General features: G+C 34.2%; 1 long non-coding RNA gene and 1 other non-coding gene across 3 annotated transcripts; one reads left to right on the top strand and one right to left on the bottom strand.

The window, feature by feature from the left end:
- The first annotated feature begins 48,923 nt into the window (after nt 1-48,923).
- On the top strand, nt 48,924-143,405 carry LOC118189331 (uncharacterized). Of its 2 annotated transcripts, none has more exons than XR_004758249.2 (3): nt 48,924-49,027; nt 135,938-136,095; nt 143,114-143,405. It is a non-coding gene; the product is annotated as an uncharacterized LOC118189331 (long non-coding RNA). The 2 variants fall into 2 exon arrangements; XR_004758248.2 differs by having other exon boundaries at nt 135,938-136,099.
- Nucleotides 52,336-52,407, bottom strand: TRNAQ-UUG (transfer RNA glutamine (anticodon UUG)). The gene has a single exon. It is a non-coding gene; the product is annotated as a tRNA-Gln (tRNA).
- Nucleotides 143,406-144,179: the final 774 nt, after the last annotated feature.

Below are 144,179 nucleotides of genomic sequence, written 5' to 3'. Positions count from 1 at the left end.
TGAAATAGACAATAAAACAAATTTGAAATTCAAAATTTGGGCTTCCAGGTTCCCATATTCCGGTGGAGGACCATGTTATTCAAAATTTGATGACTTTAGGTACCGTTGCTTTTTTACAATGCAAGAAACATACATACATTCATGCAGATATTTCATTATTTAGTTTCTTTAACTATAATACTGGGTGATATATTTGGTGGCAATAAATTGTAAAATGATTCATCGCATTTAAGTGATTGAAAGCAAAATGCCGTTTCGCGCCTAATAGACCTTCTGGGCTAACGTCCCTTTGGGCTAATAATTGTGTGTCTTTTCTATATTTAAAATTTTTTTAAATGTTTTAGTTTAAAAAAATGGTAAACTCTTCTTTGATGTGCTAGACTGCAAAGTAAAGTGCTTAGATAAAAGCTCCTTTTTTATATTCCTTAAAGTTTTTGTCGCAGTTTATTGATTTAAAATTAAACTTTTCGCATGACATCCCTAAGCATATGTTTTCGGACAATTTGTTTACAGAGCTTTTTTAACGGTGACTAAATAACAAAGTATTTTGTTTTGTCTCCAACGCTTTGTTTTTGTCGTAATTCATTTTACGATAACTTATCACTTTTTTCTTAAAAGCTTGTAAAAATGAAGACTGTGTACTTTGGACGGTACGCCGCAAGAGATTCCAAAGTAGCCAAAATAAAAATGTTTGGCGCATTTTTTTTCCTTTCCCGCCAAAATCTGCCGCGCGTGTTACTAAGAGGAAGTTCTCGATCAGAACACTTCTTGCAGCCGTCGTGTATGAGCAACTCCGAGATAAAGCGATCGTTTGGCCGTGAGAGAAGTCGTTTGACTATTTCACCACGCGCGGCGAGAGAACTTAAAAAAAAAAAAAAAGAAAAGAAAAATTTGCGCTTGTTTGCTTTGCACGCTTCCTTTGAAGGTCAAGCGTTTGTTAAATAAAAATACCCGCACCGATAAAAGCTTTCTTTTTTCTTACTTACTGTTTTTCTAAATATTTTTTTAACATATATCTTGAATTACTTAGAAATGTGTATTGCGCAGATGTGTTGCGAGAACACAAAAATATAGCATTTTTAACAAGCTTAAGAAGCGACAAACGTGACAAAGATAACGTTTTAGGTTAAATGCATTGTAAAGAAAGCTATGTATACTCAAGATAACTAATACGGAACCTAGGAAGGAAAATGTCAAATAACAATAACAATCAGTCTTCAAGGCTGTGTATAGTCTGTCTCAGGCATATTATGTACATACAAATAAATATGTCTACATTTTGTATTTCTTCGTTATACAGGGCTTCCGAATATTGAGAATGCGCTCATCTTGTTTTTGATTTGCTAAATGTAATCTCAAAGCATATACAAAGGCTGTTCGCATATGGTTTAGACGATTTTCATTGTAATTGAAAGTTTTGAGTCTTAAATGGTCTATTTCATAACCCTTACTTTTCACTACCTTTCTACACCGAAATTTCCAAGACATTCAGCCCGTACACGCGAAAACATCGTTCAAATGGATTCGAGTTATGCCAAAATGGATATTTTCGTTGAAATATGGTACCCTAAATTTTTCGCGATTACGATACTTCCTTTACTTCGGACAAGGAAGCAAAATGATAATGCAATGAGGTACATTTTTACTTCCTTGTCCGAAGTAAAAAGCTACTAAATGCAATTCAACGATGTTTTGGCGGGACATCTGTACGTAAGGACGAAATAAAGGACTCTTTTTTCCTCAAAAATTATAAAACTGATTTAAAATGGATTCTAAAGAGATTTTCTCGTGGCATCTGTACGTAGGTACGTATGTATGTATGCATATATCTCGCATAACTCAAAAACGAGTAGCCTCAGAACGTTGAAATTTTGTATATGGGACTGCTATAACATGTACATGTGCACCTCCCATTTTGGTTGCACCAAAAGTATATAAATATACGTATATATAAATGCACTCTGTTACTCGGCTCAGTGAGCTCAGTTTCTTTTTTCTTATATGCTTGTAAATTGTGTATTTTTTGCTTTAAGAAGGATTGAATTATGTTGTTCTTATATTCCAATTAAGGGTTTTATGCCTTTAGTTAACCTGCGTGTTATAGTTGCAGAATTATCAACAATTTAAAAGTTGCAGTTTAAATGATAATGCAATGAGGTACATTTTTACTTCCTTGTCCGAAGTAAAAAGCTACTAAATGCAATTCAACGATGTTTTGGCGGGACATCTGTACGTAAGGACGAAATAAAGGACTCTTTTTTCCTCAAAAATTATAAAACTGATTTAAAATGGATTCTAAAGAGATTTTCTCGTGGCGTCTGTACGTAGGTACGTATGTATGTATGCATATATCTCGCATAACTCAAAAACGAGTAGCCTTAGAACGTTGAAATTTTGTAGGTATAACGCTGATTTTTGTTGTTTGACTTCTGAATTAGTATTTATTCAGCGTGTTATTGTGTCTTAATTAATTTAAAAGTTGTTTAAGTGCGGCTAAGCCTAATTTTTGTTTACCATAGCAGGGATATTTGTTAACATTTGAAACTTAGCAGAATAGGGAATTAAGTCACTTTCTGCACCTTCGTTTTTTCCCGAGTGGGACCAAAAGTAAACTTTCAGTTTTGTGCATCGAAAAATCTGCCTTGTCTCCTGCTGGCCGAATTGCTTGTTTTTGCTTGGAAACTCTAATTTTAATTGTAAAAATTGTTTTCTTAATTGTTTTAACCGTATTTGGTGTTTTGCTTTATATTTTGAAATTTTTAATGATGATATTTTGTGGTTTAATGCACTTTTGCTTTACCGCGAAGTGAGAACTGATTTAATTGAATGAGATCTCTAATGAAATTCGAGGAAGTAAATTTAAATTAAATTCAGCAAGATATGCGTATAATTTAATTTCCGTACAAGGAAATCATGTAGTGTTCTCATCAGAGATCTTTTTTATCAGTCATTTGATGTAGGCGAATAAAAATTCTTTTTTATCTAATTTTGTAGAACAATATTTTGCAGTTTGTTAACGGAAATCAAAATTCTTTATTTTTAACTATCTAATCTTGTTGAATTAAAATAAAACGAATACAGAATCGTCCCAGCTGCATCACAATAAATTTGGATATGACTTCAGAAAATTTCTACAAACATTTTTCTATTAATTTTTGTAGAAAATATTTTGCATTTTGTTAACGGAAATTAAAAAAGAAATAAGTTTATAGAAACTTGGGCCATGATTCTAAAATAATCTGCTGTATCTAATTACGCACATGCAAATTTTACAAATTTTACGTCATTATAAGTGTATACTTTCTACATTTGTAATTGTAAATAATTTTAGGAAAGCATAATCTACCAACTGTTAACATGCAAAGTCTAAAAACTGTAAAGAGAAATAATATAAAACTACAGTTATTATGTAGAACTGGAATACTGTCACAATAATGAGTTGTGTGCAGGGTGCTAATATTCCCATAATAGTATATTATTGAGATTAGTAATTAAATTTCTTCTTCCATATTTAATACCTGAACAGTTTTCAATGTACATATTATCATTGTAAGACACTGTTAATTGCATATCATTGTTAAGATACTGTTAATTGCATACTGCGTTCCTATGTTCGTGTATCAGTGTCAGTAGCAATTGAATGTTCGTCAGTGTGTATTCTATTACTGTAAAACAGGTTTTTCTGCATAACATATTTCAGCGTTCATAATACAAAGACTGTTTGCACATATTTTAGACGAAAATCCTTGTATGCTATTAAAAAAAACATCGCTTGCTCGGAAATTTGTTTTTAAGTGCAGTTATGTTTTTGACAATATAAATTATCTGACAATTTTTATTTCATTCAAAATGGCGTGTAAGCAATGGACGGAAGGCTATGTTTCTGCTCTTTCTGAAGAAAATTATTTGCATTTAGTTATTAAAAAATGCTATAAACCCATGATCTTTCGGTATCTAAAGCAACAATAGAGAGTATTATCAATAAGAAAGTCAAAAAACGTCAAAGTTTGGCTTCAAGGAGAAAAATTGTTGAAAATAAATATCCAGGGAAAACGGAATGTTTCGCGTGTTGTAAAGAACTTTAATATAAAAGAAAATCTACGATGTCAAAGGACAATTGCATAATGATTAAAATGCTCAGTGTCAACTATAAACACAAAGTGATTAATTCTGTTTTATATCTTAAAAAGACAAAAATCGCAATGTGCATTGTCTTTCTCTTCAACATAGTATCGCCAAAAGCAAAATGCACTGTAGAATTCTCGAGAAACAATTATTCGGACAAAAATGGAAAACTATTTTTGCAATAGATGAATCTTGGTTATATTTAAATGACCGCAATAAAGAGATCCATTTATTTTCGTCAAAGAGAATAAAAAATCTTAGAACATGGTTGAAAAAATCTAAAGAAAGTTTTTCAAAGGGGTTTATGATTGTTGTTGGTTTTTGATATAACGAGAAATAAAAATCAAAGAAAGTGCAAAAAACTGTTAAGGTTGTAGAGACATAAGGTATTTGTTGGAAGCAGAAGAAGTGGAAAATGAGCAACACATTCGCCGGGAATCGAACCACGGACCTCTGGAATACGCGTCCAGCGGGCAGACCACTACACCACGAAGGCACGCTAAGAAGGCGGGGGAAATAGCTTATAAGGTGAACTCCACATATTATCAGGAACTTATTTCATACCCTGTTTTTAAATATGAAATACCACCTCTTTACCCACAATACCATCAATCAGCAGAATTGCATCAAGACAAGACAAGCAGTTGCAGATCAAACTCCGCTGTTAATTTCCTGGAAAAAAACGGAACACGAAACGGGAATCAAGGCCATACCCTTCACTCATATCCCTACTAAATCTCTTGATGTATAAACCCTGCATGTTAGCGCTTTTGGACTTTTAAAAAGCGAATTGTCCAAACGTCAACCTACAACCCTTCTTGGACTTTGGAAAGCTGTTCGTGAGGAATGGATAAAATACCTCTTTCGATACTAAAAAAGGTTTTATTATCTTTGAAATTACAGTGTAGAAAGATAGTGAAGAATAAGGGTTATCAAAGGGAACATTTAAAACACAAAGTGTGGGTAAAATATTTCTGTAAATACAATGAAAATTGTCTAAAAATGTACGTATAGGCTCTATACGATGTTTACGTTTGAGTAGTAACAGAATGGCATCTCTATAATTTAGAACATGAGTGTTTGTCAGTGCGCGTACTGTAAATATTGTAAAAATCGTATTGTTTTTATGTATCGACATGCATTTGTACAAAATTCAAGGCACACAAGTTACAGGCTGTTAAATATGCATTTATCCGTCGATAGCGAGTTAATAAGCTGACGAGCTTTCTATTCTTGTGTGAAAATATTCGCTGTATAAATTTCATTTTAATGTTTATTTATGTTGTAAAGAACATTTTCACCTTCAGAGATGGTCGATATGAAAAGTTTCACAATATTCTATTCGCTCCAATCTGAATCATCAGAAATATTTTGTTTTACCAAAGTTGTTTTGTTTTGGAAGTTGCAATTGCACATATTCTTAAGGTTGTCCTTTAGATTTACCTGCACCACCGAAATTACATTTCACAATAGTTTAATTCAGTTGACTTTATCATTTTAAAATATTACCCCCCCCCTAAACAAATTAACCGCACACGAGGACAATTTTCTGTTTTATCATTTTAATTATTTGTAGCTGGAAAAACTCTGAATCACGTCAGCTTATCTTTCCTTCTTACACCATATTTAATTAAAAATGTTCATAAACGGAAAGAAAACATTAGCGGAAAATAATTGCCCTTTCTTTATTTGTCTGGCATTATACTGTGTAGGATTCAAAAGCAAGAAAACGTATTCAAATTTGAATAACATTTAATCATTTTAATATTTAGATCTTATCGGCTTTACGCCATTACACTTCTCTTCACAAAAGAACTTCCCAAAATAGAACCAATGGGAAAAAAAAAATATTTTGCATTTCCGCTTTTTACTAAATTATTCCATTTAAACAACAAAAGGCAACACAACAATGCGCATACTGTATTCTCTGGAGACCACTTAACCTTCTCCTTCACTAGCCTCATAAAACCCTGAATAACCCAACTTGCTTTTCAGGAAACAAAGAATATCTTGATTTTTTAAGAATATTTTTTTTATTTTCATAATTTGTGCTTCAGCGCTCGAAATAAAAGTCCATTTTTATCGTCTGCTTTCAAGGAAATGTCCGTTCAGACGCCATCCGTTTTTGACAGCAGCTTTTTCATAGGAGGAAACTTGCGGTTGCCAATCCGGGAGAGTCAAATACATATTTATTTGATTTTACTTGAAGCTACAATAAAAACCTCTTTGTCAACGACTCACAAGGTCGTTTTTATATCATGCGGGTTCAAATGATGCATTTTGAGTGTTCCAAGGACTTAATAAATCAGTTTTTATCACGCTCGATGACTTTGATTTCGCTGATTGAGAAACATTTAAAAACCAACTGCGTGCATGATTATTGGAATAACAGTTTACAACCTTTAAAATAGAAGCACACTTTTCTTTCTTGAATTAATGAATGTTTTTGCGCGTTATTTGGCTAATTTTTAGTGATGAAAGACAAAGAGGAACCAAGGATACGGCGAATGCTTAGTGTAAAGATTGAAAGAGGCACTAAATTAAAATATAATAAATTGAATTTTAATGTGAAAGTGATAAAAATGTTTCTTATGTGAAATTTTTCACATTAGATGCTAAATTCCATCGGCAAGGATTTGCTATGAGAAAGTATTAACTAAAGTGGATGGAATTTTAAAATATAACGGAGGAAAAACTGAGTTTTGTTTTGAGATTGCCTTGTGAGATTCTCAAAATTTGAGAAATAATTATAAAGTATACAAAATTAAAGATGAATATTGAAGAACTCAATTCAAAAACTTTAAAAAAAAGCTCATAAAATAATTTAAATAGTACAGAAATGCAAATGTTAAAAAGCAAGATAATGCTTATTTATGAATGTAATAATCATGCTACACTCAGTGCATATGATTGCCAGATATGCACTGATAATTATATGCTACGAATGCATTAATAATATGGGAATTTTCGCCTTTCTCAATGCGTGTTCTCTTGGTGTAATTGGTAGCATAGTTAGCTAGCACTCAAAAGATCGGGAGACCCTGCAGAGGCATTCCTGACTTGCTCCTGTTTTCCTGCTCCAAATAAACACCTAGTAGCTTTACATTCGGGCGCCAGTGTTATTAGATTTAGAATTATTTTTTAAACCAGAAACGTAAAAAATTAGCTATGCCCTCGCCGGGATTCGAATTCTGAATCTTCAGTGTTGCCAGTTGTATTACGAGAGCACGCAGCTGGGAAGGCGAAAATAAACTCCTTATACAGTAAACCTTCGTTAACATGAATCTCAAGGAGCCGAAAAATCAAGAGTTCGTGTTAAAAAATTCATATTAAATGGAGGGTCAAATTTTATTCTTGGAATAGTTTTCTATATATTAACCATTCACAGTCTATATGTTCCGCACAGGCAGTTACAGTGGTTAGGAGAGTCTACAGAGGTACCAAAGCGACCGAATGGATGACAACGACAATAACAACAGTATACAGATATATACGTACCTGCAGTATATTATGTAAGTCGGCATAGAAAACACTACTACATTAATTACTGTACTGTAATTTGAAAAATTGTACTCAGGGCATTTTATGGTGAAAACTTCCTGTATAGTGCTCTGTCGCAGATGAGATCGAAAATGGCTGGGAATTTAAAGGCCAACTGTACCTATGGCTTCCGTCAAACTAGCTGTCAATTCGGATTTCGCTGCAAAACGTTCTAAAGAGTCCAATGTGTGTAATACTTCCTAGTTAGTGGCAAAATGATATTGTCCTCCTCACTTTCTTCTGATCGTATTTCTTGTACTTCAGACACAACTGCTTGTGCACCAGATTCCATTGGAGAACACATGGCAACATCGTTTCTGCGCTACCAAAATCCTCAAAATTAAAACCAGCGTCCGTGGCGTCTTATGGAATATTCCATTCGTCAGATGAAGTGGTATCATTGTCACTATCTAACTCGTCAACAGGATTAGCGTCCCAGCTCTACTAAGACAATTCTGTAGTGTTTCGATGACACGAAGTTTTAGGATGCGGCAATAGAATTTATTGCATTAAGCACACTCCAAGTTAGCATTTACGTCTTCCTTTTAGTAGTGTACACTGCAACTCTCAGACCTCTTCATAAGAGCAATAATGCCTTGCTCCAAAGGCTGAAGGCGATTTGTAGCATTTGGGGGAAGATTGAAACTTTACACTGGTTAAGTTCAGATCATAACCTGTTCAGTGTCATAAGAATGCACTAATTTTACTATTATAACGAAGAAGTTTCTTACAAATGATGAACTATGAATACAACATTTCTTAAGGTAAATTATTGTTTATATTCTTTAAAGCAATGAGATTTGTCGGACTTACCGGACACCTAATGACGATGCTTATCACTGGCATCCACATTACATGCCAGAACAACAGTTAAACGTTATATGTTGCATGCTCTATTATGGCACTTGTCACCTTTTATGAGCTGAGAAAAAGTTACAAAGTCGAGTTTGTCCAGATTGTACATTTCACGCCACGCATACATTTCCCTTACTTAGTCAAATTCATGCTAACTGCTACTTGCCTTTTCTTCATCAACTTAATTTGCTTCACCACGAATCGATGAAAATGAGTGTATGTTTCGGAGCCAGTACAGCCAATCAGAGGAACAACTAAAATTTTAAATGTCTTAAATGTTCTCTCGTTTGCTTTTAACTGAGTTGTAGGTCTTTCTTTTAGAGGTAAATTGGAAGCGCACATATGATTGAACAATTCTAGAGCAAAGTTTAGTAAAATAATATCGAAGCTTTACTTTCTAAAATATCTTATTTAGCACTGCAAAGTCGCTTAGATTTGTTCCCGAAACCCGATGAATTAAGAACTTTTTTTCACGATCTTTAAGCACTCTGGATAAGGTAGATTTGGCAATTTCATACTTTTCGGCAATTTTCGGCTTGAAATAATGATTTATTGTTTTTCGTAATAAGCATCACACACGTCGACCATACTTTTAACTGGTTCATTCTGCTGCAATGTATGACGTAAATGTCTTATAATATTTTCGTTCCCCTAACGAATACGAAATTCGAAATGAAATGAAATTCATAAAATCCAAAGGAAGTATATTTTCCCCGAGTATGTAATTAATTCCATGTCAACGAACAGAGGGTGACTTTCAGAAAACAAAATCTTCGGAATGTATAATTAAAACGACGACACGTCGTCAGTGTGTCTTTCCAACCGGAAACACGGTCTTAAACTAGCAATTACAGAGAATTTGTTAAGGATTTCAAAAACGTTTGGCACCCGTAAGCTAATTAAACGATGAAGGAAAATGTACGCCTTTCGGCTTTGTGCTTGGTTGAATGAAATTCTAAAATTTCATATTTTTATGAAAACAGATAAATAGAAGTTCCAAATTTTGAGGATTTAAAGCATTCAGTTAAATGCAACTTGCAGACTTTTCTTAACTTAAAAAATGCAGTTGGTGAATTGAATTTGTTTTCGTAGTTAAACGTGAAAAATATTTAGAATCCGTCATTTTAATCATTTTAATGAATGATTAAGAGTGGGCATATTTATTTATCGCGATTATTTCGATACGTGAAAATGTGGAGAAGCACCTGACATGGACAGAACTTTCGTAATAAAAATACTTATTATTTTTAGAATCATAGTGTTTGACTTGCTTTGAAAGTATCAAGCCTTAACAGACTTGGAAGGAATTATCATTTGGTCTGAAGAAACAATAGTCTTGAAAAGCTTTAAAACAACCTTCTTATTAAACACGAGATGCATTAAATATAATGCACATGTCGTGCTTGACAAGATTAGCCACCACTTGTGGCGATGTAACTAAACGTGACAGTCAAGTGTAACATTCCAAATTTGCACTCCAATAATTGTTAATTTATTAGGAAACTTTATAAAAGTTGGAGATTCTTCTGTGTAACGTCAGTAGAAGAAAAACCTTTCAGTACAATTACTTTCCTCATCCTGCTTCTTTTTTATTCTTACATTCATAACAGAGACACATTGTAGAATCCACACTACGTGCTTCAACATAAAATAGAATTGGCCACCAGAATAGAAACTACACCGAAATATGATCGGTTCGTATTTCGTGTCATCGAAACACTACAGAATTGTCTTAGTAGAGCTGGGACGATAATCCTGTTGACGAGTTAGATAGTGACAATGATACCACTTCACCTGACGAATGGAATATTCCATAAGACGCTACCGAAATATTATTCCACCGAAAATTGGCCCAGGTATACGATTCACACAATGAAAAATTCTTTTTGGTAATAATGAGAAAATGAATAAATGTACGTTCGTCATCTGCGTCATCATAGGAATATGATCAGCATTAGATAAAAGCGTTATCGACGTACCATCGAAATGTCCTAAGATTGAAAGTAGTAAGTAGACCACATTGGCATAACAAAGCTAAATTGGCAACTGCGCATGGCCAAATTATTATTTCAGGGTATTTGCGTAAGACGGACCCCGGCATAGAATTGACTTCGACATGGACAGAAATTGGTTTTTGAGCTTCTGTATTGCTCTTGTACCGACAGAGAGGCTGTCAATCTTATGCAATCTCTATCCTAAGAAGCATTTTCTTCCTATGCCATGCACAAAGAATCTTCGATCTGACGTGGCATGGCTGTAACATTTAACCTCCTTTTGAGGAAACTTGAATTTTCGGGCTAAGTTGATGATCAGATTTATAATATTTAAGCTGTCAAACTCATTGAAAAGCTGGACATTCAAGAAGATAACTTCTTAAAGAGTCTTCGGCGGTGTTCCGTTAAGTTTTGATAATCGCCATATTTTCAACATCTAACAGATTTATTAGTGAATATGGGAGGTAGATATATTTTATTTCGGAAGGGAAAAGAGATTCTTTAATTTCTTGCTTCAGATGTTGCATATTTCATTTTTTCTTAGTGCACCCTTATAAAAACATTCGTACCCATTTACCTCAACTTGACATGTTTTTCCACTTTCTTCAACATGCCCTAATGCATGTTGAAGATAATTCCTCGAAGTTTCCGAGACATGCCGCCCAGCCAGTATAGTAGCTAGTGACACTGCCTGCTGTAATGATGGGCCTGGGTGTGAATCCCGGAGAAGGCATGGTTGTAACTGTCCGTCCCCATTCATAGAAGGCAATGGTGGCCGCCTATAAAGTGCTTCTATAATAAAATTGCTACCACTTCCGGATCTTGTAGTGTCCAAGGCTAATGAATATTAAATAAAGCACCCAGCCATTAAAAAAATTACAAAGCTATGTCATTAAGATCGAAAAGTCGACAACATTGGAAGGGCCAAAGAGAATTTGTGTGTTTTCTTCGTGATTATAAATACTTTATCTTATAACTTAGATACAAGGTTTTAAGTTTTAGCAAAAACCTGTACCATTACTAAAAGTGTGTTTTATAAATAAATAGTATTTAACATAACAACAACAACAACGAAGAATTCTAAAGCATATGGTGCCAGCAAATGCCCAACAGAACTGAACGTCAATAATTTGAATTGCAAATACTAATCATCGGATATCTTTGCTTTATTTATACGTCTTCTAATCGATAATCAATATCGATAGCGTGGAAACAATTCTTGCATCTAAAACATGTCAAGACAGCGAATGTATATCTTTGAGACTACAACAGAACGCGGGTATAATTTAATGGTTATGAATTTCTGTCTTCTGGAGAAAAACAAAACGTTTTCGTCAAATTATTTGGCGAAATACTAATATGTTTAATATAACAGCCCTATTTTTATAAATATTTGAATGTGCTTTTCTTTGGTGTCGTAATTGCTAAGAAACGGAACACATTTTGTGCTCAAGTGCTCAATGCAATGATGAAAAATGTGCTTTATGAATTCGTTCAGCGTTTTTCAGAGTTAAACGCAGAAAACTGTCGAAATCCGAAATCTTTTTCTACTTCAATAAACAAGCTGTTTTCTAAAAACACAGATGGTTAAAAATCCACTGATAAATTATTGAACGGTAATCCTACTTTAGAAAGCAGGCGGCAACAACAGATATGTACGAAGATGCTTCTTCCATCCCACATATTTTTAGCATCTGAAAAGAAAGGGGAAGGGGTGAATAAATATAGTTTTTTCTAATAGCCTTTTGCTGCTTTATATATACCTATAAACACACAAACACATGTATATAGATGGGCAGGGGGAGAGGAGAGATAGAGAGTGAAAAGGATAGAAAGAAAGAGAAAGAGGAAGCAGGCATTAAGTACGCTTTTTGGAAAGTATATTAACTCTTTTTATTTTCATCCTGAAATAGCGTATTTTATCTTTCCCTTCAACTTAGCTTGCGATATGAAGATAGAATGTATTCTTCTAAAAGCAAGACAGAAGAACTAAGGTGGGGAACAATGCAAAAAACATCAAAGACAGGAAATCAAAGACAATGCAAAGATAGGAAATCTCCGCTTTACGCTATTTAACATTTACGAACGATATAAATTAATAATTTTCAGTTTCCAAAAGGGATCTTAGTTTTTTTATTAAAGAAAAAGAGTTCAAAGCTAAAATATTATTCAACTCCCGTCCATTTCAAAACACGTCCATTTCACGCAACGCGTTGTTCTGTGGGAACTTTGCAAGATATAAATTAGGCAAAAACGCATCTTTGGTTTGGCTTAGATTTTGAATAAAATCTATCGATGGCGAGTACGATCGGAGCAAATTTTTCTTTTTTTTTTTTGCTTCTGAAGAAGGGCAACCTGCGTCTTAAATCAAATCCTCATCAGTCCATCTGACGCTCACACACTACAGTGTATTGCCGTATATAAAATCATCATCAATTCCTAATCTTGAGGAAGAAAAACAGTCTTTGCTCCTGAAGAAGAGGGACCTGCATCTGAATGTCCTCACAATCAGTAGAATGTTATTCAAAATTTCAACCAAACTACGGTTACGGTTATGTAATACTGATGCGTTTTGAATGTTACAGGATATTTTGAATATCGTCAAAAAATTGCATGGTAGAATAATTCGCCAGCTTTTGTCAAATATGTTGTTGTGTTTTAAGTTTTCACAACCTCTACAAACGTATTTTGGCAATTGACATTGGCAGCCAGATGTAAGACGCCAGTCGTAGTTCTAATTGACAGAAACGAGGAATTAAGATATTAACAGATAATCTTCGTCTTTTTCTTATGCATCCTAGTCGCCAGAATATCCTACTAACAAATTCCTGACGAGGTAACTTAACGCACCGTCGTCAATGCTAATACCTAATACATCAGTGAGCTCACTGTTTTTCCAATTTTTGAAGCTTAAAGTGTGCTTGTGCGTATGTTATTTCTGTTACATGACAATATATTTATCCCATCATTCCTGATATTGGTGCTGTTTGGTATGATTATAGAGATTTACTGAATAAGGTCTGAAATTGCTCTTAATATTTTCCCGCATATGTTGATGAGAGCTGTTAAAGTCCATTCTAATTTCGTAAAACGAAGTAGAAATATTATGCACGGACATCTCGCTTAACGTGAATTCAGTAAGTGTGACACTTGGTTAACGCGACACAGCGAAATGATATGATTTTTCGCTTTGCGCTATTTTTTATGTTATACGAAATTATTGGCTCTTTTAGGCTGCGAGAAATTTTTATTTCAAATCCAATTGTATTGCCAGAATAGGTATAAAAATATAGCGATTTCACTGATAAAATATTTTGAAAGCGTCAACCATTGTTATATATAACAGGAATTTTTCGATAAAATGAAAACACTGCTCATTTTGGATTTTCTTCTTTCTTCTTATTTTTCAGTTTTTAAGAAAACCAAGAATCAAGGCTTTTAAGGCATCAGATCGGAACTGTTCACTTACTGAAGTGAATCAGTTCTTTTTAACGAGTCACCGCTCACTAACAATGACTTTGATGAATGCTTTCAGTTATAGATCAAGAGCGGTAATGGATCAACTGTGATGAATGCGTTCGGTAATGGATCAAGAGCGGTAATGGATCAACCTTGATGAATGCGTTCGGTAATGGATCAAGAGCGGTAATGGATCAAGAGCGGTGTGCAAAGATGGGAGAAAAGCAGAAAGAATTGAGCAAGGAGCGGGATCGTTGGAATCACTTCAACCAAACCACTCACTCACTGGACTGATTTCTTGCAACTATACTTTCGAGATTCCCTAAAAAACCCTTTCTACATAGAACAACAATAACATTCTGGATAAAAAAAATGTGCTAAAAGTTGAAAAAATAATGAAAACATAATTCACTTTTGTTAAAGATAACATTATTTTATTACTATTATTGATATTTTGTTGCAACTACAAAGTGTAGAAATATATTTTTAAATTGGGGCAGATACCAAAAGACCAGGAAATTGTTTACTGACAATACCGACATTTTTCTTTTCTTTTTTTAAAAATATAATTTGACAAAATAATACTAAATATCGCTCGAGATTCTTCTATTCGGTAGAATCCCCATTTTGCTCTTCAACCTTGAAAAAATACATTAAATGGAAAAATTTATGTTTATAAATAGATACTGCTTCTAAAGAAGATTAAAGAGAAATTCGCAGCGCTTCATTACTAGACATTAGTAAAATAAGTAAATCAATAAAAATATAATTTATTATTTTATATAAATATTACAGTAATATTATATAAAAAGGTAATACATAATATACATTGCTATACTACGACACAATACTCAAAGAATCGAAATGAAACTCAAAGGAACAGCTCCGAGGAAGCGAAAAGGTAAAATAATCAGGACTCCACAGGAGCTAGAATTCGAATAATGAAGACTCCGTCGTAATCAGATCGGCGGGTAGAGCAGGAGCGTGCCAATAATCACGACTCCGAAGGATCTGCGACTAGTGTCGGAGCGCCAGAACGCTGATAGTTGGGAATCCGAAGAACTGGTTCTTATAATCTACGTATTTTAAACAGATCCTCGCACTGCCAGGTGGGAATAAACGCCATACATATGCAAACAGGAGTCATCAGTCTCACTAAGATGCTTCGGTTTTTTTCTATGTTTTGTTTTTTAAATATTGGATGGAACACAAGCAAGACAAAAGCACACATATATACATACATAACACACGTAAAAAGTAAGTCAGAGACGTTTCCGTTAAAATAACAAAGGAAATATTGCTAATGTTTACATTAAGAGGACTGAAATTTTCGGCACGCTTCCCAAGAACAACTCTTGGTGTACTAAAACTGCCGTTCCGTTTTCTTCAGAGCCCTGATCATTAGTTCAATAAAGTGAATCGGACCTCTGAATCGCTTCCGGAGAGGATCGTTCATCTCTAATTAATAGGGACTGCATAAAAAATCCAACATAGAAAAACTCAAAAACTCACGCTGTAACTTGAAATTGGTTTCCCAGTTAAAGCAAAAATTAATTTACACACAGGAGCACTTTAAAATAATTTATTTGCTTATATATTAAATATTTCATATACTGAAATTCCGAAATGTACATTTAAAGATTATTCTTCGTAGTTGAGAACGCGGATTTTCTTGTGGAGAACTAATTTAAAATCACTTTCGTCACTTGAAGATGCTATCTCGTACTCGCTCAGAGTTGACGTTTTGGTGATACAATGTCGTTGGCAATCAGTTTTTGCGATGATGGTTATCTAGTTAGTTCGCTTGTATGCATAAGTGGCTTTAACTAGACATGCAAATTCGAAAATCTTCATGAAATGTTAAAGTTCTTTGAAGAATGGTATCGACTGCAAGATAATGGCTTTCCGACTTGCTCCAAAGTTGAACTCCTGCGTAAATGTTATTTTCAATCATAGAATCGGTACATTTTTGCCTTTTAGAGCACGCTGGTGTAAAGTTCGTATCGAAAAGACATGGCAACCCAATAATGAAATTCATGATGCAATATGAAATGAAAATAATTCCCCGACGCGCATTTCATTAATTTAATTTTTTTTCTTTAAGTACTGAAGTAAGAACACTGAGACGTAGGAACGTAGCGGTGGTGTTTAACGTAGAAAGTAGATTCATACTGAAGAGAAATACCGAGATAAATTAAATCTTGATTTTATACCAATAAACACATTGTGGCCACAACGAAATTGACACATTAATTTTTATACGGTTGCGATAAAAGGCAGAGTGAAATTGCGTCCAAGAAGCATATAGAGAGAAGCTAAAGTACGCATTTATCTAATAAGGAAGCTCACGAAGAGGAAGGTTTTGGTTTAGGTTAGAAAAGTTTCAGTTCTCGAAATTTTGAGTTCAGGTTCCCACTTAGCTACGACATCAGCATTACGTGAAGGCATGCAGCGTAGATTTATCCTGAAATGACGCATTCAGAAATGTTATTATTTTTTTAAAAATAAAAAGAAAATAACCAAATTTAAAAAATTGAATTAAGAGACTAATACTAAATTAAATTATAAAGCTGATTTACATATTTTTTATCTTACATATTCCCATTTTTAGAATAGAGAGACTGAATTAAGAAGTTACAGCTAGTTTAACTTAATTTTGATTTTTGATTTACATATTTTTTATCTTGCATATATATATTGCGGTTAAAAATAAAATCTTACATTTGATTCACTGTTCCTGCTTATTTTCTTTAGAATTCTTACTTTTGAATTTTTGTAAAAGTGTCGTCGAACTTTTTTCTGTTTAACAAACCGAGAAAGGGAATTTATAGAGTACACATAAACGACAAGGAAATGGGTTCAGTGCTTTCATTTTGTTGGTATGGCAGATGGTTAATGTTCATAATAAACGGTAAATACACTAAATTTGGGGTAATTGCATACGTGTGCTTCTATCATTGGACATGAAAAGAAATCCTATCAAATATAATGGACTCTACAAGAGGAAATGATGAATGAAACTCGATGCCAAGATAAAGTAATTGCCGTGATGAAAACGGATAGAAAATGAGAACAAACTAAATCATAAAGATTTATTTGGTAGTATACGGTAATCTTTTCATGTAGAACTAATACGAATACCTTATATTAAGGGTCTTTAAATAAAATTATACCCTTAGAGATAGGCTTCATTAGGGGCTGTGTTTTGAAAAAAACCAACTACAGTTTTTGAAGTATCTATGGAAACTTCTAATGTTTTATAGAGGTGCAACAGCAATATAAATGAGATATGGGTTCGAAAGTAAATGTATAGATTTTGAAAACAAAAACTGGGTTTAAATTTTTAATATGTGGCTTACAAGGTAGAAAGAACCTGGATAAGCGTATAAAGTGAGGCTGTACCATCATGTACAATAATAAACTCACAAAATTGTATTGGAAATTAAGAAATTAGTTTTAAGATTTTGATAAGTTAGGAATGTATTTAAGATGGCGACTTAGCTTAGTTACTGTTTTAAAAATGTTTATTTCCTTTTTTAAGATCAACATTTTTATTTCCTTGTATGAAGTAAATTAAGTATTGTAATGGCGAAAAATTTCGAGTATCATATTCCAACGAAAATATCCATTTTGAACCCTCTCGAATCCATTTGAACGATGTGTTTGCTTGACATCTGTATGTATGGACAGAATAAAGGACTCTTGTACTCTTTTTTCCAAAACAGATTGTAAAATGGATTCTAAAGCGATTTCTTCGTGACATCTGTACGTACGTATGTATCTGGCATAACTCAAAAAAGGGTATATGCACCCGCTCTGTAACCCGACCGGTGAGCTCAGTTTTTTTTTGTTCTTATATATTGGCAAATTATATATTTTTTGCCCTATAAGTGACTGTATTATGTTGTTCTTATGTTCTGGTTAAGGTTTTTAGTTAATTTGCATGTAGAGTTATAGAATTAGGAACAGTTTAAAACTTTAATTAACACTAAGCCTAATGAAGCCTCCATTCATTTATATCTGAAACGCTTAGTAGAATACTGAATTAAGTCAGTTAATGCCCCAACTTCAGTGTATTTTTGCACAGTGGGACCAAAAGTTAAATTTCAAGTTTGTGCTCCGAAAATTTTGTCTTTCTACCCGTTGCGCAAATTTCATGTTTTCCAGTAGATATTTTTTTTTGTCGAATAGTTTAATTGCAAAAGAATATCCCTTAGAATAGTTTAATTGCAAATATTTTTTAAACTGAACTTGATATTTTAGGTTTTTCTGTATTTGACAATTTTTAATGAAGATATTTTGAGTTTTCAGGTATTTTTATCTTGCACCGAAGTGAGAACTGAATTAATTAAATGTGAAAATATCTCTAATGGAATTCGAGGAAATAATTTTAATGGAAATGCAGCTAAAAAGTGTATAATTTAATAGTCCGTACAAGGAAGTCATGTGGTGTCCACATCAGACATTTTTGTTTCTTTGAGGCTTTTAAAAATTCTTCTTTTGCATTTTACGAATTCTGTATTTTATAAATTGCATTTAGAAGCTATTATCTGATTCATTTTTATAAAAAAATAATAAATTGAAGTAAGTTCAAATTAAAAAGAAAATAATAAACAATTTTCATAATGAACTCGTATTTAAATCTTATACAAAATTAGTACTATGAAACGCAAATTATTATTAATAATAATAAAACAGAAAAATGGAGTTCAATTAAACACTACTTTATAATTTTAAGACGGAGAATCACAAGCGGTTTTCTGTTTAATGCATACCGAAGAAATAAACAGGAAATACATGAGAAAATATATATGAAATTTCAGAATTTAGCAGACGTGATTCGGTGACGAAGAACAAATGCTTGAAGTTCCTGGAAGAATGAAAGAATAAAAGGAAAGGGTCCATTCATTTGGCTAATTTCTATGATCTTCCATCACGCCTGATCATATGAAAAAAAAGTCGAATTGTTCTTAACAGGGCATAGAATTGATCTGGGGTAAGATGCTGATTTCACAGAATCTATCTCATAAAATGGCACATCATTCTAAATATGTTTCTCAAAGAATTGTTCTAAAGAGAAGGTAATAAACCGCAGTTGGCTTATTTAAATAACTCTGTTATCATTCTGGAAATGTTTTACAAAGTAAAAGCTTGGATGATGACTTTCTTCAATCGAAATGTTTTGATAATAAAAGCTTGATTGATGAATTTCTTCACGAAAAATGTTTCGAAAAATAAAAGCCTGATTGATGATTTTTTTCATTAGAAATATTTTGAAAAATAGAAATCTGACTGATTTTCTTCGAAGATAATATTTAGAAAAATATAAGCGATGGTTTTCTTCAATAGATATGTTTTGAAAAATAAAGATCTGATTGATGATTTTCTTAATTAGAAATATTTTGAAAAATAAAAGTTTGACAGATAGTTTTGTTTTGAAAAATAAAAACTTGATTGTTGATTTTCTTCACTAGAAATGTTTGAAAAATACAAGCCTGACTGATGATTTTTCTCAATTAAACTATTTAGAAAAATAGAAGCCTGATTGATGGTTTTTTACAATAGAAGAGTTTTGAAAAATAAAAGCTTGACTGATGATTTTCTTCACTAGCAACGTTTAGAAAAATAAAATGTTGAATTATAATTTTGTTTTGAAAATAAAAGCCTGATTGATGATTTTTCGTTAGAAATGTTTTGAAAATATAAAAGTTTGATCGATGATTTTCTTCTCTAGAAATGTTTAGAAAAATAAAAACCTAATTGATGATTTTCTTCAATGGAAGTACTTAAAAAAATTAAAACCCTGATTCGTGGTTTTCTTCAATAGAAATATATTGAAAAATAAAAACCTGTTTTGAAAACTGAAGCATGTTTGATGATTTTTGTTACGGAAACGGATTTATTACAGGAAATCTTCACTCAAGGTAGTTTCGATTAATACGTTTCCAAATTTGTATAGTTTATTAATTTCACTTAACACAGACTATATTTTTAGAAATTGTGCAATTAAGGTTGAGAAGATACATTTTTTGATTTGAATACTTGTAGTGTTCCTCCCTTTTATTCTACTAAACTAAGTGCTGAGAAACCTAGTGCACAGTTAAGCGAATAAGTGCAAGAACAGAAACGTAAACTCAAGAAGGGTTAATTACCCTTTATTGAGATATATCTTTAGTACTAACTAAAGAGGTTTAGCCGAAGTTAACAAAAATTCTAACCTAGTTGGCCCGTAATATTAAACTAGCCAGCGAAGCTATCAAAAGGCACATAATATGGCCGAGCGTGGTAATAGTTAGACAGACGTAGCCAAAAGACAAACGCGAGCTATTCATGAATCGTAACTCTCTCGCTCGAAGTCAGTGAAACGTTGGCTAAAATACTTTCTACTTCTCATTTGCATTTAACGCGATTCTAAAAACTCATTCTGTTAAGAAATTGTAAGCTGAAGCTAGAAGAAATAGGAGAGGTTCATAAACTTAAAATAACTGTTATAAAGTTAGGATATACATTACGTGCTTGTAAGTATCTGATTTGAATGCATGTATGTAAAGGTCCCCAAGTAGCACATGACGTAGCAAAGACGTTACCACGACCACTTTGCAACCTCATGAACCAGTTTGCAATATCTTTGCTACGTCATGTGCTACTTGGGTCTACTAGCACGTTTTTTCAAATAAATAACAAATAGCAAAGGAAAGATTTACTGATACAAATTACCAAATAGTATTTCCATGAAATTAATCCAGGATATTAGGATCTAGCACATGGAATTAAAGGCTATGTTTACATTATTTTAAATAATGTTTTATAAAACAAGTTTGTAATAAAACAATAAAAACAGTATAATTATTTTTTGCATTCTGCATAAATAGAAATATAAAAGGAAATAGTCAGAAATATGTGAATGAATTAGATATTTTATACGTATCTGTATTCTCGGTTAACATGGATTCATTTAACGCCGCATTTTAGAAGGATTAATTAACTGCGTCAAGCAGCGAATTCTGTGTATTGAAAATTTAATCAACAAAACTTTCTTCGACAAGACTACTAATTAAGCCTCTGTAAATTATCTTGATAATTCCCACTACGAATGTTTTAGAAAAGGCCATAACTGGCCAATCGCAAAAGAATCGTGTTCCACTACGACAATGCGAACGTTACACATCTTTAGCAACATGTACATTACTGGAGCTTGGTTAGGAAGTGTTGCCGCATCCTCTACATAGCCCAAACCTTGCACTATCGGATTATTCTTTATTTTGAAGTTTACAAAACTTCTTAAATGGTCAAAATTTCAATAATAGCGATGACTTCAAATCGCACGTAGTTGAGTATTTTGATGATAAAGACCAGAAGTTCTAAGAGCGCGAGATTATGAAGTTACCAGAAAGATGGCAAAAGATCGTAGAACAAAATGGAAGATATTGGACTGATTAAAATACGTTTATTGAAGAGAAAAAACTGAGTTTTATTTAACACCAAAAACCGAAATTACTTTCTTGCCAAACCGATATTTGTGAGATTAATTCGTGTTACGTTACTATTTAAATATTGTCAGGTAAGATCAGCAAGAGATATTGTGCTCTGTCACATTCCCTTTTAATTCTGTAAAAACAAAGCCTGAAAAAGGGATTGATTTCACTACTTGGATATATTTATCTGCCCTTCTTAGTAAAAGTTAGAGGGGGTTAGAATTTAAATATTTGAAAACTGGTTATACCAACTGGTTTTATATATTAAATGGATTTCTATGAGAAAAGTTCAGATTTTCCTTTAAAAATTAGATTTTCATGACATTATACGTTACTATATATATTATACGTATAATCAAACTTGGCTTTCCGTCACAATAAACCAAAAAAAAAAAAAAAAAAAAAAAAAAAAAAAAAAAAAAAAAACATTTTCGTCACAGTCTCTGGGCTTTTTCAACTGTATTTAGATTAAATTAAATAATAATAATAATAATAAAATTTTAAAATAATCTGAAAGATTTCAGGTTTAACGGTCGTCAGAAGAGTTTGTTCAGGTTTTTTAAGCTCTCGTTGACCTCGTTGTCTACAAGTCTGCTATTATATTCTCTCCTACTAACCCATTCTTATTTGCTTATTTGTATTTTAGCTTTATTACTAAGCATAAGTTTTTTTCACCCTTACACCGTATGCAAAGTGTTGGTACATATTTTTTGGTTTTTTCCCTTCAGTCTTTTCTCGGTTCATAATATCGATATTGAGTTTTCTAGACTATGATGGCTTTACAAAACGTCTTTTTGTCTTTTTAGGATTAACATTTTGTGTGTTTACTTTATTTATTAAAGATCACGTTCTTGGAGCTTAAGCCACTTAAAATTCTGTTTAAGAGCAAAAATATTTAACAAAATATTTAAAAGCAGCAGATTTTTTTCTTGTAAACAGTCTAGCGCGCTGGGATAAAAATATTTTATTTCATACTGTGTTACCAGTGCTCGCTTTGAAATCGTTGAGTTTTTTAATAATCTTTAGCATTTTAATAATCAAAAATTCTTTAAAGATTTACAAAATATGAAATAGATAATACAAAAAATTCGAAATCTAAAATTCGGTCTTCCACGTGCTCATGTTCGGGTTCAAGACTACGTTATTCAAAATACGATGGCTCTAGGTACCGTTGATTTTTCACAATATGAGAAACAGGCATACATTCCATCAGATTCTTTAATATTTAATTACTTTAAATATAATACAGCGCGATAATAATTGGTGGCAACAATTTGAAAAGTGATGCACCGTTTGCATATTTCACAAATGCACGTCATCGTGGCCACTGAGGGAGGAGTTTCGAAAGTGGACCAATGAGCTACTATTGCTCTTGTGACGCTAAATCTTCGTGCATGTGAGCGTATGTTGTTTACGTTTCACTTTGCATTTGTTGTTTACGTTCAATTTGCATTTGTTTCGCATGTGAGCGTATGTTGTTTACGTTTCAATTTGCATTTGTTTCGCCGTTATAAATGTGTGACGCAATAGTAGAAAATCTCGTAGTGCTTTCATTTTGTGAGTTTAATTAATCGCTGACATTTATTTCACTTAAGCGATTTTTATCACGCAATAATATTTGGATTGATGTTCACGGCATATTATCGCTCTTTACATCGAGAAAATGACTCAAGCAACAATTAGTCTCGAAAATTATGCATTTACTAACTAACACCTGTGGATTAAAAGAATTCAAGTGTATAGTTTTCTTTTAATCGAGCTGAGAAGGACTGTGAAGGTGTTACAAAGACTCTAGTGTTTTCTTATTTCAGAGCTTGGATTCTTTTGATTTTTAAAGCGTAAGATTCAGAACACATATTGTGTATGATCTGATTATATCCATTGTTAAAAGTTATATGTGAATAAATTGAATATATTCGTTGTGAATAAGGTAAATTCATTCTGTTTGACTAGTATTTCTTGTGTAGACAGCACATTTAACAGTGAGCAGTTATTAAATGTGAAATTTAACACACGAAATGTATACGAATGCAAATTAGTAAAATTCACTTTGAATAAAATTCTGCATTGGCTATTGTTATAGAACATCTTTTTCATGTAGACTACAATAAAAAGTGCTAACCTTCTAATAACATATTTAATTGACATAAATATTTTTCTCATATGCATAGTTTTATGTAAAGATAGCATTTGAGCTCAGATGTTTATCACATATTTATGTCTTCATCTTATTTACCACTTATTAAGTAATATTTCATAGGTATATTTTTGCAGAGTATCCAAAATATGTTTGTATTTATTTCAAATTTTTTCAACTAGGTAGTAAACTCTTCACAATTGCTCATATTTTATCTAACTTTGCAATGAAAATTTTCAGAAGAAATGAACGGTGCTTTAATTATTTTTTTTACAGAAAATTGCGTGGTAGAATAGAATATTTTCAACCATCTTGCTTAAATCTTAAGGCACGCGAAAGGTCATGTGACATGACAGATATTGGATGCATATTGGTCCATCATAGAAGCCACTCCCTCGGTGGCTATGCAGATGTGCACTTGTGAAATATGCGCGCCGTTTATAGTGATTCATCGCAAAATGTCGTTTCGAGACTAATATCCTTTTCGGGACTGATGTTTCTTTCAGGCTAAAAATATGCTCTGAAACTGTTTTAGAATTTTTTTCGGAGAATGAGGTTCATGAACGAGCAAATGACAATTGCACGCACAGCAAGGTAGGTAATAAATAATTTACAAATATCAAAGATACAGATCGGAGTATTCTGAATATTATATTGATTTGTTGTCGGATGGTTGCGAAGGCGTTGCGTGCGTTGAAAGAGTATTTTCTGAAGAATGAATATGTATGATATATTTTCAACAGATGTAAACGAAAAGCAGGGAATCCAATAATTCGTAGTGCAAAGCGGTGTCGGATCAGTAAAACTCATGACTGAAATATTCATTATGATATCTTTCTTGCTGTTAAAAAAAGAATCCCTTTAGCATTCGATCCGAAATGGGAAGTCAGACTTTCATATTTGCGCTTAAAATCAATGGAGACTTTCTTCCTTTCTTTTTTAATTTGCCATTTCTTAAAGGTTTAAAAGTACTTACAAGAGAAAGTATCCTACTGCTAATTTTATGCAAGGCTCCTTGTTTAGTCTTTACGCATCCATTTAATTTTATGAATGACGTTTTACACACGCTTGGACCTCCTCTAACAGCAAATATAACGAGTTAAAATTTCAGTCCCTGAAAGACCAAGATATGAGGAAATTTCCATTTCAATGGTTTTGTAAGACTTCCTGTTTAATATACCTGTTAAGGCATTCCGTTTTCACATAATATGTGCTTAGTGATGCACACTTGCCGAAAAACAAACCAAAAAAAAGGGAGGACAGTTCGATATCTCCCGCTCAACTGAGCCATGCGTTTTTCATGTCTTGAAATCGCGACATAGGATAAGTCCGATTTTGTATCAAAATACCTATATTACATCAATGCTATGTATAAATCTAATACATATCCTAAGTCGAGGTTTTGAGACATAAAAAACGCAGGTTGAGTTTCTTCAATCGGTCTGGTAGAACGGAACATATAGAACTGTCCCCCTATTTTTTTCGCAGTGTACATATTATGAGAAATAAAAGAGATATAATAATCACATTAATGTCTGGTTTAATATTGAAGTATTCGAAGGCAACTGCAAAGAAAGAAACTCCCGAAAGAGTAGTAATTCGTTTAGCAAGCTAATGGTAATTTATTTAATAATTTTGAGCTTATAGTGTAATAAAAGCTGTATAAAAATTACAAAAGTCGTAAATTATTTCATTGATAAAACACTTTGAAAGAAATAAGAAAGCTCCTTCAATCATTCCAACAGTAAGAGTAATGCAAGAATTTTCTATCGACAATGTGCAGTAATTTTTTCTGATAATACTGTTACGAAATGCACAGGCGCGGTGGGATGGCTTCCCCGTAAAGCAGTTTTAGGGTTGCCATAAAATGGCAAGGGAAGGCAAGGTTGCCACATTTGGCGAGAAATCCCCCATTTGGCGACAAAATTGGCGATATCCCATGGACGGATAGAGAACCTTCTGGAACGTATTCTTACCGGTTTAGCCCAGAATGTTCTCGAACACAAACCGAAAGCTATATAAACACTGCTGATCCGCAGTCAGTTAGTGTGTCTCTCATCGAGAGTGAGTGTGTCTCGTCTAGCGAGTCAATCCTTGCGGAAGCGATCGAGTTGACTGCCGGGCAGCGAGTGCCGAGTGGGTCGTCGAGTGCACCGAAGGAGTCTCTTAGTGTATCGCGGCTAGTGCATCGTCGAGAGAGTGGGTTGAGCTCCGGGAACGACTGAACCGAAGAGTCGGGAGCTGTACTCGTGTGTCGTCCAGTGCATCGCGAGTTGTAGCGTGAAGAGTCTCGAGAGTACGTGGAGTTCCGAGAACGACCAAGCAGAGTCGGGAGCTGTATTCGGGAAAGCAGAGTCGGATGCTTTGCAGGAAGCTTGTCTCCACTGTTATTGCCTGACAGTGTCGCTGATCGTTCCAGCGTGTTTATAGTCGACGACTGTAAAACGTGTTTTGGAGCTGTCCTGATAATACTGACAAATAAAGTGTGTTTCGATACTTCATCAAGTGTCGTCGTTATTAACTCCAAATCTATGAACCCCGTACGAACGTGAAGGAAGAAAATAATGTAACAACTGGTGTCAGAAGAAAAGAGAAAAACGCAACAATACACTTTTGATTTCTACAGGTGACAGGGAAGAGCAGGTCCGGACACCCGGGCGGCTTGCATAAGCTAATTGGCTATTGTCCGAATCCGGCAACTATCTAAAGCTACACTTCGAAATCAAAACATTACATAGCCATAACCAGGGGCAAAGTATCCGATTATTGTGTATACGCTTCATAAAGTAGAATGTACAAAATACAGGTAACAGCTCTGTGAGACACAATACATTCCATGCTACTTTTGATGGAATAACATTATTTTAAAAGCTCATTGATGCGGCAATTTTGATGTACTCTGAAAACATTTCAAAAATAACCTTGCAATTAATCATTCTTCTGGTTACGTCGCATATTAACACACCGCTACACATACTCCTTACACTATACATTTTATAACATGCATCGCATTGATCATTGCACTGTACTTTAAGGCACATTTACAAAAGTCACTGATACATTTAATACACTACATATTACTCTGAACGTATTCCACGCTACATATTACTTTGAACATTACTCTTAACAATTCAACGAGTATTCTGAATAATGTAATTGATTATCTAAGACATAATTTGATTGTATAGTACATAAATTGGTTATATAAGACATAGGTTTTGATACATCAGGCTTAAATAAAGGGCAAAATTACACATTACAAACATTACAAAGTGCAGAAGTACACGTTGGTAACTTTATGCTGTACTTTTAATATACAAAATTTTCAAAAAACAGTATATCCCATACTATTTTGTTTATTTAACATTATGTTAAAAACTCACTGTTGCATTAATTTTGCTATATCAGAAAACATTCCAAAATTCTCCTGGTTACATTGCTATACATAAAACGTTCAATACACTGTAATTTTTATAATACATATTACACTGAACATACAAAACTAATTTCTACGCTTAATACACTGTGAATATTAGCCACATATTGCACTGAACATTACTGTTGATTATACAGACACAGACACTTGGTAATAATAACTCTTGATTATGTACAACATAATGCTTTGTTTATATCGCATTACTACATTTCAGCTACACGTTTTAAGGATAAAGAAAGGTTTAAGAAGGAATACTTTATATTAATGTTAGAAATTCCTTAGTGTAGTCTTTCCAAAAAAATTTAACATAAGATATTTTGTTATTCTTCCATTTAACAATTTAGCAATCTTGCTTTTAAGCAAGAAGAAAGGAAATGAGGATTTTGGCGATTTGGATATAACCAATTGTAAAAGTGTTGCCATTCAGTACTACACAAAACATGCAGTTTATCCTTTAGTCATTGCGTAATTTCTCAACAAAATGAGCGATTTAAAAATATTTAATGCATTTCTTAATAAATAAAATTAATAGTTCATTTCTAAAATAAAATATTTAATTGGTACAACTTAAAATGCGTTTAATTCATAATATATCCAGCTGGTAATTTTTATGACATTCAAATCCTCATTGTTATTAACAGAACGCATTTCTAACACCACCTGCTATATGCCTGCCTAGATTTTTTTTCTGCTAAAAAGATGGATTACTTTTTTTTTTTTTTTGTGGTTAAAAGCAAGATAGTTTCCTGTAAAGAGCTTGGTTCAATTTAATGTTACTCTCTTGCAAAAATTGATAAATTGGCTAATATTCATGAAAAGTGAATAGTTGATAGTGAAACCGTTCCATCACTTTTGGCAGGAAGAAAAAACAAAACATTCTGTGCAAAATTTGCAGGAAGTGAAAAGTACTATAGTACTTTTTGTTTCTTTTCCTAGTTTGTGCCTGAAATGTTGCGATCATTTTCTGCAGGTCTTTTTAGTTGGAGAAAAGGGAAACAGAAAAACATATCATGAAAATTCAAGATCGTTTGAAGAAAAGATAGTAATGTATACAGAATGCAAATCATTAAAGAAAAGGAAAGCTTTTTAATGCATGTGAAAAACTTCAAGGAAATCGATTTTTTTACTTTCTTACTTCTCATTATGTTTAATTCATTTAGCACTCTCACTGAAAAATAACTGACTAAATCATTTAAATGCGATTAAATTATCACAAAATTTAAATAAAATTTTAGTATGATTTAATCGAATTTTGACTTGAAGTTTTACAAATATAACAGTATAGTTAATGATTATATAAAGAATATTTCTGAAAGCAACATTTAAATACCGGATATCAGTCCTTTTATCTGAGTATTATTTCCCTCACCGTCAAGAATTTTCTGTTTTACGCCACCTTGAACTTTACATTCACCTCAATTTGTCCTTCAAAAGCTCTGCCCATATTTCTTCCCATTTTAAAGAATTCAAGAAATTTCCGATATCTGCTAAGACCTTTCATTTCGAGATCTGAATGACTTACAGGAAGATTTTGCTAAAGTTTCGAATTTTATCTATGAGTTTTAAGAATTAAGCATTACTTGAAATGAAGATTAGATATTTATGCATCCATAAATTTATGTAATTCGTAGTCATTAATTTATGTTTTCGTAGTCATTGCAAAAAATATTTAAAATGACGAAAATATTCATGTTTTGACAATTTCAAATTAAAAAAAATAATAATAATTTTCGTCAAATAACGAAATCTAACTTTTAATGCGATGTCCCGGTTTCTATACTTATATTTGGAACAGTTTTATACTTGCTATGAAAAAATAAAATTGTAAGAAATTTGACTCCGGTCGACAAAAATTGACCGGGATATTTAATTTGAAAATGTGCAGTTTTTGATGTCATTTTCAACTTGCCACAATCGGTTAATTAAGTTGAAATAATTCGAGGAAATAAATTTAAATGAAGTGTAACAAAAATGTGTATAATTTAACACACCGTACTAGGAAATCATGTAGTGTCCACATCAAATTTTTTAAATAATAGGCAGTTGTTAATTAACCTTAATTGATACTTACTTAAAAGAAATCACAATAGACTTAATCATCAAATCAAAAGCGAAAAGCAAATGTAACAATGATAACTGATCATTTATTTTAATCATATTTTTTCCAGTCAGATGAAATATTTATGAATAATACACTCACAAAATAGATTTTCTTTCGCTTAAAAATATTAACTGAAGCGGACTTTATAAAGCAGATCTCTAATAAGAAAGTCTGTAGGAGGGAGGGACAAGTAAATATAGTGGTAATGATTACAAAACTACTTAGGGATAACTAAACTAAATTAGAAGTGAGAACAGATGATTCTGAAGAATTTCGTTTATTACACTTTCTCTCATTTCCAGACTTTTCCCGGAACCTTCGAGGCTATCTCTAGAATCAGATTTGAACTAGACTGCGATATCGATCGTTAGGATAATCGAAATTCAACTGAATATTAAAGTGATAATAAATTCCCCATTAGAAGAGATAGCTTCTCACTTTAATTTATTGTTGCCACTGAAGTTTTTTAATTCTTTACATTCCACAAAAAATCTTTTTTTTAAGTCTTGAAGTTTATCTTTGTCAGCTATTGATAGCTGCTTCTTAGTTCTTATACCACTTCAAATTATGACAGGTATCATGGGAATATTTTTTTTATGTTTTTTTTGTCAATCATGTGAACCAGGTATGAAAACCTTAAATTAGCAATAACATATTCTCGATCAAAGAAATGTCTAATAAATTTTTGAAGCAGGAACTGCTTTATATTTGAAAAGAATCATCTGCATGTCGGGAAGAAACTGCAGTCATTATCTCTTCTGAGAGGGTAAATAGCTTTATTGGTAAGTCATCACATTCATCAGACAGGTGTTTTAGGAGAGATATTTTCAGAATAAAACTATATTTCTCAAAATGTATAATTACAGAGCGATTTTTATTTCCTTATACGAAGTAAAGGAAGTATTGTATTCTCGAAAAATTTCCGTTATCATATATTAGAAAGGAAATATCTATTTTGACCGCTCTCGAATCCTTCTGAACGATTTTTTGTTTGTAGTCTGTATGTACGGACAGAACAAACGACTTTTTTTACAAAACGTATTGTAAAATGGATATAAAATGGATTCAAAAGGGATTTTTTTAGACGTCTGTATGTACGTACGTACCTACATATGTATCTCGCATAACTCAAAACTGATTAGCCGTAGAACGTGGAAAATTTGTAAATGGGACTGCTATAACATCTAGCTTAGCACCTCCGTTTTTCGTTTCAGTCGGCCTCACCTAACGTCACCGAGCCGGGTAACCGTCCTGTTACATAATCATAAACTTCTCTGTTTCTTATTTACAGCTTGACACTTGATACCATTTCGACTCTAATAAAGTTTGTAACCTTCGAGGGAAATTACGAGAAATTATCTTCGTCTCGGTTTGTAAATGCTCGACGGACAATCGGGCTCTTTTATCATAAATTTTCGACTGTGAAAAAAAAATATATATCACATATAAAAGTATTCCCAAAAGCGATTATTCTTAGTGGAAAAGTTTATAACTGAGCTTGTAGAGACGTTAGGTATTTCTGGAAGCAGGTAAGATGAAACTTGAGCAACGTCCTCGCCGGGAATCGAACCACGGATCGCTGGAATACGTGCCCGGCGTGCAGACCACCACACCACGAAGGCACGCCAAGAAGGAGGATACCTTATAAGCTTATTTACGTTTTTGATACCTACATATAAAAGTTAATGGAATCTGTATCTTATGATCTTTGAATAAGATTTACATTTTATAGTAAATAAATTAGTTTAATTTATACATTTGTTGGCGCGTTATTCATGTTTGTTTTTAAACCGTTGACTGCCGTGGCCGGCACTCGATTTGGCTACAGCGCCGTGGGGGGTCACCGGTAACTGGCGACTCGACCAATTATAAAAATACATAATTACAGTAAATATCTATACTGATAAATTTTTAAGTAATACTGTTGTTACTATAATGGTTTGAAGAATAATAAACCGCAAAAAAGTTAAATTATGTTTTGCAAACATGATCTACAGCTCTTCGAATATCACCGGTGACCTCCACCACGAAAAATGCATTAAGACGATTATATAACTCACCTCATCTTCTGTACATAATATTTCAATATAATATACATCGCATAATAAAAAATTCATGTTGGCGGCCATAGGCAAAATATGTAAAATGCGCCCGGCAGTCAACCTGTTAATGGAAATGAAAATAATTTCAACTCGGACTTATCAAAACAAAAATCTTGAAATATTTGCAACTACGTTTATCAGGACGGTGCAACATGCACATCTCGCTTGAAACCAAAACCGAAACAGAGTATTTTGCATAGTGTAATGTTTTCGTTTTGAAGTGTTGAGTCATTTATTTTACAATAGATGCCTTTGATTATTTATTTAAAACAATAACAAACAGGATTCAAGCAAATATTAAATATCTTACGCGGCACAGTGCCGGTCAATCTATACATCCCTTCATATCATTGTACCGTTCTGTTACAATTATTAACGCCCCCTCGTCGCGGGAAAAGTCAATAACATTTTATCCCTTTTAGGTACTTTAAGTTGGAACCCTTAATGGCCGTTCAGACTGGGGTTTATCTGAGTTAACTCAATCGGTTTATCTGAGTCGGTCGATCTCAGTCGGTTTAACCGAGTCAATTTATCTGAGTTAACTGAGTCGGTTCATCTGAGTTTATTGGTTTATCTGAGTCGATTCCGTGTGCGGACTAGCTCCGCTATGCGTGCAGTTCAGATTTTTTAACTCTCTGCGATATGAGGAAAAACTGGTTTTGGAGATGGGTCCGTCGGCTATGTCAGTTGTCTCCATTAGCTCAGATAAACCCCAGTCTGAACGCCCCCTTTAGAGAGAGAACATATGACCAATGAAGATGTTCTCTCCTACTTGAAGCCGACTTTTATATGCAGGTGCTTTTAAAAGAAAAGCGTTTCCCAACAAGCTTCGCATTATACTGGAACAGGAACATTTGATACGAAGTTGTTGCTTTCAAAGAAATCGTCTTATAAGAACTCTTGAAGTACGCAAGCGTCTTATTCAATTTAACTTGGTCATGGACATTTATTAGAATTGAAAATGGTCATGGACATTTATAGAACTTTCGGTAATATGAGCATGTTTATCGCGAACCAAGCTTTACTATATTCACATAAGCTGTATTATATTCATCATGTAAACTTTAAATAAAGTGCATGGCTTTTGACAGATAAGCTAATTTCCCATGTTTGTAGTGAAATAATTATCCTTTATTAAGCTACATAATCGAGCATACATTTGCCTCATCTAAGCTTATTTATTACGGCATAATTTTCAACTACAGTTGTAAGAAATAAAAGCCCATTGTACCTGAGAGCAAAGAATGAAAGTGTAAAATTGATAGGAAGGCTTTAAGAAAATATAGATTTCCTGCAGAGATCTTCGTGAGCCCAAACGAAAAAAGTAACTGAACCTTAGTATGTATGTAAAAGAATTTTAACAGTTCTCCGACTTCCAGAAGATAAACAAAATATTATTTCTTGCAATTTAAAATATACTAAGACAAGAATGATGAAAGCACGTTTTTAATATTTTAATGTTTTCCGGTTTGTTTCATTTTATGTTGAAAAATGAAATGCAGAAACAAAGACTCGAGTTTTTGAAATCGGTATTCCTTTTGAGTTGAGTTTCAGTTTCATTTAACACAAAAGGTTTCATTTTATCGCTTGGCAGCAGATGGCATTACGTGAAGCAGAAGATATTTAATCATCTTATATTTTCTTATTCCAACGTTCCAATTTCTTTTGATGCAATTGCTTAATTATAAATGTCTTCAAAATTCATTTAATCAGAATCCTCCTCCATTAAAAACCCAGACACTAATATAATATCTTTGGCGTGTTTGTACAAATTTTTATACTTTAATAAACTTCAAGTTTGATATGAATTGAATTTTTAAATGTTAATTTTCATTTCAAAATGTTTCGAAATATAATGAATTATTTAGTGTGAAACTGTAATGAAATATTCGAAGTGATAATTTTTCAATATATAGCGATAAAAATATTAGAATGATAAAGCTTTAGTCTTTTCCTACTTCACCTGAAGTGGCTCAAAATTTATACAGCGACACATAAGATTGTAATCTAAATTTTAAAAACTTTTTATTCCTCTTTATTTGCTTTATAATAATATTTCGTTGCTTCAGTGCTATGTAATTTTCCCTCATCGTCAAAATATCAGCTAATATGATTGCTCATGCAAATTTTTAATTGTAACTTGTAATATATGCTTTTGAATTTGATCTTTAATATGCCTTCTATGCAAAAAATACTTTGATAAATAAATATTAAAAAAAAAAAAAAGGAAAGGTTTTAGATTTTAACAATGGCCCAAAAGGGTTTGTTAAGGATTTTTACGCTCTCTCTCAACTCGCAGTCTACCACTCTGCTGTTACACTGACTTTTGACTCTTGATAAGCCATTTCTTTTCTTTTTTCCTGTTTAGCTTTAAATTATTAAGCATCGTTTTCTTCGCCATATGCAATTCAACAGCAAAAATCCTAAAAATTTTAAAAGCAGCATAGCAGCATATGTTTAGAATTCCCGATACAGTGTTAAGTGCATTTTTTTCTATTTTTTTCAGTCTTTTCTCAGTTTATTAAATCAATGTTCAGTTTTCTTAGTAAGATGGTTTGCAAAACTCTTTTTTCCTTCTTTTTATCATTACCGCTTTGTGCTTTATTTATTAAATATTAACTTTATTTATTAAATATCAAGTTCTTGGCGCTTAAGCCACACAAATTCGATAATTCGATTCATTCGCTTTTCAACAGCAAAACCATAAAATATTTAAAAACAGCATACCTTTAGAATTTCCGATAAACAGTGTTGCGCGCTGGAGATAAAAATGTTTTATTTCGTGCAGCGTTGCCGCTGCTCGCTTTCTAGTCGTTGAATTTGTTAGTAAAAAATTCTTTAAAGTTTTACAAAGTATGAAATAGATAATAAAACAAATCTGAAATTTAAATTTCAGGCTCACAGGTGCCCATGTTCGAGTGGAAGGCTACGTTATTCAAAATTTGATGGATTTTGGTACTTCTTTGTTCAGAATGCAAGAGCCATGTTGTTCTTTCAGAATGCAAGAGCTATGTTGTTCTTTCAGAATGCAAGAACCATGTATACATTCATGCAGATTCTCTATTACTTAATTTCTGTAAATGTAATACTGGTCGATAATATTTTGTGGCAACAATTTGTAAAATGATCAATTTGAAAAGTGAAAGTGTTCAAAGTAGCTTTCAAAGCACTGTGGGGCGGAAATGCTTGAATAATGGCAATACAGAATTTTTACAATCATAAAGTACCAATGCCCATAAAGTCATTTAATATAAATAACATACATATATAAAGATATATAAGCAATAAAATAAATATCGTTGAAAAAATATGATTCCTTAATAAAGTTTTCTTTTGCTAGAAAAATTACATCGGGGATACATCAGTACTAATCAATTGCACTTTACTAAAATATTGCTCCACCATGGAAGTCACCTGCCATGGAAATTCAACGTAGCAAATATTTCCTTTGTAAACAGCGCTGAACTTGAATTTCGATACTGACTTATGTGATGCCGTTTCCGCGAAGTTTCCTTTCCGTGCGAGTGGGAAATGACGTACTACCGCGCGGGAAGTGACGGGTAACATATCAGAGAATTAAAAAAAAAAAAAAAAAAAAAAAAAAAAAAAAAATGGTTGCGTGTCTGCGTAAGGTCATTGTCATGAATAGTGCAGGTCAAAAGTCGGTGATTACCGCGAGATGGAGCAGGTCAGCGTCCTGGGCGTCTTCCTCGTTTCCCTCGTGCTGGAGACGGTGATAAATATACATAAAAATAGTTTAAAAAATATGCCTCTCCCACACACAAGCTCTTGATAACAATATTCTTCCCCTCTGTCAACCTACGCTACGCTTATGATGCGGCTCACGCGAAATAGCTGGGTTGTTCTTTTCCTCATCTGCGTCGAGGGAGTATTGCCATTCGCAGAGGTGAATTATGCAGAATTCCAGCTATATTTTCATTGTGTGCTTCGTATCGAAGGCGTTCTGACTCGGATATTTCTTTTACCGTTTCTTCCTACTTTGCGTTACCTTTCTCAGAAAATTAAAAGTAACCACTTTTATGATATTGTCGGTCACAGTTACGTTTTCATGCAGGTAGCAAAAGGTTCTTTCACCTTCATTGCTAAACTGCCTGCGAAATAAATATGCCATTTTGCAGATGTACTTTTTGTCAGATTTGAAAATGAACGTAAATTACGAAATGGTCATATTTTGCTGTTGAAATTCTGCATTCAAAGCTATTATTTACGCATAAAGTATCACAATTATATGCACATTTTTGAGATATAAACTTCAATCAAAATTTTCGTAACTTTGTTATTAACTTCATTTCAGCAGCTCTGGTTTTATAAAAAATTTCACATTTCGGAATTATTTTAAACCATACATCAAATATATGTCTCTTAAATAAATAAAATAAAATAAATAAATAATAATAATAAAATTCTGAAAGCTTTCTGATTTTATGGGCCTTTTTTAACATTAAGTGTGTTATCTTTATTTATTAAATATCATGTTCTTAGCATGTAAACCATAACATTGAATTCAACAGCAATATCACAAACTAAATTAAAAAGAGCATATCCTTAGAATTTACAATACACAGTCTCCCGCGCTGGAGAAAATTTTTTTTTCCCTTACAGTATTGCCATTGCTTGCGTTGAAATCGTTGAGTTTGTTAATCAGAAATTCGTTAACGTTCTATAAACTATGAAACATATAATAAAACAAATTCCAGATTTGGGCTTCCAGATGCCCATATTCGAGTGGAGGACTACGTTACTCAAAACTTTAATATCTCTAGGTACCGTTGTCTTTTCAAAGTGCGAGAAACATACATACATTCATGAGATTTTTCATTATTAAATTTCTTTAAATATAATGTAGGTCTAATATTTGGTGACAACAGTTTGAAAAGTGAAACTCCGTTTATAGTGAACCTATAAGGTATTTCTTCCACTTTCCTAGCGTGCCTTCGGGGTGTAGTGGTTCTGCACGCTGCGCCCGTATTCTAGAGGTTCGTGGTTCGATTACCGGCAAAGGCGATTGCTAATTTTTCATCTTGCTTGCTTCCAAAGATACCTAATGTCTCTACAGTGGCGCCCGAACTAAAATGGTGTTGCATATATTCTTCACACCCAGGATTTGGCGATTGGGTCCCCTGAAAACCCCAGTCGCTCTTTAAAAAGGGGAGTATATAAGGTATTTCTCCCACTTTCTTAGCGTGTCTTCGTGGTGTAGTGGTTCTGCACGCTGGGCTGGTATTCCAGAGGTCCGTGGTTCGATTCCCGGTGAAGGTGATTGCTAATTTTTCGTCTTCATTGCTTCCAAAGATATCTAATGTCTCTACAAACCGAAGCAAAATGCCAAAATGAAATTAATAGCCCTTCTGGGAAAGTTGCCTTTTTTGCTAATAAACAGTTTTTTATTTATGATCTTCTGTTTTGTTTCTATTTTATTAAACAGATGGTACCAAAACTACTGCTATCTTGTTAATTATTTACCTGCTTGAAATGTATTTTTGACAAATGGTGCAAAGAGCTTTTTTCCTTAAAAACAAGAAATATGCGTCAGTTTGCCTCGAAATTTTCTATAAATTCTATGTCAGCCTTAAGCTTTAGTCTAAATTTGAACGAAAAGAATAGTGAATAATTAACCTTTGCTTTCCATTCGTTTATGCAACTTTGATTTCCTCAATGGAATAGTTTACGTTTTTGAAATGCAAAAGAGAAATGCTATCACACGATTATTGGCTCTGATTCCAAATTAATCTTTACAATTAGAGCTCCGTTTCTTCAATTAACGTTAATTCACATTTTAAATCAAAAGTAATCTTTATCATCGTTGTTTAGCAAATTTAAACAATTCTCAGCACAACAACATCAGTAATCATTCGTTGCCATTCCAAGAACAACAAAAATTGAATAATCTTTTTGTTGCCATTCTCAAAAAAAAAAAAAAAAAAAAAAAAATATTAATCAGTATTTAAAGTTTCTGTATAAGTTCAAGCCACAACATGATTCTTAAAACGCCATTTTCTGGCCATTATATGATCTGTCACAACTGACCTGACTTCCGAACTACAAAATGATATTGAATATGTTTTCCAAGTCAGTAGCTAACTTCAGAGAATGGAATTTCAGAGTAAAATTCTTTAGAAGGGAACGTAGCAATTTAAACCATTTAGACAGTTCGTATCAAAGTCAAACTGCTCATATTTCTAGAAACGTATTCTTTGGGCCACTTAGAAGCGTTGTTTTATAACAGTGCTTTTACCCATTCCGTGTCTTCTTATTTTTAATTCACGACATTGCCGTTCTTAAGAAAAACAAACTTGACTGAGTTAAAGAGTAGTGTATATCATCTTCTTGGAATAACATGCCGCGGTTTTAGAAGAGAAAGAGAAATATGTGTTATTTTGCCGGCAGAGGCAAACTGATTATGTTTTCTCAAGAAAACTAAACGTATATTTTACCAAGAGTGTTTTGTTTGTTTACAACAGCACTTCTCCTGAACTGAAATAACACTTCTAAAAGACAACTGAGTAATACAATCCGCAGAAAAATCCTGTTTCAATCAGAGTAATGCAACTGGGCACAAAAATAGGTTTTATTTTATTTGCAAGAGTTTGGTTTTTAGTCAGTGAGACGAAACGTTTTTACTTATTATGGCTTGAAATATATGACCTTGCAGTGTTTTGCTCATAGATTCAAACGGTAACGTTAACTAACGCATATTGATAATTCTTTAATAAATATAAAGAGATTGATTGTTATATTTGTACCCAAAAAGAAACGTTTTTTATTTTTTCAGTTAGCGGATTTGGTGTTTTAGTCAAATAAAACTACTGCCGCTTGGGCGATTAGTTATCTTAAGGTCTCGTGCTCAAGCTATTATATGAAATAAATGCGCAGCTGCGTCTTGAATAATTAAGCCTTTATTAAATAACTGCACAAGGCCCTCCATGGCGTTAATTTACGAAGGAATTACATCCTAGCAAATTTTCCTTTTTTACCGTCTGGCTTTATTATTTTGAATAGTTTATTTTAAATATACGAATTTATATTCCATATCTTCCATTTTGGGGGGATTAATTCTTTTCATTAGTTTAAGACTTCTGCAGGTGTCAAACGGAAATCTTCAAACCAAGATCAGATTGAAATACTTTTCTAAACTTTAAAATTTTTTTATTAGTCCAAAGGGACAATTTGCCCTGAAGGACTAGTAATTTTGTTTTGGCATTTTGCGTTGAAAACTATAAACGGAAAATCACTTTTCAAATTGTTGCCACCAAATATTATCGCCCTGTATTATATTTAAAGGAATTAAACAATGAAGAATCTGCATAAATGTATGTTTGTTTCTCGCATTGTGATAAAAAAAGGTACCTAGAGCCATGAAAATTTGAATAACATAATCTCCCATAGAATATGGGCATGTGGAAGCCCTAATTTGGAATTTGTCATTTGTTTTATTATCTATTTCATATTTTCTAAAGCATTTATGAGTTTTTGATTAAGAAACGCAACGATTTCAAAGCTAGCAATGGCAACACTGTACGAAATGAAGAATATTTTTATCTCCAGCGTGCGAGACTCTGTATCGGAAATTCTAAAGATATGCTCATTTTATACTGCTGTTGAACTGAATTTTATGCTTTGAGTACGTAGAACATGATATTTTATAAATAAAAGTAACACACAAAACGTTAAAAAAACGCCCCTTTGGACGTAATTTAAAATCTGAAACCTTTCAGATTTTATTTTTTTTAATGAATTTTTTTTAATATTTTGAAACGTTGATCATAAGCTGTTTGAGATCCAAGACTGTAAGCTGTAATTTTTAGATTGCAGTTTTTTACAAAAATATTTTATCTTTATGTCTGATTTTAAAAATTAAGGAAGACAGCAATCTTTAAGATATATTTTATTCAAAATGAGATTTTAATGATCTTCTGACCAAACTGTGAAAAAGTACGCAAGGTCTACATATCCAAGTCCAATTGTGTCATTGTGAGCGCACGAAAAGTTTGACTACATGCAGTCGATGATAGTTTATCCCTTAATATAAAACGTTTTTATATTTAAATTTTTATGCCTTGTTCATTTCAATTATTTACTTAATAAAAATCATTTAAAAAATTCGCGAATAACCTACTATATAACTTATTTCTTTTGAGCTAATTTATTTCGAGCTCTTAACATTCAGTTTTTGATTATGCTTTATTGTTCTAGCTCTAGTAATATATGATATTTCTGATATTGATCAAATCTGTTAACATTTGATTTTAAACTCAGCATAAAAGAATGAAACGGAAGTTTTCTTAAACAATATTTTATATTAAAAAAAAGATCAACTTAATATTTTAATTAAAGAAAAACAAACTTGACTGAGTTAAAGAGTAGTGTATATCATCTTCTTGGAATAACATGCCGCGGTTTTAGAAGAGAAAGAGAAATATGTGTTATTTTGCCGGCAGAGGCAAACTGATTATGTTTTCTCAAGAAAACTAAACGTATATTTTACCAAGAGTGTTTTGTTTGTTTACAACAGCACTTCTCCTGAACTGAAATAACACTTCTAAAAGACAACTGAGTAATACAATCCGCAGAAAAATCCTGTTTCAATCAGAGTAATGCAACTGGGCACAAAAATAGGTTTTATTTTATTTGCAAGAGTTTGGTTTTTAGTCAGTGAGACGAAACGTTTTTACTTATTATGGCTTGAATTTTATGCTTTGAGTACGTAGAACATGATATTTTATAAATAAAAGTAACACACAAAACGTTAAAAAAACGCCCCTTTGGACGTAATTTAAAATCTGAAACCTTTCAGATTTTATTTTTTTTTAATGAATTTTTTTTAATATTTTGAAACGTTGATCATAAACTGTTTGAGATCCAAGACTGTAAGCTGTAATTTTTAGATTGCAGTTTTTTACAATTATGGCTTGAAATAGTTTTACAATTATGGCTTGAAAAGTCGTTGCCAACTAGTATTCTTGTTTCAAGCAATACACCGAATGCTCGAAAAGAATTTTGTACATATAAATGTAATTATGTATATGCGCATACACACACATATATGTATATACACTGATGAGCCAAAATATTATGACCATCCTCATATTTTTAATGAACTCGTCTGGATAACGTGAAGGGCACGTTATTAAGCGGGAATGGCATTTAATTACTGCTGAGAAGCTAAAGAATCATTCTTGCACTTAATTTTGCCAGTAATGGGTAAGGCTGCTGATTTAAGCGAATTTGATACAAGGCAGACTGTAATGGCTCGGAACGAGTATCTCCGAAACAGCACGACTGGTTAATTGTTCACGATGTGCCGTTGTTAGTATTCTAAGTGGATAAATGACTGTGAAACCAGCAGTAGACGCCAAGGTGTTAGACGACCACGCGTCATCAAAATCAGGTCCAAGTGCAAGTGTTTTGGAGCGCAAAAGTTAATGGACACTGTTTGATTGGGACTATGCAGCAGATGTCCTACTCATGTGCCTCTGTTGACCATGCGTACTGACTCGTCTCACTGGTGTGCCTCTGTTGACCAAGCGACTGACGCCTACAGTGGTCCCGGGAACATCGAGACTGGATCATGGATAAGTGGAAACAGTTACCAGATCTGATAAATCACGATTTCTCATTCATCACATCGAGGGTCGTGTCAGGGTACGCCGTCTTCTAGGCAAACAGTTGCTCCCCCTCCATACATCAGGCCATACACAGGCTGGTCGTGGCAGTATTATGCTTTAGAGGACGTTCTCATTAGCTGCTCCGGGACCCTTAGTTGTGGTAGAACAGACCATGAAAGCTGTGGACTATCTGAACATAACTGCGGATCAGTTGCACCTTTACTTGGCGTCTGTCTTCCCAACTGCAAATGGAATCTTCCAGAAGGATAACGCCCCATGTCACAAGGCCCGAATTGTATTAGAATGGTTCGAGGAGCATAAAAATGAATTCCAATTAATGTCTTGGCCACCTAACTCGCTGAATCTTAACCCAGCAGAGCACATTTGGGATGTCATGGAGCGTCAGCTCAAAGCTCAAACACCGCCATATCGGAATATCTCAACTTTGCGTGATAGCTGCTTAGACATTTGGTACAACCTGTCTCCAAGCGTCTACCAAGAACTTGTGCGGTATCCATGGCAAGGCGAGTTGCGGCTGTTTTGCAGGCCAGAGGTCACGCAACGCGTTACTGAGTAGGTTATAAGGTATTTCTCCCGCCTTGTTAACGACTCTTCGTGGTGTAGTGGTTTGCACACTGGGCCGGTATTCCAGAGGTCCGCGGTTCGATACCCAGCGGAGGCGTTGTTGATTTTTCATCTTTCCTGCTTCCAAAATACCTAACGTCTCTACAAGGTGGTCATAATTTTCTGGCTCGTAGGAATGAAAGTAAAGCCCTTTTATTCGACCTTTCTATTCTAAACATAGTGATGCCTTTGTCTGTACTACATCATTTTTAGATAAATCGATATCATATGACTTGCACTGATGACGTAGCAAATTCGGAATTTAAAGCAAAACTTTCTCTTAAAAGGCTGCCATAAGAAACTGTGCACTTTTACTTCGAGCTCTCTTGCTCGTTAAGACGCAGGCGTATTGCTTTCTTTCTATCGCAATGTTATGAAAAATGTAAATGTTCTTTAATAGGCAAGATTAGAGTGCCAAGTGAATTATGGCCGCAGATGTCAATTGAAATAAAGATGAATATTTAATTTTCTTCGTGTGCCAAGTTTGCTTTTATGGATCAACATTTTACGCCATCAATATTGCTAAGTTTTTTTATTACACACACACACACACACATATATATGTAATATTAAAAGCACAAGGAAAGGAAAAGCCGGAGCAGTGTTGATGCGTGATTAGACCCATATTGAAGAAGATTTTTGATTGCGTAGTATTTAAAGAACTTGGCATTCGAGGCAGTTTTAATTCCATTTTTATTTCCAATTGATATTTGTGGCCACAATCACTTGGCACTATAGTCGTGCCTTTCCACAGAGGATTTACATTTTTGATATTGCTGAGATAGAAAGCAAGCCAGCGAAATTACATCTTAGCAAAGTAGAGAGCAAAAGCTGAAGTGCGTAGTTATGAAAGATGGAAGCACGCGAAGAGAAAAGTTTTGGTTTACAACGACAGTTTCAGTTCTTAATTATTACGTCATCGGAGTTGCGCGGGCCATAGAATGATCTAGAAATGACGCAATGCAGAGAAGTTATTACGATTTTAGAATAGAGAGGAAGAACTCATGTTTATAGTTATATTATAATTCTGATTCATATATTTTTATCTTACATATTCCCCCCTTCAAAAAGAAAAAGGCGTAGCGACAGAGAAGCCTTTTTAAAGAAAAAGAGTTAAAGCACAAGCAAATGTAAAATAAATAAATAAATAAATAAATAAATAAATAAAATAAATAAATCATAAAATTTTTGCCCTGTAAAGTATAATTTATAAATATCAATTTTTTAAAAATAAATTTTTAATTTTTAGAGTCCTATTGAATTTTTCAGCATTTCGGTCCAAAAGTCTTTTTGTTTGAGAGTTCACATAATCATAATTCCTCAGGGAAGGTTCTTGTTGGAATTATTAAACCTTCTTATAGTCCTTATGCTGCTCCTGTAACTTTAGCTTATAAGAGAGACGAGCAATCCAGAAGCAGATTGTGTATTGATTTCAGGAAGCTTAACCAAATTACTAAAACTGATTCTGAACCTATTCCTAGAATTGATGCTGTATTAGATCAATTAACAAATGCAAAAATCTTTTCTACATTGGATTTGGCATCAGGCTATTGGCATATAAAATTAAATGAAAAGGATACTGAAAAATTGGCATTCACTGCAAATTTTGGACTGTATGAGTTTACTAGATTACCTTTTGGTTGGAAAAATTCCCCAGCTGTTTTTCAACGAGCTCTTAGACAAATTTTAAACAAATATCAGATTCAATTTGCTTTAAATTATTTTGATGATATTATAGTATTCTCTCCAAATTTTGATGAACATTTAAATCATCTTAAAATAATATTTGATATATGTGAGAAAGAGAATATAAAATTAAAACAATCTAAATGTAATTTTGCTAAAGAAAAAATAAATTTTCTAGGATATGAAATTCAAGCAGGTAAATACCAGCCCAGTAATGCAAATATAGAGGTTATTAAGAAATTGCAACCCCCTAAAAATATCAAAGAATTACAAAGATTTTTAGGAAGTATTAATGTTTATCATAAATTTATTCAAAATTATGCTAAAATTAGAGCCCCATTAACAAATTTACTTAAGAAAGATACTCCTTATAATTGGACTGATGAATGTCAAAAAGCTTTTCAAAAATTAAAAGATGCATTGATTTCTAGACCTATTTTAACTTTGTTTAATCCTAAATATCCCTGTCATGTATTTGTTGATGCGTCCAAAGAAGCTGTTGGTGCTGTTTTAAAACAAGAACATCCTGATGGTAGTTTACATCCAATTTCTTTTCATTCTAGAAAATTAAGATCTTATGAACAAAATTATGCCATTACTGAGCTGGAATGTTTATCTATTATTGATGCAATTGATAAATTTTATTATTATTTACATGGTAACCATTTTACTGTACATACTGATCATGCTGCTTTAGTTTGGCTTAAAAATATAAAACACCCTACTGGTCGTCTATTTAGGTGGTCTTTAAAATTATCTATGTATGATTTTGATATAAAATATAAAAAAGGATCTACTAATGTTGAAGCTGACATGCTCTCTAGAAATCCTATGTGTCAACATTTAAGATTGCAAGTTAATTTATTATCATTAGAAGAAATAAAAGAATATCAAAATTTAGATAATGTTTGTAATACTAAGTATAGGAAAATGAATGATGTCTTAACTATTAAAAAACAGGGATTGTACAAAATTGTGATACCCATGTCTCTACGTACGAAATTACTTGAAAAGGCCCATATACAATTTGGTCATATTGGTGTATCATCTATGCTAAATTTGTTATCTCCACAATATTATTGGCCAGGAATTGTTCAAGATGTTAGAAATTATTGTAAACATTTTGAAGTATGTCAGTTTAATAAGAAAAGTAAACAAAAGAAATTTGGTTTAATGCAAAATTTACCATCAGTTAGTGAACCTTTTGAAATATTATCTATTGATACTGTAGGTGGTTTAAATTATTATAATTCTACTAAAAAGTATATTCACATAATTATTGATCATGCAACTAGATATATCTGGACTTTTGCTTCCAAAAGTGTAACTACAGGTACTTATATAAATTGCTTAAAACAAATTTTCCAAATTCAGGTCCCTAAAAAGATTTTAAGTGACAGGAACGCTGCTTTTACATCTTCAAAATTTAAGCACTTTTTAAGGAATCATAATGTAACACAATTGCTAACTACTGCAAATAGACCCCAAACTAATGGTAAAATTGAACGTGTTAATCAAACTATTATAACTAGATTAAAATGCAAACTAAATTCTTATCACGGTAATATAGCATGGACAAAATTATTACCCCAAGTAACTGAAGAGTATAATAATACCCCTCATTCTGTAACAAAATTCCCTCCATCATATTTAATGTATGGAAAATTACCTTATGATTCCTTAATTCAAAATCAAGAATTGTATCCGTCAATAGAAGAAGCCAGAAAAATAGCTCAAAAGAGATCTGATGATTATCATAATGTAAATAAAGAAAGATATGATATTCATTTTAAACCTAGTAATTTTAAAATTGGTGATTTAGTAATGTATGAAGAATTTCAATACCCTAATACACTAAATTATCTCCTCCATTCTCAGGACCTTATAAAATTTTAAAACAATATTCTGAAGTTACTTATGAAATAGATAAACCTAATCCTTTAACTAAAAAGAAATCAGAAATTGTTCATTCAACTAGATTAAGACCTTTTAATCCAGCAAGTGAGTTTAAGTTAACTGTCCGAAATAGTAGAATTCCTATCTCTGTTCAAAATTAAAATTAATTTTTTTTTAAAAATTCTCTTTTAAACATTTTCCTGATTATGACCTTTAATACCTGATTTAGACTTAAACCCTAACTATGACAAGTTATTTTCCCGACTATGACAAATTATTCTCCCGATCTTGACCTTTTATATCTTTCACATAATTTGAATTATTTTGTAGCAAAAATTTTCTTCTTATTGTAGGATAATATTTGTTTCTAATTTACAACATTATTAAAAAGACTTTAACTTGATTATACAAGTTATCCGTCTTATAATTTTGATTTTATATGATCTTTTATTTTTCTAACACCACTTTGAGGTAATGTACAATGCCAAAAACCAGTTCCCTTCTATTAGGCAACGGAGGTTTTTCGATATTTGTACCTAGCACCCCCCAACCATCAGCAACTAATCACGCTGATCTGTTGGCGAGGACATGCCATAGTTTTAAAGTCAAAGTGTTCATTTTCTAGTGTATAATTGTATTATTTATATTGAATTATTTTTTTGAATAAGTATAATATTTTGTATTGAAGTGTAAAACATGTCAATCTTTACGATGAGAGGAAAAAATGCATCATATTTGCGAACAATCAACATGCATCATATTTGTGGACTATCTGGCATTTAGAGATTTTACCAGATATTTTCATTCTATTCGAACTCTTTTTATGAAAAGGACTTTCAAAAAACAAAATGGACATTTTTAACAAAATTGAGGACTTTTCTAATTATCACTTATTTATTTATCAGTATTCCATATTTATTATGTTATAGTCTTAAAATTAGTCATATATTGTATATTTATTTATAACTCATTGTTTTAATGTTCAAAATTTCATATGCTATAAAGTCAAAATTTTATATGAGAAAGTCATGAACTATGATAGGCCATAGTTAAAGCTTGTACGCTATGTTCTGGATAATGGCAATCCAGAATCCTGGAGGAAGTAATCTGATTACGTCGTAAGCTAATGTGTTGACTTCGTAAATAAAACTTGGCAGTAGAAGCGATTTTAATTCCATTTTTATTTCCAATTGATATTTGTGGCCACAATCACTTGGCACTATAGTCGTGCCTTTCCACAGAGGATTTACATTTTTGATATTGTTGAGATAGAAAGCAAGCCAGCGAAATTACATCTTAGCAAAGTAAAGAGCAAAAGCTGAAGTGCGTAGTTATGAAAGATGGAAGCACGCGAAGAGAAAAGTTTTGGTTTACAACGACAGTTTCAGTTCTTAATTATTACGTCATCGGAGTTGCGCGGGCCATAGAATGATCTAGAAATGACGCAATGCAGAGAAGTTATTACGATTTAAAATATAGAGGAAGAATTCATGTTTATAGTTATATTATAATTCTGATTCATATATTTTTATCTTACATATATATCTAGAGAGAAAGAGAGACAGGGATTGATAATAGAAATATTTATACACTGAAGTGACAAAAGTCATGGGATACCTCCTAATATTTTGTCGGTCCTCCTTTTGCCCGGCGAAGTGCAGCAACTCGACGTGGCATGGACTCAACAAGTCGTTGGAAGTCCCCTGCAGGAATATTGAGCCATGCTACCTCTACAGACGTCCATAATTGTGAAAGTGTTGACGGTGCAGGGTTTTGGGCACGAACTGACCTCTCGATGATGTCCCATAAATGTTCGATGGGATTCATGTCGGGCGATCTAGGTGGCCAGATCATTCGCTGGAATTGTCCAGAATGTTCTTCTAACTAATCGCGAACAATTGTGGCCCGGTGACATGGCGCATTGTCATCCATAAAAATCCCATCGTTGTTTGAGTACGTGAAGTCCATGAATGGCTGTAAGTGATCTCCAAGTAGCTGAAGGTATCCATTTCCAGTCAATGATCGGTTCAGTTGCACCAGAGGACCGAGTCCATGCCATGTAAAAACAGCCCAGACCATTATGGAACTACCACCAGCTTGAACAGTGCCTTGTTCACAACTTGGGTCCATGGCTTCGTGGGGTCTGCGCCACACTCGAACCCTACCATCAGCTCTTATCAACTGAAATCGTGACTCATCTGACCAAGCCACGGTTTTCCATTCGTTTAGGGACCAACTGATATTCTCACGAGCCCACGAGAGTCGCTGCAGACGATGTCGTGCTGTCAGTAAAGGCACTCGAGTCGGTCTTCTGCTGGCATAGCCCAAGGAAGACAAATTTCGCCTCAGTGTCCTATCGGACACGTCCCTCGTACGTCCCATATTGATTTTAGCGGTTATTTGACGCAGTGTTGCTTGTCTGTGAACATTGACAACTCTACGCAGACGTCACTGGTCTCGGTCGTTAAGTGCAGGTGGTCGGCCACTGCGCTGTCCATGGTGGGATTTAATGCCTGAAATTAGATACTCTCGGCACACTCTTGACACTGTGGATCTCGGAATGTTGAATTCCCTAACGATATCCGAAATGGAATGACCCGTGCGTCTAGCTCCAACTACCATTCCGCGTTCAAAGTCTGTTAATTCTCGTCGTGCGGCCATAATCATGTCAAAGCCTCTTCACATGAATAACTTGAACACAAATGAAAGCCCTGCCAAAGCACTTTGCATTTATACATTTTCTACGCGATACTACTGCCATTTGTATATTTGCATACTGCTATGCCATAACTTTTGTCACTTCAGTGTATATAGAGAGAGGGAGAGAGAAAGAGACATATGAAATACTTACTTGCCGATATGCTTATTGAAAATCATGTTTTTCATATAATCGAAATATTAATTGATATGTTTGTTCTCTTAATGTGTAACGTAAAAAGATTCGAAACAATTTTTTTTTATAAAATAAGGAAGGATAACCCTGAAGCTTTTCTGTAATCTAGAAAATACATCATAAAAATTATCATTACTTTACACATAAAAACTAAATAAGAACTGTAAAAATTCTCAGCCAGGTATGGATATGGTACTGTAAAAGGTCAGTGGGAAAAGTACATTAAAAAGCTGTAACATAAAAAATATAACTGTAAAATTTATAATTTTTGATATTTAAAGTTAATTTGATGGCAAGTTTTATACTCATTATAAGAAAATAAAATTATAAGAAGTTGGACTACTGTATCACAAAAATTGGGCGGGATATTTTATTTCAAAATTTGCAATTTTATAATGTCATTTTCAAATTGCCTCGACGGACTAGTTATTCAAGTTAGAATAATTTGAGGAAATGAGTTTAAACGAAATGCAGCATAAAATGTGTTTAATTTAATAGGTCGTACAAGGAAGTTATGTGGTGTCCACATCGTATTTTTTTTTTACATACTGAAACGTAAAACATATTAATTTCAGTGTCATCAGATATTTAACTGAAATAAGTTTCACCAAGTAAAATACGTATTTCGGTAATAAAGACAATAGATATATGGAAATTTAGTTAGACTTCAGAATTTTTCGTATCTGAAATATTTCACAGTTCACCAAAAGGTTAACTTGAAATTGCTTTTCTAAAGTCTGAAACTTACATAACAAGCAATTTATAAGCATTACGCCATTTTTTATTATCAAAAAATATTAAAATCATTTTGTAATGGTTCAAGGGCGTTGACTTTAAATTCTATAACGGTGATCTAATCTACAATTCGAATATCATATTTTTAGACGTTGCCGAAAGATTATTTCTAGATGTAGAACCGAATAAAATCATTTCCAGGTTCTTTGTCTGATAAACTGATTGTTATAATATCTAAAAGGACGACTTTTGTGTGTACACGTCCTATTGCCCAATCCGAACTGTGGAGATAATATTCCTGGCAAGGAAAATTATGGTTGTTTAACTGCGTAGAGAACAGACGGTATGTTTTTCTATATCACACTTTTTTTTCCTGCAGGAAATGGGACAGAATAAAACGCAGAAACGTGGTTTAAAGTCCGACTGATTTATAGACTCAGGTTCAATATTCAGTATTGATAAATTTCACTTTTAAAAATATGTATGGCGAAATGCGCCATCCATTTACGTATAGTGAAATTTCTAGATATTTCAACATTTTGTTATCCGCATTATCGAGAATTTCAGGTTGAGGCAATGCTAAATATTGTTAAGTTATATGTAATTAACATTAACTTTTTTTTTTACTACTACATATCTTCTGTTACAAGAGAAGTTTTCCTAAGTAGGCCGAAAGGGCAATTCGCCCAAAAGGGCTATTCATTTCGTTTTGGCATTGCGTCGTCCACTATAGAACGGCGTTTCACTTTTCAAATTGTTGCTTCCAAATATTAGAGCCCTGCATTATATTTAAAGAAATTAAATATTGAAGAATCTGCATGAATGTATATATGTTTCTCGCACTGTGATAAAATAATGGTACCTAGAGGCACCAAATTTTGAATAACGTAGTGCTCCACTCGAATATGTGGGCATCTGAAAACTTAAATTTGGAATTTATAATTTGTTTTATTATCTATTTCATATTTCGTAGAAATTTAAGAAATTTTTGAGTAACAAACTCAACGATTTCAAAGCAAGCAATGGGAATACTGTATGAAAAAAAAAAAAAAAAAAAAAAAAAAAAAAAAAAAATTTATCTCCATTGCGCGAGACTGTGTATCGGAAATTCTAAAGATACGTTCTTTTTAAATAGTTTGTGATATTGATGTTGAATCGAATTTTATGTTATAAGTGCGAACATGATTTTTAATAAATAAAAGTAACACACAAAACGTTAAAATAACGCCCCTTTGGTCGTAATATAAAATCTGAAAGCTTTCAGATTTTTTAAAAATTCCCATTGAGTTAAATTAGTTTGAAATTCGTAGTTTATTTAACTTCATCACTTAATACATTTTAGGCTACTATAAGGTGAATGTATTTTTTCATTTCCAAACTTTTTTCCTTTGTGTTACAGACTTTAAGAACTAACGCCTCCACCTTTTTGATTTTTTAGATCAAATTTTCATTTATTTCATTTTCCCCCCATATATTGGATTACTTCTGTTTTACATGCTTTTTACTCGCTCCAATAAAACTGCAAATTTTTATTTTTTAAGCTTTATTGTTTGCTTCTGATTTATTCTATTTTTTTAACCCGGCCAGTATGTTTTCAAAATTTGTATATAATTTTGCATTTTTCAAATATTGGATTATAATTTTTACATATGGTTTTGTTTTCAAATATTAGATTAATGTTTTACGATTTTTTGGGGGGGGGGAAGGGAGACTCGATCTGCTGGAAATAATTGCATAAATTTTTATCTACTTCTCCGCAGTCGTTTTGAATTTTCGTTTCTGATGTGCTGTACTTTTGTAATGTTTTGCAGTGCCTCTTTCGATTTGTAGTTTTCGGACTGATTAAATACACAGATTACTTTTATTGTTTTTTAAAGATTATTTTTAAATTTTTAACTTTAATTTGCGTCTTTTCCGGTTTACAAAACGTCTTAACTGCTTTATCTATTTACTTCTTTCTTTGAACCGACCCCCTGATGACGATGCGGCGAAATTTACGTCTACGTAAAATTTATATCTTTATTTGTAAATTTCATATTTCCTGTTGGTTTTGGCATATTTTGTCCCCTAATTTCTTGCAGCCTGCCACTGTACTTCTGGGTTTTGTTTGTGCATGTGATTTATTCAGAATTGAGCAAGAGATGAATTTTAAATGTATTTTTTATTCTGTTTTGCATCATTACCAACACCTGTAGCTGCTATCAACTCTCAAATGAGTTAGGTTTTGAACCGTTTTTTACTTTGTATTTAGTCAACGTTATTGATATAGTTAGTGACGAAAGTGGAACAATACCTCTTAACCATTGGTAAAGACCGGGTTTCCCCATTCATCAGCAACCGAGCTGAACTTAAGTAAATATAAAACGAAAGACGTGTTTTTAATGCCTCATTTATCAGTATTTTAACATAAACAAAAAGTTCATTAACTACGGTATGCAATGCATGTTTCACATTCAGTGGGACAAAAAGAAAGCATGCATTCAAGCATCATTTTCTTAGCACTTAAAGCCATACACAGTTCATCAACAGAACCACAAAAATTTTAAAAGCATCATAGCAGCATATGGTTAGAATTCCCGATGCAGTGTAAAGTTTTGGTATGCCATTTGTGTATTTATTTCAGTCTTTACTCAGTTCCTCATATCAATGTGCAGTTTTCTTACTAAGATGGCTTTACAAAATTTTTTTGTCTGTTTATTATTAACGTTTTGTGTGTTTACTTTATAAATTAAATATCACATTTTCGGCGCTTACGCCACACAAAATTCCATTCAACAGCAAAATCTAAAGATATTTAAAAACAATATGTCTTTAGAATTTTCAATAGACAGTCTCGCACGCTGGAGATAAAAATGTTTTATCCCATACAGCGTTGCCACTGCTCGGTATGAAATTGTTGATTTTTTCAATCAAAAATTCATTAAAGTTTTACAGATAATAAAAGATACAATATAAAATGGTACAGATAATAAAAGAAATCCGAAATTCAAATTTCGAGCTTCTAGATGTCCATGTTCGGGTGGAGAGTTCGAGTTCAAATTTCGGTGGCTCTAATTAACGTATATTTTCGCAGTGCGAGAAACATACATGCATTCATGCAAATTCTTCATTATTTAATTTCTTTTAGTACAGGGCGATAATATTTGGTGCCAACAATTTCAAAAGTAATACAAAGCATTTAAAGGTTTGACGCAAAATCCCGTTTCGAAACTAATATCCCATTCGGACTAACGTCTCTTTTACGCTAAAAAGAAAAAGAAACCTAGAAGAAATGTAGTTAATATAAGTCTTGCATTTTGTGTGTTTGCTTATATTATTTAACATACACTCAATGATATTGAATTAATTAAAGTTTTAGTGATGTTCTATTTCATGGCCCTCCAAGCTGAATTAATCAAAGACCAAAGTTCATCAAAACTTGCTGGAAGGGGCCATAACAAACGATACGTCGTTTAACCATATTCCACAACTCTTCGATGAAGTTAAAAACAGGACATTGTTGTGATTTTTTTCCAAAGTATGTTTTTATACTTATATCATTCAGCTCGCAGATTAAATTAAAAAAAAAATTCAAAACTATTTTTATGTTTAGCAACATTTAAGCGAAATTAAGTGCTAATGACAAAATAAACACGATGTGTAGAAAAAACTAGGTTCCACCGAGATTTGAACTCGGATCGCTGGATTCAAAGTCCAGAGTGCTAACCATTACACCATGGAACCCACTTCCCATGTCTGGAATAGAACCCGGACCGTCTAGATGAGAGCCAGTAATCCTAACCACTAGACCACATGGGACGCCGGAAAATGGTATTCAATTTACTTAATCTATGCTACCTCTGAATAAACATGAATGAGAGAGTTTTAACTACGTAATATAACAGGATTTCCAGCTGTTTTAGAATACACATTTTCTGGGAGTTTTATACATGACACCCATATGTGCAAAATGTTGTTGTTACATATGGCTTTATTGGAATAATCAATCCATACATACATATGTGCAAAATGATTTAGGAAAAAAGGTTTAACTTATGGATAATTAAATACTTCATCATATGTTTCTTAATCCTAAGTATGTATTATGTTTCCTTTTTATTACTTTATATGCATTAAACCTTTTAATCCTCTCTTTGATTTGTGTACGTGTATTTCTCCTAATACGTGAAATGCCCTTCAGCGGCAGAGCGGTAAAGTCGCTTAACACTGGTAGTTCAGTTCGAATCCTGACAAACGGACTGACTGCATGGGCGTTTTCGTGGTTTTCCCCACGTGTAAATGGTATAAAACGTTTATATGAGGCAGTTTTCCTTAGAAAGTCCTCCACGAAAGCATCCCTCCCTTTAGGCAGATAGCCCTTGAGAGCTTTGACGTAAATAAATGAACCAAAATAGTGTGAAAATTCTTAGCCTTGAGATTTTAATAGAATTTAATTAGGAGAATTTAATTTATATTTAAGAAACATTTGTATTTAAGAAACATTTTAGCACTATTTCCGAATTTTATTTTTCTTATTATTACGAGACGGGAAAAAATAACACACTGAAAAGGAATAAATCTGCTTCTGTTATTTTTTAAGATATGAAACGTAAGCAATGAAAAACAACTTTAGATTTGCACTTGATATATTCTATTTCTCAGAAGAAATGTCCCCCATATATTCCCTTAAATTTACTTTTACTAGTTTTTATATCCTTAAACGAAGTAAAGAAAGTATTTTAATCGCAAAAAATTTCGGGTATCATATTTCAACGAAAATATACATTCTGACCACTCCAGAATCAATCTGGACGACTTTTCGCGTGAAACCTGTAAGTAGGGACAAAATACAGGACTCTTTTTAAAATGAATTAAAAATTAAAAAAAATAAACGGATCTAAAATGGATTTTTTTGCGTGACGTCTGTACGTACGTTTGTATATACCTCGTATAACTCAGAAACTATAAACGTTGAAATTTTGTACATCGGACTGCTATAAATAGGTTGAGTACCTTCATTTTTATTGCGATTGGCATTACCATGAGTGAAAAGTTCGGTTAAGGACTCTTAAGTCAGGTAAGGGAGGTGGATATATATGGCCTCCTTTTTTTGCAATCGTTGGTCATAGTCATATACTTCCAATTACAAAAGTGTTTTAAATAATGAAAATATATCGAAATCTAATTTTTAATGGGGTCTCTTGTTTTCTTAACGGAGGTTATTTGAAAAAAAATTATACTCACTATGAAAAATTAAAATTACAATAAAAACTAACAGGGATATTATTTTCAAAGTTTACAGTTTTTGACATCATTTGCAGCTTGCTTCCAGGGATCGGTTCCAGGGAATTTGAGGAAATAATAAATGCAGCAGGAAATATATATAATTTAATAGGAATGTGAGGTATTTCTCCTGCCTTCTTAGCATGCCTTCGTGGTGTAGTGGTGAGCACATTCGGCGCGTATTTGACAGGTATGAGGTTCGAGTCCCGGCGAGGGCGTTGCTCATTTTTAAACTCTCCTGCTTAAAAAAATCCTAATGTCTCTACAGGCGTATAAGGGTACAGGCATTCATTTGGTGTCCAGATCAGATTTTCAAAATTAGTTTTATTAAAGAACTATGCGTAACATACTAAATTACTTTTGATTTTTTTAATAATATAAATTCCTTATATCCTCCTTTTTTGCATGCCTTCGTAATGTAACGGTAGCACACTCGGCGTGTATTCGAAAGGTCCAGGTTCGAGTCCTGGTGAGAGCGTTGCACATTTTTCATGTACTCATGCTTCAAAAATGACGTAATAGCTCTACAAGCTGATAATAGAAAAATACATATGGACTTTATAAGCCAAATCAACCAGTTCTACAAAACTCATTACTTGCATGGAAATGAAGTTAACAGTTTTTCTATTTATTATTTAAAATGTTATTATTAAATTGCGTTCAAAACTTTGAAACAGCATGAGAATTACTTCCCTCTTTTTTGCTTTAGTAAATAATATATTAAAATCTAAATAACATAAAATTACTTGCATTTTGTTTTATAGCTGAAAACATCTGAAAAATAACTATTAATATAAATTATTGCTGAAAACTTATCTCACATTTTCCTTCATTGAATGGAACCTACAGAAAAATTAAATTTGAGAAAGATAAGAACAACATAAAATTTTAGTCTTCTATTATCAGATAAACTTCCAGGAAATATCTTGTTAATATTTATTTTATTCTTAATGCTACAAGCATTCACTGCTAAGTAAATAAAAAGAAAGTCACGATTTGTTATGCTCTTTGAAGACTGCTATGTTATTTTTCATCTTTTCGTTTATGAATGTAAGGTTTGACGTCACTGTTCTTAAAATCTGACGTAGAAGGCGAGGTACGATAGCAGTGCATGCAAGCAGATAAGAATAGCATGCTGCATATTTAATAATCAAGGAAGCTTTAATGTCAGCTGCACTCGATTTTAAGGGGTATGCGGTTTGAATATTAATCGCTTAAGATACACCTGTAACTGCATACGAAATTATTGCCCAATAAAAGGATTTATTTTCGTATTTTTACACCTTACATTAAATAAGATACCAGAACAAAATGGGAAATATCATGTTCATTCATCCAGTTTTCAGAACTGCATATAAATTCTCTTCAGCGAGCAATGATATTTTGTTTACGATAGGTAAGAATAAAAATCTGATGTGGAGACTGACTTCCTTGTGTGGCCTGTTAAACTATACACAATTTTTCTGCTCTTCGTTTAAACCTAATTCCTCGAATTTCACTAGAGCGATATTTCTCATACATTCAATTCAGTTCTTACTTCGCGGCAAGGAAAAAATGCATAAAACTCAAAACATGTTCATAAAAAATGGCAAAATGCAGAAAAACCTAAAGCAGCAAATACAGTTTAAAAAACAATGCAATTAAAATTAGAATTTTAACAAGAATTCGTCCAGTGTGCTAAAAGACAGAATGTTTTGTGCACAAAACATTAAAACTAACTTCCAGACCCATTGTGCAAAAAGACACTTAAGTTGGTGCACCAATTACCTTAACTCTATAGTACTAAGAGTTTCAAATGTAAGCAAATAAACCAGCACATTAGGCCTAGCGTCACCTAAACTTTTAAATTGCTGATAAATCTACAGCTGTTGCATGCAGATTAACTAAAGGCGTAGAAAACCCTTAACCAGTAACATAAAAACAACATAATTCAATCGCTTTTAAAGCAAAAAATGGACAATTAACCAACCAACATGTAAAAAAAAAAAAAAAAAAAAAAAAAAACAGAGCTTACCGAGCCAGGTAAGAAGGTTGGTATGTATATATATATATACATTTGGTACAGGGGATTGCGAGAAAAAAATGAAATGTTACAATACTCGCATATACAAAACTTCAACTTTCTACGGCTGATCGTTTTTGAGTTATGCGTGATACATACATACATAAGTACAAGCATCACAAAACAAATTCTCTTCTCAATCCATCTTAAATCCATTTCGCGATCCGTTTCGGAAAAAAAAAGACTGCTTTATTTTATCCTTATGTACAGATGACACGCAGAAAAATTGTTCAAATGGGTTCGAGAGTTGTCAAAATGGTTATTTTTATTGAAATACGATATCGGAAAATTTTCGCGATTTCATTACTTGCTTTACCTTATAAGGTATTTCTCCCGCCGTCTTATCATGTCTTCGTGGTGTAGTAGTCTGCATGCTGGGCACGTATTCCAGAGATCCGTGGTTCGATTCCAGGCGAAGGCGTTGCTCATTTTTCACTTCTCCTGCTTCCAAAAAAGTACCTAATGTCTCTACAATTTCATACAAGGAAGCAAAGATAAAGTGAAATCTCTCCAAGACCATTACAAGAGCTTTTATTCATCATAAAAAAGCATTAGTACTAGTCTTCTTTAAAATATTACCATAGTCTGTTACTTTAAAATAGGCACTTCAATGAAATTACGATCCTCCTCTTATTTACCACGAAAACATGTGTCATCCTCATCGTATAGAAGGAATTTAAACATTTTAGTCTGTTAGAGAATTCTACTTTTTTCAGCAGTAGTCGCTGCCATGGTAATCAGTCATGTTTTGTGGAGGGCGAAGAAATGGCCCTGAAGTAACTATTCTAAAGTAACAAAATATAATCACAATGCTGGTCGTATTGCGAAAGTGGTTTCACTGGGGGAGGTTTCAGTGTATACTTATGATTTAGAATATGGTATGATTTCCTGTCAGAGAAAAATAAAGATAGTTAGAAACCTCCTATCTAAATATTCTCTGAAATGTAATAATACCACAGTTAATAAGAGTTAAAATATTTTATTGGACCTTTTTAATAGAATCTTTCACAAAATGGATTTTTAAGTCGCTTCGCAGAATGCTATTCCGAATACAAAGATTTGTCTGAAAAGTTTCAGTTTTATAAAAATCCTTGTTCGCTGAATCTTTTCTATTCCTCATAACAAAGAAAATAGTAAAGCTTCCCTAAGACGATCACCTATATTTCCAGACGACTTTCATCTTCATGGAGGTGGTCGTTTTAGGGAATAGGATTGCAGGTGAGGCTCAATTTAGTAATTTAACTATGTTCTTCGAAGTACTGGTCACTTTCGAAGGTGGTTATCTCTCATGGAGTTAGTCGCCATGGGAATTTTAAGTTTGCGTTTGATTCCTGTAACGTAAATATTTCGCTTGAGATCTCAGAAACTGAAGCATTCCTTCAATATGATCTACAATATTACATTAATTACCTCATCAGATCAGTAGTTTTAAGGTTCGAGTTCATATCTGGTTTATTTTCTTACGAGTTCATATCTTCCTGACCTTAAAAACTCCTCTTTCCTGCAAAGTTAAGAATTAAATTTGACATCTGGCCAAAATAACTGTCGATGACGCAATCGGTTGAATAACACTCGGTCCAACTCATCTAGAAATGGTCAGAATGGTATTCAAGCAAAAAGTGTGAGACGTTTGTTACCGCCTTCGGTATTGATCCCGTCTGCGAGGGGGAGATTTTGGGTTAAAGCCCAGTTTTATTCCAGACTAAGTAAAGGACACGCAGCGGTTGCGGACCTCGTAGGTTATTTTTTTGTCTAAAGCATATTTTATATAGGATCTCCAAGTCAGCTTATACGGGATGATGACCACAATCTTATTCACTTTGGCGGTTAGGTTAGAATTTCCTTTTTGGGGATAGTTATACTTTATTTACAAATTTGATTTTAATCTTACCTTTATAGCATAATAATTTATTTTGGTATATACCTAAAATCTGTGTTTATCACCACTTACCACGTTTATGCCCCTGTTATGTAACAGCAAACGAATATTATATGTACGGAATGCTAGCCTGAAGGACGGTCATTCAGGAATGATTTAAACGAATATTTCATTGAACTTAATCAGCATTCTTTGGGTAGAAATATAAGTTTCCCGAGATTATCCGAATATATGGAACGCTAACCTGCTCCCACGGCCCGTATTTGAGAGGTCCAGGCTAAAGTCCCGGTTTGTGGACATTGCACGTTTTTCACGTCCCCTGCTTAAAAAGAATTCTAATGAATCTACAAGGTCTTCGTCATTACGAGGATTTGGCGATCGGGTCACCTAATTCCTAGTCCCCATTAAAAGGGCGAGTATATAAAGTATTTTCTTCCTCCTTTCAGCATGCCTTCGTAGTGTAAGGATAGCACACTCGGTGCATATTCGAGAGGTCCAGATTCGAGTCCCGGTGAGGTCATTGCTCATTTTTAATGTCTCCTGCTTCAAGAAAACCTGTGATTCTACACAGTTCAAATCTCGATTTCTTAGTAATTCAGACCTGCAGATGTACATATGGGGCCAGGTAACCACATATTTAATACCACACATTATTTTCGGTCATGTATGTTTATCACCTTGTGCAGGCAAGCCTCCACATTATTCAGCGTCAGGTGTGCTATCCGCAACCGCTCAAGGACAACAATGAAAAAGATTGCAACTACCGGTTTCTGGCTCTTCTGCTGCTGGCGTTCGAGGGTGTAGGACGGTTTTCGGTCTGTCTTTTCCTTGCTCGATGCGAGGTGCCATTCTTCCTGCTGCTTTTTGCTATTCCTTCGATGGTGTCTGTTATACATGAAAATCCTTTTTAGTGAGATTTTTACATGAAGATTCAAGAAAATAATTACTCCTGTTTCCTGTACATCATTGCAGAAAATAATTTTTGTTCAGCTTCTTCCTCCTTTCGAGAACTCTTCGCGCGCATGTGTTTGTGAGATCTGAAACTTCCTGATTCAAAGAAGAAAATGCAGAAATACCAAGATTGATTAAGTATGCTTAATGACTGCCATCAAAATTTGATTGCTCCTTTTACACCAAGACTTTGCTTCGAGCGGATCCAAAAAGATTGACTTTGTTCTGAGTGCAACGTTAATTCTGGTGATGCGCATCACTCGTGCTTGATGTTCAAATTTATTCGTCTGTCTGGTTGATAAAATTATTTATATTAATGCTTATTTCATTATCAAAGATGAAGAATAAAATATAACTAATTTGGTAACATACAGTTGTCATACTTTGGGATAAGCACTTTGATTTCATATTTCCCTCCAGATCACACATTTTGATCTGCACGTTAGTAAGCATTTATGAGTTATTGCTACACATCGTGATTTACTAAGTAAGCAACTCATTTAATTCTACACACTATTTATTATAACACACCCTGCCATCCATAAAAATGTTAAAAAATAACCAATAATGAGTTATAACCCCTACGCTAAGCAAGTATTGGCTTATGCAGTGTGACGCACAACAATCAAACACTACCTGCGTAGTCAGTCTTCCTTCAGAAATTGCAGAAAAGTCAATAGAAAAACATATTCGTGATTTGGACCAACGTTTAGCCCTTATAAAGAGTGTTTCGACAGAAAACATGATGCTTATATTATGATATCCCTGGAAACGGTATAAGATACTTTAAAATGCGGAAATAATGTGTTTTTGTTTTAATATTTCTGTTATTTTATTAGATAATGGTTAACCTGTTAGAACTAATATTTAGCTTTACTGGGAAGCAAATAGTGCAATGTATATACTCTTTACTTTATTTGATATTGATAATGTCTTCTTATGCGTAATTTACGAGTTAAATTTTACCCTAGTTATACAACACATTACATAAATATAGCATTTTATAACGTTTTCTATTATCATCAGTTTGTACTAAAACGTACTATTAGAACGATAGTGTTTATGTTCACTTGTGTTTATATATTATGTGGAAACAAGGATTAGGAATAAATTGTCATTCCTAGAAACTCAGAAATTAGTAAATAACTCTCTTGGAACTATTTGTTTTGTTGCAGTTCCCGTAATTACGAAAATCTTCTGCAAATATTACAAATTATCTTTAGACCGCAGACACGCTTCTAAGCTTCCGAGAACGCCAAATCCTTTCTTAGTCTTCTATCTCTAGCCAGACGCATCAATGGTTAGCTAAATACTGTTCAGTGGGATTTAGGGATTGGTAGGCTGAGAAAGATAGTAATTAGGAAACATTCATCATGCGAGCAGCTATGTTTTTAATGTTTCTGAAGTTGTAAGATGATTAAAATCTTTGGAACTAGAGATTAAATGGTCGGATAAGATTAACAGAGAAGGAAAGTATAATTTTTGTTAACATCTCCTAAGGTGCTTCTCAAATAATTAGTGGCTTAAGGTCAAAATTTTAAAAGTGTTATTAAATCGTACGTATTGTTTTAAAAGTGACCGGTTTTCAATAAATAAAAATTGTACACCTAAATACTTAAATGGTATGAAAATTATGCAATGATAACAGTTCAAGATTTGAATCAAATCAGACAAGCTTTCAAACTAGGACACTTTTGATTACGTGTCAATTTTTAGTAATATTATACGAAATTGAAATTTTTGTGTTGACCATCCAAGAAAAGAATTTTAATTTAATAAGTTATTTTTCATCTTATTAAAGGTCTTTCAGGGAAAACTGGTACTTAAAACTGACTGAAATATCTGACAAAATCATAATTACTTAAATCATTTTTATGCAAAGAAAATAACGCCGATTTAGGATTCGTTCAGACGGTGGTATAAATGTCATAACTGGTTTAAGCCGAGCTTCGTTGCTAGGTAACCAAACCTTGCTACGTCACAAAAACTGGTTTAGGGGTTTTGGCATAAAGTTTGAAGTTTTCAACCCTGTGCCAACTTGGTATAAGAATCCACCAATCAGAGGGAACGTGCGAAACCTATTGGGTGGAAAACACAGCAGGAAACCTGTAGACACATCCACGCATGCCCAAACTTAACTTCTCTTAATTCGCTCCAGTTTAGACCTTGTCTCGTAGGTGTGAACTGAATTTCCGCATTTTATGCCATATGAATATCCCTCTATGAAATTTATATCACCGTCTGAACAGAGCCTTAGAGTCAGTATAAGCAGCCCGGACCGGAAAGTGGTTAGTGACTCTGATTGCCGTACCCAAGGGCCCCGGTTCGAATTCCGGAGAATGCATGGATATTTGTCCGTCCCTTCATAGAAGACGACGTTGGCCCACCATAATAAAGAGACCACCGCTTCAGGCCTTGGTAATGGCCAATGCCTATAAACGACTATAAGCCGCCACTTGGGGGGGTGTAGAAAAGGGTTCTTATTAAAACGACTAAATATTAAATTTTGAATTTTAAGTACATCTATTAATTGTAATTTGAAACTGTTTTTCTAAGTTACATTTCTTTCCTCTAACGTAAGAAGTATATTTTAGAATATTTTATTTATCTTGCGCATTTGATACGTACATTTCTAAATAATGTGCATTTAGCATGCTTATTCTGTTAAGAGCTAATAGTTCTAACTGTTAAAAATATATATTTAACCTTGAAATTTAATATAATTATAGTAATACTTGTACATATCCCCCAAAATTTTAATTAATGATACCTATATTTGTAATTTTGGGGTAAAAAAGCGCAAAATCATGAGAAAGAAGAGGGGTATCGGATTCAACATGTTTGTTTAAAATTTCGCATCCTATGATTCACACTAAAATTTGAAAAAAGAGCAATATAAATAACTAATAATGATATGAATTGTACTTTTCAAGTTTAATAATAATATTAACCATATTTTCCGGGTTTAGGCCAGAAATTTCAAAAGTTCCTCAAAATGTCATGAATAAATGTTAGTTTCTTGATCATAATTAAAAATGACTCTCTCAATTTCTTCCTTGATTCCTTTTCTTCCAATATATATCCAAACCGAAATCGGATACATTAAAATCTGGCAAAATTTTTCATGTGCAATGAATATGAAAGCCACTCTTCCATACACAATTTTACTTCCATAACTCTGGACGTAAAATTTCGTTCACATTTGGAAGTTAATATTCATAGTTGTATTTCTATAAAGCAGACAAATTACAGAAGTGTTCTTACGCCGTTGCCCGAGATCAAGGTTTTCAGTTAAGGTGATACACGGTTTTTTGCTTGCATATATTTTCTGTTTTAATAAATAATGTTTTTTGCGAAATATTGTAATAATATTCTCAGATGGTGACCCAAAACAGAACTTCTTTCTATCTGAAGAACTGGGTCAATAACCAAAGACTGAAGAGTCCTTTTTCTCAAGCAACTTTGCAAAATATTATATCTTTGCGACCCCCTTAGCGGAATAAACGTCAGTCTTGCTTTAAAGCCATGCTTTATTCTTGTCTGTTATTTTAGTAGCATCCACCTTTCACATCAAGCTGAATTTAGGGTTGCCAGCATAAAAATGCTGGCAACCCTAAATTCATGAGAAAGATGGCCCTTGAAACTATCAGTCATCTGTCTAAAGATAGTCTTTAGATATATACGGATGGCAGGAAGAGTGATCAATGCCATTCTAGTAGTGGTATCTTCATCAGAACTGCTATATCTATTCTTAGAAATTCAAATTCTTGCTCTGAGTTTAGATATGAACTCAACGCTTTCGAAAAATGCCTGACCAATGTTCAAAATATTGTTGAACCTGATTTTTTAGATATATGGATCTTAAGTAGTAGGGTATTTCTCCCGCCTTCCTAGCGTGCCTTCGTGGTGTAGTGGTCAGCACACTGAGCCGGTATTTCAGAGGTCCGTGGTTCGATTCCCGGCGAAGGCGTTGCTAATTTCTCATCTCCTCTGCTTCCAAAAATTACCTAATGTCTCTACAAAGTGACTGAACAAAGGTTGAGGACAGGGCTGACATATCTATCCTCAACTTACTTTCTAGGCTTTCACTTAATTTCGAGGTGCACATCCAATGGATTCCCTCCCGTGTGGGCATTAGTGGCAACGAGATTGCGGATTCTCTGGCAAAGGCTGCTACTTTAGAGACTCAGTCAGAAACTAAATGATGAAGAATCTGCATGCATGCATGTATATATGATCCTCTCACTGGGAAAAAACAACGGTATCTAGACCCATGAGATTTTGAATAACGTAGTTCTCCACACAAACAAGGGAACCTGGAAGCCCGAATCTTGAATTTTCGCAATGAATCACTTAAATGCGATACATCATTTTTCAGATTGTTGCCACTAAATATTATCGGCGTGTATTATTTTTAAAGAAACTAAATAATGAAGAATCTGCATGAATGTATGTACGTTTCCCGCAGTGTGAAAAAACAAGTTTAAATTCTGAATAACATAGTCCTCCACTGGAATATGTGCACCTCGAAGCCCGAATTTGACATTTGTTTCATTGTTTATTTCATACTTTGTAAAACATTAGCGAATTTTTGATAAAAAAACTCAACAGTTTCAAAGCGAGCAGTGACAACACTGTAGGGAATAAAATATTTTTGTCTTCAGCGCGCGAAATTGTTTGTCAGAAATTCTAAAGGAATGCTGTTTTTAAATATTTTTAGTCCCAAGTGGCGTTACCGCAAATGTTTTCGAAATATGTATGTGTCTGTAAATGAACAAAAGCGTTCTTTTGGACGCAATATTTGAAAGTCTCAAGATTTTATTTTCCGTTTTTACTTCCTTTTGTACGAAGTAAAAAGGAAGTATTGTAATCGCGAAAAGTTTCAGGCAGCATATTTCAACGAAAATATCCCATATTGACCTCTTTCAAATACAATTTGACGATGTATTTCCATGATATATGTATTATATGTACGTAAGGAGAGAATAAAACACTCTTTTCCTCCAAAAAAATTATAAAACTGATTTAAAATGAATTCTGAAGAGAATTTTTCCTGGCGTCTGTACGAACGTACGTATCTCGCATAACTCAAAAACGAGTAGCCTCAGAACGTTGAAATTTTGTATATAGAACTGCTATAACATGTAGATACATGTAGATGTGCACCTCGTATTTTGGTTGCAATCGGCCGCACCAAACGTATATAAATATATTTATATATATATCCACTCTGTTACCCGGCTCAGTGATCTCAGTTTCTTTACTCGTATATGTTTCTAAATTGTACATTTTTTGCTTTAAAAATGATTGAATTATGTTGTTCTTATCTTCCGGTTAAGGTTTTTATACCTTTAGTCAATCGGTATGCAATATTTTTAGAATTATCAACAATTTAAAAATTGTTTAAGTGCCGCTAAGCCTAATAATGTTTTTGATGGCGGCCATTGCTCTTGTTTACGTTTGAAACAGCAGGATAGCGGATTTGTTGCCAATCTAGAGAAACTTAGCTTCGCAACAACAAAGATAACGCCTTCATTTATTATTTAAATCATGCTTCATCCTTTCTGGAATTTTTTCGAGGAAATAAGCGTTTAAGATTTACTTCGTAATTTTTAATACAGATATTTTGAGTTTTTATGTATTTTTGCCTTGTCGCGAAGTGAAAACTGGATTAATTGAATGAGAAATACTCAATCGTCTGTTAAAAACTGTTTCTTTTTTGTTTTGTTTGCTTAATTTCTTTTATACATCGTTCTAGCTTTATTATAGTACTTGAATAGAACATGTGGCAACGATCAGATAATTCTTTAAATGATATAAATTTTGTGCATTCTGAGTTATAATATGAACGAAATATAATACTGTTAAGTGAATCTAGCGCCAGAGTGTCGCTATGGTAAACAAAGTGAATTTTAAAGAATGCATTTATTCTATTGTGGTTTATGCGGTGTCGGCGAAGTAGGTTTAATTCAGTCTAATAAGTTTAAATGAAATGCAAGAAAAATGCGTATAATTTAATATTCCGTACAAGGAAGTCATGGGGTCATGTGTCAGTCATGTGTCAGTTTTCACATCAGATTTTTCATTTCATAAAAATGAATAATTTTTTATTGATGATTTCAGCGATTTGAAAGCGGACAGTGACAAAACCGTTCGAAATAAAACACTTTTTATCTTCAGCACGCAAGACTGCTGACATTCAGAAAAATGTAAGATCTTTCAAGTTTAAGTGACAAACTCGGCTATATAAAAGTAATATGTTGCCGGTACCAGAAATAAATATTTTGTGATTTTGTTGTTGAGTTTTATGTGGCGCTAAGTGCAAAGACCGTAATAAATAAACTTAGTTCATGAAAATTTAATAATAAAATAAAACATTCTATTAACCATCTTATTAAGAAAACTGAACATTGAAATGCTGAACTAAGAAACGACTGAAAAAATAGAAAAATGCATGCCAATAGTTAATGCTGCATCGGGAATTCTAAACATATGCTGCAATGTTTCTTTTAAAATTTTCGTGGCTTTGCTGGTGAATTGTGTATGGCGTCAGTGCGAAGAAAATAATGCTTAATAATAAAGCTAAAAAGACAAAAAGAAATGGGTTAGCACTGTGTGCAGCAGCAGACTGGTAGACTGTAAGTTCAGCCAAGAATGTAAAAAACCTTAACAAATTCTTTTGGGCGAATTTTGTTTTAACTCTGTTTTTAGAAATAGTAGTTCTTCCCTTTTCGAGACGATAGTGTTAGGATTTTGGTCGCTCTGAGAAATTTTTGTTATAGATAAGTATTTTATTCATTAATTTAAGCACTGCTTAATTTGCTTGCAAGGTAATCACAAATTGCTTTTAAAACCAGGTCATGTGACAGAAATTAAATCACAGGGAAGTGCAGTGTATTTTTCATCTTAACAAAGCGATATAAGCAATGTAAAACTGTTATCCATTACTGTTAGACACATTAACAGATCTTTAAAGTAATAACACGGGTTTTTCTGGTTTACAAAGTCGTTATTAAATGTTATTCGCATTATAAACGTATTTGAAATGCAGATGAAACTGCTTCCAGATGGCCATTTGAAACTAGAAATGTTCCAGAGGAAGGATCCTTGAAATAAACAGCCAAATACTACACAGAACTGCAGATTATAATTGTTTGAACAAATGCTTCAAAATATGCTGACGTAAAGGTATTTGAATATCTGATTTTTAAGCATATCTTCGACTCATCTTTCCTCTTCCTCCACGTGCGAATTGAAGTTATAAATTTTACACGTGGTTTTGGTAACTGCAAAGCTAGGAAGCTCAACTATTTCTTATATCGGAATTGAACGTAAGAATTTTGAAAATTTGGAAAAGTTCAGTTTGTAGAATGTATGTACTAGAACACTATATCCGTTGTTACGCTTTAAAATGGTTCAGAATGTTAGCGTAAATGAAAATAATTATCACTGAAACAAAAAATTAATATATCAAATCAAAATAAAAAATGTTAAGTAATAAAATGAAACGTCGTTGCTAATGGAGAGTGAAAGAGCGAAGTTCGAATAAGTTTAGAAAAGAATTTGAAATAAAAGTACTCTAATATTTAATTACAAATTCAGCGCATTTTCAGGGAAATAGCAAAAGAAAAAATAAATTTAAAAATGCAAGATTAAGTTTTAATTTTCAAATATTCTAAAGTAAAGCATTTCTAAATGTCTTGGAAAGAACAATTGCAAAGAGTTAGGTTAATTAGTTGTTTACTACGCCAAACAAGAGATATTTTAAACTTTTAAACTCTATTAGAACATCTGATAAAATCATAGCTTCAACAAATATTAAACAAATGAATTATTGCTTCAAATTATTAAGACTTTCTAAAGGGAAAAAATCACAAAATCAGAAACGAAATTTGAATACAAAAATACAGAAATACATGAGTTCTAGTACCTACAATTTATGCTGAGAAGAAAGTTAAAGCAATCGTCTTTGTTCTTTTCGAATCGTGGTATAAAATATATTTTCCTTCATACATTCATGTTTCCTAACAAATTTAATTTAAAATATCTGTAACTGTAATGCTGTTTTTGTTAACATGCTAATCAGCGTAAGACATAATGTTTATTTCGTTCTATCATTTCTACTTTTCTTTCACTTATTACAAAAATATAAGTTAAATATTAGTTTAAGAAGATTCACAAATAGAAATATTTAAATAGAATAAGAATTGCCTAAATTTTAGCACATTAAGACCTCGTTTAACGCTACATCAGTTAACGCCGATTCAGTGTTATGTGGTTTTAGCGAACCTCGAAAATTACAAAATTCATATAATGCAGTAATGCTCGAATCTCAGAAAGGCACATAGGGGCCCACCAGCGGCCGAGCGGTAAAGACGCTGAACACTGGTAGTTCGGTCTGAGGTTCGAATCCCGCGAACGGGCTGGCTGCATGGGCGTTTTCGTGGTTTTCCCCATGTGTAACGTGTATACGAGACAGTTTCCCTTAGAAAGTCCTCCACGAAGGCATCCCTCCCTTTAGGCAAATAGCCCTCGTGTGCTTTGCCATAATTGAATAAACCAATCCAATCCAATCCAGAAAGGCACATAAAATGAAGCTGATTCTGTATTCCTGAATAATACATTGCTGTCGTACTATCGAATGATTTCAATTACCGATAAAAATCAAATGGTAAACTTGAAGAATCGCTTGAATTATCGAAAGATTTCTGTACACTGAAGTATTGAAATTTTCCAAAATACAAACTGGAGGCAATTTTTCCATAGTTCATTTATGCTGCTTGGGACAAACCTGAATACAGAAGGAAAGACAGTAGACCTTGCACAAGAAAGGTGGGAGGTGAACAGTTCTATATCTTCCGTCTTACTTGACGAATTTGTGTTTTCCATGTCTGGAAAGCGCAATTTAGAATATACAATAAGGTATTTTCTTCCTCCGTTCTGCACGCCTTCGTGGTGTAACGGTAACACATTCAGCGTGTATTTGAGAGATCTAGGTTCGAGCGAGGGCACTGCTAATTTTTCGTGTTCCCTACTTCAAGAATCCTAATGACACTACAATGACACCCGAACTAAAAAAGGTGGTAGATGATGATTCTTGTTGCTGATCCCCAGTGATGATCCAGTTGCTTATTTCAAAAGTTCATTTCGCTCGAAAACAAAAACTGTCAAGTAGCAGTCGATACATTATACTTTCAAAAATATAGTCGCAATTAAAAAGAATTTACAAGCAGACACCTTTTTTTAATAGCAAAGCAAAATCGTCTAAAAAGTGTGCCAACAGCCTGCATATCGTAAAGAAAGTTCTTATTTCTTTCGATTTAAATTAAATTTATTTAATGATTAATTAAACATTTTATAACTATTTTAAATACACCTTAATCTGAAAATATTACATTTAGCTGCCAATATATTTGAATTACAAACTGTAACCATAAATATGTCTTGCACTTACCACAATTTAGATTTCAAACAAATAAATATAAGTTGGAAATTTTTTCCTTTGTGATATTATTATTATTTATGTATGTTTTGAAAAATACTCAGTAAGCAAAATTTAAAATATTTTTATTTTTTAAAATTTTTGATAAAAAACATTTAATTTTGTTAAAAAATTACACGATTGCTGTTCGTCCATTCTCGCCGCTGCTAGAAGAGGAAAATAATAAGTTACAAAGTACAAAAACGGTTAAATCTCTGTCATTAGTTATTTAAATTCGAGTGTTGTCAGAACGTTGGCGTCACTTTTAAAGTTTCGTCTTTTATCTCTAGCAGACAAGACGGTGTTGAAAGAGGTCGAATGGCTGAGCTGAAAGCTGACGATGTATTCGGTCAGTCGTCTGCTTGCTGTCAGGATTTACGTACATACCGCTGATAAGCGAAGCTTCAGTTGTTATGTTATGTCTAAAATAAACGTATCAGCATAGTTTAACCTGTCTGTTTTTGTTTACCTGTCTGGATGATATAAAATAATCGAAATTTAATTCGGATTTGCTTATTCATACTGCAATTTTTTACACAGTTGATAACAGAATGAAATCAAAAGTGCAATTAGATTATTATTCAGAATTTCGGCGAGAATGAAAACGAAAGCGGAAGAATACTTTCTATTCGAAAAGGAAGTGATTTTATCTCTTCCAATATATATAGGATAAATTAAAAAAAGATAAATAAAATGTTTTGTTAAACGTTACCGAAATAATACTCCCGAATTTTGGATTGGCTCAATTGTTTTCTTTTAATAAAATTCATAATTCGTTCAAAACTCTCACATCAAATAACAAAGGCATTTATAACTTCCTGAGAGCAATAAATGACGTAGGCTTCATATATCGAATGAAGAATATGAGTATTATGTTAGAAAAGAGAAATAATTTCTAATATTAACAAACTCTCGACCAGTTTCTTTGTTTTTAATGCCACCAAAAGGCGTAATTGTTTTCACTATTTTTCTCTACAAAATAAATATCCGAATTTCTTCGCTTAATATCAGAATGTCTTCCCTTACAGCGATTCCAAGTTGATCGATTTATTAGCATGTTTACGGCTTATGGTGCACCATTTCCGGGATCATATTGCTCTATTTTTCAATTAGAATCCTATTTTTACATCGATTTGTTGTCTCTAACAGCAGGTATTTTGTCTTCTTGTTGCTCTGTATTCCTAACATTTTACACGATTTGAGAACATCTTCGTTTGTTTTTGAAGAATCGTAATACATTGTGTATTGAAATATTTGTCAAAAATAATAAAACAATTCTAGATTTTCAAAATGGAAAATGAATGGGATTGATTAAGCAGAAAAGTGTTATTCACAGGTGATGGATCAGGACAATCTACTAGCATTAAGAATACTGAACAGAAAAGTTGTTTATAGAAGATTCAATGAAAGTTATTTATCATTATTTTTCACTGGCATAGAGATGAAATAGACCTTCAACCTCAATGCTTGTTTGCAGTGAACTATAATACTATCAAAATAAAAAACAATCATTTCTTAAAAGACAACTTGAAATCTAAGCATGCCAGATTAAAGGATAAATCTGAAGAATATTTTAAGAGGATATTATCGGAGTTCAAAAATAGTAAACAAGCAATGAAAGGTTTTGTTACTTCAAGTGAAAAAGCTTTGTAAGCTAGTCACCTAGTGAGCTTGGGAATTGCCAATACTGGGCAGGAATATTGAATACAGTATTACAGGCTAAGACTACTGAAGAAAACCTTATATTAACAACAGCTAAAGATTTCGTTTTAACATTATGCAACGAAAAAGCGGCTAATGAACTTGTAGAGACATTAGGGGTTTTTTTGGAAGCAAGAGAGATTGAAAAATTAGCAAATGCCTTCGCCGGGAATCGAACCATGGACCTCTGGAATACCGGCCCAGCGTGCAGAACCACTATACCACGAAGGCACGCCAGGAAAGCGGGAGAAATACCTTATAAACTTAATAATATTCCGTTATCAAATGATGCAATAAATCGACGAATAACTCCGCAACCACTCGAGATCTTTGCGGACGGGCGTTATCGTCCTTAAATATCGCGTCGGTACCCATTGTAACGATGAAGAGGGCACAAAATTTGTCGCGATATCGGACAGCTGTGACGGAACCACCAGGAATCACGTAAAGGTCGGTGCAGTTGTTCGTTGCTATCGCAGATCTTACAAGTAAGCTTTTTCCTCTGCAATGGTATATTTCGGCGATGTCTGGTGCCCGATTTAGCGTCTCTAGCTCTCATCATTTCATTGCCCTTTGGCAATCGTTGTGGATGTTAATTCGAGACTCATCCATAAAGAGCAACTGGCCCCACTGGCTCCACTGTCACCTACGATGTTCACAGGCCCAATTCAACTGCGCTCTGACACACGATAGGGACAACAGAACACAAAGCACAGGTCGTTGGGCATACAGTCCACCTTCATACAGTCGACGGGCCATAGTTTGGCGGGATATGAGCAGTCCTGAAGTAGCAGAGAGAAGCGATGCAGCTGTCGACGTCTTGCACATAGCAACAGGAAGCGATTGTCTGCCTTTGTAATAATCTTCGACGGCCAGGTTTTAGGTATTCTACAAGAGTTTTGATCCCTTTGGTAACGATTCCGCAGCCTATTGATGAGACTACGATGCATATTCAGCTGTCTTGCAACAGCGGATTGTCTTGCAGTCACCAGTCTGCAACATTCCGACAAACCTTCAACGCATTTCATCGTGCAAATGGTATTTTCGGCTTATGCTTTCCGCTTTGGCTATCTCGGATTACAAGGAATGATCGCTGCTTGTGAACTGACGCATAGATCCGGTATGCCCCTTTTGGGGTGCGACTACGGGATTGCGTTTTGTGCTATAATTTTTTATGCCTATTTGCACTCGACGATGCAACATTCACCTAATAAGTAAAATGTCTGTTTTATTTTCTTCTTTTACATTCGCACTTTTCTTTTAGCGTTTGCTGCTTATTTAGCACGAGTGTGCATCGACTACAAAATTTCTAACTCTAGTTTTATGTTACCGGTCGTCTGCATAAAAAATCAAATACGGTGGTATTTTATGCGAGTATGTGAATGACGATCTTCCAATATATTTCTGTTCTTAATTTTTTTTAAACAGTAATGTACTTTTTTATATTTCTGTTATTTTCCTATATTTAATGTTTACTTTTAAAACACAAATGCAGAAAAAACACCATAGTTTACAAAATGGAAATCCTTTTGGACAACTGAGTTAAATTTTATTTAATTGCAAAAAATTAAATTTTACCACTTGGTGGCCAGCAGGTCATACACAGGCTGTTGGTGGCGATATTAGGCTTTGGAGCACGTTCTCATGCGTGGCTCGAATAGTATCGGGATGGTTAGAGGAGCATAAGGATGAATTCCAATTAATGTCCTGGCCACCTAACTCGCCGGATCTTAACCCGATAGAGCCCATGTGGGATGTCAGGGAGCGGCAGCTCAGAACTCAAACACCACCATGTCGGAATATGTTGGCTTGACCGCTGCTTAGGCATTTGGCACAATCTATCTCCTGTCATCTACCAGCATCCATGCCAGGACGAGTTGCAGCTGTTTTGTAGGCCAAATGTCACGCAACGTGTTATTGAGTAGGTGTTCATAACGTTTTATCTCTTCAGTGTATGGGTTTGTGTTCTATAGCTTGATCAGCTAATTTATCAACTAGCAATCTAATCGTAATTCTTGAGCTTAATATTATTTTTAATCTTATAGTATTAATGGACATAAGAAAATTAAATTGCAATTTTATTTAAATTTATGACTTTTAGTTTTAAAAAAATTTGTAAATGCATTTTTTTTTAACGTTACGAAATTTTTCCGTAGATTATTCGTACTTCTGGAGTGTAATCTGAAAATTTCAGTTTGCATTTTATTTTCTATTTTTCTTAAAACTTCTTTATTTCTTTTACTCGGGGTATTATTGTTTTCTTTCTGAAAGTTACTCCTCAGACCTACAGTAATTTTCCATATCCTTCCAAGAAACGGGTTTGACTTTTGATTCAACCCGAAGAGGATCAAGAAGCGAAAAAAAAAAAAAAACAGATGAACCAGTTGATAACTATTTTCAACATGTAAAGTTTCAGCAAGGTCAGCATGCGTCTGTTGGTTTCTCGATCACGTGCTCCCTGAACCTGTCTCCCAGACAGGTTGCATCAGGGCCAATGAACCCCTTTAAATCCGAAGAAGATAATGCAGTCTTTGTTTTCTGCATCACCTTAATTTAAGCTTAGCATTTTAGATTAGAAAATATGAGTCACCGCTTGCCACTAAAACTATTTGCATATTGGAATGAAAGTCTATTAATCAGAAACTTTGTACCAGAATTTCTCTTAATTTATAAACAAAATGAGAGGGAATTATATTTTAAATCAATATTTAATTAATTAATTGAAGTGCAAACACTGCGTTCATTTTAAAGGATGAATAAGGACAACTAATACATATTGGAAATTAAATTAATATAGACATCGTGTTTATAAAAGTCATTATGCGGCTTTATTTTGGCAACTGTTGTAGTAGTGATATGCTTGCACGCTAAAAAATTTGATGTGGACGTCACATCACTTCCTTCTACGGACTATTAAATTATACACCTTTTTGCTGCATTTCATTTAAATTTATTTCCTCGAATTTCATTAGAGATATAATTTTCATTCAAGTAATTCAGTTCTCGCTTTGCAACAAGGCAAAAACGCATAAAACCTCGAAACATCTTCATTAAAAACTGTGAAATACAGAAAAACATAGGCCACCAATTACAATTAAACAAAGTTAAAAAACAATTTTTACAATTAAAAGTTTAAATTTTTACAACTTAAAGTTTACTTTTGGTCGTACTCGTCAAAAAGCTATTGAAGATGGCAGGAACTGAATTCACTATTCTATTCTGCTGAGTTTCAAATGTAACCAAATATTTTTTCATTAGGCTTAACTCGCCAATTAAACTTTTCAACTGTTGATGATTCTACAACTGTTGCGTGCAGATTAATTAGAGGCATAAAAACCTTAACTGGAACATAAGAACAACGTTATTCAATTAAAGCATAAAATGCAATATTTACCAACATATAAGAATTAAAAAACAGGGCTCACAGAGCCGCTTAAGAGGGTGGGTATATATATATATATATATATATATATATAATTTATTTCCTAAACAGTATTGATTAATTGATTATATTATCTCCTAAGTTTAATTAAAGTAGAATTATTTTAAAAGTGTGCATCCATACTGGTAAGTTATATTTTGAAAGATGTTTTGAAGTAATTTGAAAGCAAATCATGTACATTCACTGATCTTATTTATATTATTTTATATTTTATTTTTATATTATTTTTATATTATTTTTATGTTCTCTTTGATTTGTTTTTACAAAGTTTGCATTATTTATCTTTTTTATAATCTTTTTTATAATCTTCTATGTTTATTTCAACTTTACTTTGATTTCGATTTCATAATGACAATTTCCAATGTTTAATTTCTACAAATAATATAGTACTCAAATACATAAAGATGATAGTGTCGGGGACGATTACTCGAGTTTTACAGGATTTCTCTACAGTAATTGATTTTTACTCCAAATTGAATTGACTAAAATGCTTCATGAGAACAAGTTCTTTGAGTAACAACTATTCGCGGAAATATTTGGCCTGACTAGAATTGCCGGTTTGGCTTTAACTTATAACTCGAGTAAAGACGAAACACTTTCATATTTACGTATTTTTATCAATTAATGATCATTGAACGGGAGTTGGTTTGTTCCCCTTGAAAAGTCAACTAATTTCCGATCAATGACAATAATTACATGTTTTAAATTTTACTTTTACAATTGTAATATTATTCTTCGTGATGATTTAACTCCAGTCCCCGTTAAAACATTATTAACATTTTGCTTTCAAATTACTTCAAAACATCTTTCAAAATATAACTTACCAGTATGGATGCACACTTTTAAAATAATTCTACTTTAATTAAACTTAGGAGATAATATAATCAATTAATCAATACTGTTTAGGAAATAAATTATTATTAACTAACTTTGCAGCAATTGCGCAAGTAATAATAACTTGTATTCGCACTAAATGGATTTAAGCTCATACAACATTTGATATGCTAAATAGCAGCTATTAGCGCTATTTATCTCTTACCTAATGTACCCACTTTATATATTATCTCCAACCTTTTTAAGTTTTAAAGTTCTTATACAAAAACTTTACTGTATTGAAGGTTAGCAGCCTCCTTACTTTTATATCTTGCTAGTTTAACTCATATTGAAATCACTAAATGTCATTCCACTAGATGACAAACTTGAAAATTTAACGCCATGCCTGCTACAGGTAAACCCAAAAAACAATTTCTATGAAAAACATTTAACTGTATTTACATGATTACATGCGGTACTTGACATATTAAATATATAGGACAGACTAAAAACAATCTTAACTTTCGAATCAATAACCATAGAGCTCAAATCAAAAAATTCAACGCACAAAAAAATAACATTAAAATAAGTACACCATCACAACTTAATACAGCAGAATTAGAACACTTTAAACACCATGACTTCAACTCTATTCAACTTCAGATACTAGATATAATACCCAATCACAAAACACGAATTTTTCAGGAATCTCTCTATATACTAAAACAACGTTCACTTTATCCATATGGACTTAACACTTATATACATAGTCATAGAGATACTTCTAAGAAGTCTATTTTCAGCCAATTTAAACTCTACAGCATCAAAACGCAGAGAGGAAAAAGAGGAAGCAAAATAAAAAATAATGCGAGATTTTTATCCACTTTGGATACACTTGCATTGAAAAAACAATTGAAATGTTTTTTTGACTCAGACTGCTTTCCCAAGAAACTTCTCAACTGGTTACACTCCTGTACTAATAAATTCCTTATCAAACTAAAAAAATTCATTCAAGAAAGCTACGACGACATACAAATCATTAAAGACATGATTCTTGATTTTAGTCTTTTCAGACTCTCTAATAGTCTCACTCAACGCAAAATTTATTTTAAAGTCAATTTTCTGCATCCGCAGTTTGACAATATTCATTTCTCAAGAATCATCAGAGATTGTAAAGATTACTTCCCCGCAGTTGACACTATACCAATGATTGCATTTAAATATCAAAGGACCTTAAGCAACTTGCTTACTAACCACCATGAAATAGATGTAACTGCAGAATGACATTGTAAGACACCAATTTACAGCAATTACGTAGATTCTCATCACCAGCACATAATTACTGGCAACCTGAATATCATACAAAACCATCAACTAAAAACACTAATGAGTTATGGTACAAAATTTAGACCAGTCAGAAACATGACTACAAATTACTGTTACAAGACTTTCGAAAGCAACATCAACGAATTTATAGTTAAAGCAAGCTATCAACTGAATTTTCCCATAGATACCTTCTTAAAATGGAAAGCTAAAATTCTTCAACGCATATCCACAGAAATCAGTCACCTCAAATTTAAAAGTACACTGAACTGGTCGCAACTTACATCTGATATTAGTAAATTAAAACAGCTTTTTACTATTACAAAAATAGATAAAGCAACTAATAACTTTAGCATTATATGAAAACAATTCTACACTGAGATTATTCATAAAGAACTTCTCAACGCAACTACTTATCAATCAGCCAACCTTACAGAAACATCTATAATAAACAGGATTAAAACTTTTCATAAGAAACTCAATATTACTTTCAATGCAAACTACAACAGATTTACTAATCTTTATGCGATTCCCAAATTCCATAAAACACCATTAAAATTTAGATTTATAGCTAATGGAACTAATAATTACAAGAAAAATATAGACTATTATTTTTCAATTCAACTTAATAAAATCTGTAAATTTATTTTCAATGATTGTAACACTAATCATAACTATTGCTGGATCATTCATAATAACACTCCTGTCATTAATACCATTCATACCATTAACATCCAAAACATTAACTGCTATGATTTTGAAAACTTATATACCTCACTTCCTCTAGAAGAAATCTATACCAGTCTACTTGATCTACCAAAACTTGTAAGGATCTTAAGTTTTACTAACGTTTATTTTATTTTAAATCTTTACTATCACTTCTTATTTTCTACTTCCGGCCAGAATTATAAGCGTGAAGGAGTTTATGCAAAGTTGTCTGGCGAACGCCAAGTATTTAAGTGTGGCCTTTTTGCCAAGCAGAAGAGAGGAAGCCGTGAGTTCGAAGCAGGCCGCTTACCTTAGAAGTTACGCAGTTGCTACTTTGCCTTCCAGGCCAGAGGTTTTAATCCTCTTGATAAATTAAACGTATTGTAGTGTTCACAGTCTCTGTGCTACATACGCTTTCTGTTATTATAAGGCCAATCTTATTCTAAAGTTAAATTAGAGTTTAGTTTTATTTTGATATCTTTTAAGTTAGACCCCGAGTGGAGGGTCATTGTATTCCGAAGTACGGAAGTCATTGTATATAAAGAAAAAAATAAAGGGTTTTGTATACCCTTCGTCTGTATCCTGTCCACTTACTACAATTAGTGAACATAGCTTTAGTAAGCTCTCTGTTCTAGTCAGGTCATTGTATGTTTCCGAAGAAAGTTAGAAGAAACATTGAACCTGATAGTGGCGCCCGACGAAGAATAACCATGGCCGAGTTTCAAGAAGAACCTGTGCTGCCTGCAGAAACAGCTCAGAATCCAGAAATGCCAGCTGCCGCCCTGGAAGGATTTGGGTATATTGTCCAGACCATGCGCGCTTCGATAAAACCAGAAGCAACGTTTAATGGAAACTCACAGGTAACCAGTTTTTTGGAAAAATTGGATGACCACTTCATGCTCTACCCCGTGCACGAGTTTCAAACAGTTACCTTAGCTACCAGCGCTTTGAGGGGCCAAGCGCTTAACTGGTTCAAATGTATCGGCAGAAGTCTCTTGGGTCAAGCAGGAAGTCCCACCTATACCTACGAAAATTTCAAGACTGCCCTACTAAAAGCCTTCCCTGTTGTAAGGGATCGTGCGAAATTAGAAACAGAACTTTTCAGTATATATCAACAAAGAATGGAAAACCTCTCCAGGTTTATTTTAAGAAAAATTCACGTTTTCAAGCTCTTGTATGGAAACCGTCCGGATCCTGAAATAATTCAAGTGATTTTGCCGAGGTTACTACCCCAAGTGCAAGACTTTATTGAATTGAGAAATCCGACTACACTGGAAAAATTATTTGAGCTAGCAATCCAGTTTGAAAGTAGAAGAACGGCGGACGTCGAAAGAAGACGCCAATATCAACAGCGAAACCAATTTGGTACGCCAAGACTACAGCAAACTCAAGCACATGGCTACGGAGAAAAAGCGAATCAGTGGGCAAGGAAACCCGAGCATTCAAAAACAGCCGGCGAACGTCGACAGTTCAATAGCAACCCAGGAAAAAAGTCTCAAGGCCAGTGGAGAAAGAAGGAAAGCACCGAAAGAAAAAATAATTTAAACTAAAACGGATTTCTGCTGACGAGAGGGTGCGGAAATCCGAAGGCCACGAAAACCCCTCTTCCTACAAGTTAAATACAGTAATGGTTAAAAATTTAACTCTTCCGAAGATTGAAGTCTTGGTAAATAATATCCCGGCCACCGCACTCCTGGATACCGGCGCGCAGTGTTCCTGTGTGGCAGAAGTCTTTTTTAGAAAGTATTTTCGCAAATACCGCATATATAATGCGGATAATACAACAGTATTAGCGGCGCAAGGAGAACAATGTAAGTGCGTAGGTAAAGTACCTTTGTACATCCGTATCAAGGACGAACAAGTAAAGGTGATGTTTTTTATAGTAAAGAATTTGCAAGCACACTTAATACTAGGAATAGACTTTCTTTCAGACGCACAAGCTACACTGGATTTTAATGAAGCGTCTCTTAAGCTGACGATGAAGCCAGTGCGTGTAGAAAAGGTTGAACCGCCAAGGGTAAATCTCGACCACCTGCCTAATGACGAGCAAGATAGAATCCGACAAGTGGTAAGTGAATTTGCTTCCTTATTTAGTGATATTCCAGGATTTACCCAGATTACTAACCATAGTATTGACACCGGAGATGCATTGCCGGTTCGTCAAAAACCATACCGGTATGATAAGAATAAGGAAAAAATTATAGAATGGCATATTACCGATATGCTACGTAAAAAGATCGTAACGCCTATCTCAAGTAGTTATGCTAGTCCGGTGGTTTTATGTAAGAAAAATAATGATTATCCTTTGGAGCATCCAAAAAGGTGGAGATTCGCTATTGATTACCGTAAATTAAATTCCATAACGAAATATCCGGTATATCCGTTACCGATTATAGAAGAAATTTTAAGGAACATAAAATCAACCAAATTTATGACAACTTTAGACTTAACGAATGGTTATTTTCAAATAGGGATCAGGCCTGAGGACGTGCCTAAGACTGCTTTTATAACCAAGTCTGGCACTTATGCATTTTTGCGAATGCCGTTTGGCCTTTCAGGCGCCCCAGCAACATTTCAGCGATGCATGGACATTGTGTTAAGACCTGTTCTCGGAAAGTCCACATTTATCTATTTAGACGATATCATTATTACTAGTGATAATCTAGACCAACATGTACAGGATTTAAGACAGGTGTTTTCTTTATTAAATGAGGCCGGTCTAAAAGTTAATGTCGAAAAATGCAAATTTGCAGCCCCTGAATTAAAATATTTAGGTTACAAAATATCGCAAAAAGGGATCGAGACAGATGAATCAAAAATAATCGCGGTACAAAAGTATCCCACTCCAAACACGGCAAAGAAGCTCTCTTCTTTTCTAGGACTTTGTTCATATTATAGGTCCTTTATAAAAGATTTTGCGGCTATCGCTGAGCCATTGTTAAAATTAAAAAGGAAAAAGGCAAGATTCTCGTGGACGGCCGAAGCCAATAGTGCTTTCGAAAAATTAAAACAAGCATTAACGCAAGCCCCTGTGTTGAAATTTCCTGAAAAGGATGAAAATTTAGAAATTTCAGCGGATGCTTCGGATTATGCGGTAGGAGCGGTACTTTCGCAAAATCAGCAGCCAGTAGCATTTTTTAGCCGAACTTTAAATCAAACACAAAGAAACTATTCCGCGACCGAGAGAGAGGCACTTGCAGTTCTGTTAGCAGTGCAAAAGTTCCGAGTCTATTTTGGAAAGGCGCCGATAACAGTATATTCTGATCATGCGGCGGTAACTAGATTGTACTCTGGAAAAAATTTATCCCCAAGGTTAATAAGATGGGCACTCAAGCTGCAAGAATATAATCTAGTAATCAAGCATACCCCCGGAAAGGAAAATATCGTAGCAGATGCCCTGTCACGAATTAAATTAGACGAACAGGGTAATACCGTAAAAGTTGCAATGCTGACAGCGTGTACAATAAATTCCCGAGAAACTGTAATAACCGAACTGGGTAAGGATCCTGAGTTTGGAAGTATTTATGAGTATTTGAAGGATCCTGAAAATTTTAGCCACCAAGATATTGTGGCGATAAGAAATAGGGCGGCCCATTACGAACTAATAGATGGTCTATTATTTTATACAAAAACTACGAATTCCAACAACGAATTTCGACCTGTTATCCCAGCTAGTCTTAGATTAAATATCCTGCAAGAGCTCCATGACAGCCCTTTAGCTTCTCATGCTGGTATTCGAAAAACTACTCAACGCGTACGCGAGGCAGTCTACTTTCCTGAACTGCAAAAGTTAACAAGGGCGTATGTCCAGTCCTGCCCAACATGTCAAGCCGTTAATTATATTAATTTCCGCCCGGCCGGGTTTCTAAATAGTATTAAATCCGAATTTCCAAATGAAATAATCGGTATCGATTTATTGGGCCCTTTCCCAAAAAGTCAGTTAAACAAAAGTCGCTATCTCCTTGTTATAGTTGATCATTTTAGTAAATGGACCGAAATTGTTCCCTTAAAACGAGCCTCCGCGAAATTAGTTACCGATTCTATTTTAAATAAATATATTTTAAAATACGGGGCGCCCCTAAAAGTTATATCGGATAATGGTCCTCAATTTGTAAGTAATATATTTGAAGACATGTGCCAAAAACTGGGCATACGTCATTTAAAAATGGTCCCGTATCGGCCGCAATCAAATATAGCGGAACGGGTCAACAGAAATATAGTGAAAATTATCCGTAGTTATGTTAAAAATTTTCATAAAAGCTGGGATAACTATGTCAATGAATTTGCTTTCGCCCTTAGGACCGCAAAACATGATACAACGGGCAAAACTCCTGCTGAGTTATTTCTAGGCAGAAAGATTATAACACCGTTAGATAAATTATTTTATGTGCAACAAAGAGCCCCAGAATTTAAAATGGGTGATATAGAAAAACTAATTAAGGAAGCAAAGAAGAATACGGAAGTAGCACAAAGAAAACAGAAGCTCTATTATGATTTGAAACGACGGGGAGTAACTTATAAAGTAGGGGATGAAGTACTAAAAATTAAGCATTCACTTTCTTCAGCACCAGAAGATAAAACTGCCAAATTTTTCCCACGCTTTGAAGGACCATATGTTATAGAAAAAATAACTCACGCTGTTGTAGTATTAAAGGCAAGAAATGGCGAAACCTGTTCCGCAAACATTGACCAGATAAAACCATTCTATGACCGTAATAAAATGCAAATCTTTTCAGATCTTTTGCAGGATCCGGTACGGCAGACACCGCAGGTACAAGTTCCAGAGGTGGGAAAACGACAAGTACAAGGGCAAGCCAATGAGAGACAGAAGCAAGTGAAAAGAAAATTGCCCCGCGGAAAAATTGAAGGTACAAAGAAAAAGAAGTCGTTCCACCGTCCAAAAAACAGAGTTCACGAACACCCCCAGAATGAAGAAGGGAGAAGGACGACGTATGTGGAAAAGACCGGGAGAAAGGACGGCAACTATAACCCGGCTGTGAAACGGAAGATTGACTCATCCGACAGAACTCTCCGCAGCAAAAGTCGCCGAACTGCGGAAGGGCCATCAGCGGCGGAGGAAAAAGTACAAGAAAAATTTGAACGGCCAACAACGAGGTCCAAGCAGGATCACGACAGAAGTTTCCCGGTTCCACCAAGACCAGCTGCCTTCAAGCGGCCAAGACCACAAGCAGAGGACAGAAGGAAGATGTTCAAGGGTGGCCGTAGTGGTGAAAAACGGAAGCTTCCAGAGGAAAGCACTGAAGGGCGAGCCCGTACAAGAAGGAGGATCAACCAAGCAACGGTCTGCAGCACCTTTAAAGACTGGGCCCAGAAAAGGATGTCTGAATATTACAAAGATAAGTAAAATTTTGTGTTACTTTACAAACTTAAGTTAATTTTTCATTCTTACTGCAAGTGGCAGATTTGAAGAAGTTTTACCTCATGCGAGGTCTACCTTTATCGCCAAAAGGGCGAGAAATGAGTTGTGACCGATTTTCTTATTATGTTTTTCAATTACTCGCGCGTAAAACTAAAGTTGATGTATAATAGCGTTGTATAAAGACTTAAATTGTATAAATTTTATTTAAAACATTCTAACAAGAAAGAAGTTTTAGTCTGAAAGACTTTTTGAAATGTAGTATTATTTCAATGTAGAAAGAATTGGCACTTGCTTTGAAAAGAATAGAAGTTAACAATGTACTACTAATGTATGTTTTCAAATGTGTAAAATTAACGGCATCTTCATATGTTCTTGTATACATGTGAACTGTTATTTTGAATGTTTAGAAATACCGTGATATGGTAAAAGTGAAAGTAATGTTAAAAAATTTTGTTATTCGTGTGACTGTAAAGATTAAATCATGCTGAATATGTGTTAAAGGTTGAATGATGTAGTTAGGCTCTCTGACGCTACACTTTAGAGTTAGCCACTTTCAGAATAGTACCTCAGGGTCTAGAGTTGAAATTAGGGTGTGTTAAGAGGTCTCGTATGTTGAATTTTAACACGTTAGTGTTTTGATTGTAGGAGGAAGTGTTGAACACATAGACAGAAACACATTCGTGTTTGGTGTTTTTACAACACATGTCAGAGAGCACGGGGAGAGATAATTAAAATAGTCATGAATGAAATAAGAATGTTAAGAAAAGTATATTCTATATGTTATTTACAATGTCATTCTGTAACATTTCATTAAACTAGTTTTCCTTCCAGATCTCTGGAAGGAACCAGAATTGAATAAAGCTCCTGTTTTGATGCAGTACAGATGAAAAAGAAAAAAGATTGTTGTATATTCCGGGAGCTGCTATTGTAACAAATTTCTTTCTTTTAAAATTTTCTAGTTTCTAGCTAAGTTATGTTTGTAAAAGTTTGGCCTCGCGTTAGTTTCTAGAGCTAAAAGTTTTCAACAAGGTCGTTTTAGACCTCAGTTTCAAACTAATTAACTCTGGCGGGAAGTATGTAAGGATCTTAAGTTTTACTAACGTTTATTTTATTTTAAATCTTTACTATCACTTCTTATTTTCTACTTCCGGCCAGAATTATAAGCGTGAAGGAGTTTATGCAAAGTTGTCTGGCGAACGCCAAGTATTTAAGTGTGGCCTTTTTGCCAAGCAGAAGAGAGGAAGCCGTGAGTTCGAAGCAGGCCGCTTACCTTAGAAGTTACGCAGTTGCTACTTTGCCTTCCAGGCCAGAGGTTTTAATCCTCTTGATAAATTAAACGTATTGTAGTGTTCACAGTCTCTGTGCTACATACGCTTTCTGTTATTATAAGGCCAATCTTATTCTAAAGTTAAATTAGAGTTTAGTTTTATTTTGATATCTTTTAAGTTAGACCCCGAGTGGAGGGTCATTGTATTCCGAAGTACGGAAGTCATTGTATATAAAGAAAAAAATAAAGGGTTTTGTATACCCTTCGTCTGTATCCTGTCCACTTACTACAATTAGTGAACATAGCTTTAGTAAGCTCTCTGTTCTAGTCAGGTCATTGTATGTTTCCGAAGAAAGTTAGAAGAAACATTGAACCTGATAAACTTTTCCCTAATATACTCAATATCATGACTCTTGACAAATGGAAAACCTACCTAAAATGCACACTTTTTCATAACTACATCAAGTTTCAAAATCAACTTTTTAAACAAGTCAGAGGATTGCCAATGGGCTTACATTCCAGCACCTCGATCTGTAATATCTTTTTATTTGTCAAAGAATTTAACTTCCAAAAAAATCTACAACCACAAGAGTTAAATTACTACAAACACACCTACAGATTTATTGATGACCTTATTACAATTAATAATTTTGGTAAAATTGAAAACTCCGACATTTATCCGAATTGTCTTAAACTTAATAAAACTAATAATTCACAAAATAGCATAGACTTTCTAGATCTTCAAATCATTAACTACAAAAAAATTTTACTTTTTGACAAAACAAGAAACTTCAATTTCAATACTAACAAATTAATAAATTGGAACTCCAACATATCCAAAAAAGTAATTAACAATACTATAATTAATCAAATACAACGAATTAAAACTATATGCACAGATACAATAGATTTACAACGCGAAATTTTGATCCTTATCAAAATTCTCAAAAATAATCTAATTCCCTCTCAATTTATCAACCATTGCCTTAAAAGAGCAGGCGTTAAATACTCACTCTAAATCATTTAACTGATAGGGATATGATAATTTATTCCTAAACCTGAGAAGGCGGTATAAGTTGGATGACTGTCAGTTGAAAGATTTGTATATAGTGTAATTACTCAATTGTATATATTGTGAAAAGCTAATTGTCTTCAGACATATACTGTTACTATACTGTTACTAAAAAAATGGGCCTATTTCCTGCCTTTAGACTGTCTACTAGCTCTTGGACAGCGAAAATGCCTTTTTCCTTTCTTAAATTCTTAATCATTGCGACACGACAATTAGCCAGAAATTAATTAATTTCCATTCACTAGTATTTTTAAAAAAATCTTTACAGACGGTCTCTCTCAGATAAGAACTCCACAAAATACATCCCTCAAGAATTCCAAGTCCCACCCACTACCATAAATTTCTTCACCCAAGTCTTACCGACTGATATAATTCAAAGCCCCTACTGCCGCTAAGAATTTTCGGACACCCTACACTTCTGAGTCAGACACGAAGAGAACACATTGCCAACTCCCCCACTAGAAAGAATGTAAGTTACTTAATACCTTTCTGGCCTTTAAATCTTCATGTACATTCACTGATCTTATTTATATTATTTTCTATTTTATTTTTATATTATTTTTATGTTCTCTTTGATTTGTTTTTACAAAGTTTGCATTATTTATCTTTTTTATAATCTTCTATGTTTATTTCAACTTTACTTTGATTTCGATTTCATAATGACAATTTCCAATGTTTAATTTCTACAAATAATATAGTACTCAAATACATAAAGATGATAGTGTCGGGGACGATTACTCGAGTTTTACAGGATTTCTCTACAGTAATTGATTTTTACTCCAAATTGAATTGACTAAAATGCTTCATGAGAACAAGTTCTTTGAGTAACAACTATTCGCGGAAATATTTGGCCTGACTAGAATTGCCGGTTTGGCTTTAACTTATAACTCGAGTAAAGACGAAACACTTTCATATTTACGTATTTTTATCAATTAATGATCATTGAACGGGAGTTGGTTTGTTCCCCTTGAAAAGTCAACTAATTTCCGATCAATGACAATAATTACATGTTTTAAATTTTACTTTTACAATTGTAATATTATTCTTCGTGATGATTTAACTCCAGTCCCCGTTAAAACATTATTAACATTTTGCTTTCAAATTACTTCAAAACATCTTTCAAAATATAACTTACCAGTATGGATGCACACTTTTAAAATAATTCTACTTTAATTAAACTTAGGAGATAATATAATCAATTAATCAATACTGTTTAGGAAATAAATTATTATTAACTAACTTTGCAGCAATTGCGCAAGTAATAATAACTTGTATTCGCACTAAATGGATTTAAGCTCATACAACATTTTATATATATATATATATATATATATATATATATATATAAAATTGGAAACGCAGAACTAGATGTTATAGCAGTCGTATATATAAAATTTCAACGTTCTACGACTAATTGTTTTTGAGTTATGCGAGATATATATACATACGTACATACAAACGTCACAAAAAATACCTTCTAAGTCCATTTTAAATTCATTTTACAATAAATTTTGGAAAAAAGAGTCTTTTATTCTGTCCTTAAGTACAGATGTCAAGCAAACAAATCGTCTAAATTGATTCGAGGAAGATCGAAATGGATATTTCCGTTGAAATACGATACCTGGAATTTTTCGTTTTTTCAGTACTTCTTTTACTTCGTATAATGAAGACTGTTTCTTATTACTTCTATTGAGAGACAAATTTCAAATTCTCTCTACTCGAAAAAAGTGCGCCAACTGTGACCTCAGAATAAAGAATTCTTGACGAAAATCGAAATTTATCTTAATGCTAGTTTTGTTGTAAGGGGTCAAGGAACAGAATTGAACGAATTACTATATATAGAGTCAGAATCTTCCAGACTCTGAGTATCGGAATTCCTGATTTGCTTTGTGGCTATCAACGGACCTAGACGTTATCAGCTTCTTTTCTGGACAGTACTTGGGACATCTTTAACAGCAATCAAATTAACCTGAATTGTTGTCTAATGGAGATCTTATCTATGTTGTACTTGATTGACTGAATTTTTTTTTCTATTCACCGAATTACGGTGAGCTTTGTGAGAATAGAATTTATTTCCTGGAAAGGTGATATCCCATTTTATCCAGGTTTTCTTCTATCTTTTTGCATGTTTGGGTAAATTTTTCGGTTACTGGATTTTAAAAGTTTCAAGGGCATTTTTTTGCAAACATTAAAATCAACAAAATTCGGGTTTTTTTTAATTATGTAATGACAGGCAACAATTTCTGAAAATAAATAGTCAGATATTTATCACAACTTCATTTTGCAAAAGGAAGACAAATAATGACACAGTTTTTATTACTTAATAAGGATATTGATGTAATATGTACTTTTTAATAGATCATGAGAATAAAAATAATTTTAAAATCTGTGATTTTTTCCCTTATTCAGTTACCTTATAAGTAATTATCGGCTTCGTCTGAGTGTGTTCTTGCAATGTTGCACCTCAGGCTAGCAGTCAGAAGCATCAGTACTTCCATCCTGGTGAGGATGTAAGTAATTTTTCGTATGGGGGCTTTACTTCAGAAAATCGAATAACTCTATAATAACTTCTTATATTAAAAAATTCATTTCATTTTATAAAATATAGTTTAATTTTCTTTTAAATTAACTTCTTTTCTGTAGTATTAAAAATTTATTAACCCAAATCGGAGGTTAGATAAGTGGAGTAAGCCTTCTATCTCCCGTGCAAATCGAAATGAAACCGTGAAATGTCACGATATGACGTCACTACTGATCATGGTCGCTGCCGTAAGCAGACTTTGTTTACATTCTAAGCCCGTTAGCTACTGCATGTTTATATTTTATATTTTACATGTATATAAGCATTCAGATCCATTTCTTTAATTCAATTCCAAATAAACAATTCCAAAATTTCAAAGATTCGTAAAAATCTCCCAGAAAATTTACATAAAGGCGTTTACGAAAAAAACTGCTTAATTGAGAAGCCCTAGTCTGAATTCATGGAATCGAAACTTAACCACAGATAAAAAATATTTTTTATCTTTTAAAAAATAATAATAACAACAAATAGTAGGACATATGTTACACGTGCGCTCCATAATCAGTAAACACATTTTTATTACAGATTGCCCGCTGATAATTTGAGGTAGTTTTTCTTTCAATGAATGGAAAGCAGCTGTTTCGTCAGCCACGATTACCCCCCACGTCACGCCAGGTTGAAGGTTAGAACCCTGACCTAAAATTCAGCATTTATTAAAGCACTGATTGAAAATAAAATAAAAAAAAAATTCAAGTAAACTCTCTCTGTGTTATGTGTGCATGTTTTTTTCCCCTTCCTATTATTCTTTTTAGGCTTCGCAGTCGTTTCCCTAGAGCACCGTAATGGATTTTCCGTTTATGAATTAGACCTGTGCAACCTCAATGAATTTTGAGAGACAGGTGTATTCATTCAAGAAAGAAATTGCCTGCTTTCCAAAATTTCCCATGGAAAAAAATGTAGAATCCTTTTTTGCTTGCTTTTTATTTGCGTCACGCCGTATTAGTTTTCCATTATAGTGACTACTTTTTCCCCTCGTTTAAAAGGGAAAGTGCGTTTACTGCCTCAGTTCTTTAATTGTATCCCTACGAGGGATAATGATAATAAGTGTATGAGGATTTTTATTGTTTTATATTTGTCTCACAGACGATTCCTTGTAATTTTACGTGACTATTAAGCACCGAGTATTTATCATAAGCATTTTTAAATAAGCTTTGTAGCATAAATAGGTTTATAGCCACGTTACGTCTTATAACGTTTCGTTTTCTTATATCTTCTCGTCAGAAAAAAGTTAAAAGAAAATTCCTAGTTCGTACGCTAAAACGTTGCTTAGATACTGTGGTTCCGTGAAAATATTAACATAAGTAAAATAAGTGCAATGAAATAAACAATGAAAAGATAAAACAAAAGATAAAATAAACAATACAAACACTTGAATGTTTACAAATAAAATTCAATACTAATTGTAAGCAATATGCTAATCAAAGTAAGGCATATTTTAAACATTAGAATTAAAGTGCGACAAATGATTTAAGGAATATATTTAATACCCAAAATATTCTAATACACTCTGAATGTTTCTGTTCCTTTTACCTTTATTTCTTTCAATTATGAAATAGCGACCTATGCAAAAATTACTACCTTTTTTATATAAAAATCTTTAGCCAATAATATTGTTCGTTTATATAAGTAAATGCTAATGTTCTAAACGTAGGCAACAAATTCAGTTTTGATCATACTATAAGGTATTTCTCTCGGCTTCTTAGCATGCCTTCGTGGTGTAGCAGTCAGCACGCTCGACTCGTAATCGAAAGGTTCCGTGGTTCGAGTCCCGGAGAGAGCATTGCTCATTTTTCACCTCTTCTGCTTCAAAAAATATACAGTGGCGCACGAACTAAAAAAGGTGATGAATGATGATTCTCCACTTACAGGACTTGTCGATTGTGTCCCCAATCCCCAGTCGCCCTTTAAAAGGGGCTTCCCAGTCACCCTTTAAAAGAGAAAGTATATGAGGTATTTCTCCCGCCTTCTTAGCATGTCTTCATGGTGTAGTGCTCAGCACGCTCGACGCGTATTCGAGAGGTCAGGGGTTCAAGTCCTGGCGAAGGCATTGCGCATTTTTCATCTCTCCTGCTTTAAAAAATATATGATGCCTCTACAATATAACCATGAAGGTGTTGAAAAGGACATTTTGCTATTGGTATGCGAAAAGCCAGCTCACTATAAAAATGATGCATATGCCAATACTAGCATCATGACGTCAGAGGGTAGCTCAGGGCACGTAAAACGTGAGGAGTCAGCCCCCGCAGTGCAAGGCAAACTTAAAAAGAAGAAAGTAAGGGTCATTTCCAGGTAATTATTCTGCAAGTGATAGTGAGCTACTACCTGCAGTATGGTTACAAATAAATATTAGGACGTCTTTATACATAGTATAATGACTGGCGAGCTTGAGGTGGAGCGTAGTTTGATGTCTGTCGCTTAAGGAATTGATAAAAGATTTGTTTCATAATCTTGGAAAGCCTTCCCAACGACAGATTAAGTTGTAAAAAATTGCTGGTGGTGGTCAGCCAAGAAAGCGACGGCGATTGATAACCGATATACTGTCCTGCAGGCGAAAAACGACAGAATCCAGACAACGGGCAACATCGCTCAGCAACTGGACGACATCTGTTCCGGTTTACTTTTGCCAGACAACTTCATAAATGTGGCCTATTCGCACGCTGTCCTGAAAGTTGCACACCATTGACGGCAGCCTATCCTCAGCACCATTTACAGTGCTGTATAGAACACAAAGACCGGACACCTCATCAATGGAATAACGCCCATTTTACTGACGAGAATCGTTTCAATCTCTCAGCATCAGAGAAAGAGACCATCCAGGTGTTCCTGGCGTGCTTGTACGGGGAGGTATTATGATGAACGGACGGATAGAAATCCATATATTCGATAGATTTTCACTTACCGGCGATCTTTACTGTGATGAAGTAAGTACCGTCCCTTGGTTGCGTCTTTTTCGAGGTGCCGTTGATGTCAAAATTTGATCTAATACTTTTCAGTAGACTTTAATACTTGGGTTTCTCCAACTTCCAAAATATTGATAGGAATAGCAAACATGAAAGGTAAACATGAACAGTACACATTTCAGAAACAGGTATTCATCTATTCTACGAAAGGAACAGAACGAAGCAAAGAAATTTATTTTTTAATTTACTGCTGTCGTGAATTTTACCCTCTTCCTCTACCTGTTTTCTAGTTAAATCTGCTTTTAACTGCGTATGCTTCAGTCCACACGCCAAAATATCGCTTATCACAAAACAATTAAGATTCACTAAATGAACACCAAAGCAAGTGCAAGTAAGCAATAATTAAAAATCTTAGGCTATCCTACAATGTATCATTACAGTACTTAGTAATTCTTGAAAAATATTTGATTTTTGAATTCCTTACTATAGAATGATATTATGCAAGGATTCTACTGAACCATATTTGTTTTATGATTCTTTGATGTTCTCTATTTGAACTTGAGAACAAAATATGCATCGACTGGCAAGGCCGTATATATATATATGGCCTAAAATATTTTTTGTGATGTCTGTAAGAACGTATATATACGTGCATCTTAAAATAGGCCCAAGAAATTAAAGCACTGCCTAAACCCTAGTGTAAATTATCAATGGCCTTTGACATTAGAATCAAGAAAATAATTCTTTCTCGTGGCAATTTTGGGGAATTTGCGCTGCCAAAATTAGGACCTGTTATAGGGTTAAACAGAACGAAAAGTCGTAAAACTGAAGTATTTTTCCTGAGCAGTGGATGCAGATTTTGTGTACTTATATGAAAAATTCAGCTCCAAATCACAGTGGAGTAGCTCATATGATGAAAAATAAAACGTAGATAACAAATGTATGATATGTTATGCCATTTTGTCTATGCCTAAGCCTGTTTTGGGAGATGCATACCACACAGCAAGCCACCATTCTATAGAAATTTTAACTACCTTGGAAGAAAGAAGTATATCTTGCAAGTTGTTCTCAATGGTAATCTTTTAAAGTACGTCAAGAACTACGAGCATCCTGGAGATCAAATGTATAAACTGAAGCTGTAGCAAAGACGTTCTTCCTCCTTACTGATGTTTTCTGGATCTATTGCCTTGACTATTGGACTATGTATGCCCTGTTTGGGCTTATGCCTGCAATAAATACAGAAGGAATTCAAATTGCCCAGAACAGTATGATCAAATTGTAAATGCCCCATGGTACATTAAGAATAACCGCATACATGAGGAACTTGGGGTATGTATGCTAAGGTCCTTCTATTATAAAACAGCAAAAAATTCATGAAAAACAAAGTACCTTGGAGAACCCAGCTATTAAAATTGCTACATATGATTACAATAACCTCGATAACGAGGATAAGCCATTGGCCATTTTAAACATCTGGATCATGTAATAACTGTCATACAATTGCTGTAAATGTGTTTTATGTGTTTTTTGTATATTGTTTACTGTATTTATTTAGCTGTAACGTATTACATTACCTCTTTAATATCTTTACCATCTGTGTTTCCATACTTGTTGATTATGCTCCCATTATTGTACTACCTGACACCAAAGTTCTCACACATTTTTCCTGTGTATTAATGTCTTGACTTTCAGGGCACATTCACCAGCTCGACTGCTTTCTGGCCTGCTAATAAACAAAAATTAAAAGCTTAATCTTTGATCAACTAAATTAAGTCATTCTATTTAATTTAAAAATCTTTAAATATATATATATATATATATATATATTCTTGTAACATGTATATATACTCACTATTTGAGTTTTTTGGCGAACTTTAATGTAATTCGCAATGTCTTAATTATTCTACATGGGGTAGTGCCTTGGCACAGGTATCCAGGTGTTCAGAAGCACCGTTCCATTGGAGGCCATACCCCTTTGCCTTTTGTTTCGCCATTTAACTGAGCCCTACAATCTTTCCACATTTTGGGTGTGAGTACCTGTTCTTGAATCAACAAAAGATAACTGTAATCCAAAGTCCAGGCGAAAAGTCGCCAAATTACCGAGATACCCATTTACTCAATGTTAAATGCACCTTCCCTGTATTCTTACTTTTCCGGCAAAGCTTTCTCTTAAAATTTGTATCGTTATACATTACACAGAAAAATGCAACTTTTTTTACTTATAATTCTACTAAAATTATCTATCTAAGTACAAAATTTGTAACAATATCTTATCCACAGAATTCATGATAAAAAGTACTTATATGGCGAACAGTTTTTCCACCTCTTTGCCCAAAAGAGATAATTGAAGTTAAATCTCACGAAACGGTAACTCATAACAGTTTAATTCAAACGTAAAAGATCTGTTATCTCTTAAAATTTTTAAGCGGTTTTCTTAGTCATTTAAGTCGCATAGTTCGTATAAATTCATGTAAAAGTTCACATTTTTTGTAAATCTGAAAATGGGAATGGAAAGAAAAATGCCAACTTAATTGCCAAATAAAACACTTTACGTTTCAATTAACCAAAATTATTTAATTACTATTAAAGTTAGCGGAATTATGAACATCCAAAAGCAAGGAGAGTAAGAAAAAGCTAAAAAATTATTTTGACTCAAATGGTAAAAACTGAAACACAATTTTTGTCTATGTAAACTGCTTGTTCCTAAATTCTTGGTAATATCTTATTAATTTTTTGTATATGTTTCAAACGTATCTGCCACTTTTATTTTGGGCAGACTCCAATGCCTTCAACGCACGTGGCAGTTGAAGGATGGCTGATCTGATGTCTACAACAATTGTTACCAGCACTATTGTTAGCTTTTGTTAACTTTTATCGGTGTATTAAGTGGAATTCTGAAACCCGCTAACAAAAGAAAACCGTAACGAACTACACTGGAAAAGGGGGGGGGACAAATCATTGTTGCCATTCACAGCCTATAGAATATTACTTTTTTTTCCTTTCCATTCCAGGTCGTGACATCTGGTGTTTGCATATCCGTTAAAACTTTACGGAAAAAGGTTTTCCTAGAATAATCGCATTTGCTGGGGAACTTAGTATTTGAAAAAGATCAGAAAAAAATGTTTCAAACTAAAACAGATTTTATATAAAAATGTTTTGCGTTATTTTGAAAAATTTGGTAAATAGTCTTCTATAAAGAAAAGCTCTTTTATTTATTTATTTATTTATTTTATTTATTTATTTATTTATTTTTTACATTTAGCTAAGGGTCTCGAATAATGACACAAATGAAGAAATTCTAATTTAGGTTTATTTTCTGTTTGAAAGCTAGTGATTGGTATTTTTTTACATTTAGCAAAGGGTCTCGAATAATGACACAAATGACACAAAAATTAGTTTTGAAACGACATTTTGTCTCGAAACTATACTCTAGGCACCCTTGTTAAAATGTTCTATCACTTTTGGAATGCTCGCCACCAAATATTGTCGCCCTGTATTATATTTAAAGAAATTAAATAATGAAGAATCTGCATGAATTATGTATGTTTCTCGCACTGTGAAAAAACAACAGTACTTAGAGCCATCAAATTTTGAATAACTTTGTCTTCCCCCTCTCCCCCCGAACCTGGAAGCCCGAAATTTTAAATCGAATTCATAATATTATCTATTTCATATTTTTTAAAACTTTAACGAGTTTTTGATTAACAAACTCAACGATTTCAAAGCGAGCTGTGGCAACACTGTACGGAATAAAATATTTTCTCCAGCGAGCAAGGCTATATCAGAAATTCTAAAGATATTCCACTTTTAAATATTTTGTGATTTTGCTGTTGAAACGAATTTTATGTGGCGTTAAGTGCCAGAACATGTTATTTAATAAACAAGGTAAACACACAAAACTTTAATAATAAAAAGACAAAAAAAATTTGTAAAGTTATCTTAGTAGGAAAATTGAGCACTAATATGATGAACTGAGAAAAGACAGAAATAAATATACAAATGTATGGGGGGGGGACACTCAACACTGCATTGGGAATTCTAAATATATGCTGGGAATATATGCATCGGTAATTCTAAATATATTCTAAATATATATTAATTTTTTGTGATTCTGTAGTTGAATTGGGTATGGCGAAAATGCGATGAAAATGATACTTAATAATAAAGGTAAAAGGAAATAAAAAATATATTAGTAGGAGTAAGTTAACAGCAGACTGGTAAACCGCGACCTCAGCGAGAACCTTTTTGGGCGACCGTTAAAATCTGAAATCTTTCAGATTTTATAAATTTTTTTTTAAATAATTAAAGTTTTGAACCGCTTTGCTTTTCGCCGCAAATGTTTTCAAAATTATGAATTAGAGTTGAATTTTATTTATCTTAAGTAAAAGAAACTGTTTCAAATAATGCGTGGGAACCGCTTTTTCATTGTTAAAAACGAAAGAGATTTCGCGGAATAGTATTCAAATTATTAACTGTAGTATGTATCACAATTTATTTACCTATTGATGTTAGAGTACATTTAAGTACGCATATTTTTTATATAATGGGCGATTTTTTTTTGTTTTTTTTGTTTTTTTTAGTTCTTATTTGGTTAACGATTGAAACACAATAGCTATGTTGTTATGTTATATTAGGCTACTTTGCATAAAAAGGGAAATAGCTAATTTCTGTATGCATCTTCGACAATTACATTCTTTCTGAATATATTTTGCAGAAAATTTCCCTTTTTAAACTTCTGATTTTCATTTAAAATCATTTTTTTGTTATAAAATTTGTATTAGATTTAGAAAATGGAACAATGAAAAATATGTTTCAAAAGAACTTGAAATTGCACGTTTAGGTCTTCGTGGTACGTTTTCCCTCGTAACAAACGGGTATTTGTCCCCCTCCCTCATTTTCAAATACTAACGCTTTTTTACACTGTGTGAGTATTATCAACAGATTGTCTAGGAAAAAATGTGATAGTTTTTTAATACGTTCAGAAAATAATTTTCCTTTCCTAGACATTTACGGACAATTCAGTTTTACATGAAAACAGGTGATCGTAGAGATTTTATTAAATGAAAAGAAGGCTTTATGGCCATTTCCGCTTCGTCAGCTCGCTTTTGCGTGCTAATCTGATTTATGGATGTCTGGCAAATGGGATTGGATACACACCCAGCAACGCCGTTATGCTTGCTTTTAGTAGTCTTCTGCGAGCGGGCCTACATCGCTTAAGGCCATTATTAATGCATTCTCAATCAACCTTCCTTATATCCGATTTTGCTACTCGTTGATTCTAATGCTTGGAAAGACACTAAGTGCTGTCAACATTTTTGTACATCATTGACTTGATATTTCTAATTAATTTCATTATTAATGCTTTGCCAATGAGACAACGAACGGAGGAAGATTATGTCATAGTTGTAACTGAATTTTGTTATGATTTAGAAGTTATATTTTAACCAAGTGACTACAACGTGTCGTTACGTTTGTTATCCGTCATCATTTTAACCATGTGTGTTAATTTACAGCATAAGGTTATATTATGTCGTTAAGTTATAAAGTATTTCTCCCTCCTTCTTGGCGTACCTTCGTGGTGCGGTAGTCTGCACGCTCAGCGCGTAATTGAGAGTCCCGTGGCTCGATTCTCGGTGAAGGCGTTGCATATTTTTTCAATCTCTCTTGCTTCCAAAAAATCCTAATGTCTCTACAACATTTGATATCCGTCAACATTGTAACCCTATGTGTTAATTTACAACATAATGTCATTCCGTCTGTTATCCGCTACGGCAAAACACAATGAATTATTTTTAAAAAGTCCAACATTTACATGCGTACTTTCCTCTTTTTACTTTCTTGTACGAAATAAAGGAAGTTATGCAATCGCGAAAAATATCGGGTATCATATTTCAACGGAAATATGCATTTTGACCAAATTCCGAGGCCATTTTGATTGTTTTTTTTTAGATCACGTCTATGCCAACGAACATAATAAAGGACTCTTTATTCCAAAACGGAATTGTAAAATGGGTTAAAAATGGATTTTTTGTGACGTCTGTACGTACGTCTATATGTATGTATCTCGCATAACTCAAATCAACTAGCCGTAGAAATTTGCACATAGGACTGCTATAATATCTAGCTGTGCACCTCCCGTTTTAGTCGTGACTGGCAATATCAAATGCGTGCACACACATATGTATAAGTAATTATTATAACAAGAATTCTTTTAATTAAAAATATTTGAGATTACCCTATCTTAGGAAAAATTATGTAGGCCAGCAAAATTGTTTCATGTTAACTGGCAATGAGAAAATTAGAGCTGAAGAATTTTTATTTTTTCTAAAGGAAAATTAAAGTTATAAAAATGCGTTAACTGGATTATTAAACTATTAATCACCCCGAGTTTAAGACTTCAAATAGAACTTTTCAAGGGGTTAGTATTCAAGGGGTTAGTATTTAAAAGAAACACGGATGATTAATGAGTGCCGAACACACTGTTGTTGCCATTATGTGATTCAAACCTCTGTTAATTAATTGTTTTAAGATGCAAAATAATATTTCTAATAAAGCCATAATACCAAGAAATATCTCGCTGTGTTGTTCAGGACCCTATTAGTTTTATATATATAATTTTAGTAATCCTTTATCTAGTTTAAATCCAGAGTAGATGGTCTTGTCTGTTTGAATGTTTATAACAGCAAATTATCTCCATTGTACTTGCTCCTTTATAACCATCCTTCTTTTTATATTGTTCAGATTCATTGGCTAATGGTAAAACACGTGTCTTAATCAATTAATCCAAAAATCTCTGGTCACGCAATTGCACTGCTTAACGCATTTCGAGTTTTCGATGCTAAACAACCCCTTGATAGAATATTCATTGCAGAAAAATGCGAAAAAACTACTGCAGAAGAATGGGATAGTTTTAACATGGGCTTGAGTATCTTACTAAGATACTCAATCTTACTAAAATTCTATTGTCGCTTATGAATATCTGCTATAGCTCGAAAAACTCTTAAGTAAACTGCCATTCGGAAAAGACCTTGCACATAGTTTTATAACATAATTTTTCTCTACTTGCTTTAGAACAAATTAGCCTGGTGATGATTCGTCGACAAGATGTTTTTAGAATGAAAAGAATTCATAGTTTTATTGGTTTATTACTTATTAAACCTTTTAAAAGAGTATATCTTGCAAGGATTGCAATACCGCTTTTAAATTTATTACTTTTAGCTAACAGAATTCGAATTCATTTCTTTCTTTAGAAAGAATCTGAAAGTATTCTATAGCGGTAAGCATTCTATAGTGGCGTACTTTATCTTAGTAAGTGACGCTTTTATATTATGGAGAATCTGCGCTTAGTTTTAAATTCTTCAGCACTGAATTTGTTTCTACACGAAATGCTACTTTGTACCTCCCACTTACATGAACAGTTTCTGATTCTGTATCTTCACATTCGCACTTCAACTAAGGAAACAGGAAACGAGGAGTAAAGAGTTCCTTTAAGAGTTTTCGTTGTTAAGATAATAATATGCCTTGATTATGATGCAAATCTATGACTGAAAGTCGAGTCAGTTTATTTAAATAACTCCTTCATTGTTAGTTACTTTTACCTTCAAAGTATAGATTTGTAAATTATTCCCATGTACAAAACATGTACAAAATGTGTCAGTTAGCACTTTAATGAACAGGAAACATTTTGCATGGCCGACAAAATATAAATCAAGCACCCAAAATTGAGGAAAATTTCTGAAGTGACCGATTATATTAATTCTATGGAATAAATATTGTTATGCGTGTACGGACTCATAAGAGTGAATGTACACAGAACCGATGATAGCCTGACAAAATTTATTTTCTAAAATAAACATTTTACAGTGCTGAAACTTTCGACCCAAGTGCTCGTACAGCTCTTCTCAGTACCACAGAGAACAATCATAGTTGAAAGTACTGAGAACGTTAAACAAAACGCAGTGCGAAGCGCATCTGAAATACGGAGCTGGCAGTTCGCACGATCTCTCAGTATCCCGAGCTCAGTTCTGAACTAAATAACTGAGAAGTCATGCTCTTCGGTCTTATATATTTTTTCCGAGGCCGCCAAGAAATTTCCAGTACCTTCGACGTCTCGAAATTGCTAGCAACGATTACATTTTGCCTACAGATTTGACTAATTACAATTATACAAAGATCGGAGCAAAATGTTGCAAAAGTTTGGGCGTATTTTGTTACTTGCCAAAACTATAGCCAGCTTGGCGATATCTCATCAGTTTGGCTAGATAGACGTTTACCTCGATGTTAAATAGACTTACCCCTTGTAACCTTATTTTTCCGGAGAAGCTTCAGGCTTTTGAGGTCTTTCATGTTACATTATACTAGAGATACTACAGTTTTACATAGAATTTCACTAAAGTTATTTACATATAATATATTACAAAAATAATATTAATAATATATTACACAAATTAATGTAATAATATATTACAGATATAATATTGTTACGAAATGTCCAGCCGCGGAAAGATAGCTTCCCCGCAAAGCAGGTTTAAGGTTGCCAGAAAAGGAGAAGGAAGACAGGCGAGCCACATTTGGCGAGAAATCGCCCATTGGGCGACAAAATTGGTGATATACCATAGACGGATGGAGAACTTTCTGGAACGAATTCTTACTGGTTTAACCCAGAATGTTCTCGAAAGCAAGCCAAAAGCTATATAAACCCTGCTGGTACGCCGAGAGTGAGTTGATAGTCAATCAATCAGTGCCTATTCGAGTCAGTTAAGAGTAAGTGTCTCGAAGTCTAGTGCCGAGTTGGTCGCCGAGTGCATCGTCTAGTTTTATCTTATAGTGTGTTGAGCTCCGAGAACGACCGAACCGAGTCGGGAGCTGTACTCTAGTGTATCGTCGAGTGCATCGCGAGTTGTAGCGTGGAGAATCTCGAGAGTACGTAGAGTTCTGAGAACGACCGAGCAGAGCCGGAAGCTGTACTCTGGTGCTTTGCCGTGAAGCTGTCTTCACCGTTATAGCCTGATAGCCTGGAGGCTGTATCACCGATTGTTTCAGCGTGTTTATTGTAGTTCTTCGACGACTATAAACGTGACGTTGGAGCTATCTTGAATAATACTGGCTAATAAATTATGTTTTGATACTTCATCAAGTTTCGCCGTTATTCACTCCAAATCCACGAACCCTTAATGTGAAGAGAAAAACGTAACAATATAAAATAAAGAAAACAATCTGAAAGCTTTCACATTTTATATTATAACCAAAGAGTTCTTTCACTTACATACACATACATGTTTCGAGGGTATTTGGGATAATGCCATTTTTGGGCTAAAATTATTTAAAAACAGCCTATCTTTAGAATTTCTGATAGACAATCTCGCGCGCTGGAGATAAAGATATTTTTTTCCGTACAGTATTGCCATTGCTTGCTTCCATGGCTCTAGGTGCCTTTGTTTTTTCACAATCCAAGAAACGTGCATACAATAATGCAAAGCCTTATTATTTAATTTCTTAAAATATAATACAATGAGATAATATTTTGTGGCAGCAATTTGAGAAGTCATTTAGACTTTTATAGTGATTCAACGCAAAATACCGTTTGAGAATAATAGCCCTTTGGGCTAAAAAGAATAAATAAATATGTTCATAAAAAAAAAATAATTCAACAGTTTTTACATCCTGTAAGTAAAAAATGCCTTTGTGAGTTGTGCAAAAGATGATAATTTGCCTTCCGCCATGTCGATATATTACAGAGCATGCTTTCAAAAATGTGTCTCGTAATGCTTGAATTTTCATTCGAAAGTGAGGTGAATCCGGAGCCAAATGCAGCAGCTGGATTCCATATTGGTTACTTTTGAGTTTTCTAAGCTATAAGAAGCTGATAAAAATATGCGACTATGGAGGGGGAGAAGAGTTATAATCACCAAGCAGACGGTTGTACAATAGATATTATGTTTAGTTGCGCAGCTTGAATTACCGAGGAGAAGAACGTGAAAAAAAAGGGCACTCGTTTTACTACCTTGCTAACAGATGAAAGCAATAAACAAGTTGATAAGGAAAAGTTAAATTTGTTGTTTTTACTCAATCTATTCACTAACTCACAAAGTTAGAACAGATTCTGTCATGAGTTTGTTTTAGTTTAATTGATGAATTCTATGGTGCAGTAAACGTGGGGCGGGAAGAATTACTATTTTACTGTTTTGTACGAATTTCAATCCTCGTCTTTAATACATTTTACTGCTTAGCAGTCGCCCATGTATATATGTATATAATATATCTTGCATTTATCTTATGTTAATTAACCATTCATTATAATTTTTGCCTTTATTGTAACTTCTCCTTTTCGTATTCTTGATTACAATGTAAATTAGCTTTTGTGTTAAGCTGAGGGTTTTGAATTTTTAGTTTAGAGCTTCTGGCAACCGCGTCTCGTTGTTACTGTTGTAGGGTTTATATTTATTTTAACTAACATTTATTTTAAGTTTAAACTATCTTTCCTGTCAAGCCTTACTTTCCCCTGGAACTGCCAATGCCAGAATATGTAAATTTGAGTAGAACGCGCAAGCATTCAAATTATCAGCGGAAGTATTCTGATTTAAATAGAAGGAAACGAGTTCGGTGAGATATTCTTACTTAGCGAGCGCGGAGGTAGTTAGCGAGATTTGAAGAACCCCGCGTTGCGGCCTATGTGCTTGGCGGGAAGTAGTGGTAATCGTTCCAGGGAGCTTCAAGTCTGCTGAATTAGCAGCGGTATTGTAAAACGCGGTGAGTTAGTTATTTTAGAGAGCCTCGTAGTTAGAATCTTGTCTTTACTTTCTTTTCAGGTTATTATTTTTATTTGACTGCCAAGTTGGCACACTCTGTAAGCGTCAAGAGGACGCAATTGTAATTTATTACGTTGAATAAAAAGGGACTTAAACCCTTCACAAGGCTCTATCTTTTATACAAGTTTTCACAGTCACCTCTTGGTTGCGTGCAAGTTGGAGGCACGCAACGTTATATTGGCGCCCGAACACTTATCGAACTGAAATGGCCGAAAATTGGATGGAAGCCGCTGGACAACACCAAGAAATGACAAGTCAGTTAGAAGGATTTGGATACCTGGTCCAGACTTTGAGAGCATCAATCAAGCCAAACGTCCATTTCGACGGAAAAAATTCGGTGGCGGTATTTTTAGAAGGTCTAGAAAACCACTTTCAGCTCTACCCTGTGCCTGAAAGACAAAAAGTTGCCATCGCCACATCAGCACTAAGAGGACAGGCCGCGCTATGGTGGAAAATATAGGCAAATTTCTTCTAGGTGAATTTGGAAGCCCGACGTATACATTTGAAAATTTCAAAAAATCGTTAGTAAAGGCCTTCCCCATAGTGAAAGACCGCGCACGGCTGGAAGCCGAACTATATAGTTTCTACCAACGGGATACAGCAGAATTGACGGACTTTATTTTACAAAAAATCAAGCTAACGGATATGCTGTATGGGAAAAAACCCGATGCGGAGATAATTGAAATAATATTACCAAGATTGTTACCCGCTGTCCAAGACTACTTTGAAATTAGAAACCCAAGAACATTGCAGGAACTCTTCGAATTGGCGGTGAAGTTTCAAAATCGCAGAATCGCGGAAAGAGCGAGAGGGGAAACATATTCTCAAAGTACCCGAAGGAAGGAGGAAACCAGAAATAGAAATCGCTCGTATGGGGGAAAGAACAATCAAGCTAACGCATCGAAACTCGAAGGTCAAGGCCCAAAAAGAAAATTTGAAAATAAACATCCGCGTACCCAGAAGACACAGATTGAAAGGAAAGCTTTAAACGACTAGAGGGGCCTGTGAAAGGGAGGGTCCAGACCTCGGAAGTTTAAAAAAAACCCTCAAATAGACATTTAAACACGGTCATCGTAAAAAACTCACAGCTACCAATTATACAAGTCCTGGTTGGCGATGTACCAGTAGAAGCCCTCATCGATACAGGAGCAGAAGGAAATTTTATGAGTGAAAAGTTCTTCAAAAAGAATTTTTATAGGATACGACTATTTAAAACCAGAAATACGGAAATTATAGCAGCGCAAGGAAAAACATGTCACTGCATCGGGAAATTATCATTAAACTTACAGGTAAAAGAGGAAAATCTCAAAGTATTAATTTTTGTGGTGAAACACCTGCAACACTCTCTTATTTTAGGTATGGACTTTCTAAGGGCCGCGAGGGCCAAATTAAATTTTCAAGATAGTTCCGTGGTGTTGGAGATGGACCAGAGGGTGGTGGAACCTGTGGAGACACCTGAATTGGACCTTAGCCATCTGAATGACCAGGAAAGTAAAGTAATACAGCAAGTGGTGAGTAATTTTTCTCATTTGTTTTCAGAAAAACCAGGAAACTGCCAAATCGTGACTCATAAGATTCAATTAAATGCCGAAAAACCTTGTAGGACTAAACCGTATCGTTATGATAAACAAAAAGACCTAATCATCGAAGAACATATTCAGGAGATGTTAAAGAATAAAATAATAACGCCCATAAATAGTGAGTACGCGAGTCCAGTCGTACTATGTAGGAAAAAGAACGAGTTTCCTCCTTCGGATAAAAGGGCTTGGAGGGTTGCTATCGATTACAGAAAACTAAATAGCATTACTAAATTTCCAGTTTACCCTTTGCCGGTTATAGACGAGATCATTAGACAGATCAAATCGACAAGATATATGTCTACTTTGGACTTAACGTCTGGCTACTATCAAATAGCTATGAGACCCGAAGATATACACAAAACCGCGTTTATAACAAAATCGGGCACTTATGCATTTTTACGCATGCCCTTTGGGTTGTGTGGGGCCCCATCAACATTCCAGAGAGCTATGGACATTGTTCTAAAGCCTGTCCTAGGAAAATCAACTTTAATTTATCTAGATGATATAATTATAACGAGTAGTACGTTGGAACAACACATTAATGACCTAGAACAAGTTTTTAAATTATTAAAAGAGGCCGGTCTTACAATTAACGCCTCAAAATGCAAGTTCGCAACTAAAGAACTTAAATATCTCGGTTATAAAATTTCGCAAAAGGGTATAGAAACGCAAGATTCAAAAATAAAAGCTATTAAGAATTTCCCACCGCCCAACACCGCCAAGAAACTTTCGTCTTTCCTTGGATTATGTTCTTACTATCGATCTTTCATAAAGGATTTCGCTAATATTGTTGAACCACTCTTAGTAATCAAAAGAAAAAAGAGTAAGTTTACGTGGACAGCGGAAGCTAACACAGCTTTTGAAAGATTAAAAGAAGCGCTTATTAATGCCCCTGTTTTAAAATTCCCTGAGGGGGACGAAAACCTGGATATTGCAGCAGATGCGTCAGACTATGCGGTGGGTGCGGTTCTTATGCAAAATAATCATCCGCTGGCATTTTTTAGTAAAACATTGAATCAGACACAAAGGAATTATACAGCTACAGAAAGAGAAACATTAGCCGTATTAATGGCGGTACACAAATTTCGAGTTTATTTCGGCAAATCGCCAGTAACAGTCTTTTCGGATCATGCGGCTGTTGGTAGACTTTACGCGGGGAAAAATCTAACGCCCAGGTTAATAAGATGGGCTTTAAAACTCCAAGAATATAATATCACAATAAAATATAAACCGGGTAAGGAAAACAATGTAGCTGACGCACTTTCTCGTATAAAACTGGACGACGAAGGAAATGAACTTAAATGCGCTGTGTTGACTTCAAAAATTTTAGATTCTAGAGATACGGTTATTACTGAACTGAAAGCTGATCCTGAATTTGGAAATATCTATGCTTATTTGAAAGACACCGAAAGCTTTGAGCATACAGATATCGATGCGATAAGAAATAGAGCAAAAAACTATGAAATAATAGATAATTTATTATTCTATACGAAAACAACAAACGAAAATCTTGAGTATAAGCCAGTCATCCCAGCCTCGCTTCGATTAAGCATTTTGAAGGAGTTGCACGAAAAAAAAAACAGCGGGCCACCTAGGGGTCAGAAAGACTTTAAAAAGGGTACGCGAGGCGGTATATTTCCCGCAATTATACAAAATAGTAACGGCGTATGTCAGGTCCTGCAATCAATGTCAGTTAATAAATGATATTAATTACAGCCCGGCCGGGTACTTAAATAGCATTCGCGCTACATTTCCGAATGAAATTTTAGGCATAGATCTCCTTGGTCCCTTCCCCCAGAGCGAGTTAAATAAAAATCGTTTTCTTTTAGTAATAGTAGATCATTTTTCAAAATGGATAGAAATTGTTCCACTTAAACGCGCGTCAGCCAAAACAGTCGCAGATGCATTCTTACACAGATACATTTTAAAATACGGTGCACCGATAAAAGTCATTAGCGATAACGGAAAACAATTCATTAGTCAAATATTCGAAAACATATGCAATGGACTTGGCATACGCCATATCAAAATGGTTCCGTATAGACCACAGGCTAACATAGCAGAAAGAGTTAATAAAAACATTGTAAAAATAATTCGCAGTTACGTTAGCACACATCACAAGCGCTGGGATGGCTACATAAATGAATTAGCTTATGCTTTAAGAACGGCACATCATGATACTACGGGAAAAACTCCAGCAGAATTATTTTTAGGCAGAAAGTTAATTACGCCTTTAGATAAATTATTCTTTGTGCAACAAAGAGAGCAGGAGTTTAAACAACAAGATGTGCAAAAGTTGATTGATCAGGCGCTTAAAACCTCGGATACGGCAAGAAATAGGCAGAAACTTTATTATGATAGAAAACGCCGTGAAGCAGATTTTAAAGTTGGGGATAAAGTATTGAAGCGGAAATTTTCTTTATCAAGTGCCCCAGATAATTTTATGGCAAAGCTAGCTGCAAAGTTTGAAGGCCCCTATGTAATTCAGGAAATCAAAGGGGTAGTATTATATCTTAAGAACGACAGAGGGGAAATCTGTAAAGCAAGTTCCGACCAGGTGAAAAAATACTATAATCCAAATGATTTTGAAATCCTTAAAAGTTTCTTGCAGGACTCAAGTCTAAACGAAGTAGAAGGTTCAAACACTACAACAACTATTCCACCACCCAAGAAACAGAGAACTGAAGAGAGACCTAGCACTTCTACAACCCGGACGTCGGTATCAAAAAGAAAAAATGATTTTCAAACTCCGGCGTTTAAGAAAAACAAAAATACAGATGAACCGGGTAAAGAAACCGTGGTAAAGAGAAAAACACCACCTACAAAGGATAGCAGGAGAAATTACACATCAAGGAGAACGCGCACACGGCCACAGAGTCAGGTGCCAGAAAGGCCGCCGTTCCGGAAACTGAAACGCCAGCAGGAGGCACAAAAATACGAGGAACAGAAGAAATTCAAGAAGGACTCCAGACCGGAGGACGTCAAGACCAGCCGTCCCAGGCAGAAACGCAAAGGCCAACAACCAGACGATTACTCCGTCAAGAGGCCAGCATGTAGAGGACGCAAAAGAAAGAGCAACGTGGACGACACTCGGAGATCAATAAGGAGAAGATTGACATCCATGAAACCTCTAACTTGGGATCAATTTTGCCATAAACGGATGACGGAGTTTCAAGCATCGAAAACTCAAAGATAAGTTAAAACCTTCTATAAATATTTTTCTCTTTTGTTCCGAAATGTTATGCATAAGTACGAAGTTCTATGTTTTGACGAAAGTCAATATGTCTCGATTGAGACTTAGTTTTGTTTTACTTTATTTAGCTAAGGCAAAAGTATTATTTTCTTTGAGTGTAAAAGCTAAAAACAAGCATTTTCTGTTGGTCGAAAGACTAATTCTGTTATGTTAAAGCCAAAATTTGGCCGAAGATAAAAATAACTTCGTATTCTTGTATTAATAAGAATTTTACTTTCAGTGCCGCCAGCTTGGCGAAGAATGAGTAAAGTAAAAATTTATTTTCTCTTATTCATTTTATGGTAAATTGTAAAAAGCATATGTATTAAAAATTTGTAAATGTATGTAAATACTTGAAGGTTATGTAAAAGTAGAATTTAGTCTAGAAGCATAAAATTGTAGATGCTAAAAGTGAATGCTTAAAAGCAATGAAGTCAAAATTTAAGTATTAAACTGTAAAGTCATGCTTTAGAGCGAAAGCCTGCATGTTTAAAGATGAATGAGGGGGAAGTTAGAATGAATGTGTTTTGTAGGGTTCTCCACCTACATTTGAATTTTTAAGAATATTAAAGTAGCTCATTGAGTTGTAGAATGTCGAGTAAGGTGTGTCTATTTGGTCGTTGAATTCTAACAAATCATGGTGGTTAGGGGAAGTGTTGTAAGACTAAAACACGAATATTCCCGTTTGACACCACACACGGTGGAGAGCCAGGGTAAAGTTAAATTAATGCTTGAAAAATTGAATGAATGTGAAGTAAGCAATAACTAAGAAAAACGAATCGTTTAAAAGCAAAAATTTATTGTGTCAAGAAAGTGTAAATTATAATGTATGTAGAAAGATACTGATACTTATTCCTTCCAGATGCTGGAAGGAAAGACCAAGATTGATTGATGAAGTCCAGGAAAAGTTGCTGTAAGAAGAAAGCTTTGTAACGAGCAACAGAATTTTAGTATAATTGTTACATAAGATTTTTTTTTTTTTGTGTGTAGACGAGGTTCTCGCCAGTTAGTTCAGAATTAGAGAAACTTACAACAGGTCGTTTGTAGGACCTGCTTCCAAGTTTTCCAAATTCTGGCAGCGGCAAATGTAGGGTTTATATTTATTTTAACTAACATTTATTTTAAGTTTAAACTATCTTTCCTGTCAAGCCTTACTTTCCCCTGGAACTGCCAATGCCAGAATATGTAAATTTGAGTAGAACGCGCAAGCATTCAAATTATCAGCGGAAGTATTCTGATTTAAATAGAAGGAAACGAGTTCGGTGAGATATTCTTACTTAGCGAGCGCGGAGGTAGTTAGCGAGATTTGAAGAACCCCGCGTAGCGGCCTATGTGCTTGGCGGGAAGTAGTGGTAATCGTTCCAGTGAGCTTCAAGTCTGCTGAATTAGCAGCGGTATTGTAAAACGCGGTGAGTTAGTTATTTTAGAGAGCCTCGTAGTTAGAATCTTGTCTTTACTTTCTTTTCAGGTTATTATTTTTATTTGACTGCCAAGTCGGCACAGTCTGTAAGCGTCAAGAGGACGAAATTGTAATTTATTACGTTGAATAAAAAGGGACTTAAACCCTTCACAAGGCTCTATCTTTTATACAAGTTTTCACAGTCACCTCTTGGTTGCGTGCAAGTTGGAGGCGCGCAACGTTATACTGTTTTCGTCAGCTCTTCTTAAAGGTTATATTCCGGCTTTAGCACCTCGCTAGCCGATGTTTTAAACTACGTGCCGGTAAAATATTCTAAAACAATTTATTCTTTCTGTTCAATGCATAGTCTTAAACTGTGGCGTTTGAAATTAATTCTGTATTATGTTAATATAAGTACCCACAAGTACTGGCAGTTTGTTCTGAAGCACAAATTGTGCTTTTATGTCGAACTTAAGCCTAAATAAAAGGATTATTTAAAAACTTCTTCAGTATTTTGTGAGTTGTTTAAGATGTAGCCTTTACTCGCTAATTGTCTAGTAGGGTCTCCAGAACTTCAGCTTCCAATTTCAAAAGAAACCTACAGTCGGCGATGTCAACGTGCAGAAAGGTGCCGTCACCTTATTGCAGACTGGCCATACACAGTGATACCCTGACAAAGAGACAACTGCATGTGACAGTCTTATGAAGTTCAGCTTGTAGGGTTTTCCTTATTTTGCATAACAAGTTTAAGTTTGATACCTGTTCTAGACCTCTCAACTTCCCCTCACATTCTTTCGCCAGGATGTAAATTTAAACTTAAGTGAAGTGCTTATTTAAACGGGTGAATATCTGAGTTTTTCAGAGCATGTTTCGCTAGCCAAACGCACGTTTCGTGGTTATTTCGCTGTTACGATAGTAAGCCTTTTGGCCTTGTTAGATATACCCTCACGCCGGTTAGGTTCTTGTGGGTCCACCTCCTAGGCGTAATTTAAGTGCTGCCTTGCACTATTTATTTCAGGTTTGACCTACATTATACTCTACGCTTAGTTTCCACCTCAGGTTGACGGTGTTTTTGTAAAGCACGAAGACCGTGCCTTTCTGTTAACTATTTTGAATTAATAAAGGGTTATTTTTACCCTTCGTCTGAGTCAGTAGTTTTACTGACGCCTATTCCAGAATTCGCCTGGTCATTATAGGGGTCTATTCTAGTGTATGTGGAACAAGAGAGACAGACTCTGTAAGCTTATATCATGAGGAATGCAACCTTCATCAAGATGAGTGGACGCGTATGTGAAGGTCTTTATTTTGGTGAGTAGTTACCAACTTGCATAAAGATGCTGGCATCTTTATGATACGGTGTCGTCGGAGTGTTGAGATATAAAAATTTCCTGCTTTTATGCTATGTACACCGTCGCCTCGAGAAATGTTGCGTCGAATTTCCGATAGCCCCAACTATCCATGTGATATGTGTGTGTGTGTGTGCGTGCAAGACATAAAAATATGATGGAAATTTATTAACAACTTAAACTTACTTATGATAAATTGTCAATAGACCTTTAAATTACAAATTTTCAATTAAAGTACAACCCCTTCAAGGTATTTGCATTTTCCCAGCGGTAATCAAAGTGCGAAAACTCTTGCCCAAACGCTGTGCAGGATTAAAACAAAGCTCTCTGAAGTTATAAATACTATTGCAACTATTACGCACTCTTTACTCTTTCTCTCTCGCGCACTCTTTACGCTTGCTAACGAAAGAACATCTCTTGCTTGGCTGCTTCGGTTCATTACTAAAAATATAATAAGTGGCAATTAAAATTGTGGAGTTCGGATTCTCCCCATTTTATGCCATAGAGTAATCAACAAATAATAAAGATACGTTTGGACTATCAAGTGTATTTGTAATTTTCAACAGTTCCCAGCATCTTCTACTACGTAATCAATATTTTAGTGCTCTTCTAATTTCAATATTCTCGCGACTCAATAATTGTTGTTTTCCCTTGTCAAGCACTCATTTCTCAGGAACGAACTAAATTATCATCACATGTAAATCAAGAGATAATAATTATATCAAAATGGGTGAAAAAGTTGATAACCCTTTAGCAGGAAATATACACATATCGGAATTAAAACAAAAACATAAACATTTCAAAATATGTGCATTTTCTGTTAGAAGGTTCCTGTCCTTTCTGATTTTGTTGCTTATAACAAACATTTCTATATTGCGTCATTTCAAAATTAAAAGCCATTATATGACTTTTATACAACGCTGATTTTGAGAACTGAAATTTAAACAGCCAATAATAATTTTAGAGAGTTAATAATTATCAGTCAAATGATTTCGAAATTCAGACTAAATCATCCGGAACTAAGACTTCTTCTTGAGCATTCCCCCCTTCCTTTCTTCATTTCTTACGAGTTAAACCTCTGGTGCTGCTTCTATTCTTACTGCAATTATATGAAAAAGGTAAAATGTTTTTTAAGCGCCCATTTTATTTGCTTCGGCTTATAATAACCAATAACATTTGTCAAATAAAAAAAAATAATAAAAAAAGAATTTTAATCCGTCTATGTCTACAAGTTTCTTTTTAATTTTTTTTATTTATGCTTCAACATCTAGGAAATCAACTATTCCTAAATTATTAGGCACATGCAAGCACATATATGCATGTAAGATTATAACTTAGTGTAGAAAATAAAGAAGAATTAAGAAGAAAATCTCGTTTAATTCCAAGGAGGTTAGATTAGAAGGAGGGAGGGTTCGGAGTTTCCCCCACTATCGGGGAATGAAACTTCACCGAACAAGCGGCGTCCATGTTTGTACATTCAAAACATTCCGTTACGGCAGCGAAACGTACGTGGTTCTAAGCTGTTCCGTGTATGAATTTTACAGTAAAAATACCGGATGGCCATAATTAAACTGACAGTGCTCACAGTGTTCTGTGGAGCTATCTATTTGCGAGAATGACGCCACATTTTGTAGGAAGATTAAACAAGATGGGGGACGAAGGATTGCGCGAAAAAAAAATTAGTTCCAAAATTCACCGCTAGGGGAATATTTGGCGCTGTGTAATAGAAAATAGAGTGTTAACAAATGCAAATTAATACGGAATAAAATTACCTTTTATTATGGATATGCCTTATGGAATATGGATATGCCTTACAGTACGGTACGGAAAATCTTACGAAAGATTATCAACTTCTATCCGTACAAGATCAGCCGTGTACAGGAGTTACTGTACCCCAACCATGATAAGCGATTGACTTTTGCTCTCACCTTTCTTGCCAGAATGGAGGTGGATGATGCTTGGCCGTGGAAAATCTTATGGGGAGACGAAGCCCACTTTTACCTGAATGGAACTGTGAATAACCAGAACTGCCGAATTTGGGATGACAAACCACCAAATGCAGTCACAGCAATTCCCTTACATTCACCAAAGGTAACTGTTTGGTGTGGGTTCACAGAGGAATTTATCGTAGGTCCATTCTTCTATGAGAACATTACCCCGACAGGACCGGAAACCTGTTCTGTTACCGGAGAGAAATATCGCCGCATGTTGAACAGCTTTGTCATTCCGGCACTTCAGCAAAGACAATGCCTGGGGGAAATCATTTTCATGCAAGATGGAGCCCCTCCACACGTTGCTGTACGGGTGCAACAGATGCTACGACAGAAATTCACAACAGAAAGAGTCATTAGCCGCTACTTTCCAACTGCATGTCCACCTCGGTCGCCTGATTATACCCCATGCGACTTATGGCTATGGGGCTACCTTAATTCCAAGGTCTATCAATGAGTGGTCCGGACCTGGCAATGTTGAAGGATAACATATCACGGACTGTACGGGAGATTCCTGCAGACATGTTACTTTCTGCTGTGGTGCATACTGTGCACAGAATGCAATATGTGGTCCGCAACAACGGCAGCCACATTGAACCTCATTTGAATGCAAAATAAAAGGTAATTTCCGTATTGATTTGAATTTGTTAACACTTTGTTTTCTATTACACAACACCAAATATTCTCTAGCGGTGACTTTTGGAATTAATTTTTTTTTTTCGCGGAATCCTTCGTCCCCCGTCTTGTTTAATTTTCCTACAAAATATGGCATCATTCTCGTAAATAGGTCGCGCTACAGAACACAGTGAGCACTGTCAGTTTAATTATGGCCACCCGTTATATTAAATTTATAATGAAATGCTTCATTCATTGTTCATTTTTTGTTTTAAAGTTATAAAGATGATATCTGTAATTTACTACGTACAGAAAATCATTAAGAAATAGTTCGAAATACATGTGCATAACATTAAAGGCCTTTAAAAATGATGTTTCTGCATATTTCAAAAATTTCTTTAGGTTTTATTAACAACTTGTTAGGTGTGCTTTCCAATGTTTCTTTTAAGAAGTGATATTTCTGATTTATTCACAATATTATCATAATTTATTGAAAAATCATTTCATGTACAAAATTTAAGAGATAGGAAAGAAAGTTACTTTAGTATGCTTAAATACTTCAACTTTAAATTGTAATACACTTAAAACAGAAATTCAAATATTATTTTTATTGGCTATAGTAGTTGTTGTAATAGTTAATTTCAGGAGACTGGTACTTGATGCAAATAATATTTCATTTTTTAAAGCATTTATTGGCACACTTTGAAAATTTAAATAATTCTTAATTTCAATTAAAAATACATTATAACCTTTATCCATTTATCAATTTTTAGAAGTATTTTAGAGCAGGGGAAGATTGTTTTTGTGGAAACCTGAGAAAAGTGTTAATTTTGATTAAGCTACAGTAAATGAAATAACTTCATGAAATCAGAAAATCTAATTTGCTAAACAAATAGAGATAAAAATAAACAGCAAATAGATTTGCATTATACATGTCAAAAGCGACAGCTCATTAAGGGATGGTGGATTTAGAGGGTTGCTCAGCAGTGCATCTCCAAGTTAAAAAAAAATTAAAACTTATTTAAATTCGATTCTGACTTATTTCTAATGCTTTCCTGATCAGAAAATTTCTACGCATAATGGGAAAATGTCTTTGTCTGATATTGAATAAAAAATGCAACAGTGAAAAAAATATCATCATATTTCATATTTATGAATCTCAAAGAAATTGCCTTGAATTAAGCTGAATTACAGAAATATACCTATATAAATTTTTGGAAACATCTTTCCGCATGTTCAACTGTGTAAATATTTTACTTACTTTTATCGCTATACTGCACAGAAAGTTGTAAGTTTATGCAAAAAATTTTAACAACAGAGCAGTTTATCTTCATCAAATGCACAAATTATATTCGTAACAGTTAAAAAATGAATAATAATTAATGCATAAAGAAAAGCATTACTTTATAATTCATAAAAATAGTAACAATTGATTTCTTACTTTTCATGAAAATTATATAAAATTAAAATATATTTAACATGTTTTGATTATTATTAAGTCCTTTTTTTCACATCAGGAAAGAAAACAATATGACATTGTGATATTTTTAACATAGTTATCAAATTACATAAAAAAAAATCAATTCTTACGCGTGAAAAGCAATCCCAGGAATTTTTTTCGAAAATCAGTTTGTGCATCCATATGCAACACAAGCTGACAGGCTTCAAAAAGAAAAGACAAAAATGTTGCAATTACAGACTTTTTTTTGCACAAGTCACAGCGATAATAGTAACATGGCCGCCAAGCTCCACCATTTGAGTTAAACCTTCCCTCCTTCTATTCTAACCTCCTTGTTTAATTCTCATCGCGTCCCCCTATCTCTGCTTACTGAGCGTTAAAACTATACCCTCAAACGCAGTTTCGCTTAGCGCTTTATTTAAGTATCTTCAGTGTTAATTGGAGTATTAGTGTATTTACATCATTAAAAGCCTGAGCTGCTGCCATAATTTATTACTTAATTTCTATATATTCGTGAAAAAAGTTGGAGTTTCTGGAGAGTTAACGTTCTTTAGAGCCAATTCAGCTGATTGAACTCTAAGTCAGAGCTGCCATTTTTTTCTCATTAACAGGTGCTCGCTTGCTCGTAATCGCGAAAAATTTCGGGTATCATATTTTAAGGAAAATATCCATTTCACACCCATTCGAAACCAATTGAACGAAGTTTTTGGCAAATATCTGTGCGTACGGACAGAATAAAGAACTGTTTTTGTCATTTTGTCAAAAAGGATTGCAAATTAGATTTAAAATGGTTGTAGGGTTTATATTTATTTTAACTAACATTTATTTTAAACTATCTTTCCTGTCAAGCCTTTACTTTTCCCTAGAATTGCCAATGCCAGAGTATGTAAATCGTAGTAGAACGCGTAGAGTATTCAAATTTTTAGCAGAAGTAATTGAGTTTAAATAGAAGGGAAGCGAGATTGTAAGTGTGCTTCTTGAATCACGAGCGTGAAGGTTGCTTGGTAGAAAGTTTAAGAACCGCGCGTTTCTTCCTGAGTGCCTATTTCGACAGTTCGTTGAATCTTTCAAATTCTTAATCAGAAAGTTTTCTGAATCTCAGCTGTATCTTAGAACGCAGTTAAGTTAGTTACAATTATAGAGCCTCGTAGGTAGTGACTTCGTTATTTATTTCATCCTGTCATTTATTTTTAGTTGCATTTTTGTCTATTTTGTTCAACCGCCAGGTCGGCGTAGTTTGTGAACTGCAAGTGAACGCAACTGTGATTTCTAAAGTGAGATAAAAAGGGAGTTAAACCCTTCTTAAGAGTTTGTGTAATTTCCACTTTATAGCAGTCACTACTACTGTTGCTGACAAGTTGGAGCCTCTCAACATCGTATGGTTTCAGAAGATGTTTTTTTTCCTTGACTTCTGTATGTATGTATCTCGTATAACTCAAGAATGAGTAGTTGTAGACGTTGAATTTTTTATATGGGACTGCTATAACATACAGTTGTGTACCTTCGTTTTTCGTTGTAATCGGCTGCACCATGCACCAATCGTATATAAATTTTATATATATACATATATTGCTACCTGGTTCTGCGAGCTTAGTTTTTTATTCTTACTTGTTGATAAATTGCTCATTTTTTTTGCTTTAAAAAGTGACTAAAATATGTGTTTTGTATGCTACGGTTAAGATTTTTATGCCTTAAGTTAATCTGCGTGAAATATTTGTAGAACTATTTAAAAGTTTAAGTGGAGAGTTAAGCTTAACGAACCGTCAGCTACTTTTACATGAACCTCAGTAGAATAGTGAATTAAATCACTTTCTGCACCTTCAGTGTCTTTTCCCGAGTGGAATCAAAAGTAAACTTTTAGTTTTGCGTACCGACAAATCTGCTGGCCGAATCTGCTTGTTTTTCCGTAGAAACTCTAATTTGTTTTAAAAACTCTTTTAACTGCATTTTTTTTAATGTTTTCCTGTATTTTAAAATTTTTAATGAAGATGTTTTGAGTTTTTATTTTTATTTTTGCTTTGCCGTGAAGGGAGGACTGAATTAATCGAATGAGAAATGTATCTCTAATGAAATTTCAGGAAATAAGTTTAAATGAAATGCAACGAAAAATGTGTATAATTTAATAGGCCGTACAAGGAATTCATGTGATGTCCACATAAGATTTTTTTTTATTAAGAAAAGGAATGACATCTTATCTTTTCAGTAACATTGTCCTAAATTATATCTACTTTCTTCAGAATCTGGCAGTTTATTTCATTGATTGATTTATTTATTTGTACTTATGCATGTTACAAACACAGGAAACATAATCAGTGCTATCGCTGATTATGCACATTGGAACATAAATGCGTATGCAGACAGATCAGAGCTTTCCACCCCCTGTTTCATAAATAGATATTTGAACTAATATAGATTGATATTTGAACTTTTTATAAATAGATATTTGAAATAGATATTCGTTGGTATTAATCTTTTCTAAATTAACTTGTCGCTAAACCTCAGTAACACTGTAGGCGACGCATCGCTGTGTCTTCAAAGTACAACAGGAACTTGATTAACGTGTGTATTAAGACCCAATAAGACCTTTTATTTGAAAACTAAGTAAGATGAAGAGAACGCACCCGTGGTGCTTACAGTTCAGCCAGCTTTTATGGCGAGAACTCAAAGTAGAAGTTCAAATGTAAAACTAAATCTAGATCTAGATATATATATCTAGGTATATATTAAATATCTAGATATATAAATATTTAAATATCTAACAGCCGAAGAGTAAATTAATCGTGAAAGTTAACCCAAAGACACTGGAGGGAAATTATTATCGGCAAGTTTAATGCACAGCCGAAGGCAAGAACGTTTATCTTAGAACAATAATTTAAGCAAAGTGGCCTTCAATAGGCTAAACTCGCCCTGTCTTCACAATCCTAAACCTCCACTTAAATATATACGAGCTGTTTTGTATTCTGGCGGGGAAACGGAAAGAGATAAGTGATAGTAAAGATCGAAGGAGAAACACAAATTGTATTTAAACGTAAAGCAAAACAATCCGGAACCAGTCATGCGACGACAGAAGTGGTAGGTGGTGATGAAATTCATCAACACATGGCAAGGATATACGAAGAACAATGAATGCCATTAGCACGAATATAAGGATTTAGTTAAGTATTTTAGAGGAGGATGGTCATTTCTGGCAGACGATAAGAATGTGGGACAGCACAGTGAATCACAAAATTGCTGCGATGGTAAATGAGCTCATTCGACAAAAATCGACGCGTAACAATACAGAAAATGGCTGACGTTGTCCGCTTGAATGTTGGAACTGTTCATGCGATTCATGTCAGAACTGTTCATGCTACGGAAATTACAGTTCGGTAAAAATTGCTCCTGACTAGTATTTTACAGCTGACGCCCAACCGGTATAGCGGTTAGCGTCGCTGACTTCCCGGCCGAAGGACCCGGGTTCGAATCCCGGAGAAGGCATGGATATTTGTAAATGTATAGTGTTGGAGCGGCATGGTGGAACTCTAAATATGCGGCGAGCCAAAATTCCTCTCGTGTGGTTTGGTGGAAGGGGAGAGGGTTGAAGACCCTCGGACCCATCTCCCCCGGGGTGCTCTGCATCAAAATTGGGGGCGCATCTGAGCTAAATCGCATTGTCAGCTGAAAGGCGCTCAAGGCTGCTGCCAACGGCAGGCATATTCTAGCTCTAATCGCCACGAAGACGTGGGCTTGGGCTGACTACGTCTGACAAGTGAGCATAAGCAACAACAACAATTGGCATAGGGCCAACAGGCATGCCATACGCTACGACTCGGAAGTGTTTGCAATAATATGTCACGGAAACGGACGACTTCCTGTTACGGATAGATAGTCATTGGTGAGCTAAAGAAAACCTCAATGCGAGGACAATAACATCAAGGAAAGAGTTCGGATATAGTTCCAGAACAACTCAAGGATCTTTACGGAAGCATTGTTTTACATTTAAGTGCCCTGCTGCAAGCATACAAATGCTATCTGCCTAAAAGGAGGGATGCTGTGTTAGAGAACGTGCTGGGAAACTAACACATATTTGGTTAAGACCACTAAAAGTTGCTAATTGGTAAAAAGTGGGGAGGGGGGCTGGTGAGGTTATAAGGTTTTCTCCCGCCCTCTTAGCATGCCCTCGTAGTGTAGTGGTCAGCACGCTCGCCGATTCCAAAGGCCCGTGGTTCGAGTCCCGGCGAAGGCGTTGCTCATTTTTCATCTATCTTGCTTCGATATAACCTAATGTCTCTAGAGATTAAATGTCTAAAACAGGCGCTTTTAAAGGAATCTCGGTAGGAATTGCATAGTTTTGGGAGGGGGGAATGCGGTCAACCTTTTACTTAATAGCTCTGTATTTAGTTTTAGTTTATGAATATTAAAAAAAAAACTTTTATTTAAGTTTGAATATTTAACAACATTTGTATACTTTTGTTGTTGAATTTCTAAAATGCATTAAAAAATAATATGAAATAAAGGTATATGTATATTTCAAAGCTGAAAGAGAGGGGGAAGGAACTTCTAGTAGTAGTGAAAGGGGTGGATGGGGACAAAAAAGTTGAGAATCTTGGTGTAAATAATAACCGTAAATATTTTTTAAAAATATTAAACATTATTTAAATTATTAAAGACCTCTCAAACCGATTAGCAACTAGCGACGCTGACTGCCGAGCCGAAGGGCCCGAATTCGAATCCCGGAGAAGGCATGGATATTTGTAAATGTATAATGTCTATGCGACATGGGGGCGCTCTAAATATGCCGAAAGTCCTCTCGAGAAGTTAGTGGTATGAGAAGAGGGGTGGGAGTCCCTCGGACCCGTCTATTCCCCATCAAAATTGGGGGCGGAGCTGAGCAAAGTCGTACTGTCACCTGTATGGCGCTCAAAGCTGTTGCCAACGACAGGGCGCAATCTTGCACTCCTTACCGTGATGAATATGGTAGGTTTGTTTTAATGTTACTGTCAGCCAAGTGAGATGAATCACAACAACATAACTACAACATTAAAACGATGTTATTATAGAAACTTCAGTTTGTTTTTATTAATTTTGTTAATCCTATATGTTTCCTTCTTAAAACTTGTTATAGCATGTGGAATACTTTAAAATTTTAGAAACGAATTTTAAATTTCAGATGACTCTTTATATCAAAAGTGATAGTAGTTATATCTGTTTACCAAACCTTTCGTTTGAACTGTATCTGTTTATCCATCGCATTTATTTATTTTGCATTGGATATGTAAAAATGTATATAAATTCAGAAAATGTCATAAAAAGTGCTCTCTATTACATTCCAGGAGTATGAAAAGTACATCTTCAGAAAAATATTAAAATTTATCGCGAGTTTTAACAGTTGTAACTCTTTATTCATACATACATATGAGTATACGCATAAAATTTCAATTCCAGATCAGTTTATTTATTTAAAATACAGATAAGGTAAAATTGCTCTTGTGATGCATTTGGGAAGATTGGGTTCACTTTATTTTACTGCTGCTGCTCTGATCTTATTAAAATCTCATTTATGGTAGCATTTGATATTTAAATCAAATCAGAAAATACTGCATGTAATGTATTTCGTCTAAAGGGCTTCAGGCAATCCATTAAACGTGATAGTAGAGCATTCATTTTGCATAAAATTGCAATATGTGGTAAATAGAACTTAACTAAAATTTAAAAGTTCAAGCTTTGTAGATTTTGATATCTGAAATCTCCTATTTTTGTAGTATGTTCGAGTTTTCCTAAATATGTATTAAAAGAAACAGGAAATCACGAGCTGAAATGCCATTATGCCAATCATAAAATATGGATGAAAATTGCTCCAATCAAAACGGCGAGACACTGCAGAACTGTGCAAGATGTCATGAGATTTATTTCTCTTACATATTTAATAAATGAGTGAAATAGGACGAGTAGTGAAGTAAATATAATCTTTAAAATATATACTTTGTGCAGTTTTAAAAGGATTTTAAAAATTACTTTAATATTTTCTAGTTTGACGAATTCGACTTGGTTTATATGAAATAGAAACAGCAAAACTTCGATTATTCAGATAGCTAGATATCGGCGTGGTGGTGGTGTATTTAATTATGGCAAAGCACACTAGGGCTATCTGCCTAAGGGAAGGGATGCCTTCGTGGAGGACTTTATAAAAGAAACTGGCTCATATACAAATTACACATGGGGAAAACCACGAAAACACCCATGCAGCCAGTCGGTTCGCGGGATTCGAACCTCGGACCGAACTACCAGTGTTCAGCGATTTTACCGCTCGGCCGCTGGTGGGCCGCTAGATATCGGAGTTGTTTGTGAAGCCCACCAATGGCCGAGCGCCAAAGTCGTTTGGTAGTTTGTTTCGAGGCTCGACTCCCGCTGCTTGTATGGGCGTTTTCGTGTTTTTTCCCATGTGTAACGAGTATACGAGCCAATTGTCCTTAGAAAGTCCTCCACGAAGGCATCCCTTCTCTTAGGCAGATAGCCCTCATGGTTTTGGCGTAATCAAATTAAAAAAACCAAATTGTTTGTTTCCTTTAGTTTAAGAAAAAAATTAAGCTATTTTTTTTTTATAATAGTAAAATTTTTTGATTTAAGACATAGGGGTTTGAGACTTTTTTTACTTTTACACTGCTAAGGAGGACCACTGACCGGGAACAAGCCCTTGCAGTATGATGTCCGCCCTGCAGACATTTATTAAGTCTAAATTAAAAAAAAAAAAAAAAAAAAAAAGAAAGAGTACAGAGTCACATCTAGATAGGGAATACAAAGGACTACCTTGAATACATATGACATTCCTGATAGTATAGGTTACCAAAAAAAAAAAAAAAAAATATTAATAAATAAAAAAAAAATACTTAGAAGTACAAACCTGCATTGATACAAAACTGGTAAAGGTAAAACAAAAACAGTAAAATTTAAGACTAACATTGGAATTTCAAGCCTGCAGTTATACATCACACTGACTTACTATTACACACTTACTATAATTCCGCACATTACAACATATTATGCAATATATTACTATAATACTGAAAAACACACTAACATAGTAAAACTGATACTGCAAATAAAACACACTATATACACTGCTCGTATCAGAAAAGTACACACTGACATAGTAAAGCTGATACTACAAATAAAACACAACATATAGACTGCTCGTATCAGAAAAGTAGACAATTCTGTACATGCTGTACTGTAACGCTAAAACTAAAGAACACTAGACAATAACCTTTGGAAACAGTCACAGTGAAATTAGGAATATAATATATTGTAGCAGAGTTAGAATACGAGTCATTTCAAAACATTAAATCCAGCAAAATATTTCAATACATATTTATAAAGTTCTACAACCAAGAAAGTCTGGTTCAATAGTACTATTATACATCACACTTACTTATCATTATACGACCCTAAACTATTATACTCCACATTAATAGAAAAAATTATACAAGATACTTAATGGAATACTGTACATACACTGAAATAAAATGGCGAATACTACAAAATAACAATCAGTATACAATGTGCTTATCAGAAAGTTGGTTCTGCGGCCACGAATATTTGTTATAAACTGTTGCATTTTGCACAATACTAGAAACTGTTACAAAACATTTGCACACAATATTTCATGGTACTAGCCGAGAGCTCTATATATGTATTTACTATTATACCGCAAACTTAATTTGAAAACATAACACAACGCACTTACTACTTAACAGGTCAATACACTAAGACAATATGTAAATTGAAATACACAGAATACAATACAAAAATTAAGTAAACACAATAAAATTTAAAGATTAATAATGGATAGAAGCGACACTGAAGTACAAATAGACAGACATTGATTGTGGTAATCTGCATCTAGGAGGTAACACTTTCCAGCAAAGTTGTTCATGTACTGCACTAAACATGGCTGTCATGCATATACGTAACATAGGTACAATGGCATGCCATTAGTCTCTGAAATTGTCCTAATTTCAGTAGTTGAATATTATCGTATATAATAAGATACCAAATTTGTAAGGTAAGAATTATGAAAGTTGTTGGTATAGAATTGCCTGCTGTAGCTGCTGTTGACACCGCTTCTGTTCAACAGAATTCACGAGCACAAATGTCCATTACTCGATGAAAATCTGATTAAATGCAAGCTTACTTCTCTTGAGGGTGTCTGACCACCCGGACCAGTGTGCTTCAGAGGGTTTTTTTAAATGAAATGGTATCGTGAGAGAGCATTCGAAAGCAAAGTGATCCGGATCACCTAGTGTTCCACATCTACAACTGTCTGAAGTAGCTAATCTGAATCACCGTAAATAGCTTGGAAATGGTCCGTGTCCAGTAAAGAAATGTGTAAGATGAGCACTATTAGTGACCAGATTCAGACCAACTTTGGGGAAGAAACGAAAGGTTCTGCGGCCTGTGGTGGAGTTGTTCCATCTCTGTTGCCAAATTTCTAACATTTTAAGTTCGGTAATCTTTTTTAAATAGGAAACTGGTGCTTTTAGGGGTGTTACAGGCATATTCAAGTCGTTAGCTGCTAGCTTAGCAAGCCTATCGGCCTCGTCTCCAGCAATGCCTACATGCGCTGGAACCCAGCTCAAGTACGGTCGTTGGGACTCGGGAATCTGAAGTAGAGCATCCCTAATAATGTGGACAGAATCCGCTTTATTGTTGAGTTCTTTAATGGCCAGTAGGCTCGATGCTGAATCACTCAGTATTCTGACTGGTCCTGTTAGATTTTGCTTAATATAATCTAATGCTGCCTTTATTGCTACAAGCTCCGCCTGAAATACACTATTGTAATCTGACAGCCTCTGTGACCAAGTGTAGCAGATAGTATTGCCTCGCATGACGCAGAAGCCGCTACCTGTGCCAAGCTCCGTTTTGGAACCATCCGTATAAAGACAAATTTCGTGCCTAGCCGGAATTAAGGGCTCTATGGTGACTTTGTCATCATAATTTATGTCCGCCGGATGTCCTAGAGAACGAGGGGAATGATCCTCGTAATCACGAGCGCGGTAATTGGTACCCCACAAGATAAAATCTTCCTTTATGCGTAGGATCCGTGCTTGTCCAGCCTCCCACGACAAGATCCAGTGGTGGTAACCCAGCGAACACCTGCAATGAATCTGTCGAAGTGGTCCTATAAGCTTTAGTAATCATGAGGAGTTGGAGACGCTGAATAGAATTGAGTTTCCTTCTCAGGTTTCCATTGAGATGAATACCCCATGCTGAAGACCCGTACAAAATCACCCTCGCTGTTATTGTACGATACCAGATCTTCAACATGTCTGGTCTAATGCCCCAATACATGCCAGTAGTTCGTCTCATGTTATTGGTAAGAGATACTACTTTCTGGTGTATATGATGCAAATGTGGAATCCAGTTGAGGCGGTTGTCTATGATGACACCTAGATATTTCAACTGGGAAACAGTCCTAACTGGATGACCTAATAATCTTATAGTTGGATTCCGCCTCAGTGGACCTTTACGCCCTATGAGTAAAATGTTAGTTTTGGACGCTGAAATTTCCAGTTTGTGATCGGCTGCCCATTGTGCAAAGAGGTTCAGTGCTCGCTGTACATTCTCCTGCAGTCTGTGTCTTCCAGTGACCAAAAGCAGAAAGTCGTCGGCAAATGCCTGGACTTTGACAGTCTCATCACCATTGTAATGATCAAATATCGTGTTGGCAACCAGGTTCCATAAGACTGGGCCCAGGCATGAACCCTGGGGACAGCCACGCACCAGTCGTCGTTGAAGTTGGCCATTTGGCATTGTTATCTGTATTTGCCGATCAGACAAATAGCTGCGAGTAATCCTGAGGATTTCAATCGGGCACTGAATTCGGTCTAGACATTCGATCACATCTGGCCACCAGAGTGAATCGAATGCCCCTTGGATGTCGACTGACACGACTGCTGTGTGCAGATCGTTATTTCGGTTATCCTTGATTGTGTCCAACAGACTGGTCAGAGCATGCTCTGTTGAAGTACCCTGTTTAAAACCAAACTGAGCTTGGTGTATTATATTTCTTTTGCTTAAGAAATGATTGAGTCTGCTCAGTATTACTCGTTCAACTACTTTACTAATGACTGGTAGCAGACTGACAGGCCTGTAGGATCTTGGATCATCGGGGCCCCTCCCGACCTTCAGAAAGAGAACTATCTCGGCTATTTTCATAGTTGTTGGGAAATGACCCAGTCTCCAACATGTGCCGCATAATTTAACCAAGAGCTTTGGGCATGCTTCATGCACATGCGACATGCGACGGAGGACGTGAGCACCATCCCTTTACCATATGGTTAATTGGTGTAGCGCCACGTCCACCAGTGTCAATATAAATATCAAGGACTCGGACGCCTAGGTGCATTAGATTTCACTTATTGCGCCTGACTGGCGTAAGATAAAATGTTCTACTGTACAAGGTTATATGCATGCAGGGGTAGGATATGGAAACAGTATGATGATAATGCATAAAACAATTATTTGTGGAGATATGCTGAAATATAACATACCAACACAGATATCATAGATACATTAAACATATGTTACATAAAAATCAATAACTAACATACTATTATACCTACATTAATCAAACATTACCTAAATATCAAGGACTGAGGCACTAGTTGCATTAAAATTTCACTTACTACTCCACACAGGGGCGCGTTAAAATATTCTATGGTACATAGTTATTTACATGCAGGGGTAAAACATGAAAAAAGTTACTTAACAATTATTAACACCCAATATCCGAAATACATTAAACTTTTGTTACGTAAACATTAATGACTTGGATACTATGTTTACATTGGACAGACATTGTATGGATATCACAGACTCAGACGCTGTGCTTTAAGCTTCACTTATTGCGCTACACAGCCACATATTAAAGTATTCTATGGTACAAGGTTATATATGTGCAGGGGTAAGTAAGGCATAGAAAACAGTTAGATAATAATGCATAAGACAATCATATGTGGAGACATGCTGAATTATAAGATACAAACACAGATATCATAGATACATTACACATACATTACATGGAAACATCTAGATACATTACACATACATTATACACACGTTACATGAAATTTAATGTCTAAAATACTATATCTACATTAAAAAGGCGTAGCCTAAATATCAAAAAATGAAGGCACTGGTTGCATTAAATCTTCACTTAACTGCACCACACAGGGGCACGTTAAAATAATCTATGTACATAGTTATTTACATGCAGGGATGAAACTTGTGGAGAGTTACATAACGATTATGGAAACAATATTATATAAACACTAAACATATGTTACATAAAAAATAGTGACTGAGATACTATGTTTACATTAACCTGACATATATCAAAGACTCAGATGCTATTGCGCTACTCTGGAGCATGTTAAAATATTCCATGGTACATAGCCATGTACATGCAGGGGTAAAACATGAAAAACAATTACATATTAATGCATGATACAGTCATATGCTATATAGTCATATGCTATACTAAAATGTGCTATACTACAGTTCAAATGTATTGATGTAACTCCAACATAGTAAGCGAAGCTATAATGTAACCAGTGTTCAAGTCTTTGATTTATATGTAACGTGTGTTTAATGTAAATATAGTGTCTAAACTATTGATTGTACTCAGTATATGTTTTTTTTAATATTTATGATATTTGTGTATGTTTTTTATATTTTAGCATGGTTTCTTCATATAACTGTCCAATGGTTTATTGTACCGATTTTATGTAACATATGCTTACTGTACCAATGATATCAGGGACTGTATTCTGTATTGTAGCATGATCCCATATATGGTTATCCTATGTAATTTTGTGTAACTGTCTTCCATGCTTTACCCCTGTATGTATATAACTATGTTCCATAGCATATTCTAACACGCACCTGTGAGGCGCAGTAAGTGAAGTTTTAATGCTTCATGCACAACCTTGATTAAGATGTTGTCAAGGCAGTCTGGGCCAGGTGCCTTGTTATTGACTAGGGCCTTGACTAATCTGTGCAATTCTTTTGGCGCTGGCAGCTTCGAGTCACTTTCAGTGGTAGTCCAATTACAGTTATCATAGTGTTCTCTGATGTCCGCCTGTCGTGCTGAGTCTGTCTCCTGTGTGTCATTGCGAAAGATAGCTTCAAGTATGTTGCCAAAAATTTCTTCTCAAGTAGTGCCAAGTTGCAAAGCTGCTAACTGTAGTGGACGAAATACTTTCGCACAGGCTACTTCCTGTACCTTGCCATAATGCTCTATGACTCTGCTGCAATGGTTTTGCCACGCTTCCAGTTTGCTATTAATGATTAGTTTTTTGTAACTGGCGTGTTCCATTCTGTAAAGTTGCATTCTACTTTGCCTGGCAGCAGAGTCTATTTCCGCCTGCGCTCTTCTGCGTAAAGCCCTAACTCTACTCCTCTGCTCCGTAAGTGTGCCGTTCCACCAGGATAAAGAGTCAGATATTTTCAATCTCTTCCTTTTGTATGACATCCGAGCAACTGCCATTAGATCATGTAAATGCGTCGTTTCACTTTTCATTCGAGTCTGTTGTCATTCGGCAAAATGAAAGATATTTATGTTTCAAATTGAATCTGTCTGTTGGATTAATAAACTAAAATTTGAAACCTTTCAAAATTTTTATTTTTTATTTTTAGCCCAAACGGCGTTAGTCCAAAAGGGCTATTAATTTCGTTTTGGCATTTTGCGTTGATTCACTATAAATGTCGGTTCACTTTTGAAATTGTTGCCACCAACTATGATCGCCCTGTATTATATTTAAAGAAATTAAATAATAAAGAATCTCCACGAATGTAGTATGTATGCTTCTCACACTGTGATAAAACAACGGTACCTAGAGCCATTGAATTTTAAATGACGTAATCCTACTGGGAGTATAGGCATCTGGAAACCCAAATTTGAAATTTGGAATTTTTTTTTATTATCGAATTCATATTTTTTAAAATATTTATGAGTTTTTGATTAAGAAACTCAGTGATTTCAAAGCGAACAATGGCGATATTGTATGAAAAAAAAAGCATTTTTATCTCCAGCGCGCGCGACTGTGTATCGGGAATTCTAAAGATATGCTCATTTTAAAATTATTTTGCGATATTGCTGTTGCATTGAATTTTATGATTTAAGTGTGAAGAACATGATATTTAATAAATAAAGGTAACACACAAAACGTTAAAAAACGCCCCTTTGTGCGTAATACAAAATTTAAAAGCTTTTATACTTTTTTATTTTTTATTATAATTATTTTTTACCACTTTCGACACTTTAGTGATAAACCTTTTGCAGTATTAAACTGTAATCTAAAGTGTTCCGAATACTTTTTTTTATTCCCAGAAGAATTCTAAATTCCCAAACCCGACGGGATCTAATTGATTTTGAATAATACATTTTCCTATTAAATAAAATCCTATTAAATAAATATCTTTATTATAAATATTACATTGCTTATTTTAACTAAATATAATTTGTTTTAAATTAATACCATTCTATTTTTGTCATCACATTTGATATTTTTCTGGAATATTAACTGATAGAGATTACATCTTTAATTCAAAATTGAAATCTCTGAACTACGTTATCGAACTATATTATCCCCTGTTTTAAAAATGGTATACAATATGAGTATGCTTCGTATATATTTTAAAAACCGATGTATTTCCTGAAATGAGTACTGTATGAAGAACTTCCAATTCGTATTATGCACATATTATGAATTGCTACAGATACTCCCTTGTTAAAAGCTTTGCTGAGCACAAATAAATCCCCATTTGCAAATGGCAAGAGTAAAAGAAAGTTATTTTTTAGAAAATCACAGTTTTCTGCTGTATTGCGGAAAAGAAAATTAATTTAGCCTACTCAGTTTGGCAACGGCGTTGCCTGCGTAGATCACTCCGCTAGCTCGCAAGAAGCTTAGAGAATTCAAAAAGCAAAAAATGTGAGCAACGCGGGGTGTCTGGAATGCGGATTGGAAGAAATGAAAAGTCCAAAGTGCTCTACTACCAGGAGAGAAACCACTGCAAAAGAGCGTCTGGAGAGCGTCCTACCCTCCCTTTCTTTATTCAGACGATTGTTCAGCTGCCCGTGGAGTAACGGAGAGGAGAGAGAGAGAGAGAGAAAGCAGAGCGCCAAACGACGCCATACTTCTTTTTGTTTTGAAATTGGGTTTTTAGACAATAAGCGAGAGGGGGGCGTGGAAAGCATGCCAACGATTGAGATTTAGATAGCAGTTATGCAATTCTTTAAATTTTTTAAATTGGAATTATTGTTATTATTTTATTATTTTTTTGCGAGATGTTTGTGTGAATGTCAAGTAATTAATAGATTTAAATGTGAAGAATTTTCACTTCCTTGTACGAAGTAAAGGAAGTATTGAAATCGCGAAAACTTTCAGGTGCCATATTTCACCGAAAACGTCTATTTTGACCGCTTTTGAATCCATTCAGATGACTTTTTTTTTTGCTTGACATCTGTACGTACGAAAAGAAGGACTATTTTTCCCAAACGGATTATAAAATGTATTTGAAATAAACTGAAAAGAGATTTTTTTTGTGACTTTTGTACGTACGTATTTATAGATATATCGCATAACTCAAAAACGATTAGCCATAGAACGTTTAAATTTTCTATATGGGAGTGCTATAACATATAGTTGTGCGCCTCTCTCTTTTATTGCAATTGGCCACATTCTCTTACCCGGCTCGGTGAGCTCAGTATTTTTATTCTAATATGTTGGTTAATTGTGCATTTTTTGCTTTAAAAGTGATTGAATTATGCTATTCTTATGTTCTAGTTAAGGTTTTTATTCCTTTAGGTAATCTGCATGCGACAGTTCTAGAATTATCAACAGTTTAAAAGTGTAAGTGGCGCTACTCCTAACGTGGCGAATATTTGTTTACGTTTGAAACTCTTAGCAGTATAGTGAATTGTTGATGCATTGACTTGAGTGTCTTTTTATACCGTGAGATAAAATGTTAACTTTCAGTTTTGTGCACCGAAAATTTTGTCTTCCTGTCCGTTGACCAGATTTTTTGTTTTAGCATAAAACTTCAATTTTAATTTAACAAAATTTTCTTAAAATAAAAGTGATTGAATTGTGTGGTTTTTATGCCTGTAGTTAATCTTACATGCAAAAGTTGTAGAATTATCTACAATTTAAAAGTTTAAGTGGCGCTAGGCCTAACGAGACCGCCATTTGTTTAAATTTGAAACTCTGAGTAGAATAGTGACTTAAGTCAGTTGGTGCACTAATTTCAGTTCTTTTTGCCCAATGGGATCAAAGCTAACTTTCAATTTTGTGCACACAAAATTTAGTTTTCCTGCCCTTTGGCTGAATTGCTTGCTTTCTCTTTCTAGAAAATTTAATTTTAATTAAAAAAATTAACTGTTTGTAACTGCGCTTGGTGTTTTAGGTTTTTCTGCATTTTACAATTTTTACTGAATGTGTTTTGAGTTTTTATGCATTTTTAGCCGTCTCGCGAAGTGAGAAATATATCTCTAATGCAATTTGGGGAAATAAGTTTGAATGAAGTGCAGCAAAATTTTGTATAATTTAATACGCCGCACAAGGAAGCTATGTGGCGTCTACATAATATTTCTTAATTTTATTTTCGACTGCTTTTTTTATTTAAAAAACGATTACCATTATCACACTTTTTTCCCTCTTTTTAAACATATAAAGCTATTTCCATTCATATCGTTAACCAGTAAACGAACAAAAAAGGAAAGAATTTTGATGTTGCATTGTTGTAACTGTAACTATTGAAAGTTTAACAACAATAGTTCTTATTCTTCTTATTTCGATTTCTTGACTAATGTTGTTACCACTAATTCCTCTTTATCTAGTACAGATTTGTCTTTATAACAAAATTTACACCTTGTCCAAATAATAATCTCATACAGATTATTTTCTGTGTGAATTTATGAAGATAATGAAGACACAGATTAGTACACAAAAGCAAATAATCATAATAAGGAATTTTTTTTTCTATTTATATATTGTGATACCTCGATTCACGTATTTAATTCGTTTCTGAAGGCTGATCATTATCCGAGAGGTTCGTAAACCGAAACTCTTTTTTTTCCGTAAGAATTAATGTAAAATGGATTAAGGCATTGCTATATTACTGATAATTGTTTATTTAAACTTCAAAACAGTACTTGATGCACAAGTTCGTCACACAAAACCAAAGAAAATCATTGATGCTGAGGCAGAAAAAGTTGTTAAAAACAATACACTAAACAGACAAATAGGAAAGCGGAATATAATTTCGCTGTATTAATACGAAGGAAAGTTGGCGGTGCGTATGAAAAAAGGTAAAGAAGGAAAATTGAAGAGATGTTATGGTTTTATATGAAGAGTCTCTTATAAAAATGTCAGATTTTTCAGGCATCTTCATTTGTCTTTGGTCTCATAACGCCATTTGATTCTTTTTGAGACTCACTGGTTCTCAGTTTACGAAAACATAAAATTAGGAACTACTATAAAATGTGACTTATGGCCATCCCGGTCCTTGTAAAGTTACGTTACGTTTTAAAAAATTAAATTCAGTTAATAAATCTAGGACAGAGGAATAGTAAACAAAATGTTTAATTTTATCATACCCGTACGGAGGAAAAATATCTGATGTGGACATCACATGACATCTTTGTACGGCCTATAAAATTATGCACATTTCTTGCTGCATTTCATTTAAACTTATTTACCTAAATTTCATTAGTGATATATTTCTCATTCAATCAATTCAGTTCTCACTTCAGGACAAGGAAAATATACATAAAAACTCAAAACATCTCAATTAAAAATCGCAAAATGCAGAAAAACCTAAAACACCAAATAGAGTTAAAAACAGTTTAAAAAAACATATTTTACAATCAAGAGTTTAGTTTAAATTCATTGAAATTAGGCAGAAAGACAGATTTTTCGCTGCACAAAAATTTTGGCCCCACTCGGCAAAAAGACACTGAAGTTGGTGCTGAAACTCATTTAATTCACTATTATAATTTTCAAATGTAAACAAATGGCGGCGTCGTTAGGCTTAGTGGAACTCAACAACTTTTAAATTGTTAATAATTCTACAACTGTCGCATGCAGATTAACTAAACGTCTAAAAAGCTTAAACCGGAAAATAAGAGCAATATAATTTAATCACTTGTAAAGCAAAAAATGCACAAGTTATCAACATTATAAGAATAAACAAACTCAGCTCACCGAGTCAAGTAACAGAGTGGCTATATATATACGACTGATGTGGCGGATTGCAACCCAAAAGAAAGGTTCATATCTACATGTTTATAGCAAAGCCGTCCACAAAATTTCAACATTTTGAGACTACTCGTTTTGGAGTTATGCGAGATACATACATACGTACGTACAGATGTCACGAAAAAAGCATCTTCTGAATCCATCTCACAATCCGTTTGGGAAAAAAAGAGTCCTTTATTCTGTCCGCACGTACAGATGTAATGCAAAAACATCGCAAAATGGATATTTTCGTTAAAATACAATACCCGAAATTTTGGTATCTAGGACTTCCGCCGTCGCCATTTCACCGTGGCCGTTTCACCGTCAAGACATATTTTTCTTTACATGACTGTATTTTATCTTGCCGTATTATACTAGTATTAAATTTTTTTAGTTTAATAATTCTATTAACCTTTTACCTTTTCTATACTTAACAAAGGTTGCTTTTAATATATATAGTTATTTACAAGTATGAGATATAAAAAAATTGCACATAGTTGGAAAATTATGTCAATATCAAAGAGAACTGGGGCTAAACTTCTGATATAACAGAAGTTATATTATGGATTTTAAAATTATGCGGGTACAATATTTACATGATTTGTCAAAATTTCTTGAAATTTGAATCGGCTAGTTCAGAGAAATCACTCATACAAGCAGGAAATTCACATTTTTATGAAATCTGAATGGAACCTTACTCTCTTAAAATTAATATATCATGTGTAACGGTGTATTTGTATAAAACTGTACACAAAAACATTTTACATAGAATGTTTATCAAATTAAATTAAATTATCAAACTGAACATAGTTTAACTCAACTTAAAATAATACGGCAAGCTATAATGCAGTCCTGTAAAGAAAAATATGTCTTGACGGCGAAGCGTTCCGACGGCAAAACGGTCACAGCGAATAGTCCCATTCCCAAATTTTTCGAGATTACGATATTTCCGTTACTTCGTACAAGGAAGGAATAGACGGTAGAAGTGAAAAATAATAAGGAAGGCAAAAGGGAGGGATGTTATGGTTTGGATGAGAAGCCCTCTTCCACAAAACATCAGGTAATTATAGTTCTAGGATAGCTCGTGAAACCTTGCTTTGTCTCTTAGTGGCGTTCGAATTTCTTTGAGACTCACTAGCCCTTCTCTTCCTTCAAAATTTGTCTAATAATATATGTTCTTATCTGTCGAGAGAGAAACATTATGCAATTAATTAGATTTCCGAAGGACGAGGTTAGAGTAATAGTATAACAAAAGAAAAGCAATCATGGATAAACAACAGATAGCTATCACAATATTGTTACGTTATTTTCTGACACCACACGTACTATCGAGACTCTCCACACTACAACTCGCGATGCACTCGACGACACACAGAGCACAGCTCCCGACTCTTCGGTTCAGTCGTTCCCGGAGCTCAACACGCTCTCTCGACGATGCACTAACCACAATACACTACGAGACTCTTTCGGTGCACTCGACGACACACTCGGCACTCGCTGCCCGGCTGTCAACTCGATCCACTCCGCAGGGATTGACTTGCTAGACGAGACACCAACTCGATACTAACTGACTATTAGCTGGCCATACGAGGCGCACACTTTCTCGTGCTCTATGAGAGGCACACACACTAACTGACTGCGAACCAGCAGGGTTTATATAGCTTTCGGCTTGTGTTCGAGAACATTCTGGGCTAATCCGGTAAGAATTCGTTCCAGAAGGTTCTCCAACCGTCCATGGTATATCGCCAATTTTGTCGCCAAATATGGCAAACCTGCCTTCCCTTGCCATTTTATGGCAACCCTAAAACTGCTTTGCGTGGAAGCTATCTTACCGCACCTGTACAATTCGTAGCAATATTATTTCTTTAAAAGGAACGTACATTCCAATTTTTCTACGTAGTGATATTAGAATTACAGTATATAATTCAATATCTAATAAGGTATCTTCATTTTTACTTCTCTGTAACTTTTTATTGTTGTCTCTATTACTTCTGAAGCCCAAAATTATCACCATCTTGATTGGAGATGGTGAATATGCAGCTTACTCAGTGAAACTTGGTCTGAATGTCAGTTTGCGTTTGCTTCGCCGTGACTGGTCCGTTTTTAAGGTTTTTTATGTTAACCAACCAGCTATTTTTGCTTTGGGTATTTACCGTCATTTCTCTGTTCCGTTTTCTCGCCAGGATGCAAATTATTCGCGAGTATTTATAGTAAAAGTAAGTTTATAGTGAGTTTCAAAGACAGAGCACTCTGCCTCTCGAGGCGCGTTACTGAATTGCTAGATGAGATTAGATTAGAAGTCTTCGGCTTTGTAATATAATTGTTGGTACTGAATCTCCGTTCCGGTTAAGCTGAGCCAATTTTCCGTTGAACTGATTTGTGTAGCCTTTGAAGTTTTGTGGTTCGAGATGAGAGTAATAACGTACGATATCAATAAGTTACCACCGAGCTACTTCATTGTGCTTAAAATATGAATGTAAATTTCTTATTAATAGGTATGAAATACGCAAGAGTATTCCAAATAATATCAATTTGTAAGAAGCGAAATAGAGTAAATCCTTATTATGGTTAGCCATATTAAATGAAAAACGTCTTTAATATAAAATTCTTCCTATTCATGCATTTAACTCCAAAGAGTGGGCTATAAGTTTTATTTCTTTCAATATCGCTTCTAGACATGTATTACTTACTTCATAATTTCTCAAAATAAGAGAGAGAATTCTATGAAAACAGTTTTAGTGCTGCTGGGAAAATCCTGTCTGTTGAATATAAAATAAAATTTTTAAGCATTCTTCGACATGCAAAAAAAAAAAAAAAAAAAAAAAAAAAAATCCATTTAGTTAGACAAAAACGCAATATTCTGTATTTGTACACGAAAAATTAGCGGAAATATTGCGGAAAAAATTTGTTAACTTAAATCACATTTTCCATGGAAACGAATTCAAGACATTTAGATAAAATTATAAGAACAATTACAGAATGAAAGTTGAATTTTTAATCATTATTGCTTCTATCTTAATAAAAATACTGAGTTCCAGTTAAATTTATCAACTCAGCGCTTGAAAATGCTGTTTTTAACAAATTTTTCTGAATTCTGTCCGTGAGGATGCGAATTAAAAATCTAATGGCATTTTACTAATTAATGTTATGCTTTATATGAACTACATAAAATTCTAATCTTCACATCTATAGAATGTTGGTGAAACTGTTTCCACAGAACATTTTAAGGAAAACACAACAAAAACAATACATACACACAAACACACACTATATATATTGTTACGTTCTATGGTTTCGTGGATTTGGAGAAACTGATGATAACACTTGACGAAGAATCAAAACACAATTTATTCGCCAGTAAGCACTGTTACGCAGTACAGTTCGAAAGACACGTTTACAGTCGTCGAAAAGCTACAATAAACACACTGAAATAATGAGTAACACAGCCTTCAGGCTATAACAGTAAAGGCAGCTTCACGGCAAAGCGCTAAAGTACAACTCCCGAATCAGTCGATCGGTCTCCACCTAATCTCTGAACTCAACTCCGCTACTACTTTCTCCGCGTATAGGTAGAGTATATATATTTTTAACCTACCTTCGAGAATGTTCCCGAGAACACCGCTAAAAGAGCGTTCTAGAATGTTCTAACTTCGTCTATGGCATATCGCCAATTTTGTCTATAAAAGTCGCCAAATGGGTGATTTCGTGCAAAATGTGGCAATCTTGCCTTTTCAAATGTGGCAGCCTTGCCTGTATTTTAGATTTTTAGAAGGTAAGACAGAACGATAAGTCGTTTATCTCTCTTTAAGATACAAAGGGTTAATATTTAAAGCAATGTGGAACTCTAGATCTTTGTAAATATGCATCTTTATGGGCGTGATAATAAATTGGTTTACTTCAAACTTTCATCTGAGTTTGTAATTACTGTATTTTAGATTTTTAGAAGGTAAAACGGAACGATAAGACGTTTGGCTGTCTTTACAGTTCAAAGACTTAAACCAGTGTAGAATCGTACATCACTGCTAATATTTATCTTTATTCTCATTGCACATATAATAAACAATAATAAGCAATGTAGCGCAAACATAAATATGAATGGGGATTTTATCAATAATAAAAGAGTAAAAATATAAAAGGTTCATGCAGTTATTGTCAAGTTGTAAAGTTGTCGAGCTGATTAATTGAAACAAGAAATGAAGAATCCCAATACACGCGGACTCCTCAATACTCCTCGGCCCTTAGTAACAGGAATAACTAATCGGGAATTCGAAAGCTTTGGTGAGATTACAAAACCCCGTTTTTTTCTCCTCCTTATTTGTAGAGGCCTGGAAACGGGATGGCGTTGACACTCAACCGAGGAATAATTCATGAGTTTCGGATCGGTGAAACTGAAGTTATAGTAAAATAATCAATAATAGATTTCCTTCGGGGTGTTCGAAGTATATACTTTTAAAAATTTCGCTTCTATTAGAAGAGGAAAATTTATATAAATTTAAAATTGACACTTATATAGATTAATGAACAGTATACTTAGTTGCACAAACTTCCTAAATTAGCTGCATGTGTGGCTTTTCTGCGTTTTTTTTTTGCACAAGATTTTCGCACTGATTAAAAAATTACCCTTTTTCCCCCCTCCGCAGTCCCAGAGGACGATTAAAGTAACAAAACACCTAAAAAAGATGAAAATAACCAGATCGTTCTTCTTAAAAAAATATTTTTGCTGTGCGAGAAAAGTGAATCTTTAAAAGCAGAGTAAAGAACAAATTTGAGGTACGGGAAAATTGAAACAGCGAACGGTAAGGTATTAAAACAAATCAATTTTAAAATTTATTAAAAATTCGAATTTTGTGATTGAGAAATCTTTATTCGAAACACGAATTTAAGTATCATTGTTCATTGATGGTTATGTCATTAAAAAACTGCTTTACATAGGAAAAATTTTCTACTAGTGTAAAACTTTGTGTAAACAAAATTATCAAAGATTTCAACAAAGCATGAAAATTTTAAAGCAGTGTATCTGAAGGGAGTCTCTGCCATTCTAGTCAGAAACTAATGTAGGCGTAGAGAATACTCCGGCAGAAGATCATTAAATTGGAAACTTGCAGTTATTTATTAAATATTAGAAGTCTACAATTTTATTATGTGGCTTCTGTAAATATTCCTGCAAAAAATCCAATTATGTTAATTTGTAGAAACGTTAGGTTTATCTGAATCAGGAGACGTCAAAAATGTACCTCACCCTCCCCGGGACTCGAAACAAGAACCTCTTGAATATGGATCGAGTACGCTTCCTATATACCACGAAGGCACGAGAAAGAAGGAAGAAAGTACCTTATATACTCCCCCTTTTAAAGGGCGACTGGGGATTAGGGGACCTAACCGCCAAATCCTGGTGGTGACGAATTATTGCCCACCACTTTTTAGTTCGGCCGCCACTGTAGAGCCATATGGTTATTTTGAAGCAGGATCTGTAGAATACGTGTGGTGTAGGCTTCCAGTTACACCACGAAAGCATGCGGGAAAAAGGGAAAAAGTGATTTATAAATTTATATCATGCGTTTTCTAACTTCATCTGGGGGATGTTGTTTTAACAGTGCAAAAGTAATAATAGAATAGAGTTTAATACTTTTGTTACGATAGATGCACTTTTTTTTTTGATAATATAATAGAAAATTTTATTTATTTGTTTATGAAATGCCAGCCTGTTGGCCACTTGGTCATTAGGTCACTTTCCGATGTTTTTCCACAAGACAACTAAAATTCATTGCGGAACATTCATCAATGTGAGCAGCGGTCATGTTTGCTTCGGTTAAACACAAAATACACACAGAAGAGTCGACAATATTGGAACGAAATAAATGGGCATGAGGACAGACGTGTCCAGTCAGCAGATTCAAAGTGTTCACCGCAGTTATACGAGGAGCTTCGGGAACTAGTTCCGAAGACACTCCAGGAGATAAACTTGGAGAGCCGGAGGAAACTATAGCAGATTTTGCGTTACCCAGGGTGCGACACAAGGAGGCCTGCTACGTTACACTCAATTTAAAGGAAAATAAATTGTTTAAAACATTAATGGCATACCCAGCGTTACCACACTCAGTGAGGTAAAGATCTGCCTTGTGAATCCATTTATTAGTATGACTGGAAAGAGCTGCACTATAGGTGCCTGAGTGTCTTTCAAGGTACTATATGACATTAGGGTCAAACTGAGGTCTGCTGCATAGTATTAAAATATCATAGCGTCAATTCAAAGACGCTGATGATATTTAGAACTATTTCTTGGTATAAGAGCTCACTGCTTCCCGAAGCTTAAGGCAGCAGACTTTATTTTACGTGAAATATATTCAAAATTGTATTATATTTAAAAGGGGTTCTTATAAAAATGAGGCTCTTTCATTTTTAATAAAAGCAAATTAACTATCATTACCCGAAAACGTACGTTATCTGAAATCACTGCTTCTAGGTAGTTCTGATAATGGAGTATATGACGAAGAAAACTCAAGATTTTTAATGCAGTAAATCTGATCTGTAACGTTTTTTTTTTGAAGTTAAATATTTAATGCTGAGACATAAATAAAAGAAATGTATATCTGATATCTTACTGCTTGTCTTATTGTCCAAAAGTATCCTTGTCGTTATATCTGTTAATAAAGAAAATAACACGGATACATAGTTACTTCCTTATACGAAGCAAAAGAAGTATTGAAATAGCAAAAAAATTTCAGGTACCATATTTCAACGGAAATATCCAGTTTGACCATTCCCGAATCCATTGGGATGATTTTCTGCTTGGCGTCTGAACGTACGGACAGAATGAAGGATTTTTCCAAAACGGATCGTAAAATGGATGCAAGAGCGATTTTTTCCGGACGTCTGTACGTACGTATGTATGTAGTTATGTTTTAACATCGAAATTTTGTGTATGAAACTGCTAAAACATTTAGTTGGGCGCATGTCCTTTTTCAATGCAATCGACGGTACCAAACATACGTACCCCTTTGTCGGGCTTTAAGGTTCGTACCCGGCCCTTATTTTCACTATCGTTGGTCGTAGTCGTATACTTCCAATTGTAGAAGTGTCTCAAATGACGAAAATATTAATGTGCCAAATTAAAAATATATATATATATATTTTCGAGAAATAACCAAATCTAATTTTTAACGCGATCTCCTAATTCCTATACTTATGTTTGAGAAAGTTTTGCTCTCCTTATGAAACAATGAAATAGTAAGAAGTTTGACTCCGTGCGATAAAAATTGACCAGGATATTTAATTTCAAAATTTGTGATTTTTGATGTTATTTTCAATTTGCCTCTAGGGATCGATTAATTAGAATAATTCTAGGGATAAAGTTTAGACGAAGTGCAGCAAAACTGTGTATAATTTAATAAGCCGTACAAGGAAGTCATTTGATATCTATACCAGATTTTTCTTTGAAGAAAAACTAAGGATTTACAAAATTTTGCATTTATCTTAATTGCATCCTACTTTAGTTAGGGGACAATTCATTCGGCTTAGAATCTCTGAAGCGTTTGTTTTTATAGTACTGAAGCATTAATTACAATTTTAGAGAGCTATTTCGGATTAGTCCTATTTTCTGATAATACATTAAATTAATAATCAGGAATCCTTTATATAAGCATCCAATAGCACACTGCTATACTGCATCATTAATATACTTTTATTAATCCGAAATTTACATTTTCTGCTTGGCCACTTGCCGAAGCCCAAGTTCAGTATCATACCTATGTGCGGGGTTTTTAGTTGAAATCATTTTTAAGCGAAATATTTGTTAAACTTTATAAAATAATTGAACAGCTACATTATTAACATCTAAGGTAAATGTTTACTCAATAATTTTCTGAATTCTTTTTAATTTTGGAAAATAATGGCAGTGTTTATCATGATCATAACTGAAATCTTGAAACGTTTGTTGTACAATGAAACCTCTCACTCGACCAACGTTTTTTCTTGAAGTCGTCAGATTTTCTGAGAAACACCAAATCCAGTAGAAGCAATGTTTACACAAAAGACAAAACTAAAGACAAGTGTAGGACAGTTTTTTGCAATTTACTGCCTGTGTTTACATTTGGCAGGTCTGGAAAGCACGACTAAGTTGTGGCGAGAGCAAGAGAGAAAAGCTTTGCGTACTGAGAAGGTGGGATATTTATAAGCTCGGCTGATTTGTTTCATTTTTGGAGTCATTAGGTTATTTTAAGGTAAGAAGGAGATGTGAAAAATGTGCAGTGCCCTGGCTGGGACTTGAACCCTGGACCCCTGGAATACGCGTCGAGTATGCTTCTAGTTACACTACGAAGGCATGCGGAATGGAAGGAGAAAATATCTTATATACTCCCCCTTTCAAAGGCGACAGGGGATTAGGGGACCCAGTGCCCAAATCCTGGTGGTGAAGAATTATGTCCATCACGTTTTTAGTTCAGGCGCCACTGTAGAGTCATTAGGTTATTTTGAAGCAAGAGACATGAAAAATCTGCAGTGCCCTGCCTGGGACTCGAACCCTGGACTTCTCGAATGCGCGTCGATTGCGCTTCCAGTTACATGATGCAGAAAGGAGGGAGAAAGGTATGAAGAAAGTATGGAGAAAATACCTTATACTGTTTTAAATGGTGGTCGGATAAAAGCTCATAGCACTGCGGAGTACTGCAGGCGAAACTAACGAAGTAAGCGAAGCATTAGTGATTTTTTTAAGTGGGGTTTAGGCAAATAAAATCAGGAATTCAAATTATGTGAGTAATTTACAATTAATTTTTTAAAATTTTATATCTTACATATATATATACAGATATTCGTAATAGATTGTCTAGTAGAACGCAGGTGATTGTATCCACAATGAACAGCTAGAATTTTGATGCAGTAGAATGCTGAAACGCCGATCCACAAGAAATATGAAATTTAGCAAGCAAAGTATATTTAATTTTGCCTTTATTTCAGTGAGCATGTTGTGGACACAAACAAGGTGGCACATTTATTGTGCCTATTCCAAAAAGCTTATATGTTTGATAACTTTGTGGCAAGAAGACAGCAGCAGACAGACGACAGTCCAGCTAAGACAAAGCGTTGAAAGCAAGTGCGTTATGTTGAAAGTGAAATCTTAATTCAGACTGAGTTAGTTTTGGTTCTCACTGCATTTTGATTAGATGTTTAATATTGCTGTAAAATTACTATTGGCTGTTTGAGTTTTAGTTTCATTTACATCATTAGAATTATGTAAGATTCCTATGACATAGATTTTCCTCGAAATGACTCAGTGCAAATAGAGGTTACTATTTTTAGAATACTAATGGGTAATTTAATGGTAATTCTCTGCTAATTTAATCGTTTACATATTCTTTATTTTTCTTGCATATATATATATATGTTGTATGAACTTAAATCCATTTAGTGCGAATACAAGTTATTATTACTTGCGCAATTGCTGCAAAGTTAGTTAATAATAATTTATTTCATAAACTTAGGAGATAATATAATCAATTAATCAATACTGTTTATGAAATAAATTATATATATATATATATATATATATATATGAAGAGAGAGCTTAGGTTTGTTTTCTAGAATCGCAGTAATCATTGAAATGACTTTAAATTAATTTAATTTAATAACCTAATGGCTAATTTGTAATAATTAGATTAATAACCTAATGACTTAAGTAAGCAACAATATCACAGTCGTTTTAACATTATGTATGATAATTTTTCTTCTAAAAAACGCTTAATGGAAAGTACTTATAAAATAGTTCTTCAGTATTGATTGCAAAAGCATATGCAGCATATAGCAGCACAGTCGAACTCCAAATACCAGGACTAAGTGGGCTATAATTTATTCGGATATTCCTCAAATACTGTTATTTAACCTTTTTTTCCCTCTAGGGTAGACAAACATTTGTAGTTATACAAATGAGAAAATTTTAACTTTTTTTATCACATTTCACTTCAACAAAATCTTTCAGTTAAAAGAATAAAACATTTTATATAAAACAAAACGCAGTTTTATTAACAAATGTAAAAAAAAAGGAAAATAATACTTAAATATTAATTATTAATGATCATGTTTTTCGCTATATGTACATGAATACGAGCCAGGTTTCCTTAGAAAGTTCTCAATGAAAACCCAACCCATTTAGGTAATTGATTCTCGTGTGCTCTGGATTATTCAATTACATAAACAAAGTACCTTAAATTGACGGAATATCTTAGTTTAGAACATAACACTGCAACTATATCTGGACCAGGCATAATTGAGTGATGCTAATTTTTAGATACGCAGACTTAAATGCTTCCAGATAAAATATTCCACAGAAAAGTAACCTCGACCGAATTCGAACATGACATAAAAAATTATGAGTAAGAACCCAAGCTTTTATTTTTCTTCTAATATTTCATCGCGAGATGAAACATCCACTTAACTTTTCTTATTATCGTCTGAAGAAAGGATTGTTTGCTCTGCGTTATTTTACATGAGCAAAAGGCCATAATTGAAAAGATGCGTATTCTTGCGACTTTATAAATCATACTGCTCATAAACTATCAAAAAATTAGGACGGCTGTGTTGATAAGTGTAGGACGTGACCTAGTTGGTTTGTTTTTAACTTGTTAAAGAACGGATCTGGTATCGTTTGAATACATATATTCTGTTTTATTTCCATTAGCTTTGTTTTGTTTGTTATCTGATAAAGTATAGAGATGACCTCTTTCTATCCCTAAGATTTATGCTAAAATTTAACACATCAGGAGAATCCTTGTGATTTTTATATTATTTATCGTGATATTCAGTTTGACTAGGTTCTCGTTTCTTTACATTGACCAGTATTCAAATTCCTTCCGACTAAATAATTTTTTGTACTGTTACATTACAAAAATTAATTAATTTACAAATTCTTTTCGAGATCAAAGTCTGAATATTAAGAGCAGTATTTTCCATACAGACATTTAAAACTTATTTAACAGCCATTAAAAACACAATGACTTAAAAATTAAATAGGGAAATTAAAAATACAACTAAATTCTTTAGAATCGTATACAGCAGTGGTCTCAAACTGGCCGCATGCGGCCCCCGAAGTAATTTTATGCGGCACGCGAATTCCAATTATGAGTTTGTTCCAAACACAGTGTTACAAAGATTTCAAGATTTTTATTATTAGAAGTCGGTGTTTACATTATTTTCTTTACTATTAAAAACCAACGTGAATAACGCATCCGAAAATGTATAAATGGAGCTAACTAATTTACGATGGAATATAAATCTTAATCAAAGATTTGAAGACACACACTTTATAAACTTTTATTCGTACTTGTGAAAAAACAAGTAAGTTCAGTTACGAACTTTTGCACTAAAAATAATCCCCTTTTTTATTTCCAATGGCAGATTGTGAACAGTTACAGCAAAAAACAAGAACAAAGAACACAGAATACAGCAACAAATTATTAAAAAAATGCTGTAACAAAGTCCATTAGTCTGACATATGTCTTGTCTCCCAGTGACGCTCGGCGAGGAAAGTCTTGCGCAGAGCAGAAGAGTAGAGAAGATGTGCGGCGTCCATCACCTCTCCAGAGCTGCACAGAGTGCATATTAGAGAAAGAAAAATTTTGAATCCATTGAGATGATATCATAGGCAGTCATATCCTGTGGCAAGGCGGAATTCAGCGACTGCTCTACGCCTTGGGCCATTACATAAATTTGGGATAGCATCAGAGGAGGAGGAGACATAATGCCAGTTGTAGATCTTTTAGCCACTACGAAGTGTTACCAGGTGCACCACGAGGAGGTAGATCTACAGCGCAACCAATAATAAGCCCTTTGTTCAGGAATACATTTATTCAGGTTGTAGGGTCTCATAGAGAAACTTGTGTCTGAGAACTGGAGTAGGAAGAAACTACACAAGAGAAGGGTTAAAATACCCTTTATTAAATCTGAGAATTTACAATGCGTCAACTTGACGCTAGCAAACTTCGCTTCTGCTTGGGCGGTAACTGAAAGTCAGATAATTGAAACTAAAAGTTGAGATAGTATTAACAAGAGATAGAACTAACCTATAGGGATCAGCGAGATCCCGTAACTTAAACCCCCTTCGAAGCTAGTGGCAGCAGATAAATGCAATTTAAGCCACTTGAACCAGAAATAAGCAAACGTACCTAAGGCAGAGACGGCAGCTAGAGTCTAACTCTCCCTTTCTCCTACCGAAACTCGGCTTTTAACTACTTCCTTCAAAACAGAAAATTTGCATTCGTTCACGCACGCTAGAACATTTAACTATTCTGGCACTGACAATTAGGGGAATGAAGGCTTAGAGAAAGTCTGAATTTAAAATTTTAATTGTTAGTAAAAATAAATATAAATCCCTACAAGGGTTCATCTGGAATGTAGAAGGACTGAATTTTCTTTAAAAATGTATTCACAATTTTGACACATTGACTCAATAGTTTTCAAAATATGCCCCTTCTGCATCAACACAGCGTTTCCAGCGACTCTGCCAATCAATGAAGACTCTCTGGAACGCACAACCTGGAATGCTCTTCAGCTTCCTCGTTACGGTCTCTTGAATGCCTGGACCGAGCCCCAGAGCCGTCCTTTCACGACCCTTTTCAGTCGGAAGAAACGGAAGAAGTCTGAAGGAGCGACATCTGGGATGTAGGGTGGCTGGAGAAACTGTGTGATGTTATGTTTGGTCAGAAAGTCCAGGTGTGGCTCGGCGCATCGTCGTGATGGAGCCTCCATGATCTAGCGATTGCTGGATGGACGCGGGCGACTCGTTTTCTAAGTACAGGCATAGCCCAGATGTCTCTCCTTTATACTTCTTCCCCCGACTGGAAAGGGTCGTGAAAGGACTGCACCACGGCTCGGTTCAGGCCATTTAAGAGGCTGTAACGAGGGAGCTGAAGAAAATTCTAGTTCCTGTGTTCCGGAGAGCCTTCAGTGATTGGGAGAGTTGCTGGAAACGCTGTATTGATGCAGAAGGGGCATATTCTGAAAACTAATTAAGTCGGTGTGTCAAAATTGTGAATAATTAAAAAACAAAATCAGTTCTACTACGCGAAGAACCCTGTATGTAAGCGGCTTTTTTCACAGTTGATAATTAATAAGAAAATAACCGGATTGAACGATGAGCATCTACAATCCGGGATGATGTCTAGTAATTTCTCTCTATGGCTACAAACGTTATCAGAAACGAAACGCCATTAAGTGTGAAGATGTAGTAAGTAATAAAAGTTTATAATTATTAACTTACAAACATATGTATTTTTATGTTTGCTTCCAAGGAAAATTTAATAAACAAGAGAAAGTGAATAAGATGTCATTATTTACTCTCAAATTTTGCCCCATTTGGAACATTTTCTCTGACAAGTTGAAGTTTTCGTAATTTCTTTCAGTTTAAAAGCAAGTTTAATAAGATTTAATTAAATATATTAGAACTATTTTAAATAAAGTTCAGTCTGAAGGTTTAATATTTAATTGATAATATATTTGTTTTACAAAGTGTAACCAAACAAAAGTCTTGCAGTTACCAAACTTTGGATTTCAGATATGAAAATAAACATAAGTTTGAATCTCTTTTTCTGTCGTGATATTATTATTACTATATATATATGTTTTGGAAAATACTTAGAGAAAGTTAAGTAATAGTAGTAATTTAATCACTAATAGTAGTGAACAACCTAAATAACAACAGAAAGACGGTAAATATTTCCCATAACATATATGTGACTGTGAAATAAATATGTACATGTAGGCACTTAATGTAGTATATAATACAGATATTAATGAGCTTGACAGCTTCCATGACGCGTTTCAGCATGTCTTGTGAAGTAAAGTATACTTCGATTGACATAAATTTTAAGGCCATCAGTCAACTGTAAATGCTTTGCAAAGATTCTGTCTTTCAGGTAACCCAAGGAAAGATCTTCGATGCTGTTAAATATGGATAGCGGATGGCAAAGTCCAATCAATCACGAAAGCCGGAAATCAGACCATTTGGAAACGTCTGTCGGAGTACAATCGAACTTTATCCTGCCGTTAAACGCAGTGTTGCCTAAGCAATAGTGCGATATTGGCTATTTTTGACAAACGTATGATACTAAAATTTATGGATATGTGATTTGGTGAATTCTCTGCTTCTCCATCAAATGTGCATATGTTAATATTGTAGCAATTAAAATTTATTTACAATAAAATGTAATAATTTAATTAGGCTGAAAGAAAAGCTGGCAACTGACAATCTACGATCGTGGCCCATGAGCGCAATTTTCAATACTAGTCCCTGTTGCTTCCACGTCTTCAATGATTGTTTTGGCTTAATATTTTGGTGATCTGTGAGTAGAAAAGTATGAGTCAGGGTACAGCTGTTGTGTTAATTAATCCCCGAATTATGAATAACGTAAAAAAATACAACATCAGTCCCGTCTTCTTTGGTAACATCGAATGTACGAAACTTAAGACCTTAACTGAACTAAGTACGACAGAGACTGTAAAAGAGTGTAAAAGACCCTTTTAAATAACTAAAAACAGAAATGAACAGGAGATTCCATTTGTGATCACAGAAGCCATCAAAGATAATGAATTTGACTTAACTAAGTAAAGTTAACCCTCTTAGCGTTATGGACGAAAAATTCGTATAAAAACAGGTGACTTTCATATTCATTACATATGAAAATTTCTGTCAGATTTTGATGAATCCGACTTCGGGTTGGATGTGTATTGAAAGAAAAGGTATAAAGTGAGAGAGTCATTCTTTCTACTTTTTGATTTTTTCTCTTGCTACATTAGCTCAAAATTTTCTGGCAGTGCTTTTGGAACTAAACTGTATGCACCAATCGGAGCGTGTGTGACAGATCTTGTTTGAGGGAAAACTTCTACTCCGCGATTCGAAGGTAACTGCGCTTACCGAAGTCGAGATTATATCAGTTGTTTGACCCCTAGTTCTCTACGGATGTGGGGACGCCATACATGTCC

The sequence above is a fragment of the Stegodyphus dumicola genome, chromosome 12 (assembly GCF_044657685.1).
Source record: "Stegodyphus dumicola isolate Sdum_Otavi_A_Nest chromosome 12, ASM4465768v1".
Classification (NCBI taxonomy): domain Eukaryota; kingdom Metazoa; phylum Arthropoda; class Arachnida; order Araneae; family Eresidae; genus Stegodyphus; species Stegodyphus dumicola.
The sequence above is the reverse complement of the archived record's forward strand: the minus strand, read 5'-3'. Positions and strand labels throughout refer to the sequence as shown.